The sequence below is a fragment of the Nesoenas mayeri genome, assembly GCF_963082525.1.
Source record: "Nesoenas mayeri genome assembly, chromosome: 10".
In the NCBI taxonomy this organism is placed as follows: Eukaryota; Metazoa; Chordata; class Aves; order Columbiformes; family Columbidae; genus Nesoenas; species Nesoenas mayeri.
This window is the reverse complement of record NC_137560.1, coordinates 5634890-5756785: the sequence shown is the minus strand read 5'-3', so window position 1 is coordinate 5756785 and position 121896 is coordinate 5634890. Positions and strand designations below refer to the sequence as shown.

Genomic DNA, 121896 nt, shown 5'->3' with positions numbered 1-121896 from the left:
AGAGGTGAATGATGGAAGAGGTGTTTAGTTTGGGTTGATAAATATGGGGTAGAAATAAATGACTTACTGAAAAAGAAAAAAAAAAAGGAGGGGAAAAGAGAGAAAAATTAAATGGGGGAAAAAAAAGTGTTTGACATACGTCATGCAACCTGAAACAAACCAGTTTGTATTTTATTTCCCCCCCCCCTATTCTTCCTTCCTATGGTTGGACTTGACCCTGAGGGTTGCTTCCAACCAAAATGATTCTATGATTCTATTTACACTTATTTAGCTGGAATTTTAAAGCAAAACCCCGTTAGAAATGCCCACGTGGGCTGTTTCTGCATTTTCCCAGTGTAAATCGGAAGCGCCCACATTGTTTCCACGCTTTCCAAATGTTCCCCCTCACATTTTTTTTTACCCCGTTCTATCCTTTCCCCTCCCCTTACATCTTAAGTTAATGTCATCTGTTTTCGGCGGGTTCCTTTTTTTTTTAACTTGCCAGGCCTGAACTTGAACCAGCCTCCCCTACCCCCCCTCAAGCAAAGCCAGCCCGGCTGCCCGGTGAGCGGTGGCGGGGCCGGGCTGGGCTGTCTCCGGCGCGGCAGCACTGCAGCACGGCAGGTGCGCATGGAGCTGCCGCTGCCGCCGCGAGCCGCAGGCAGGTCATCTTCCCCCTCGTGTAGAGGGGAGCCAAGGGGGTGCAAGGAGCTGGGCCGGGTACCGCCCGGTGCTTGGCCCTGGTTGCGTGGCGCGGGGTGGGGGATGCTCAGGCGGTTACGCAGGGTGGAGGAGGAGGGGGGAGCTGGCGGGACAGCCTGAGGTGGGCGGAGGGGGGAGGCGGGTGTTATACCATCGATCCGGGGAAGGCTGAGCATTTGCAAATTCCGGCTCCAGAGCGCGGGGAGCATCCTATCCCCGCCGGCCGGGCAGCAGCCGAGGAGAAGGACGAGGTTCCCCGGCTCTTCGTTATCCTAAGGCTGTCTGCGTTCTCCCCGCCTCTGCCGCCGGCGGCTGCCCTGTCCCTGCCTCCTGTGCAACAGAGCGAGCAGCGGCAGCCCGCGGAGCTCGGCTCGGAGCCGGGCACTGAGCTAGAGACCCTGTCCCTCTGCCAGCCCCGCAGACACAGGCAGAGCCCTGGGTGAGTAGTCTGGGAGTTCCCTTGCTCCTCCAGGCAGGCCAGAGCCGTTCAGGCCCCCTTGGCCACATCCCTTTCTTCTCTTCTCGGTTGTGTGCCTGGAAGGTGCGGATCTCTGTTCTCTGGTAGGTTGGTCAAGCTGGGTTCCTTGCTTGGGGTGGGATTTTTGAAAGGCTTTGCTATTTGCACCTTAAAACAATGTTCTACTAAGTTGTTTGTCTCAACTTATAAATCTTTTTCTTTGCTTGTACAAGAGCTTTTCTTTAGTGCATTCTTTGTGTTATTTTTTCCCTTCCTTTCCTTCTTTACAACTTTTTTAATCTTATGGAGTTCCCCCCTTTACTGACACCTGCAAACTTATGTAGGTAATGAGAAACCAGTGATATGCTGAGGGACAACTTAATCATTTGTTATTACTAACAAGTGATTTAAAAGATCTCTATGTTTTGTTCTCCCCTAGGCTGAACAGTCATGACAGCTGAAAAGACTATTCCTATAATTAATGGCAAGCCAGAAGATGCTTTGGACCCAGAAGCCTCAAGTACCAACCTCGTCCACAGCAATGATAAGAAAGTTCATGAGAGAGGCCACTGGAACAATAAGGTTGAATTTGTGCTTTCTGTGGCGGGGGAGATTATTGGGTTGGGAAATGTATGGAGATTCCCATATCTTTGCTACAAGAATGGAGGAGGTAAGATGGCATCATATGTTAATTTACAGCTCACCATAAAAGTGTGGGAAATAAACAGTTAAGAATGCTTTACAGTGATTTCTTGCACTAGTTGAGAGAGAGGTATTCGGTATTTCAGCATATGTGTGGATGGGAAAGTATTAAGTATCTGGTAACTAAGAAAAAAATCATTGTGCTTCTCTTTCCTTATCCTCCCCAAATATTCTGTGGCTTACTTTCATGAGTTTCTTCAGTGTTAGTGAATTGACATGTTTTTTTCTGCAGGGTTTTTAATGCAGAAACCAATGTTCTATTATAGTAGTACACTGTGTGTTTCCTTCTGCAGACCCAAGCATACTTCAATAAGTTGGTCTGACACAGTAGAGAACATAGTAGTTTATTTTTCACAACAGTATGTTTTGGAGAGGATGAATATTGTTTTGATAATACTACAACTATTACTTTTTTTTTTTCCTTCATATGAAAATTTCTTTAACTACACTTTTTTTTTTCTCATTATTCCCAAATCACTACAGTAGGGTAGAGGAAGCTGTAGAAGCTGCCTGTTACTGAAATAAAGCAAGCCCTGTCGATATAGAATGAGAAGAAACTTCCATAAAAGTATAACATGTGGCATGTATTGGTTATAGTTAAGTATAAACCATGAAAGGGATGTGACAGTTAAGAATAAGCACATAAGCTGTGATTTGCGAAGCAACGAGTAAAGAAAAGCAAATTAAAATTCTAGTTTAGAATTCTGTAGCCTGGATTCAAAAGTGCCTCCACTGAAGGCCTGGATCAGTGTTAGTGTAAGCATATAGGCTGGGAGAAAAAGGGTAGGTTCGGTGGCTGATCTGCAAAGATCTGTTCTTTAATGAGTTTGTTTGCTAACCATACGGTGCCAAATTTCTTTCCCCTGTCCCTCCAAACCTAAGCATGGTTGTCTGAACTCAGGGGTGGGTTTGGCCCATTTTGTCTACTGCTTCTATAAGATTTGTCCATGGTTTGCAACTCCTTTCTTTATATATCTGTACTTTGGCAAAAACTAAGATAGCAAGATCTCACCTGTTTTCCAAGTGGTGCTAGCAAGTACCTGATGTTAGTAGGTAAATATATACCATATACACTAGATATGGTATGCGGAACAGTTTCCTGTTGACTGTTGAAGTTTTCTCAGAGAAATTTTGGCAGAGGAAAACATAGAAATATTTTTTGGTGTATAATGAAGATTTCTGTGTTCATATGTTAAGTTGTATATGCTAGCATGTCAAAATGTGATGCTATCATTTTTAAGTGTATACAATTAGGTAAAAAATTTCTAATCATGTTTTTGGGTGATTTAGTGAAAAGGTAATTACTTAAATATCATACTTAATCACCACTGTGTTATTTAATAAGAGAAGTAATGTGTGTGTGGTGTAATTGGTCATGTCCTGGCACCATGGGAAATTTGCCATTGATTTCAATTTTATTCATTGAGGACTTGGTCTGTGGCCTCTGGCTATCATCTCTGGTTTTGTTGCTCTCTGGAATGCCCTGCTGGAATTAGACCAGAGTTGGGCTTACTTGATGCGTCAGATGTAAATACTGAAAACTATTTAGTGTGTGGTAGGTGAAAACAAGGGTAAGGTATGTCAGCTAGTTATGATAGAACTTGCTAGGTGCAGAACGAGTCCAGAAGCAGTACTATTGAACTTCTGAGGTCCAGCCTCCCTCTGGTACTTACTCCAAGTGATAACAAGTAGTGTAGGCATAAGCTTCTATAATTTTAGTTTGTTCTCATGGCTATTTACTGTGGTTTTTTAGGAAAAACTATTTTTTCTATGTTTAGAATTAGATATTTATTGGAATATGATCTGTTTGCAAGCTGGGAAACCTGATGTCCTCTCATTTTCATGATGTCGTAGAACAGCGTTGGAAAAACAGAGTCAAAGCTAATACTTGTGACAAGTTGCCATGTTAAGCTTGCGATGATCATGCGTATGGATGGGCGAGTTGAATTTGGTACCAGCCAGCAGTTTGCCCGGCCTGTAAGATTTTGTTCAAACCATCTGCACAGTGAATTATACAGAGAAACCATGTCTTATATCCAAGGATTCCATTCTTTGTGAATTCTGCATGTATTGCTTGAGATGCAGCTGAGATTCGAGATTCAATTGCAGGCAAATTTTCTGTTTGAAGGAAGAGACTATTTATTAAGAGATGTCTATTGATGTGCTGGGTCTGAAGAAAGAAGCTGCAAGTCAAAGCACCTGTATTTAGTTGTCAACATTCTAATGAAAGTGACTAAAGCATAACAATTGTTGCAGGGTTGTAGGTGTGTTGCGGTGGTTGTTTTTAAGATCATGAAGAGGATGCTTATTTGTCTTGTAGTTGTAGAAGTTTTGCTGAAATATATTCAGAAACATTTTGGTCATGGTTCATATTCTGACAGAGGTTTAGTATTGGAGAGGTAGTTGTTAAGGTACTTTCATTAGTGATGAAATGGATCTTCAGGACTCTTGTTGAAGGGGAAATGCTGGTATTGCTCGTGCTCTAAAGGACTGGTAAATATGTGTGCAGTGATGGACAGAACTGTAAAACACATCCTCCCAGAAAAAACTATCCACCAAAACTTCTGTGTGTTTAGTGTATCTCGTGTTGATTTGAAATGGAATGAATGGTGGGATGCTGATAATGTTTAATGGGAGAATTAAATTAAGTCAGTGTTGTGGGAGTATTTATTTGGGAGCAAGTAGGTTAAGGCCTGGATACAACATGTGTATGTTGTACTAACCTGTATTGCCCTAACATAATTAGACAATTAACTCTTTGTAGTTTTCCTACAACTTCAGATAAATTATTCTGTGCAGTACTTTGCTGTGCTAGTCTGCCTGATTAAAACAAGGAAACTTTGATGTAAGTAAAAATGGCAGAATCTGTTGTTTTGTGCTTTCTCCTGAGTTTTTATTTCCTTCTTTCCTTGTTTCAATCTAAACTGATATAGTTGCTTGTTCTCAACCTTATGTGCTGATTTGTCAGAAAGTACTTGGGGAATGAGGAAAAAAATTCTTTATGCCATGTACGTTAATGGATTCTCTATGTAGTCAAAGAGGCTATATCTTAATAATAGTTATTTCACTTTGGTTCTAAATGGAATACCTAAAATCTATGTTATTAGCAAGTGATGTTATGCCTAACATACACATCTTCTCACGTATCTTTGCTTCTGTCTACTTCCCAGCCCTGTTCTTTAGGTGCCAAACCTAATAGCATGATCAATCATTACATAATACAATACCTTTGCTGTTTTAATCAGTAAGAGAAGAATTTTTTTGTTGTTGTATACAATACTTCAACTGTTCATTCTCTGTGCCGGAATTTACTGTCAGCATCTAACAAAAACGTTGATGCTGTGTTGTTTTCCTACAACTTCACATAAATATTTGTAGCTGATAAGGCCAAGCTCTGGATTCCTGTTCTTGGAAGTAGTTCTAAAGTTTGTTTCCTCATTCCCTTTTCATGATTCTTATTATCAGGCTTATCCAAATAACATATAAAGAACTTCGTGGATTTACTTTCCATAAGACTTCTTTACCCCTACTTTCCTGAGAAAAACAAGGAAGAGAAGATAGTGTAGACTGGCATGGTGATGATCAGAGCAGAATTGTGTGGCTGAGCAAGACCATGGTCATTTCTGTGAGCGACACATGAGTAGAGTTTAGTCTACTAAGGAACTTTGGTCTTTTTCAGTCCATGACATTGGCTTACAGGTTAACTTTTGATATTTGGGCCCAGGAGTAAACACTTTCTGTACTTTCAGCACCATGCCTGGGAGGTGGCTAATAGGTGATACTTCCTTTATTTAGAAAGTCAGTTTCTCACTAAGCTGTCAAGGAACTGTGTTCATTATAACCAAAACCTCCTCAATGTTTGCTTGTAGGTGCTTTCCTCATTCCATATGTGGTTTTTTTTATTTGCTGTGGAATACCAGTTTTTTTCTTGGAGACGGCCTTGGGACAGTTTACTAGTGAAGGAGGCATTACGTGCTGGAGGAAAGTTTGCCCTCTATTTGAAGGTAACAAACAGTTCTGTGTTCTACGGTGAAAGGATGCATTAATTTTCAAGTAAAATAAAATAAATTGTATTAAAATTGAAGTTAAGATATACTTTAATAGTAAGCATTTGTTTTTAAATTACCCGAAAAGTAAAAGTTGTTTGTTGTCTTTCTTTTTTTTTTTTTGTCCTCCAGGCATTGGATATGCTACTCAAGTTATAGAGGCGCATCTAAATGTGTATTACATCATCATTTTAGCATGGGCTATCTTCTATTTGTTTAACTGCTTTACTACAGAGCTTCCTTGGGCTACCTGTGGGCATGAATGGAATACAGGTATCACCTCAGTAGAGATTATTGTTATACAAATGCTTCCAAATAATTGATTAATATACAAAAACATTAGGCACAGAACTATTCTGGTAGAAAGTCTGTGGAAATGGACCAATCACATCATACTACACCATGATAAAGGGATCCTGGAGTGAAGACTTATTTGTACCTTTTTGGTTTAGGTCATTGTATAAGCATTGTTCCTGCAGAATATAATGTCAGATAGCAAAAGAAAGCTTTGGATTTTATTAATTTTGTACAATATTCTGGCTAAATCCCAAGACTCTCATTTGCAATCATATCTATTCTCCCTGAGTACAGTAAGTGAATCCTACTGAAGAGCTGATGACAGGTTACAATCTTGTTCTTTCATGAAATCAGGAGGAGTTTAAATGGAGAAGAAAATATTAAATGTGGAACTTTGGAAGTTCTCTTTTTAATGCCAGATGTTGAGGGATAATGTTCATCAAGCTACTTGTGAAAATTTAGTCACATAAATCATTCTTACTGGATGCAAAGTAGCCTCTTGCATGAAAGATGAGGTGTGTATTCATAAGGGTTTGTAGTATAGGGCTCTGCATCTGCCCTCTCGACATTTTTATCTGTAATGCTCTACTTACTGCATCTATTGGGAAGAATACAGACCTATGTCCTTATTTCCATGTTCCTGAAGTTTTTGCATTTATTCCTTGCGTTACTTTCCAATTTCAAATCATGTAGCAATTGTACTGTCTTTCGTGGTTTATATTAATTGATCTTTATCACATTCTTTGAGCACACCTAAGGCTATCTGAAATCTTGCAGTTAAGGTTATGTTAGGGAACTAGTCTTGGGCCTAACAGATGTGGAAGGCTTCAGTATTAGTTTTGGTAATCCTGCAAAGGAGCTTAGCCAAGATTGATTGTTGTTCAAATACTAAGTGTCACCTCAACAATGCTGAGCTGCCTTGATCTCCTTTCTCTGTTTTGGAGACCATAATAATAAGCCAGAGTGACTTCACTTGCCATGTTAAGGCAAAGTGGAAGCTTGTTGCTGGCAGTGTTTCATCAGCCAGTTGTTACCATGGGCCATTGAACCAGCAGCTGGATTAGGAGGATGTTAATTCCCGATCATTTGCCTCAGTTTCTCAAAGGACCTTTCTTCTGCCTCAGATGTTTTATTGGCCATTGCATCTGCACCTTTGGAAAGTGTGACAGGAGAATATAGCATACTGCATGGATGTTTTTTTGGGATAGGCCTGTGATATGGTGATCAAATTACAGGGTTGCACAAGTAGCAGCTGTTGTGTTTTAGTGTGCCTAGAAATCCTTTAACCACATAGAGAAAATGTATGATAGAATGGTGGCTTTACAATATGTATAAACTAGAACATGCACTAAAAGAAACCTACTTACATGTCAATATGGCAAACTCTTTTTTTCTCTTTTATAGAAAACTGTGTGGAATTTCAAAAACTTAATATAAGCAACTGCAGCCAAGTCTCTTTACAAAATGCCACTTCTCCGGTGATGGAATTCTGGGAGTAAGTGCACATAAACTTTACCTCTGATCAGACTGTTTGTTGTGTTTTAAGGTTGTGATCATTTACACATGATGAGATACCTTGTAACTGCATAGCACTTATTGATGTGAGTTCAGCTGGAAATCTTCTCATACAGCCAAAGAGAGTCAGGATGAGAGTTTTAACTCTTTTTTTTCAGAGGATACGAGGAAAGGAATTCCATATCCTGAAAGAGCACAGAACAAAGTGTGCCACTTGCTTGGGAGCTTGGCTCCTGCTGCTGCAGCAAAGAGCCTCAAGCCCATACTAATGAGGAGGCAGAAGTGAAAGAGGATGATTTCAAATATTTCTTGCTTTTTTCCAGAGTGTTTTTTGTCTAAGAGTTTGAGAGTTGCATCTTCATCCTCGTTTGAGCTAACTAATGCTTTGGCTTCTGTATCTCATTATTTTTTAAAGGACTATGTAAGTGTTAGCTATTCAGCTATAATAACAGAAGAGTTTAACTCTCTTGTGTCTCCTTGATTCTGATTTCTAGTTAGATGATGACGCATTTTTTTCTTACCATAAATATTTAATGAGTGCATGTGTAGTTGCAATATATGTTCCTTGCAGGGCACAGTGTATGTTAAGACAGGCATAGAAATGGAATGTTACTTTCAATGCTAAGTTACCTCACAATTCACAGTGTATGACAGAATTTTTGGTTACTGAAATTTCTTAAGGGCCCATTCTAATTTCCTGAATTTTGTTATTAAGATAGAGCCTTATTCTGAGGCTATATGTTCAGAGCTCTGTTTTGTGTTCAAGGCAGCAATAGCTACACTTTGAACAGACCATAAATTAGGACTATCTTTGAAGAAGGAGAACTCTGCATTGACATCATTTACTCGAATGGTAGCATATGCTGTTGTCTTTGCCTCTCTTTGCTTTCTTGCGCTACATCAATTACCTTAGCTTCCATGTGTGGTAGTTATTGCTTCAGTAAATACTACTGTTTTGTTTAAAAAGAAAAATTGAAAAAATAAATCTGAGCAAGGCATGAAAATGCATACCCTCTGGCTAAAAAGTCATTACATTTTCTGTTAAAATTTTCAATAATCTTAACACCTAACATATTAAATCAAAATATACTTAATCTACCCACTTCCCAGCTAATGTTTCAGAATAAACAAGAGTTTCTTAGGTGCTATCTCTTATTGTTATGACTTAAGCATTATAACAAAAATAACTTATGGTTCTTTGGGATAACTGGAACTAAGATTTTAGACAGAGTAAATGAACAAAATATTTTCTCCAGTACTAGCCTTATTTACCCACTGGGTTTATTTGCTTATTCAACAAGATTCAAAACTTGGCAATCAGTGGTAACTTCAGCTCTCCAGAGGAGTAGGCAACGTTCAGCTGAATTATATGGAGGAAAATGACAATTTTTATATCCCTATATTTATAGTTTTTGGGTTTTTTTTGTTTTGTGTGTGTGTGTTTGTTTTTTTGACCCTTGCAAAGTGCATATACTCTCCTTCTGCTGAGGAACGTATTTGCCTTGTTAAAATTTAAGTAGGTATGACGTTGCATGGCCTCAAAATTTAAAACAGACATGACAAACTAATTTAGAAGTGGAAGAATGAGCTTTATTAAATAACAAGACTGGTTTTGCAATAAGATAACTCACTGCAATACACAGAATATTATAACTAAATTGTGTCTTGGATATATCAGGCATAAATGCACAGTAGAAGTCTTTATGTAAAGATGTGCAGTGCAGATGTCGGAGTAGTTAATATGTAGTGAATATATTACTAGATTAGTTAATTTGTCTGGCAAGTCATCCTTTAGTCTACAATTAAGTGTTGCCTGAAATGTTATTTCACTTAGCCAGAGATCTTGTTCACATGATGTTGCTTTACTCCTTTATAAATTCTGGTGTCAGGAACCATAAACTTATTGAAAGACTCTTTTTGAAAGAAATAGTAAAAGGAAGGTTGATGGGGCAGACTATACAGAGCAGATGCTCATTGCTGTTTTCAGAACTCATGTGGATAGTATGTGAGAATCTTCATTGCTGTAAAAGACAGTTACAGGACTGAAATCATTTGCATATTGACCAGGTTACTTACAGTTAATTATGTTGATGCCTGGGAAGGGAAAGGTTCTAGTTTCCTTCTGAACAATCACACCATTCAAGACTTTGACACTTTGTTCTCTGCAATGTCAAATCTGCAATTGAAGCTACTCTAAGTTGTGGCCACAAAAGGCCAATTTATTGTGTAAATTGTGCAGATGAGAAAAGCTTGGGGTTGCGGGGGGAGAGGAGGGTGTGTGTTTTACCATCTACTCTTGAGATAATCTGTGAATTAGAGTGGTAATTATTGTGAATAGTGATCCTATTAGCTTACTGTATCTGATCTCATTTCATGTAGAACTGAATACTGCATGTGTAAACTGTCAGGCTGATGCTACATCCTTCCTTTAATAATCATATCGCATTACCACAATCTTCTAGACTATTTACAATATCTGTACAATTTTATTTAAAAAAAAAAAAGCTTAGGGAAAATGCAGTATTGACACAAGTGCATGTTTTGGCAGTGCTATGTTTCTTTCAAGCCCAGTGCTCTGAGTCTGAGAGTTAATAATGGTGAGGGATATACAGGTTGTTACGTATCACACAGCAGACCAGCCTGGCATTCTGTAAATGCCAGCAGAGGTTAGTGGCAGATTGGTTTTGTCTGTGCGTGCACATAGATGAATACATCAGATCCAAAGGATGTCTTTACTTCGGCTTTGTAAAGGACCCCTGGTACTACTGGGTCTTTTCCATTGTCTAGGCTAGAAGGCCCTTACTTATTATTTAGTTTGAGCATTGCAAATAAAGACTTCAGCCTCTCTGCTGAAGTATTTATAGCTTTTATTGCTTCTCCGACCTTGGCTACTCCTAAAGTTATTGCTGAAGTCAAACAGCAACTTGCCCAATTGCAGTGATGACTGAGAGGAGGCTTTGCAGTACCACCACAGGTCTGTACCCGGGATACTGTTTCCTTGCTACCCTAGCAGGCATAGACTCACTTCCTCTGATAATATGATGTTCTCCACCAGCTTTGATGGCTGGGTCACACAGAAGGTGAATTGTTTGTTAAAAAAACACCCGAAACCCACAAGTAAAGACTTTAGAGATAAGTATTGCAGTAGGTCCTAGGTTCTATTTTGGTGCACTCAGAATAATCTCATTATACATGCAAGGACCTCAGAACTTAAAATATTTTTGTGAGCTTGTATTTGATAACTGCTTATCTGTAGCTGTACGGTGAAAATGGTCTCCTGGTGGAGCAATAGACAAAGTCTGGGAGTTGAAACCCTCTTTACTTGTTTTCCTGCTTAGAAATATCTATCCCTATTAATGCTTTCAGGCTTCGTTTGAGTTAGCAGACTTGCTACTGGCTACAGGTATCAGTGTTGACAGCTCTGGGAAAAATTAGGAGATTAAAGGATTTCTTACCTTACTTAAAAAAACCTTGCAAGCCATAGCCTTGAAGTTTCACGTTCTATCTGTGTGTGCAGTTTCTAAGGTAAGCAGCTAAATCAATCAAATTTCACTTTTTATTCTTCAAATTCTCTGATGTTCTGTTCCGAAGGAGGATAGACAGGAGCCTGAAACTCACTTCTCATTTTATACTGGTGCCCAGCATTCAGGGGCTGTCCATTTAAGTGCTATTTATGGCATTTCATCCTAATCGTATAGCTTGATTAAAGGTTTTCTGAGAAAACCAAGCAAAAAACCAAACAACAACCCCAAAGAAGAAACAAACAAACCAAATAAAACACAGCAAACAAACATACATTCAAGGAGATCTTATTGCTGTCTGAAAATAGGTTGGAGCATGGAGGGTGTTGGTCTCTTTTCCCAACCAGCAAGTGATAGGACAAGAGGAAATGGCCTCAAGTTGCCAGGGGAGGTTTAGATTGGATATTAGGAAAAAATGATTCCCAGAAAGGATTGTCAGGCTGCCCAGGGCAGTGGTGGAGTCACCATCCCTGGAGGGGTTTAAAAGGCGTTTAGGCGAGGTTCTTAGAGACACGGTTTTGTGCCAGGTTTAGGTTCGGTTCTGGTTGGACTCGATGATCCTGAGGGTCTCTTCCAGCTGAAATGATTCTATGATTTTTAAGGTACAGCACATGGTATTTTTAGCATCCAAGTTTTAAACAGCTAATAGTGATAGTTGCAGTAATAGAGGTGTTGGTAGTTTTGGTGATGTCAAAGCAGTCCCATGAAAGAGAGCTGTGGCTGTAGATGAGGCTATATTTATAGCCTGGGAAAGAGAACAGAGAGGAGAAGGTGCTCTGCTCCATTGGTCTGTGTGCTTTCCTAGGAGAGGACACTGTCTGGCAGGTACAGGGGGCACCAACCATGGCTGTGTGCTCTTTTGGCTGTTACTCCAGTCTCTCACCATGGACATGAATTCGAGCTTTCTAGCGCCTAGGAAGGGAGCTGAACAGACAGAACACCCATGGTTTTGTGGTTGGTTCCACCCCAATAGTTTTTTATTGGCTGTATAACAACTTAGTCCTCTGTTAAAGAAGTTCTCCTTGTTGGCCTGTCATTCTCTGGAGGGGGTGACACGTCCTTAGCATTTCCAAGTAAAGCCTAGTGAGAAAAAACATTTTTTTGTCTAGGGAAAAGAAAAAAGGCTGTTCTGAGCAAAAAGGAGAAGGCACAGACCTTTTCCTTGCAAAGTCAAAAAGAGTTTTTCCTGTTTCATTCAGGCTGCAAATGACTGCAGGAGTCACATTGTGGTTAATCCCCACTACGCTCTGAAAAGTCATTAGCAAGATGGGCCTGATCCTGCAGTGCTCAGTACCCAGAGACCTTCAGCACCTCTCAAAATTAGGCACTTTGTGCATGTCTTGTAGAACACTGACTTGTGCTAGTCTTTCTCTTTTCTGTTTAGTTCATAAGGGGCCATGTGAAAATTGCTTTTTGTTTGGGGACACGTAGGCTCTTCATCTGGTTTTGCCTCAAAACTATGGACTTTGTCTGGTTTCAGCTGAAAGTGGGATAGGTGTCAAAATGCTAAGCTGATTTCTTAATATTGAGGAATAAATGTTATCTAAACCAAGCAGATAAACTTCCAATTTTTTTTATTGTTTTGTATCTTGCACATTGTACTTCACACTATTACTATGGAAAAAAAATGACCTTAGAAGTTGTTTGGGTATTAGGAAAGACTAGATTAAGGTTGTGCAATTCTAAGTTTACATCTTTTATGAATATGATCATTTTTAGTTGAAGAACAGACTGATATTTTTTCAATAGATCTGCTTTGTTCTTGCTAGAGGATGTGCAGGTATTCAATATTTTGTTATTCTTTGTTCATTTTCTTATGCTTTATATTCTCATTATTATTAGGTTGCTGTTCTGCTGACAAAGTTATTAATTTAATCAAGGTTTCCTAGGGTGCTCATATTGTCAATGGCTTTGCAATTATAGTTTCCTTGATTATTTACATGTTCATTTATCTTCATAAAATCTCTAAGGTCAAATTACTCACATTTTACAGAAAGGGGATCTGAGCTACGGGGAGACTAAAAATGCAAAGCATAAGACGCCTGAGACATTTTTTTTCATACTACTTAGCATTAGGCTTGCACGCTTGCACAAATTTTATTTCAATTAAGAAATAAGAAAATGTGCACAAGTCAGTTTTGTCCTGCTGTGAAAATAAAATATAGTGAACACAGACTGGAAAAAAACCCAAACTTTTTTAGTAAATTTTTCACTGTTTTCCATTAAATTCTTATAGGGCAGCAAGGAAATTGATTTGCAGTGTCAGGAGGACATTCTCAGGAAGACTCATTAAATATTGCTATAGAATTCCTATAAGGGTTACAGAATATCAATGAGTGCAGGCCTTGAAACGATGATGTAGGCACGGTTGTCCTCTGGGTGGGAAGGGAGATGACTGATATCCTCCCAAAGTCCCTTCAAAAGCTCTTTTTTAATGATTCCAACTCTGCTGACTATTGGTTTTAGTTTACAAATGAAAACTTGAGCCAGTAGAATTTATTTGAATTTATTTAATTAAGAATCATACTGTAAGTTGAAAGCGCTGAAGTAAAGTGGTGTCTTATGAAGACCCAATAGCTGTAAATATGGCCAAAGGACTTGAGACTTTCCAAAATAGCTCCTCTACATTCGCAGTTTTCTTTTTTCTCTTTTGAGCTGTTCTTTACCACCTTGTGCCCCTGCTCTTTGCACTTCTTATGTTTTTTGGTAACTAGGATTTAGTACAGGACCAGTGAGTATGAGAGAGATGTTGACAAAGTAAGAGAGATAAGAGCTTATCATTACTCATTTGTTACATGAGTTTCATAGCAAAGAGTTCTCTGTGAAGGACTATTTTACAAAATAATAGAACAGTTCTCAATATTTTTTGTGGTCTGTAGTTCTCATCTTATGAGCATTTAATTAAGAGTGAACAACCAAGGACAAGTTTACAGACTGTCTAAAAGGCTCAACACAGATTCTGAGATTTCTTCCAGGTGCTTTCAGTTCACAACTGCTACTGTGTGCTGAGCTAATTTGTGTCACTCAGAACGTGAATAAAACAATGCGATTTTTGTCACTGCACAACTTCTTCAGAGAAGAGCAGGGGGAAAACTGCAAAAAGACAGAAAGAGCCACTGGATATATTGAGAGAATACCAAGAAACTATAGAGCAGAAGTGAGTGGAACCAGTACAGAAAGGTTATTTGACAGAATTAAACTCTCTGACTTGGTTAAGAAAAAGTTGCCATGTTTTCAGTAGAAGATGTTGAAGGAAGATCGGTCAGGAATGGCTAGAGGAGTGCTCTGTGTTTATCCATCACTGCCTCTGCCTCTTGCTATAGATATATGCAAACACACATATATACACATTTTAAAAAGCAATATACGTATATACACAGTAACTGCTAATTAGTGTGACATTACATTCAGGTAAATTAAGCACTTCAATGAGGCAGGGGTTGACACAAGAAATACATGTCATTATTTGCAAGTAGTACTAGAAATTTTAGAGAAAGGTCTTCTGAAGAGAGTTTAATCTTTTAATTTGGTAAGAAGTATAAAATGTTTAAAGAATGCAGCAAGAGTGAACCCTATCAGGACCTTAAGAAGAAAGAACTATACTGAATAGCAACATATGTTACTCAACCAGGAATAATTCATTCTGATATGTGTAGGTCACAGAAAATATGCTGTAAGAGATAAGTATTTTAGAGCTGTGCATAATTCTCTAACTGAGGGATTTTCGCTGATGTGGCCACTGGGAATTGTCTGTCTGCTGCTTTAAGAAGAAGCCAACTATGGAATTAAGTGGATTTCCAGAGGATGATTCTTAGAGTTTGAGAATTTTCTTATAGATTCCTTGATCTGTGATCTATAGATTATCTTCTAAAACCTGAAATACATCTTTCTAATCATTGATGGTTGGAGACTACAAGCGCATATCCAGCAATATCTGTCAAGCATCATTTGTAGCACTTTTAGAAACCTGTGGATTTATTTTCTGTTTTAGAGCTTACATGTAGAATCAAGAAGAGACTTTTGTACAGTACACTGATTTTGTATCCTTTGTCAGTTCTGGATATATAACTTTCAGAAAAGTGAAATTTTCAGCTCATGTTGACTTGCAGTGAGAGTTTGGCACCTGTACTTTCTCTGTTCATTTCAAAGAACATGTACTTGTAGTGAGTTAATCTGCTACAAGTTCCCTGGAAGATTGTTTTCAACTTTATAGTTGTACCCATGCTTTTCCCAGAGGTGTTCAGTGACTACCACACTGCTGCACTGGGAAAAATCCTCACACAACCAGCCCATTTTTAGTTTCCTAAATGTTAGAATCTAGAGGGAAAAATACTCTTATTTTTAAGGAATTCTCTTTCTCAGAGATATATCCCTACTGTGTGGTATTAACATTATCAAGATGTCATTCTTTCCCATGTTGTCATTACAAAACCGGGGCTCTGCAGGTTAGCGAGCCAAAGTTGGGGGTTCATGCCAGTCATGCAGTGTGTCCTCTGAACGCTTGGCCCTTCTCTCCTGCTAAGGGTTGAGATTGTGTAGTATGGATGCAAGTAAGTTCAGAACCAATTTAATGTGCAGCCTGAGTCATATGCGTTGATAAATTTTGACATTTGTCTAGGCAATGCGGTGTATATTGTATGTAGTATAGGAGCAGTATGTAGTATATGCTATACTCTGGGGCTTACAATTAAAGGGTTATCCCTTTTAAAATATATGTTCCCTTCCCGTAAAAGGGAGTGATCTCCCACACATTTTTGTCAGAGTCCTGCATCAAGTAGGTTCTCTTCTAACGAGAATTTGTCTTTGTTCTGTTAATTGCTCACTCAATGAAGCTCAGAAATTCTCCTTTATTTGGAAGCTGCGTTTTAATATATAGTCTTGTAAAGTATAGAACAGGATCATTTCTGTTTTAAAACTGAAAAGAATTTCACGGCTTTGATATCACTAGTACATAGGATGTTGCTATACCTGTTGTCTAAGGCAATATTGTATCATGCTATATGTTTTCTTGTGTGGAAAGGTAATGAACCGCATCAGAGAACAGAAACCTTGGATAACCATACGAATAATAAATACAGTAATAAATTGATTAGGGAAGTAGCAAGAAGGCTTTTTTTTTTAAGGTTTATTTTATTGAAGGATAATTTTTCTTTTTAGGTTGTCCTAAATATAATATAAATCTTTAGTAAAACATCCTGAGAAGTTTACAAAGTAAACCACTAGCCTTTTGATTTCATAGGGTTCTATATCCTTTAGCATTCAGCATAGATTCTGTAAGTTTATCATACCATTATAAAAAATTATCATATAAGTGAGTAAGGTAGTGGAGAATACTTTCTCAGATCTTTGGCACATATATACTCTGTTTAATACTGTTTTCCTTTACTCTCTGGGAGAGAAAACCACTCTTTATTCAAAGAAAGGTAGGAAGCATGTAGTTTTGGCATACTCACCTTCCCTTAGCTGTTATTCCTTACTTTGTAGAGAGTTTTAGTGTGTCCAGTCAGTAAACTGGAGACTACTGACTCAAGCAATAGAGCCTTCTCTGAAATATCACTGCGTGTATATTTAGGTATTATTATTAAAATAAGCATTCTTTCAGAAGCTTTTGTTGCTCTGAAGCTGTTCCTTTTCCACCTTTGAGTTACATAGTCTGGATGCATGGATCAGCCTCTCTCCTAAATTAGACAATGAGTAGTGTGAGTTAGACAGCCACAAGGAAATGTTACAACTCCCTGAAAGATATTCCAGAACAGGAAAGCTTCTGTGCTGTTCAGCAGAGCTTGGTTTTTTAATGGAAGGCAAGGAGCAATTTCACCGCTTGGGGGATCCTTTAAAGCCACTTGCAATCATCAGACTTGAGGAAGGGAAGCACTGACCTGAGCAAGAACTCCCTGCACGGCTGCCTAGGAAGGGTGCAGGGTCTAGTCACCCTCAGTTTTTGATTTTTTCAAGATTTCCTATCAGGTAACTGGAAATCTGCAGCAATTCAGATGAGAGAACAAATTGCTGGTGGGGAAACAACTCAAAATAGCTGTTTCTAAGCCATTCCTATAGTTGTATGGATGGGCAAATTCTCATTGGTAAATAATGTGTCACAAACACACTAGATAAGCAGCTGTCCCTGATCTTTGTGACAAAAAGAACGTCACTTTTTACTTTTTTCTGTGTCCCTGGTGAACACCCCAGCCTTCCAGTGTGTCTGGAAGTACTGCAGTCATGACGGTCTTACAAAGCAGGCTGATTTTACGACTCCTAGCTAGTCGAATAAGTTTCTGACAGTGCAGCAATCCATAAATTTTCACAAAAATTAGCTGCAGAAAGTGCAATGAGAGAAAGATGAGAGTTTAGACAAATCTTTGGATCAAAACTTAAACTCACTTCAATGCAGGAACAGAGGATGTCTGAAAGATATTGATACTTGTCCACGAAACCAATGGGAAATCTGGGTGGTGCTGGCACTCATATATTATGCCTTTTGTACAATGAGCTCAGTAACAAGGTTCACAAAGCATATATGGACTGGATCTGAAATATCTACAGGGATGAAAGGAGCATACCAAAACACAGAATAAGAAAGGCCACCATACAGTAGCACTACTGCTGCTTAGTGGCTTTGTTTTGTTTTCCTTCCATTCTGTACAGAATGCTCTGAGGGCAGAGTCTGCCCAGAGTGAAAAGGAACATTGCCACCGGTGTTCCTGGTTGAACAGATACAGATGAAGTGACCTCAAGAGGCTGATGCCTCTGTTTGGGTGGTTTTTGTTGAATTTTTTGTTATTTTTTTCTTTAAAGAAAAATGTCTTGAAAACTGCTCCAAATCAGAGAGGGAACATGAAGGGACCTTCCTCAAATGGACTGAATCTGTTCTTCAGCTTTCCAAATGATGAAATAATGCAATAAGTACCCCCGTACATTCCTTTCAACAATGTGTTGGCAGCAGTTAATCTTCTTTCTATTCAAGAGCCTGGTACAGCTCTGCACATTGGAACACTTCAATAGAGATACTCTTTCCCAGCAAAACACAGTGTTGTCCCAGCCGATAATGTAGTGTTGTAAGCTTTCAAATTTGGATGGAAAGGTTACTTTTCAGCTCTGAGTAGTCAGAAGTAGCAATTGTCTCATAATATGCCCCTTTAGGGCGCTTCCAGCAATGGATGGGCCCTTTTTCCTGTCAGCTGTATTGAACTACCAAATTGAAAGGTGTGTTAGTACATTCTCAAACAAATTTAAAACATTTTCAGTAACTGTATAATACATTTTGAAGTAATTTCCTCCTGGGATTTTATCTTTCTAAATTTTTCTAGGGCACATACATGCAAGGACGTTAATTGAAAGGACAGAGGTAACCATTAGCAACGGTATGTTCCTGGAATGTAGATGGCAAGAGGTTCTTGTATGTGGTCTAGTTTCTTGCTAAGTGTATTATTTGATGTGTACTGAAAGTATGCTGAAATATTTCTGGGGCTCTGTTACCTCTTCCCAACTCTGTCCATGTTTATTTTTTTTTATTCACACTTATATTTTAATTCAAGTTAAACTGTGAGCTTAAAATAGGCTTAGGATAGTTGTTACTATAAGCTGTAAACAGAATAAATCTACCTTGTAATAATAATGTCATGATTTTGCTCAGTGTAGTTGTAAATACCCTTGTGACCAAGCATCAGTATTTCTGACAGCTAATGGCAAACATAAAGTATGTCACCCTTCGGATAGATGTCTTGTTATTCTACCTGAATTTATCTTTTATTCATTAGATTCTTGTAACTGTTATTACTTTGGTGTTATGTATAGGAAGAAAACTAAAAATCTTTCTTCAATAACATTTAGTCAAGATATATATGTGTGACTACAGGTAATGAAACCTTCAAACGTAGTATATCTTTGGGTGTGAGACACATTACAAATCCACTCTGGTTTAAATTCCGTTTTCTATTTAAAAGCAAAATATCCTCTGTAGAATTCAGAGTTTGCTATTACTGAATTTAAAACCTACTTTGGTTTGAGTTAACCTTTGCATTCCAGATTAACCCCAATACCAATGGAGCTTATTTCCTTCAGTATCCTGTTCCAGATGCTCAAATGCCGCTGGTCCCCTCTGGCTTCTTTCCTAGGCTATTGGTCAGTTCAAGAAACTGAACTGCTGCATATTTTAAACAATAAAAACCCCCAAACAGCTACAACAAAAAACAAACACAATGCCTACAATAAATCTTTTTTATTATCTTCAATTTCTGTTTTCAATGAGATAAAAAAGTAGTTAATGATTTGTATCTCCATGTCTGGCATGAAGTGATACCTTTGCTAAGTCATATGGCCTCTGGCATTCTAATCCCTCCTGGGATATTCAGATTTGACAACTGAAAACTGTTATTGCAAAGATATGTCTTGAACTCATCCCTTAACTTAGGTTTCTGATACTTGATAACTCAGTTATATAAATTATCTTTCTCAATTATAACCAGTGACTTCTCTGAAACTGTCAGTCTTATGTAGTTATCTAACCAGGGCACCTTGTGCTCAGAAAATCATTATTTTTCATTTTTACTTTTAATATCACCTGATAATTGGACTATAAAACCACTATGAGTTTGTAGTTTGTCTCAGAACCCCAGTCTTATTTTACAAGACCATGTAGTTTATAGGAGGGGATGCTTAGGGTGAGACTGAAGGCCTCTGTTGAATAATTTCACTTGCAATGACTGTGAGGAGTTTGCAACATCTTCCCCTTGCAATCTGCATAAATTATGCAGTGTGCATAAATTACTCCTGTCTGATCTACTTTAACATGTGCAATCACAAGTGATGAAACTTGGTGCAAACAACCTTCACGGATTTGGCTGTTCATGGGGATCTCACTCTGGAACTTCTCTTTTTTCAAGTGTTGCTTTATTTCAAACCAAAATAATCACTTTCAGGGCTGATTTTACTGCTCTTATTCTTTCTCTGCCTTTCTCTGCATTAAGAGGTGAAGAGAACAATGTAGTGTAGGGGACCGGCAGTGGTAAGATAAGAAGAGGAAGACATAGTGAAAGCTACACTGTCTCTTTTTTATTGTCTGTGCAATTTATACAAGGTCATGGAAGCTTTTAGATAGAAGCTGAACTGCTGAGGAGTTAAGAACCTGTGATGAAGTCTGTCATCTTCTGGCCCCTGAATACATTAACCGCATTTCTTGGATGTAGGAGAGAACAATGTATTTTTAAAATGCTCCTCCCTCCCCTCACTTTTGGAAAAAAAATTAAGTTGAATAATGAAAAGAGCAGATATGAGGGTATCTACAGTCAGACTGAACCGAGGCTTTGTGAGAGGAATTTCATATTCTGAATTCTTCTTTGAGAACTTGCATCTGCTGCTGCTGTTTGCGGTGGTGTCAGCAGGAGAACTAAGGCCCTGCCCTAGGGAGAACTGGGGAGATCACTGCCAGCCTCTGAGCAAGACTTGCTCTTCCTTGGCTCTGTGCTTTGCATACATTGTATGTTACAGTTCAGTTGGATGTTCTGGACTTGTTGCTGCTTACCTTCTAAGGGAAACACTGAATCGTGTTCTGCTTGAACAAAGAAAATACAAAACAATTTACAGCACTTCAGTATATTTAAATACTCATTACAGTGCTAACAGTTTGAGATGAGCGGCACCACACGTCTTTTTTAAATAGGAGCAGCAGGGATAATTATGTTGAGGCCATTAATTTGCCACTTACTTTCTATGCCACTCTTTATAAAAGAATCAGGCCAAGATTTTTGGATAAGGTAGGTGTCTCTGTTATTTGAAACTTCTCACAGAGCATTCAGAGAAGACTGAGCATTGAGTTCCTGCAGAGAGCTTCCAGGAACCGGTTGCTTCTAAAAATCCTCATCTTGAATTTTTGCTGAGAATTGTTTTCTTTAGAGCAGCTGCAGCCCTTGAAATGTGTGAAAAGCAGAATAGGTTCTCCAGCATCTGTGTGGCCGTCTGAAAGACTTGGAGATTGTTAGATCTTTTCATTTTCCCACATTATCACCAGCTAGTCATGTCTCCATCCTCCTATTCCATCATTAGAGGCAAGTGAAGGAACTTTCCTTCATCCTCAACCTACTGCTGGTGAAAGCAGAAAAACCAAAGATCAGATTGTCTTGTCCAAGTAGCTCCAGCATTGATATATTTATTGGGGCATGGTCTTGAATTGATCACACTTGATACTCCTTGGATTGATCACCGTAGCCAATGACTGAATCAAATGCAAAAGGAAGAATTATTTCATATGGGTAATAGTAGGTTGGACTTGTTCAACTTAATACCTAACTCTTAAATATATTTTATTGTAATTAATTATGTTATCTATATAACTATATGCACATTAATTGTGAATATAATACAGTGATTATTATTATAGGGCTTTTAATTGAAATTAAGTTCATTGTTTTTTTTCCATTCACAATATCTCTGGGAGGGAGGGTGGTGTAAGTCTAGGGTCTCTGAGGTTGTATAGACAGCATGTAACAGATTTCAGGGGAAACTTAGGTTGAATGGTGAGAATTTTTATGTGAACGTGTAAATGTGTGCATACAGGTGTGCAAATATTTTTACAGAAGCACGCCTGGAATGAGCCATGACCAGTCCTTATAGAGATTTGATTAAGCTGATACAAGGCATGAATGAATGAAGTGAATTATTATGTGAATGTAATTAGCAAATGACTAAATGCATGCTTTCAGGAGTTGTTTAAAAATGATGAGGTCTTTCCAAATCTCTGAATGTATGGAATTTAAATCCATATCAACTTTAACATAACATACTAATTAAGTCATGCTTTTATTTTTTCTGGAAAGTTGAGATCCCTAAAAAAAAAAGTCTTTTAGTTATCTCTAGGGCTTCTTTCAGGCTTAAGAGCAATTGAATAATCTCCAGAGAATTCATAAAATCATTGAGCGTTACAGGAATACATTTTTGCTCTTGCTTTTAACCTCTTCATCCATACAACCAGGAGTACCCACGTTTTGTTTACGGACTGGTAAACAATGTACATTTTGTTTAATCGGAGTGTTTATTTAAAGTAAAAATAGAAGAGCATAAAAGGACCATTCATCTCCCAGATAAAAGCATTATTCTTATATGAAGAAAAAGTTCCTGTGAATAAAATGCTAGCCCAGATTTTTGGAAACCAGCATTGAAGCCTCGTGCTGCAGGTTTGCTGTGTTACTATTAGTAATTCACGTGATTTTTTTGTCCCCTGTTCCCAAATTATTGGTTCAAAAAACCCAGACAAACAAACAAAACCCCCCCACACCCTGCAAAAAAAAAATCCTCTTCAGTCTCTGTCTTTATCTTGTTTACTAAATAGATACTTTGGCCTCAAACTGTGAGGGATGTTCCTAGAATATATCAGGACTGATTGAGTAGCTTGTATTTCAGATAGGAAGTGCAATACATATTTTTGCTGACCACTTTTCACAAAAAAGGTTGATTTTAATTATAACAGTTTAATGCTAGCATTTCCTAAATAAAATCCATCTGCAAAATATTGTAACAGTTTTGAAAGTAAATGTTTTAAGGCTATAGTTTCAATTACAAAAGGAAATTTATGAAAATGAATGTTAGAAGGTAAAAATAAAGGTTAGAACGTTTTCTTTCTGGAAAAAAACCCCAAACAAACAAAAAGTAAAATTGAAAAATAATCCCATTTATTAATGAAGTGTTTTATTTTGAACTTATATATGTCAGGTTTTGATCCAAAGAAATTTGGTTTTTTTCTTTGACTTTTACTTTATACTAAAGCTATTTAAATATCCTTTTTATTTTGTCACTGACATGGAAAAATTAAACATTTGTTCCTTTTTACCCAGACGCAAAATCCACTTAGAATATTGTATTTTTCCTTCTGTCTTAACATGGTGCAGTAGTCACTAACTGAAGCTGATTTGGTTTTAGCCTAGAGTTTTATATGTAGCACTGTTTTGCTTCAATAGTATGACCTTTTTCTTTTATTTTCCTTGGAAGACGAAGGGTGCTAGCGATATCTGATGGAATTGAACATATTGGGAATCTGCGCTGGGAACTTGCGCTGTGCCTCCTTGCTGCTTGGACTATCTGCTATTTTTGCATTTGGAAAGGAACAAAGTCTACTGGAAAGGTGAGGCTGAAATTCTGTGCATCACCTGTACTATGACTCTCTTGTGCTCCAAACTGTTGTCATACCTTTGTTTTTTTTAAATCAGAACAGTCGAATTTCACATGCATTTTGCATTGCTGTGAGTAACTAATTGGGAGTGTATAAATTCTAATCCTAGGTAATTAAGAATCAGTCGTTCTTTGCATTGTTTTGTTTTCTTGGCTTTATTGATTTGCCTTTTCACTAATTCTGCTCGATGAGGCTGTTTGGTTTTTGTTAATTTAGCAGATTGCACTGCTGTCTAGTCCTTGAACTCAGTTGTGTTGATTTCTGTGCATGAGGTATCCAAAATTGGGATTTTGTCTCAAACTGACAGGAGTCTAAACTCTCAGTGACACAAGTAAATTACACACATAAGTAGAGATAATTTAGAAATATAAGCAACCCACAAAAAAAGCAAATGCGAACAGCTGCAAATGGAGCACTGATTTTTCATGCTGAAACCAAAGACTACAAGGAAAAAAACGGTGTATTGAAGAATTTTGTTCATTTAATTTTAAATCGTTTATTGACTAGTTTGGAAATGCGGTTGAACTTTCTTGTTTGTTTCTGTTTTAGTAGCGTACATTTAGAAATGAAATGATTGAAATGTGGAGTGTTTTGTTGTAGTGTGTGGGGTTGTTGTTTGTTTGTTTGTGGTTTTTTTAATTTAGAAGATGTCAGAGTGAAATTTTTCCGCTTTCTCAACCACACGCATCCTTCTTCTTGTTGAAATTTTTGGCTGAATCTATTTGCAGAATTCTCTGTGTATTTGCCAACTGTGTCAGTCAATCTGATACTGAATTTTTCATTTAAGTATTTGCACACACAGATTTAAACAGCTCTGCTTTTCTCAAGTCACTACAGGCAAAAATGCTGAGAAAGACTGTGTAGGGATACATATAAGCATGAATAGTTCAGAGGGAAGAGAGGAAAAAAAACCTTAGGAGAAAAATATAGAGAAGCGAAGGTGATGTGAGGGAATGACAGGATAAATGTCCATATGTCTTTGAAGCTTGCACTCCAGGGAGGTACAAAAGTGGTTTAGAGTTGTTTGAGGAGCTACAGTGGGCACCAAAGAAATGAAACTGAGCAAAACTAATTTTCTTCTTTTCCATCAGAAAGAATGTCTGAAGATGGAGATCTATTCTACCATAGTATAATCTGACCCAAGGGTAGAGAAAAAAACATATATTGTGAAGACACATGCGTGCGTGCATGCAAAGTTGTGCAAAACTGCACTGTGCTTAAGTAAAATAGCATTGGTAGAAATCGTTCCCCAGATCTTCCCTTTTGGAAGTAATTAAAGTGAAACTGACCTGCTTGACCTTCCTCCCCAATAGCTTAGCTAAAACCTCACCTTACTGGTAGTTACAATACATTTTATTTGATTTCATTTCAGTGCGATTTTTGGTAACCACCTTTCTGAAGAGGCTAGGTAAAACTGCCTGAGAAAGAGACACGTCTTGCCCACTCAAAATGGGATGATGAGCATTTTGACTAAGCTGAAATAACTAGCAGTCCTGCCACAGAAATGGAAATAAAATGGAATTAATACCTATTATTCACCTTTAGAAGTAGACTCCTGATGTATTTACAGTGTTTAAAATGGGTTAGCACGAGCAGCAGTTTTGTTTCCAAGCTGATGAGAAACAGGCTGGTAGCTTGCTGGGTCCCACAGGAGACCCTGCAGTGTTGCGCAGCGCACTGTGCGGGGATCCAGCGCTCCTCGAGAAACCGGCAGGAAGGATCCTTTATAGCCAACGTCGATCACTTCTGTTCCTGTAATTAGTAAGGAAGGCTTTTTACTAGACACATGTGTGACACTGCAGTTGGTTTCCAGTGTTGTTGTTTTTTCCCACCGGAATGTAAGTTCACTTTTTAGATGTATTTAAGAATTTTAATAGTCTTACATTTGCCACTTATTGCAGACAAAATCACTGGAAATCTGTGCCATCTCACTGCCTTCCCAGACCAGCTAAACAAAGACATAGCTGTCAGGTGGTGTGGGTGCCACAAAGGAATGAAATGCTATAAAATATAGATGACAGAACAGTCTTCTAGGCTGCAGTTTCCCTTTCTGATATATTGGCATTTCGACAGTTTATATTTAAGCTCATCCAATCATAGTCCTTCACACTAGATTGAATTTATTATATGCTCATTTCCAGGAAACATTTAAAATTGACTTCTAGATTTTTATCGTAATATTAAAGGTGGTTTTAAGCTAGCCTGTTAAATTTGCTGCATACTTATCACCTTTGGAATAATATTCAAAGGAAGGTGTGTGTGGGAAAGAATAGCTAGAGAGAAAGAGGACAGGGGAAACAGAAAGCAATAAAATAGAGAAGGGGGAGAGAGACCATCTTCATACAGCTGTGTTCTGTGAAATATTCAAGAGGTTGCTTTACTCTTTTCCTCTTTTTACTCTGCATCCCAATGCATGGTGAAAAAAAAATCCAAACCTTAAAAGCTGTCATAAAAGAAAACCATCACTCGCTCTCCAAACTAGCACTGCTGAAGAACTCATCTACTCAGATTATGAATATTTAATATTTTAAGATATTAAACCTAAGAAAGTTTAAATTCAAATGAAGTGGTTGTGACACTGTTAACGAGATGGTTCAAACTTTTCCATGACTATTCTTGGTAGTCATCACTTTCTCTCAGAACATTTTAGTTTTGCATTCCAACAGATGTGTAATATCAAAATAATTTCAGGGTTTTCAGGAGGAACATGTTTGTGCCTTATCTGAGGTTCTTACCATCGGTTATTGAATCTTAGATCTGAAGTTATCTATACATTTGCTTTCACATTTAAAGTGTTATATACTAAATGCAGGGTCTTTGAATGAGAACCTCAAAATCAAAAGGAGAAAAGTGACATTGGAATGTTATATTAATGTTATATGTATATTGCAACTTGCTGAGCTTTGATAATACATGACACCCATCTTTCTTATGCAGAGTATTTTCAGTAGTTTTCAGTCAAAGAGCCGCAAAGAGCTGGGCCTGATGAACAAATAACGCAAAGTCTGCTGAAGACTTCAACAGGTCTCCCAAAGGATAATGTAGATAAAGAATTACCAAAAAGATAGCTTCCATCTTGCAAAATATTCTTCATATATAATACTGCCATATGAATTTGTATCTCAAACCATTTGCTTTGCCATATATTCTATGCCAATAGAACACATTATTAAAGAATGGTTTGGTTACAAAAAGCAGACAACAGAAAAAGCTTATGTTCTTTACAAAATACTAAACTGTGTTCGGATTTGCAGTGAATTCCAATTTGTTGTCTGAAACATTTTCATAAAGAAATCTGGGTAACACATGTAAGTGTGATTATTTCTAGTGTAATACGTGTGGGTAACACCAATTTGAAAAAAATCTGGATTGCTGGAAGAAAATTGGTTTAGGCCTGGGAAGTATTTAGTAAACAAAGAAACAAAAAGTCTGTTGTAAAACTGTAGGTCAGGTTTTGTCATTTTGCAGCTCTACACAAAGCATTTTCTGATATAAAGTACTGAAGGAATATTGTCATGTACCTTTAAGATTTTTGTGTTATTTAATATTAGAATATCCCACTGCTTGTGTGATCACTAACGCCAAGACTCATTTCTTGAGTCTTTTTGAATGAGTTCTCATGAGCATCATAATGACTATATTTGTGTTCTTTTGCCAGAGCCAAACCCAAATAGTTCTTCCATGCTGTTTTGTACTTCTCCATTAGCTGTTTGCCAATATGTCATCATAAATCCTTGTCACCTTGTTTCAGGATCATCTGGAAGAGGCACAAATCTCATGAGGGTCTGTTCCTCAAATTTTTGTGGAACTAATTTATATATCACAGAGGCTTCAATAATCACTGAATATTATTCTATCTGATTCTGACTCTTTTGATCTTTTCCTGCTCTTTGTGTTCTGTTCTCTGAATTTCAGCATCATCCTGATTTAAGAGTGTGTTAACTTTATGCTGTCTCTCCACTTAATGTACTCTAAAACTACAACAAAGTAGATGTTAGTAAAAATAGAGGGTGATGCTGGAAGGTGTAAGGTCAGGAATGTTGTCCTGACTTGACAGAAGAATATGCAGAAAGCATCAACTCTTTCACAGGTACCAAGTGTCTACAAAACAATCTAGAGGAGCAGGCCCAGAGCTGAGGCTGTGTCCCCTCTAAAGAAGTGTGGACGTTGCTCTGAAACAGATTTGCTTGGCTTTTTGAAAATGTCTTTCATACTGTCTCAACAAGCTTTAACTTGAAAACATGCTAGAAAACATTAATATGGTTGTGCTTATCACTTGCTACCCCTTTTGACTCTGTGGGTACTCTCTCAAGCATAGCACAGAAAGCATTGCTGAAAGGTATTGCTGCAAAATAAGAAAAAGCACTGATACAGCTGCTGTCTCTACATATACATGAGTTGTCTAAGATGTTTTGATTAAATAGTCCTGCAAGTCAAAACCTAAAATAATAGATGATTACACAATATCTCCTTATGAAACATTTATGACTTCTCTCCTAATTTATCATTGGATACCCTCATATTATCCATTGCATCTCTAAAAAGGATACTGTTTGGTTAAGAAAATAATTTGCAGTTCATCGTTATAAACTATTAGAAATGATCTTGCAAGCTTGCTTCGTGATGTAGTTGTCGTATATAAACATAAAAGTATGAGGCAGTCTGATCTTTTTACTTGTCACTTTGGTTATTCATTCCAGTATTTTACTTTCTACCGTGACATCATTGGAAAAGTTATAAACAACTTAGCAAACTTTCTTTTCCTAATGGAGCAGCAGCATTGTTACCTACCACAAGTGAACAGGATATTGGGTTGAATATGTGTAAGTGATGACATCATTTCATAGAATTATAGAATGTTTTGAGTTGGAAGGACCCACAAGGATCGTTGAGTCCAACTGCTGTCCCTGCACAGGACACCCCACAGGTCACCCTGTGTGTCTGAGGACGTTGTCCAGTCTCTTCTTGAACACTGTCAGGTTGGGGCCGTGACACCTCCCTGGGGAGCCTGTTCAGTGTCCAGCACCTCTGGGTGAAGAACCTCTTCATGTCCAACCTGACTCTCCCCTGACACATCTTCCTGCCATTCCCTCAGGTTCTGTTATTGGTTGCCAGAGATAAGAGTTCAGCACCTGCCCTTCCTCCTGCCCTTGTAAGGAAGCTGTAACTGTGATGAGGTCTCCTCTTAGCCTCCTCTTCTCCCTGCTGAACAAACCAAGTGACTTTAGCCACCCCTCATATGGCTTCTGCTCTAAACCCTTCACCTTTTCTTGGAGCTGGTTACTAGCAAGATGCTGCAAGGTTTGCTCAAAGACCTCAAGTTCAGAGATGGACTTTTCATACTTTTTACCCACCATTTCCTCTGCTCTCCCATCAGGAGTTAAGCCTTACACGCCAGCAGTTAAGACTCAGTCACTAGTCCCAAAGAAAATTTATTTCTCAATAGCAGGCTATATAAAGGCCTTAATGGATTCAATGAGGCAGAAAGAAAGAGTAAAAGGACAGAAGAAAAAAATAAGAGAAAGATGTGTGGAAGAAGAAAAAAAAAAAAAAGAACTGGGGCCCATTGTAGGAGCCCAGGAAAAGGAACTAGGCAGCAATGATTGTATCTCCTGAAGTGTCTTTTGTTTTAGCCTAAAGTAATAGCAAAGAATAGCCCTTCATGGCGAGGCTTTAACACTGTGTCCAAGACTGATCTCTGTATTCAAAGGGGGAAAGTAGAACATTCATGAGATGCATGCAGAGTTCCTGCTATCCGCCTCCTCTGTGTGAGCTTTTAAAACAGCTACTGCGATATTTTTTTCACTCTCCTGCACACTGAGCATTTAAGGACACCTCAGATTTGTTAAAAAAGGAGGGATTTTTGCCTCTTAGTGTTTTTCGTGGACTTCTGTTTGACAGCTAAGGAAAGTACCAAATAGTAAACCTAAATCAAAATTATATCTTGGTGATTTCATGCCTTCTCAGCTGCACCTTAACAGCAGAAGTCCACTTTCGTATGGATAGTTACTTAGACTGAATCTAAGCCCTGGTCCCCAGCACAAGCAAGTCAGAAGCGTATTCCAGTGCACTGCAGGGCAGCTCAGGGCACGTGCAGATGTGAGTTTGTGGGCAGAGAAACCACCTGATCGGTCAACCTGATGAATGAACAGGGGAAGGGAGAGGGGGCAAAGGGTGGAAGGCTGGCTATGGTATTTGCAGCAGTAATGCAGCGAAATATGCTGAAAAGTTACAGATGAAGCCAGAAGGCAGATTACGTTGAAGCATCTCTATAGGAGAAATGCATTGATTGGCTAAAGGTAACACAGATTTATTTCTTCTGTTGAGGTTGCCAGGCACTTTTAGCCCTTTGTCAGAAACACATGCAGTGACCTGATAAAACAACAACAACAAAAAACCCCAGGAAACAAAGCAAACAAACAAAACTAAAAACCAACCAAACAAAAACTTTAGAAATTCACTAGTTCTAGTCTTTTCTTCCTATACAATCTCTTCATATTTAATTTTTCCTTTCACAGAACATGCCTTTCCTTACCAATTGTCTTATTCCCCCACCCAAAGAAAATAATCAGTGAACACCATCATACAGAAGAACATCAAACAGGAGCCAAACTATAACTTGCTCTTTTTACTAAGTTCATTATTGATGCACATTTATCAGGGCTAAAAAAAATTTTGTTCAACTTACTGCTTGTCTGTGATTTGTAACTTTGGAGGTTTTATGAAGTTATGTTTTACAAAAATGTTTGTGTGGTTGCCCATGCCTTAGTTTCTTTATGTGTGTAGAGAAATCGCTATAGATACTGCTTTTGTTGGATCTCGATTTACGTATTTGGAGTATTACTTGCACCTTCTACTTGCACATTTGGCAAGAGCTTACAAAGTATCTCCTTGGTCCCTCACACTCAGAAATAGGAGAGTTGGCATCTGTCTCTTGGAGATGGTTCATATTTCTTCAGCTGAATAGAGGTAATCCCCTGTTCTCCCCTAGGTAGTTTGTCCTCAGCTATAGCTAATCTATATAGCTTCAAGACTGACTCACTCTTAGCGATTTACAAAGCAGTTTGTAGGAATCCATACCCATGGCACTGTATGCACAGGGTAATACTATCTCAAATTCTAGCCAGTGGTAAGGCATGCTCTGTAGTTTCTGCAGTCAGTATAGGCCAGATTTTTGGCTTTATCTACAATGTAAAGATGTCTTTGTAGTGGAAGTTTTGTTTACAAGGCTGTTCTTGTGAGATTTACAAACTTTAATTCTGTATACCACCCTGGTGTCAACTAACATGGACTGAATCCAAACGCAGCCTTAAGAATGGGAAAGCTTAGTGAAATAAATTGCTACATGAGCAACAAAGGCAGCTTCGGGCAGCTCCTGGTGCTGTGCTGGTAATGAAAACACAGTCCCGAGAAGCGAGTTGGCTGCCATGCACACACTATTCACTTCTGCTGCTGGGCAATTGAAAAATCTGTGTAGTTAAAAAAGAAAAGAATAAAACTCAAAACATTCTATATAAACTTGATTGTGCCATGTGTAGAAAGTGTAAGGCACTGCTGTAAGAGTCTGATGAACAGAATTAACTGTAATGAAAATGCATTTCTTTCCTGTGAGTATGTGTTCAGTGCATGTGTGATAACTAATTGTAGTTAAGGTCAGCAAGTGTTTTTCTGGCTTGGTTTGTGTGTCAGTTGTTCCTGGAGTGCCTTTGTGAGGTTAGAATCTCAGTGTACCAAGTCTGGGATGAACACACTGAGATGCCTCTATTCCCCAAAGTGTTTGCCTTTACATCCACATCACAGCCAGAGATCACTGTTGACCAGAGAGATCAAAGCATTTGCCCAAGATAGAAAAACAAATCTGTGGCAGTAACATACTCTGACATCACGCTGTCTTCTAGCCCAGTATCTTTATTGTGTGATTCTATGCATCACATCACTTCTTCTTCTGATACTAAAACTCAGCTCAAAACCACAAATTGCAGCACAGATCAGTGTCCTTGAGTCAGCCTTGAGGTGATTTAGAGGTTAGATTTAAATGCTGTTTAGTAGGGAAGTTACAGTGCAATAAGTCTTTAAATAAAATAAAGGTGTAACTAACTGTATTATAATAGATATAGTAGCTATAGGGAACAGAAATCTGGAGAATTAGGGTCTGGAGGATAAGGATAATCGTTAGTTTAGGTGGTAAGGCTATTTGTTGTATTTCTAGTCATTAATAATTATACTTAATACACAAGTAGTATTGCGAATGCTTAATGGTGAGTACATCGCTCAGCTGTCACCATGGTGATAAGGGCCTATATTCCTCAGTGGATGACAGAAATTTGTCTGTCATCCTGTGGGTAGACAAACACACACCTTTCTCAATAATAAATGGTAAGCTCTTTATTATACTATAAACATCCTGAACCTCCCAATAGAATCAAAGGGTGGTTTTGGGTGGAAGGGACCGTTAATTGTCATCCAGTCTAACACACAAGACAGTTCCATTATTACAAAAATTATCAAAAGAAATAAGAGGTCCGAGTGTAATATGAGGATGTCTTTTTTGCGTGCTTGTTTACAAATCACTTTTTCCCCAGCATTTACTGCACAAGATTTAATAATGCTCTGGTACTCTCAGAAAACTGCAGAATTGACTGATAAATCATTTAGGCATGGCCACTAACATATCTGTTGGAGTGCCAGGAAAATTGAAAGACTACATTATCAAAAAGAGACTTACGTGTGACTAGTTTTGGTACAAAATTCTGGGGAAATTCCTAATTCTTATTGTATTGCTGTTCTCTGTGTTAATACAATTTTAATATTTGCAGTTATTTAAAATTTCTAATGTCATATATTTATTTGATAACACCTCATATGCTGCCTACAGCGTCTGATTCTCCTCCTAACTCCTTCCCAGTGAAGGACTTTGTGCAGCTGGGCTGCTTTGGTGTACTTGCCATAGTGATATCTGCTCACTGGCATCTCTTACCTCTTGGGGCTACATGAAGGAGGAGGAGATCTAGCCAGGAAACCTCATCTTTGGGGTTTTGTTTTGTTTTTTTAAGACAAGTGAGGAAAATGCAGCAGGACAAGCAAACAACCTAACTCAGAGAGGATAAAGAATGTTCTGGTCAAGCTCTAGTTCCCTGGACAATGTCGATTCACCGAAACTAGTCATTCTTCAGAGCAGGAGAACAACACTCATCTGGAAAACCCGGTTTCATGTTCTCCAGCAAAAAAAGGCCAAACAAACCTCTGCTGTCCTCTGGATCAGAGGAAAGAGTTGGCCAGAAATCTTGCGTGACAGGAAAATGATCTGTCCTCTTCTGACCCTTGTATTATCTGCTTTATAGGTTAGATATTTTTAGAATATGTCAAAACATACTGACTGGTGCCTTCAGTGAGAGCTGAAAGGCACATCTAGAGTAGCTAAGAAATCAAGTTCATTTGGTACCTTATCAGTCCCCTCTTTCTGCCTGTGTAAACTCAGTAACAAAACTGGAAATTCAGGTGCTGGTCTGGGATAATTCAGACCCGCTGTAAATTATTTTCATAGAAATAGTCTTTTCCTATATCAGGAATAGCCATTGCAAAATTCAGATTTCTGTGCATATAAGTAACTAAAAACAGTATCTGGCTTGTGTATAAATGCAAACTAGATGGCATTCAGAAGTCTGAAAATCCTGGAAGGTTCTGAAAAGGAGCAGCGTTGATTTATAAAAGCTTGAACTTTTTAAAGACCTTTTCAAAATGAAAAAAGCCCTCAGTTGATTAATTAGTCCTAATTTATATTTAAAATTCTTCCTGATTGAATTTTTTTTTTTTTTAAGTTGACTTTTACTTGATTAAATAGCAGTCTTTGATTTTGAGATATTTGTGGCTCTGCGAATTCTCTACTTGATGGGAGCTCTACATAAACACTTTTGCTTGCAGTAATGAGCCTAGCCAAGATGCTGAAGTTTGATTCCTCCTGATGAGTCCTCCTCTCTCTGCCCACAGCCATATACTTGAATGTTAACCAAAAAAACAACACTATTCTTTTAGATATTAGGAGTTATAGGATCATGTAATTTCATTTGGCATTCAGGTTTGAGGCTGGACATTTATGGTTGAGATAAAGTAATTAATTTAATTCAATATCTTCTTCAGAGTGAAAAACAAAATAAAATATCCTCCCCTAGACAAAACAAAACAAAAAACCCCACCACACCTTTAGATACTAGGGACAGTAATACCCTGATCTTATCTTTGGGTTGCTTCTTTTGTATTTACACTGGCAGACCTGTATCTGCTTACTGAGTTGTAGTGCTCATTTTGCTAAAGGTATTCTGCAGCTTTCTGCATTTAAAAATTACAGTACAGACCTTCCCATGCTTCACGGGATTATTTTGGGCATAGTGGTTTTACAACTGATGGAATTCTTGCATTGACAGTGTGTTAACATGACAAGCGCACTTTCTAGTAAATGGATAGCACACTCTTAGGCGTATTAGTGTTTAGAATGGTTGCATCCTTTACTTTTTTTATCAACATAACTCCTCTGAGGACACTCAGGCTGTTGGTAAGCATAGGATGAATATTGAGTATGGGCAATACACTTTTGGAGACAGAGAAGCAAGCCGCGCTAGAAGGATGCAAATCAGTGCACTGAGTTCCTAAGATTTCTCCAAGTTGTATTTACTGTATTTCTCTATCTAGGAAGTAAGTCTTCCTGCTTTCTTCTCCTTTGGCACTTAATGACAGGAAAAAATTGATGAAAGAGTATGATGAAGAGTCTCCCAGTTCCCTAGGTCAGGCTATGTCCCTGCTCAGGCCAGCAAGGTTTGCATTGTCTGGATTCGCTAGTCAATCTTTCTGAACACTTCAGAGCAGGGGCTCCAAGAAATAGACCTGTGCATTTATTTGTAGACTGTGTAAACTTAAGGTAACCTTGCGGAGAGTTTCCTATGAGCCTTAATCTAGACCAAATGAGTCTCTTGTCTTGATGCCCTGAATTTTACTATGACTTTGACCAAGGCCTATTTTTACTGGAATAAATTCTTGAAATACATGGAACTGTGATTTAAATATGTTCTTTCAGGATCCAGCCCATGTATTATGATCAGTACCACTCTTTTAGAAGCTGTTGTCACATTTTATGTATGTGATTAGGTTGTTATTAAGCTGTGCATGCATATGGTCAGTTGAAGAAAGAATCTGTTTATCTACACTCACCGTTATTTAGTGCTTAAATGCAGGTGCTCACATAATTGATTTAAATAATGTAATAAAATTAACTGCTTCTACATGCTATATAGGCACTTCTGTGTGTTCTGTTCTCCATGACTGGGCTTTACTGATTATGTTTGCACAGAGGGGAAATTCTACTCCAAGAAGTGCTGCTTAATCTCTGTTTTCCAGTTGTATGGGTTGGGCAGGGTCTGCAGAATCACTGAAAACTCCCTTCTGCTCACAGAGCAGGGTTCCTCTCTGAAGGAGATGGGGGAGTTGTGCACTCTCCTATATTAGAACACTGAGCTGAGCAGTAGGGATAACTGGGGAGCTGGGATGTTGCTGGGGGTACGGTGTGAAGTGCACCAGTTCTGCAGTGAAGATGTTCCAGGATATTTGTCTTGGAATCTTAGGCCATACTTGTGACCATTTCTCTTTGGTTTCTCTTGGTGGTCTAACAAATGAATGTTTTGGGGCAGCAGTAGCTGTTAAATTAGGGGGTTTTCACAAATACATCGAAATCTAGCTTTGCATTTGATCTAGGCAGCACAGTTCCTTTATTAAAAATTAGGCTTGTAGACCCCGTCGAAATAACAAGCTTAAAGAACAATTTTAGGAAAAATAAGACAGATCTTGTTTTCAATGGTCCTGGGCAATCTGGAAACAAAACCAGCTGTGCTAATTAGCTGGGAAATAATTTCAAGTAACATATTTAGAAAACTTGATGCTGCTTGAGGAATATTGATGGTGAGAAATAGCTAAGTGAATTGTTCACTCACTTCAGCTGGGGATGTGAGCTGCTGCAGTGCACCGGTATTGTCTGCCTTTGGCACTATTTCATTGCTTTCCAATTTTAGCTGTTTTCCTGGCTTTGCCTCGTAGAGGCTATTAGAGCACTATGGTCCTCAGCACTGAGACAAAACTTCCACTGTTTTTCTTCTTCTCCTTTTGGAACTGTTGACGGCAGGTAGGCAGAGTTTTGAACACATAATGTGTTGTTGTAGTGGAACTTGGGAAGTGCTGGAGAGTTCATGAAGTCCGACCCAATCTAAAGAAAAACTCTTGCTAAAAAAAATAGGAAACATTTTTCATACTGAAATGAGGCTTATAAATAATGACTTTTGCTTATTAAAGCATATTTTAGTTGAGAGGTATCTCCCTTCCACCCGTTCAGTACAAACAATGCCAACACAGAATGTAATTCTTTTTTTGGTATTGACTCAAAATGAATTTTGCAGTTGTTTTCATTTCATTGTAAAGGAAGCTGCTTCAGCTTGACTCAGACTTTTATTTATTTGTTTATTGCCTTCACTGCCACATGGATCAAAATGAGACTTGCACAGCTCTGCTAGATAGAGATTTTTCTGTGTCCCAGCCAATGACCTTGGTGGGATGTTGTATTATCATAGAAGTGTTGATTCCTTTCTGCCGTTCTTGTGTCATGTAGCATCTTCTGCTTCCTGTGCTCATTGTGCTTTTAATAAGGTTCTTACATACCTTCATTAGGTGTCCTCTCCTGACCCACATTTTCTGCCTTATCTTGCATTCCTAGTGATTTTTTTTTTCCTCTCAGATCTCAAATCCCATTAAATTTTCTTACCTGTTGGGTTTTGAACTTCCTGCTACTCCGAGTGAAGCTGTCTGTACTCACACATGATTCTTTTGTAGCTTAGAAGAAATTCTGCAGTTTGTAAGGTATTTGGTTCAGGACAGTTGACAAGATTGTTCTGGAGCAGATTTCCCTCTGTGGATAAGCAAACAAGATAAACAGGAGATTATGCTGAATAAATCTGTAAAACATCCATCTGATCTAGAAAAATCAGTCCTTTTGCTGCCTCTGCTTCCCTCTCCACCATCCCAATCATACAAATCCACTCACCTGGTATTCTTTTGAGGTTTTGGTTTAGTTTATTTTTCCACAGACGAAATTTTAGCTTTGAAAGGTAGGTAGATAGCAATTTTTCCCTCTATTAACATACTTTGAAAAGATTTGTGAATCAGCTGTCCTTCCTTTATACTGTTTTATGCCATTTTTAATCCAATCCATGTTGAAAATATCTCTTTTCAGTTGTCATTTGCATGTCTGTAGATGCTATAGTATCCTACCAGCAAAAGACTCCTTTTCAAACAATGATGTATAGAAAATTTCACAGCACACTACGATAGTTGAAAGGGAAAATGTTGTATAGTGTTGTCATCTGCTCTTTACATCTAGGAAGTTAGAATTTGTTAGTAATTGGGTGTACCTGTAAGGACACCAGAGCTTCCAGACAGTGGCAAGATAATTGCATTTCTATTGTTATGTTAATATGACCTTCTGCATATGACGTATGCATATGACCTTCCTCTTTTCCTTGTCACATCACTTAGATTATGAAATTTTGGTTCCCAAGCTGTTTCTCCACATGAGAACGTATTGCAGTGTGAGCATAATTTTATTTATCCTGTGTAGATAAACCTCGTACGTCACTGAGATCTGCGGATTGCTCAGCAGTCTCCTCTTCACAAAGGAAGTTGCTGCTCTCAGTCTAGTTCTTCATGGTCAGAGTGTCCACTAAATAAATAGGCTAAATGACTGGCCACTAGGCTGGAAACACTGAATGAAAGGTGAGGATGAGCAGGGCACGGAGTCAGGTCTTATTTTCCGCATAACTCTTCCAATAGTGAGTTGGGCAAATTGCTGGCAATTCTTGCATCGATACTGCTTGGGTTTGGAGCCTAATGGAGCAATAGAGGACGTCAAGGAAAGAGGATTAGCAAGCCAGTAATTTTTTTAAGCATCGAGTGAAGTTAAACACTTTCATTCCATTTATAAAATGCAGTTGGTTAATTCTAGTGCAAACAAGCTAGAACATTGCAGCTTACAGGAAAGAATTCCCTCCACTTCCAGCTTCAGAAAGTCATGTTTTTTCAGTGAATTCTAGTTCAGTTGTGTTCTCAGCACAAGCCAAGCAAAGGATTAAAGTTCACTGCTTCCCATTCAGACCTCCTCACTCTGCTAAGGAGCTGCTGTGGGATAGTGTGTGAACATCAGGCTGGTGTGTTGTGCAGTAGATATAGCCAGATAAGTCCATTTTTAGGCTTTTAGATTTCTGTGAGTGTGTGCCTCAATTCTTTACATGCAGGGCTTCTTACTTATTCCCAACAGATTTATCATGGATTTCTTCTACATTTTCTTATAAGCCAGGTCACCTTCACTCAAACCTCTGCAGCATGATCTGGCCAGAATGTTCAGAAAAGACCTTTTCATTTAGGACAAGATGTTCAACAGTCTCAGTAGCCAAATTTGAACATATATACCATATTTGCACTTGAAGATACTTAGGCTTGAAAAGATGCCAACTGACAGCCAGTTCAGCCCTCAAGATGTTCATGGTGCCTTACTCATTAAATCATTGCATAGGTACCTAGGTAACTTCATAATTAACCCTGAGCGACACAGCATCTAAGTCTTTTAAGGTTTTGGTATTTAAAGATCCCTTTGTTTGTACTTATTTGCAATACTTTGGTACCCAAAGTTCACAGCAGTCAACAAAATATCTTCTCAGGATCTTTGGTCCTTATGTACTTTCAGTTAAGCACCTAAGTATGCTTGAGAACTGTTAGATGTCCCTTTCCACATACTTGTATGTCTAAATATCTTTGTAAATTCGTCTTTCAATTACATTGTAATAGGAGAACTCGATGCAAAAACTAGCATGCCAGAAATTTGTATTTTGTTTCCAAATGCCTGAACACTGGCATTGCTCTGACAAGGGTTTAAAAAAAGCATTTTGAGTATTGGAATGCAAATTAACATACCAAGCAATTAAGTCAATTAAAACAGGATGCAATGTAATTAGAAACAGTTACATTCACATTTATATTCAGAGAGGTTTGATGTGTTGAAAGAAAAGAAAACAATCCAGGAAACTTTTAATGCCTACAGATGTGATGATGATACTAATAATGGCATTTGATTTCTAAAATGCCCCATCTTCCCTCGGCTCCTGGAAGCATGAGAAAATGAGCAGCTGATGCACGGGGTGCAATGGAATTAAGTGGCTCAGCGCATGGGGAGACTCCAATACCACCTACAAGTGGTGGCCTTCCCTCACTGAACACACAGCACGTACCTGTTGCAGCACAAGAGAAGCTTGCAGTTGTAGCAGCCTATTTAGCTGTATGAGCACTAACACCAAAACATTGTCAACAGTGTCACTTGGCTCAGGAAGGGTCTGTCTTTCCCACACATGCTTCCTTGGTATCTTTTTGTTGTTCTGAATCTCTGCATTACTGCTTATTGCCAGAACAGCTGAGCCAACTGCAGTCTGTTTATAGAATCAGAGGATCTTTTTGGTTGGAAGAGACCCGTAAGAACATCGACCCCAACCATAACCAAACTCTACCACTAAATCATGCCCCTAAGAGCCTCATCTTTGTCTTTTAAACTCCTCCAGAGATGGTGCCCCCACCACTGCCCTGGGCAGCCCGTTCCAATGCCTGACAACCCTTTCCACAAAGAAATGTTTCCTAATATCCAATCTGAATAACCCTCTTTCTGCAGTGTAACTGGGAAGGAAGGAGAGTTCTCATTCTCTAAAACTGAGGCACCTCTATCCTCATGATAAAAAAGGATGCTCGAGGTTGTGGTTCTAGTACTTGCCACAATGTTTAAACACATGTGTAGGCTGTGGGAGGCATTTGGAGAAGCCAACAGAAAACCATGACATATAACCCTAGAAGGTGGGATGGCTGCTGCAGGATTAGACTCCTGTGCAAGGGTGTCTTTACCTGACCTCTCCTGGGCACAGGGATGAGTGGTTTCAGCTCTTCCCTGATGGAGCTGAGAGAGGATGTACACCCAAAGGAACCTGAGAAGAAATCTGCCTCTACCACGTTACAGTCTGTTTACTGATGTGAAATGTTTCAAGGCAGTGGCAGGATGCACAAGACAGCAGGCTGCAAACCAGTATAATTAATGAAGCATGATGCAATGAAATGTTCTTCTTTATTGTAACAGATATTTGGGTGCAATACCTTCCATGTCATCAAATGTATATGTCTGCTGATTATCCTGTATTAAAAACATCTATTGATTTAGAAGAAGTTGAGAAAAATAGCTGGCAAAGAATTAAATCCAGAAATGTGAAAACCAGTTGCTGGCTACTCCATCCCTCCTAGCCAGTATAAGACTCAGAGCAAGACTAGGTCCATTCTGTGTGTTTCTTTTTTACTTCTCATTAACTGCTGATCCATTTTTATTTGGAACCTAAGTATGGAGAGCAGTCTCTTTGAGACAAGGTCTGTTTGAACTCAGCCAGTCATATCAGGTTGCATTTCCACTACTAATCAATGACAGTAAATGTAATAATCGGGATAAAGCTTTCCATGTGGTATTTTACTGACCTATGAATTCATCAATTCAATTCAGGCTTCTGAGACCTGTAGGAACATACTGGTTGTCTCCATGGGAAAATCATGGCTTGTGTTTTCAAAAGAGATAAGACACCTGAAAGATAGACAGACACTTATGACCTGTTAGGGTCAGTGAGAGTCAAGTGTCTACATGTCTTGGGCAGCTGGACATGTTTGAAGATCTGCCATGTGATTGTAAGTTCCTCCATTTCTGAGTGTACCAGCTGAGGCACCCATGAGATGATTTCACGTTTGGGATAAATAGTCAGCATGGTCTGCAAATCAAAATTCAGTTCATTAGTCATGAAAATGTGTTTGAGAATCTTTTCATGGGTGCATTCACTGATGTATCTGTTTCATTTACATAGCTATGAGGCATGTAATGAACTCTTGAATTTGAAATGAATATTTTTGAGGGCTGTACAGGTTATATTTTTCACCAAATGATTTTCCTCATTCTTGTAGCTTGTTAAGTAATTTTGATTTGTACAAGGCTGATGTATGAGAGTATCATTGCATATTAGCATATTTTATACCTCCTTTGCACAGGCAGAAGTGGCTGTAGATAATTATGGAGAGTTAAGTTTAAGGTATGTTATTATTTAAAGTAAATATTTATAGCAACTAGGAATTTATCATTTAATCCATCTCCAAGTTTGAATAACTAGGTACTACTCTCAGGTTTGGGATTGTAAAATGGGATCAATTCTGCTTAATCTTTCCATTGCAAAGCATGACTTCTTGCAGGTTTCCAGAGAAGCTCAGTTGCCCTTTATGCACAGAGCAAACTGATTTCTGAAAAAAATGTGGCTATACATGTGAAAACAGAAATTGCTATACTTGAGCACTTCAGAACTCTTGCCTAAAGGTGCTTTGGGTGAACAGGGTACTATAGCAAATGGCAAGGAGATATACATAGTGTTTAGGCTTGATGAAATGTTTATTCCTCAAACACAGACATGCAGGCAAAACAGTCTGAGCAGATGACAGTTTAGTAATTACTAAGTGATTGACAATTCATTGTACATGTTATTGTAGGATATAATGCAATGCAAGTACTTACTTGCTATTATGAGTCAGTTTCCCTGCATCTCTGTTTGGAGTAGTGTACAGGTACACTATAGTATAGTGTCCCATCACCTGTCAAAAAGAGAGAGTAAATAATATACTCTAAAGAGAACTTCCCAATCTCTCTATAAAAAAAGTGTTGGTCTTTCCTACAAGACAGAAATAGCTTAGAAGGGAATATGGTTGCAAGACAAAATTAATCTGCAAAAACAAGAGTATCAAAAGCACTCCTGGAGAAAATAATTTATTTTTTATCTAATAGCAAGACGGCTGTGGAAATGAGGTGTTTTTGTTGCAGCTGGAAGAAAATATTTTTCTAATGTTTGCTTTTTCTTACTAGGTTGTATACGTAACGGCCACATTCCCCTATATCATGTTGATGATTCTTCTGATTCGTGGAGTAACGTTACCAGGTGCTTCTGAGGGGATCAAATTTTACCTGTACCCTGACCTTTCTCGGCTGTCTGACCCACAGGTAGGACCATGGTCTATGGATTTATTTTCCTCTCTGACTGGGAAAAACTGCTGAAGTTTCTTGTTTTTTTAAGACTGGATAGAGGTGATCGCTGGATTGTCATTCGTTGTCAGAGATTTGAAATTGTGGATAGGGCTTTAAAGCCATCATTGCTTGCATGTGTTGGGGTATGTTCTTCTTTCAGTAGAAAAGTACCTTGGTTGATAAATCGGAATTTTCAGAAGTATTCAGTTGCAGTTGTTGCTTATGCCGCGGAGGGGCAGGAGCGTTGTCACTGGTTTCAACAGGACCAACTTTAACCACAATGTATCCATTATACAGTTCATTCCAAACCTAAATCTCAGTCAAGATTAGTAGAGAAATTAATCATTCAGATGATTGTTGTCTTTTAATCAGAAGTCTTTATATGCAATCAAGGAGGAATGAGGTACTCAAACCAGGAGCTGTGTCTTCTTTGTCGTTTTCAGAGTAGAGTTGAACATGGAAATATTGGACTAGGTTGATATTTTTCAGTGACAGATGAGTACAATAAAACAGTTATTATGTATCATTTGCCCAGTATCAAAGAGGGAAAATAATACAAGCTCTGCAAAACCTGACAGGTTGCAGACAGCATTTTACTTAAGTGGTTTGGCAATGTAAAAGACATTACACAGTGTAACTCCTAAGGCTATTACAATATTAAATAGACCCTAAGAAAAAGACAGAAAGCAAGCTTGGGAATATTTGTCAAAATTATTATTTTTTTTTAATCTGCTTGCTGAAGATGTGTCAGCATAATATTTTTTTATCCTCTGCTTACTGAAAATGTGTTTTTTTGCAAAAGAAAATAGAAGGGACCCTTCAGGTTACTTCTTTGAAGTGTCTGAAATGACTCATGTAAAGTTCACCTTAAACAAGTCATATTTCTATATAAAAAAAAAAAAACAAACTAGCCAGGAAGAAAAATATTCATTTAAAATATTGAAAATTTCAGATGAAAATTTAATCATGTTCCCACTCTCGGGCTCAACGTGTCCCTCCTTCTGTGTCAGCATGGCTGGGAAGTGCAAGAAGAGTTGTGGCACTGGTGTTAGACCGTCGGTGATGTGCGATGGTTTCCAACAGCTACCTGGTCACCTGGGGCCTTAAGCACAGTAACAGAGCAAACCAACGGAATTCTCTGACATGCTCCGAGTTATTTATTTGCAACATATAATAGACTTGGGCTGTAGTAAATGTAGCAAGGCAGCCCACTTTCAGTTGAACCCCGTGGTTCAACTCGGTCTGTGGGCTCTATCAGCCTCGATGAATAGGAGGTAGCACTGCCACCTAAACATTGATCCCTTCACTCGTCCAGCAGCCTGTGAGAGCAGAGTTTTGCCCTGCGTGTGGATTTTTCACATGCCACTGAGACCCTTGCTTGTTTGTCGTTGAGCTTGCAAGCTTTAGCAACTTTATTGTCACGCTACAAGGGGTTTTACATGCTTATTTACTATACTGTTTCTGTTTGTAAAGGAATGCATTGTTGCCATGACAATTTCCAAAGTACATAGTAGTAGTCTAAGCCTCTGAAGTACAAAGCACTTAAAAGGCACGTGTGCGTGTGCCTGTTTGTCCTGCACATATAGCTTAGCTGATACTGGAATGTCTTTTGAGCAGGCTTTAATGGATTGCTTCAAGGAGCCAACTTTCCTCTGCATTTCAACGAGACTTTAGCTGACACATTGTCATACTTCTTACACGTACTTAGTATTTTATGCACCTCCTCGTAGGAAAGAAGCTGAAGGAGAATGGACTGTAACAGATATTGTGAACACTAATACAGATAACTTTAGTATGCGTTATGAAATGGTTTTAGAGAATTATTTTTGTGTTGAAAAAATGCTCTTCCATTGAAAAGGAAATACTTCGTTCAGACTAATCAATGTGGTTTTTGAAGGAAGATTTCTGAGTTACAGATGGGATTGCTGGTCAGTTTTCAAGAAATAAAGGAAGTTTGGCTTCTCAGTCTTTGAAATAGAATTTGACAAATCTTATTTTAAAAAAAAGTAAAATGGTATTGGTTCATTTTTATTGCAATTTAATGGTAACAAGATAAATAATTAGACATTTTTCATTTTATGGAAATGTAGAACTTAATAATGTTCAAACCCACGAATTTTTGCATTAAAAAAAAAAAAAATTGCTATAGAGATTTTTGCTAAGAAGCAAGTATAGGATAACTGAAGACAGCCTTGGCATTTGTTCTTCCAGTTTTCATCTTTACTCTTGTTTGTTTGGATTTCTCCACATTATCAAAGCATAATGCATGTGCACTAGCAGAGTCGTTTTCCTCCTGATTTGGAGGTCTGTTTAAATAGCGTTGCAGGGAGAGCACTGTGTCTGCATTAGGGGAGCAGTACTTGAGCCACAGTGCCAACTATGTTTACTGTGGATTAAATAAATTAAGTTTCTCTTCAGGGTTCACTTTAGTTTGAAGTTCTTGAATCTTTTGTCTTTGTGTAATTTGCATTCCGTGGTTCGTTATAGCTTTCTAAGCAGCTATTCATCTTCTTTTCAGCTCCTCTTAGCTTTCAAGTGCTGTGTTCTCTATTTCATTTTTATATTCTATCTTTTCAACAGACTGAATCCTCTTCGTCTGAAAATGCCATCTTTTGTCCTGTGTGTCTGTAGAGCTCATACCAATCACTTCATTATAATAGTAGAGTACAATATTTAAACTTCAGAAATGCTTTGTTTCATCAACAGTGAGGTCTCTATAGCCTTCATGCTCAAATTGGCTTGAAGTATGTCCTGCCCCAATCTGGAAGATACAGGTGCTGTTTATAGCTTACATATGAGGTCCTTCCTGAGGTATAACTCACATGAAAGAAGTATTTTACAGAGTTAATAGGATTGCTATGGGTTTTGTGTGTGAGTCTGACTCAGAATATGGTTCTGGTTGTCCCTCAACAGATTTAAGTCACTTAATATGTAATTGTGCTTACGTGTGGTACACATTGGTCCTTTTTTAGGCAAACATTTAGTTCTTACAACATGATTTTCCAAACATTTGTGCAGGGAAAAGGTTAAATCAGTTGGGGACTAGCAGATGTACCAGTTTGATGGATCGAGGAGTAATGTTATGGTAAAAGATCTGGAAAGCATATGTGTGTAAATTTAAACCCTGATGTAGCAGTGGATTCTCAAAATTAGGAGGAAAGTAGAAGTAAAGCCTTATTGTTTATTGTGTGCTTTTATGCTAGGAAGTGGCCGAGTTACTGTGTGCTTGTTGAAAAAAAGAGTATTGTTTTAATGAAGATATTCATTATAGCAGCTGTAGGGATGAATATGTCAACGTAACCAGAATTGCAGTCTGCTCTGAACATTTAGTGCTTACCAAAGTCTTGAACAGACTTCATCTGGATTTGCGACTGAATTTCACATGAGAATGCATTTCTGTGTGGAAAGAATACAGGTTGTACTTTATCTCTGATATACTCTCATATGAACGTTAAGCATGATAATTGAATGACAGGGCAAATTACATATAAGGCACAGGGAAATCTGAGCCGTCACAGTTACGATTGTGTTTAAATTTTGTCTGAATATTTTACTTGCAGCGAGGAAGTGTTAAACTTGTGATGAAGCCTCTGATGGCAGAAACATTTCTACAATTCACCTCTGGGAGCTCAGCTCAGAGACTTCAAATATTAGGGAGCCATACATTTCCCTGGCATTGAAACTGGGTTGCCTGGCTTGTACCTCCCTGGATCTTTCTTCTTGAAAATAAGTAGCAAAACATGAATGCACAGCAATGAGCATCAACTTAACCTGAAAAAACCCTTGCACTTACTCGGCAAACATGACTCTTTTCCTTACACTGCCACGTGTCTCAACAGTTTAGTTTGTCCTGCGTTTTTCTGTGTGGCACTTAGGCTAAGTTTTCCTGGTCTGTATGTTTATAGAGAAAAAGAACATTTTAGTACATTGGATAGCTTGGTTTAGGGAATTTTTTTTTTTTGGGGGGTAGAAAATAACTTAGAATAAATGCACCTTTTTTTTCCCTGAAAATTATAGTTTTCGTTACATAACGCTTAATTTTCAGATTAGCAGGAGTTTATTCTGCTCGTTATTTACTCCTTCCATAGCATCATATTAGTATGTTTGAGCATATATGTGAAATCATACGTTTAAAAAAGATGCTACTCCCCAACACTGTAAACAATTGCTATTAGGCTAATTATAATCTGCATATATGTGAGAAACATTTGGAAAGACTGTTTAGGTGTAGAGATGATATTTTCTTAAATCCTATTCTGAAAATCCAAACTGGAAAAGTATTTGAGAATGTGTATTCCCTTAACATTTTATTTCCAATGTTTAATAATGCAGAGTTGGTTTAGGGATGGGAGTTGCAGCAGTAATGCCACTCTGCTTCTTTACCAAGAACTGCAGAAGAAATAAAGTAACCCAGATTGATTTTAGTACATGCAGCCTTGGAAGCCACTCTCACAATTGTATCGCCACCTTGAGGCCGAGGGAAACTCATGTTTTCAAAGGCAGAAGAATATAAAAATTCTCTCCTAGCTTTGAACGTCAAGGAAATTGTTGCTTTTAAACAGAAATGTTAGGGCTCTGTTTTCTTTCCCCCCCCTCAAAAAAAAAAAAAAGAGAAACAGTGATTTCATTTTGGGGTGGTTTCATCCTCAGAAAATCACGAGAACTGTATGGATTCCTGAGTAGGGGATTTTAGATTTGTACTGTATCTAAGCATACTAATCATAATTATTATATATTGGCAATGAAATGATATCTAATTTCCAGATAATATTCTGTTTGGAATATGGCAAGTGATGAACTTGCAGTCTAATGCAAACCTGGCTGCACAGGATGCATCCAGTGCTGGATGGTAAGCCTAGTTTTCAAGCATAGCACCTGAAAAAATGCTTCAGAGGTGGGTTGCATGTCTGAAATTTTACCAGCCTTTTAATACCACTAAGAATAGTAAACCTTCAGCAATTTACTGCATTTCTGACCATTATAAGAGTTCATGCAGCCATTAAAAATAAAAAAAAAAAAAAAAGGAGGAGAGGAAAAAAATAAAAAATAAACAAAACAAACTTCAGAAAAGTGGTAGTATTGAGGGAAGGGTGATGTCCAGTTCTCATCATACTCAGGCAGTTCTGTTAACAACCGTGGAACTTATTCTTCTTTTTCCTACCTATTTATTCCCATTCTCTGAATTGTTTGCTTCGTCAGGTGTTCACTTTCTGAACCAGGCACTTGTGGTGCACACACATGTGAGTTGGGGTAAATTTAAAAGAGAGTGAAATGCCAGAAACTCGTACAATGGCCATAGGATATGAAAATCCTTAGCTGAATTTAGTGTCTGTTTAACTACAACTCCCACTTCCAGCATATATCTTTGAACAAGCAGTCTTTGTTCATTTGATATAGAAACTAAATTTCAAACCATTCTTTCTATGAAAGGAAAAAAATATTGCTGTTGATTGTGAGGCTCTCATATTGCTGCTAAGTGCTAAACTCCTACCCCAACTTCTTAAATATAAACTTGAAAAATAATTACTACTTCTCAAAGTCTGTTGTTTGCACCATCATCACAAATTATTGAGATTTGAAATTGTAAGGTAAGCACATGACAGAGAGTAGTGCAATGTTTAGAAACCTTTTGCCCTACAGTGCAGTTTCTAATCTCCACAATGAGGAGCTGTTTCATTTGATTGCGTACTGTGGCTTTTGCATTGCCAGTTGTTTATGTGGTTTTAAAGAATAGGAAGACAAACAAATTACTGTAATGCAGTGCTCCTGCTGAAAGGGCAGAGGTGTTTAACAAAGTCATAAATCACTCCTGGGACAGATATTATTCTGTTTTTCCCCAAAGAAAGACTGAAGACAAACCTGGGAGCACGTGGCATTTCACGTGCTCAAAGGAGCGTACATACTACGCTCTCTCACAGTAGATCTGTAGTACAGCAATTGGGCACATAGATTTCGAAAGGCATGGGCTGAAGACATTCCAAGTCATCTCCTATGACAAAAAATTACTCTCTTCAATGCATGGAACAGCTTAGTAATTGTTCACGGCCCAGTTATTACATTGTGAAAAGGTTTTAGATATATTCGAGTATGGTGTGGGAAAGGCACAATCTAAATTGAATACATCATTGCTAAGTTGTTGGCTTATACACTTGAACGTGACATACCTTTATGCCTCAATATACAACTCTCTTATTTTCAACATCATAATATTGCGACTATTATTTTTTATGTAGCAAGTGTGGTTTCAGAAGTCCACTTATTGCTTTAGAGAATTACTTCAAGCCCTAAACAAATAGTTTGCCTCCTTCTCCCTGTGATTTTCCCTTGTGTCTCTTGCTGTTGCTACTCAAGCAACAACGAGCTGAGCAGGCAACACCAGATTCTGGCAGTTAGAAGAGACTTGTTGAAATAATGGGGTCATTTCATCATTTTCCTGGGGCTTTGAGACCACATGAAATCTCCTTCAGCTATCAATGCAACCCCTTGGCAACCTTGGCAATGGAGAGACATCATAGGAGTTTCAGGGAAACTCTTTAATATTGGGCTTTATGGCTAGTGCAATATGCCACTGGAGGGAGACAGGATCCACACATTAGCTCAGTGTATTGGCACAACACAGAGAGATTTTTCACTGTTTACAATGATGGAACCCAAAAATAAGTACTAGATAAACTTGAAGAGCCACTTTGTGCATAAATTAACATTCTCTGGAACAGTTAAAGAAATGTGAGTAGTATGGATGGCTCCAGCCTGTCAGCTGCTCTAGAAATGGAGTTTCCTAGCAGGAGAAAAGCTGTTGTTAAAAATTAATTTGTTTCAGATGACATCGAAAATTGTTACAAAAATACTAAGTGATATATGGATATTGATGATGTAATAATAATAATAATAAATAATAATAAAAATAATAAGGGACCTTGTGCACAGTGAGGATAATTTGTAAGTGAAGCAAATAAATATTCCAAACTATTTCTGGGACAGTCACAAGTGAGTATATGATGCCATATAAATAGAGTCACTGGAAATATATAGTTATTTTAAGAATTGCTTACAGGATTCTTGTTAATCCTGTTATTCCGGAGGAATGAGAGAAAAAGAGGAAAAATATAAGATTACTATGTTAGCAGAATGATGTGCAGCTTGCAGAGAATCTGTTATTTACTGTTGAAAAAATTGAGTGACTTTCTGATGCTCTCTACTCTGAATGTCTACAGGCAGTTTTGGACTATTCCTTCATTATGGATAAAGTAAGTCCATTGGATTAGCATAGTTTCTGTTTAGGCTGTTGAAGCTGGATTGATTATTGACTACTTTAACATAGCATAATTGTTTCTTATGCTTTATAAAATGTTTATACGCACACACATATCTATACACACTAAAGTTATATCACCAAATTGTCCATGAAGATAAATGAGAGATTGGATAGTCAACATGTTTTCTTCACATTCTGCTGTTACATGTCTTGGGGATACAGTTGATATGATTTTCTCTGAAATAAGGGTCTTTTAAGAATTAAATTTATTCCTGTGTTAAATTCGAGAAAATGTTGGAGTACAGAATTCGTGTAAAGGTCAATAATGTTTTAAAGATACCTTCATTGACTATGTTCGCAGTTCTAGATTTCTATGTGTTAACATATTTTCCCATGCAGATGTTTATAGACAGCTGCATTAAACACTGCAGCTCAAATAAACTGAGCATTCTGTGACCACTTGCACTAGAATCCTGGCTGGAAGATCTTTTTGTGCCATCAGAGAACAGGGGCGATAATGTGTTTTATCACACCAGTGCCAACCAAACACCACTACTTCAATTTAGGACTGTAAATAAGGATAAGGAAAGAAAGCATCTGACTGTCATAAAGAGAGGGGCAATAAAATGCATTGAGTAAATTTGTTACAAACTTGGCAGGAAGTTATCAGATGTTGATGGAGTTTGGAATACAGGTTCACAAATGTTTTGTTTGTTTATTGTCAACCCATGTGAACTTTTCAGAGAACACTTGAATCAAGCAAGCACAGCTGAATTTGTAAAGAATGTGAGGCAGAATCTAGGTCCTGGTGATTTTGCACTTAAGTTCTGCATTCACATATTGATATATTGAGCTCGTACAAAGTAGAGCAAATGAAGCTGGTGAGGGGCTGGAGCACAAGTGTGATGGGAGCGGCTGAGGGACCTGGGGGGTTCAGCTGGAGAACAGGAGCTGAGGGGAGACCTTCTGATCTCTGAACTGCCTGAAAGGAGCTTGGAGCATGGAAGGGGTTGGTGTCTTCTCCCAAGGAACAAGCGTCAGGATGAGAGGAAATGGCCTCAAGTTGCCCCAGGAGAGGTTTAGATTGGATATGAGGAACAATTTCTTCCCAGAAGGGGCTGTGGGGCATTGGAACAGGCTGCCCAGGGCAGTGCTGGAGTCACCAGCCCTGGAGGGTTGAACAGACGTGGAGATGAGGTTCTTAGGGACATGGGTTCGTGGTGGACTTGGCAGTGCCAGGTTAACGTTTGGACTCAATGATCTTAATGGTCTTTTCCAGCTTTAAAAAGTGGCTTTTTTTACTTTAAAGAGTTGTTTTCTTTTATTCTTTTTTTTTACTATTATTATTACATTTTGAAATTAAATATTGTTTAGGAATTTAAAAATCAAATGCTTAATTTAAAAACAAAAAAATAGCATTTGACTTTTCAAAGTAAACATTTGGTTTTTGATCAAATACTTTTACTGTTTCACACAAATCTACAAAAAATGTGAATTGAACTGAATCTTCGTTCTTCCGAGAAATGAAACCTTTGATCAGTATCAATACTTTCAGTAGCTCCCCCCCTTAGTGTGAAGAAGTGCAGGTCCTGAATACCATTCCTAAGTGCCATTTTTTGAGCTTTTTTTTTTATCTTGAACTCGGTTTTACTTTAAGTTTCTGCCAGCTCTGTGGCATAAGTGGAAGGTTTCTCGTTGCCCAGCGCTCTGTAAAAAGGACTAGGCTCACAGCGCAATTTTAGTGAACGTTGAGTGGCTTGTTTACTCGAATTTGCCGGTTGGGTATACAGTTCCTGTCACTCTAAAAACAACTCATGCTTTTAAAATACTCTAAATCCCTTTGTGTAAAATAATAAAACAACATGGTGACTCTGAGGGATGTTCACAAAAAGGTATAGTGAAAGCTGGTACTTTCCCAGCCTGGAGGTCTAAATGAACTTGTGTATCCATCCATGAAGGCGAGCAGAACATAGGTGGAAAATGATTGCAACATTTAAAGCCCTGAAAAAGGTATAGTTGGGGCACTGTCCTTCAGTGAGTTACTATTTTATGTAGGAAGGCAGAAAATGCAGTGTATGACTAGGGATTACAGACTAAAACAATCTGTTCTGTATCTTCACAACAAAGTAGATAAAGAGATCCAGAGTTGTTTAACATTGCATATATAACTGGTGTGTGTAAGCAAGGTTCCCTGTTTGTAGATGGCTGCCTCTTTCATCAGTTGAGAGAGAAATGTGTCTTGGAAGTGGAGTTTGGTCACCCACCATTTACATCAGTCTTATAAATTCCTTCTGGCACTAATTCTGTAGAGCAGTTGGAATGATGACGGTCTTATAGCTGGGGCAAGGACAGGAACCTCAGCTTGAGGGAACGAGACTGAGGTAACTAACACAGGGGCTGGTTTGCTCTCCTGGATATTTTGAGGCTGACCAAGCAATGATTTTCAGTACTGATATGTCACCAATAACTGAATTTTTTTGTATTTATGTCATTCCACTTACCTGCAGATTTTTAAGTAGTTTATGTCACAAAAAGCTAATACGTATAGTCCCTGACTAAGTCAGTTGTTAAAGAATGCAGTCTATCAAACACAATTCTGAACAGTAAAATATTAATATTGCGCTCTCTTTAGGTCCAAGAGAGGTGTTTTATTGTTTGTTTTTTATACACTGGCTTAAATTTTTACTTTAGCTGCATAGTCATACAGATGTAAGTAGAAGTAAGAGTCCAAAGTAAGTTACCAAAATGTAGAGTTGAAGAATGCAAGACCGAGTTGGCAGCAAGTGGGAAAGGGGAAGAAATAAACAAAAATGCAGTCCCTTTTTGCCTTCTTTCCATCCTGTCATACTGAGTACTGTAGATTGGAAGTACTGGACAGAAGCAAATCGTCCTTCAGACGGAGAGGGAACACACAAGAAGTGATTCTGAAGGACAGACACAGCATGAAAGATGTTTGTGAGTTGGAACAACCTGTATATCGCTTCATGCTCCTGGCTGGGTGTGTGTAAAAATACCTGCCAGCACATCAGCTCTTTGAACATTTCAGATAAGCATTAACATAAGCCTGAGATATCAGCAGTACAGTGTCTGTTTCCCAAATTAACTTCCTCCGAGACAAATCCATCATGAGAAAAAGATCTTAAGTTTATTCTTGAAGGTCTAAAACAAATTTGCTTTATTACTTTATTACTTTACCTTCTTGCATTTATTGATGAAAATTATCTAGGGAACTCATTCTGATTTTTGTATCTGTTTGAACACCCAAAATGCCCCTTTAACAATAAATAAATAAATAAAATCTTAAGATCTGAGATTGATTGGATAAATTGTTGCTCTAAGCTTGTTAGAGGAATCTCAGAGATTCTTGGCACATAACCCTGGGTAGTTGCCAGGCTCATGGTCTGGTTCCAAGCAAATTCCAGCCGCCATTCAGTAGTAATTAAGTCTGAGACACGTAATCAGGTGGTACATACCAAGTTATCATCTTTGCATCGATGAGATGGTGCCCTGCCAGTTGCAAAGCTAGGCCATGGTCATTCATCCACAGAACCAGATATGTCCAAATCCATTAAACAAGTCATGAAGCTGGTCTACTCACCCTTTTATGTATCAAACCAAATTCCTTCCTGGGAGTCTGGGTCGCACACCCTCGACAGCAATGCTTGTTTGTGGCAAATACCACTAGCTGGCCATTACGTTTAGGAATGGAGGCTTCTGACTTGCATGCAAGATAAGAGTATGGAGAGAGATTAATGTAAATCTTAAGTTAGTTATTCTATGATTCTATAAAATGCCTACGTTTATGACTGTTGCTTGCTTAGTGCTTAATCCTTGATGAAAACCAGGGAGGAAGAGGCTACAGGATGAGGCAGAGTTTCTGTTTGTGAGTATGGAGTCTTGAAGCCTGCAGTGTGTAAATCGAGATGGTTTAGTGGCATGCACTCACTGAGGAGGTGACTCTCATGCTCAGTATTCTGAAACACTTTAATGGTGGGCAGTGTTGCCACAGAATTGATGTCCCGAAGGTTTAGCTGTGAGGTAACCTTAATGGATTCTTACTTTGCTTCCTAGAATTGCTGTTCTGTTTTGAGTGAGAAAGATAAGTAATATGTAGCTTTTTGTTTTAACTCATTTGGGTTTGCTGTACGCGGTGGGGGCACATCCATTTATCTTTAATTGTTGCTCGAAGACATTTATTGGCTTTTCATTTCTATGGCATGCAGACAGTTCTGTGCATCCTTGCACATTTCTTTTACTTCTACAGTCAAACAACTGGATGAAAATATTTGTTTGTAGTTTGAATGTGGCTGTACAAAATGGCAGAAAGGAGGGCACCAAACACCAAAGCTGGACCAAAGGAAAGGGCCAAGATGCTCTGGCCCTGAGAGTTTCTCCGAGAAACAGGTTTAAAACCTGTTGGTTACCCGTGACCCCAGCCAGACAGTAGGCGACAGGGGTAAGGGGAGATGGTAGGACTCCTAGGCTTCTGTGCACACAATGGAGATAGAAAGCCACCCTTGAAGAGCGTTTCCATTGCATTGTACTGAAGCCGTTGGAACGTATCATGTTATATATGACATTTTGATACACTTTAACTAGAATAAAATTGGAATTTATTGGCTGGGTAAATGTTTGAGTAGTCTTTCCCTGGGCATCTGGTTTTGGCAACAATTAAGAGGGCAGGGAGCTACCTTTGCGCTGGTTTAATGTAGCCCTACTTTGTTATTTATTTGTATCCAAATGTGAATCCTTTGTACATAAGTAGCTAAAGTGAAAAAATGTTTGTGTTTGACTCTCTTGATAGTAATTTGAATAATTTCCATTCTATTAAGTCATATTAAATCGAACAGGACAGTTCTCAAGTCAAAAGACTGTTTAAGATGTTTTAGTGAAGTGGATAATAATCTAGATTAACTATATGGCTTTTCTTAGTTTTCCGGGGCAACTTTTGCTCAGTTGGAATGGGATTATCCACATTCCATAGCTTTGTTGAAGGTTGAGTGACTAAAATGTGATAAAATTATAAAAGCATTATACACCTACTTGTTTGTTATTTTGCATTGTTGACCTGTATTGTCAGTATCAATATTTGAAGGAGTATGTTGCATGAGATTTCAGTTCTCTCTGTTTTGAGATTACTGTTTTAAAAAGATAATTAACTTTTAATAGCATCTTTATTATTTATTCCAACTAAGCATTCTGCTTTTATTGTGCTTGTGAAGGGCAATGTTTAGATTATTATGTGGGCAGCGTGAAATCAGCGCTGTCTTCAATTACGCATTGATTTGTGTAGCAACATGATGGACACTAAGTTGTCACTTGGTAACTTTAATTGGTTTGTTAAATACTGGCTTTAGTTGAGGGATTTTCTAGAGATATTCCTGTTAAGTTTAAAAACATATTTTTCACCTTTCCTTTTGGTCTTTAGGCAACAAATATTTTAAAAAATAAATATAGTAGGGGTACTCAGTGGATATTAGCTGGAAGCTGGAACACAGTTTTTGGTCGTATTGTAGGCAATGAAGTAGATAGTGGCTTTTCAGAGAACTGTATCGTATTTGTGGTGCTCTTTGGAAGACTGGTCTGCTCATTAAGTAGCAATGGTAGCTCACAGGGCAGTATATAGCGCTAACTGGTGGGGTTTTTGAGCAAAAGCCGAAGACCTGAAACTGGAGCACAGCCATCCTGGCTCTGCAGCCAAGGCGCTATTCCCTGTTCGTGTGGCTGGCAGCCAGTAACTCAGGAGGTCCTGCTGGAGCCCTGCCTTGGGTTTGGCACAGGTCTATAAAAATGGAGATGTAGTGGGTTTAGAAAAATACAAAAGAATGTGCTATTTCACACAATGAATAACTAAATGGTGGAACTCACTGCTAGAGGATGTGGGAGGCCAAAAGTATAAATTCATTCAATTAATTACGGGTAGGTCAGTTGTGAACTGTTAAACACAAGAGCCCACATATAACCTGTGGCTCCCGCTTGTCTCTGCTGGTGAGTTTCTGTCCAGCTTCTACTGGTGAGTTCCCTGTCCTGGGGTGTCCACCCTGCAGCTGCAGTCTCCTCTGTCCCTACTATAAAATAAGATGAAGTATATCCCAGCTAGTCAGAACACGCCTGTTTCAATAGGAAATAACACATCCGTTTCTGACTCCTACAGATTCATACTTTCACTGGTATCTTTAATCCTTTGATAGCAATTTTTCATCATTTTCATTATCCTATGCATGGATTGGTGAGGGAAATTGTGCCAGAAGTTTTACGGCCATGAAAATGTAATAGCTCTTGTTTGGGTACCGGCATTATCAGGTGAGAGACGAAGAGAATTACAGAAATGAGTGTGAGAAAACAAGTAGGTAATGTTAGTTAGTGGAATGGGCAATCAACTTGGCATGATAATTTCTTCTGCAGAACAGGGAGTGTTAAAGTAAGCATCAAACAATACGCTCTTTGCTTGAAAGTGTGTAAGATGATGCTTTACGTAAAAACTCACCTAGAACAAAGATTATGTAGCTCGTTATGCTGTGTCCAGCGAGAGACCTAAGGGGATCCTTAGGGGATGATGATGTCTTTGTCCCTTGAACTCTTTGGACAGCCAGGTGTTTTCAGCTCAGGTGATTTCCTGAGGTCTGTGTGGGGTTTTTTTTTCACATTTAGAAACCCTCAGTGGGTTTCACTTCCATGTAGTTTTCTGGTCTCCTCTAGTGCTCACAAAGACTTTTAGTATCTCCAGCATCTCTTTGCACAAGTTCTGGAGGTCTGCTAATTGTATCAGGAACAGCTACCTTTCATTACTCCTTTCAAACTGCATTCCTAGGAACTTCATCTGCAGGCCTCCCTCCACTGTGCAAAGTATTCCTTTTATCCAGTGTTTCCTGTCTTCTCATCAGTTATTTTTCCAGCAATGGCATAAACTACAGATGCGCAATTTCTTAAGGAGCTTTTGGTAATTGATTTTCTCCAAAATGCTTTTGAAAATCAACCTAGGCTTACATCACCTCCAACCACGTGGTTGGTGACCACTTCAAAAAACTTTAGGTGCAATAGTCTCTCTTGCTTGGGGTTTATAATTTGTGCAGTTTCTAAGCTTTACCAGCAGCTTAGTTGTGTTTCCAACGCCAAATATAGAAAGAACAGAAGAAGCAAAGGGAACAGGCTCTGGAAATAGAGCTGAATTCTTTAGTGGTAATGCTATCAAAACTTGATTGTTTTCTTGATTTTTGAAATGCAGCTGCCTGTGGCACAATTCCAGCAGCCGGGCCAGACTCCAATGGTGAGGGGCCCCCCCGCAGCACGATGCCAGTGTGGGTGAGCAGGGGAACGTTTGCTCCACCTCTGGGCAAGTCGGCACTGCAGACTTTGCTTCATCTGCCTTTGGGCTTTGATGCCTCTGGCAGTGGCTGGAGAAAGGCGATGCTCTGCGGTAGGAAGCTGTGCTCTTATAGTTGCTGTTCTCTGCTCGCCGTGAAGACTCAACAGAGACAGATCATTTTCTTGTAATCTCTTGCTGACTGCAGTCACTGGAAAAAGAGGTTGCATGAGTGGGAGCTACAGCCGTAAAAAAGATTACTGAGACTTAATGCCATCTTCCTCAAAACAGCTGGAGGAAGGCAGCAATGTAAAGTGATCTTATCTGAGAAAGTGCGAATCAAATGTTGAGTGCATTGATTGCCCAAACAGCCTTTAATGCTGGTGCTTCTACTGTAGGCAATGCAAAAACAAATAAAACTATGTAAAGATGAAGAGCTGTTTCAGCTCCGTCTGCCCTTTCCCTGTGTTGACGGTGCCTGTCAGTCTCTGCACGCTCCCCTCTAAGGAAGAAAATAGAGTTGTTAGATCTTCAACCCAGAAGAAAATATTATAGTGCTGGTACATACAGCCAAAATATTTTCATATATTCCTTGACACAAACTCTTCAGTGAATCAGGAGTTAATGTGATCGCTGTGTGCATATGCAAAGATAGAATGAAGCCCTTGGGTATACATGACATACCAAGTCCTGATCTCTCAGACCTGCACATCAAGAGTATTATCAGACTGACTTGACCAGAGAGTAAATGGGGAGCTTCTCTGTCTTTGCCAACAGTGTACGCAAGGGAGAATCTGTATATGCTTGTTTTATTTTATTTACTGCAATCATCATAATACCTAAACGCCACCGTTAGAGTTCCTTCTGAAAGATACCTGCAGTCTGAAAGAATCTTTTCTGTCATGAAAGGGATTTCTGAAGTGAACAAAGATAAAATGAACACAGATAAGCTTGTGCAAAATAAACTTCTGACTACTGCTTAGAAAATCTGGATATGTTCCTGAAGGGTATTTTTTATTTAGATGAGAATTTATATTGTAAGTTTGATTATTCCAACCCAGCTTGATTTTAAATTCTTTACGATATAAGAGATTTAGGGTGTTTTTTTAAAAAATTATTTTATTCTGCATGTGATGTCCTGAAGCCCATAATTTACAAAACACTATATTTGAGTAGTAGAATATATATTAACTCTTCCCATCTTTCAAACTTCAGCTTGATAAATATTTCTGCAAGCAACAAAAGCCAATAAGTAAGTCTTTTAGTTGCATTTATTGTTTTCACAAATCCCAATTCTGTAAAAACTAGCAGGGTAAAATCTTGGCCCCTGAAAATTGATAGGAAATTTTGTTAAATTTGGTGTCCTAATATTGCAGAAGCTTTATCTGTTTAAAATAAATGGTACCATTTTAAAGCAGTCACTGCTTGAGGTAGGACATTATTTTTCTTCTGTTTTGAGTTTCCTTCATAGGCCTTTACAGGACAATAGTGTGTTTTAAATATTAGTTTGTTGCAAGGCTGCTTAACAAACTGGTGCAGACTTCACTATATTGTGCAGGCATATCCCATGGCCCTGCTGGGGAACCGTCTAGCATAGAAACACCGACCACAGAATGGGTCACAATTACGTGGCTGCCACCGTCTCAGTACCACCAGAGATCCGCTTCTGCCTAACCGGAAAAGAGTGTTCTCCAAAATCATCTTTCAGGTGTGATTTTACAGCCTGGCTGTCTTGGAGTTGCACGTTTATACAAACCAAAAGGCTTTTTGTCAGTTAGTATAGTATTCAAAGATGAGGAAATAGATCTTTCAAGCAATCTAGCCTCTATTTTAAGAGTGATTTGTATGCAGTTTGATATGATTATGTCAGTTAGTTCTAGTAATGCTTAGTATGTGTTTTAGTTATTACCGGGTATGAGTAATACATGGGCCTAAGTTACTTCATCAGTACATCTGAAAGCTTTAGATCAGCACTCTACAGCAATCACTGTTTAACTAATATCACATATACAATACACAACATTTTACTTCTCAGTCAAGCTTCGCTTCAGTCAGGGCTTATGTATCATTTTAGCATTCAGCATTTGGTACTTGGACAGTGTCTAAATTGCAGAAATGAATGGAAACCCCCTTGCGGAAAACTTAGTTTAATATGAGGTTTAGGCTGCTGTTAATAACAGGAGGAATTCAAGATCAAGTAAGTCTCCTATAACTGTAATTTCTGCTGTTTCAAACTCTGTACTTTTTAGTTACTTCATTAAAAGCACAGTTTCTAAGATAAGTATTCTTAAGAAAATTGCTTAAAAAGAATGCTTGAGAATTATTGTTTCTAAAGAAGTTAGATTAAATAACATTTAACCTAACATTATATAACATACATATAGTTCTCTCTTAATTTCTGAGTGAACTGAATTCTTTAAATAAGGATCCATGACCAAAGCATTTACTCTTTTTTAAAGTATTTGCAATCAGGGCTAAATACTGCATTTAATTTCTCCACTGTTCCCCCGGCTTCAAGGATTCTGAACAAGAATCTTGAGAAAGTACAGGAGTAAACAAAAAAGCTGTCAGAGAAGGATCTGTTTTGTCACTGTGATACTAGAGTCCAGCAGCTCTGTAATAGGTTTCTTGACGTGATCAGTTTAAGAAGGATATGGAACCCCGACGATGTTTGTTAAAACTCCTGCCTCACCCTTGCCCCGAAAACCTAAAAACCAAACCAGCCCCAAGCCCTGCTTTTTGTTAAATATTATGGAAATGGAATATTTGAAGAAAAAAAGACCTTAAAAACATTTGGGTTTGGATTCAGAATGCTCCAGAAATGAGTCAGGATGACCTCTCATCAATCCCTCAGTGCAACTGAGGGTAAATACTGTGAAACTCCTCTGACTGTCCGTAGGCATTAGAGTCCATGTGGGGAACAGCCAAATATCTCATTTTGAGAGCATTTGGTGATAGTAATGAGCAACACTAATCAACACCTTCATTTTAGAAATTAGTTAACTGCACATCCTGCGTTTATTTAAAAAAATTGAGCATCTTTATTTATCGCTAATAGGAAATTACTTTAAGCATGCCTCATCTCCCAAACATGCCCACTAAGAGACCTGGTAAAGTCTGGTGTCTATAGGACACTGAAAATAAACTCTCTACTAAAAAGAGAAAGAAAGGCAATGGCTTTTTTTGTGTGTGGTTTTTTATTTGTTTTGGTTTTGCTTGTTTTTCATATCATACACAGAATGAATAAAAATCCAACTTTTTATTTCTAAATGCCTGAAGCTTTACTTAGTGCAAGTGTATGAGAAGGCAAAACTGATGCGTTCCAGGCACGCTCTGAGAGCTCTGCAGCACAGCTGGAACATGTGGATGCTCCAGCACTCAATGACTTTACCTTTCCTGAGGGCCGGTGGCTGTTCAGTAAGTGAGAACTGTCAGCACACGCAGGCTGCATCCCCGGAACCACACAGACCATCCTGATGGGCTGAACCCCAGCGATTTTTGGTATGTAGTTAACAGAAATGAATGCATGAAAAAACAGATGCTGCTCCCAAGAGATATTGATATTTAATGATATTTTTGCCTCTTATCCATGCCTCTTTAAAAAGGTTTCCAGCTTGACCTAATCCCAAATTTAAGCTACCTGTCTGCTGAAGACAGCTTTCATTTCTTATCATTCAGACACAAAAGAACTGTTCTACTCGGTGACCTATTTTTTCCCCCCAGAAATCATGTTTATCATAGGGACATAAATATTTTTATATGAGTAATATCTCTTGAGTATTTCTGTATATCTTATACTGTCAGTCATCTCCTTCCCGTATGCTCCAGACTAAAGTAAGGGAAAACTGGTGTATTATTCAAAGGAAAATTCTGTATTTTGAGATAAGTCTCTCCTTACATGTCTTCTAGTAAGAGTTGTAACTACTGGCTGCAAAAGAAAACATGCAAGTTTTATCATAAAGATAGTTTTGAGAGATTCCTTGACTCATAACTACCATTGTAGATGGGACTTTTCCTTTGGGCAAAGTTGGAATGTTAATATTGACTTTCAGAAAAAGAAAGGCCTGGTCAAATATTTGTTCTTTTATTGGATTTTTTTTTTCCTTTCTAAATATGGGAAAAATCCTATGAAAATTATTTGTGGGATTTTGTATATCTGCACAGAAGAAATCCAGCAAGGCATAACGTAGCCTGATGCTGTTAAATAAAATTAAATTCTTTAACAAGGAACATCAGATAGCCATGTGTTATTGCTTTGACACTTTTAAATCTCCCAGGTGTCATTTTGGTGACAGTGCCATGCAGAAACAACAGACTTTCAGGTCTGCCTCTGGGGAAAAGTGAAGTCACCTCAGTATTTAATGTCCTGGAATTCAGAGCTCTCTTGAGGTCTGCGATGCACATTAGAAACTGAGATAGTACAGGCGTTAGAAATGGACATAGACAAACAAACATCCCGGCATTAAATGCATCCGAGCCTTGTGCCCTTCGGAGTGTGGGTGAAGTAGGTGGCAGAGATTGCTCATTTAATAAATTAGCTCACTGTACTGCAATTTAATGAAATAACAGCTTTACAGCAGGGAGCTTTTACTTTCTGTTCTTTCTGTAATGATACTAAATTTGGAAGCAGAGTTGTGTATTTGTGTGGGGCACACAGGGTGTGCAGCTACCTGCCCTCAGCAGTCAGCCAAGCCAAAGGGACAATGGGTAAGAAACTGGTAAAATAATGATGCAAAATGCAATATGTTTAGCACCTTAGTTCTTGCCAGGTTAGGATTTCTCTTAATTGGAGTGCTAGTTTGTGTATTTGAATCCTGCTATCAGCATATGCTGACTGTGTGGTGGATCTAAAGCCTCTGATCTCCTTTGTGTCATCTGGTGGGCCAGGAGAAGGTAACTTCAAGCCCATCATCCACGTGGATTGCAGGCTCCAAAGACTGCAATGGGAGCCTGGAAATCAAAGACGCTTTTTAAAAATCCAGAAAGCCTTGCACATGGTTCCCTGCCCTTCCCACAACCGCGCTGCATTCCTGCTGCCTGAAATCTCGAGCGTTCAAGTCCCTCATCATCTTAGCACTCTGCAGAGAAAACCATTTTTTGGACAATGTTTATTTCTTTTTAATGTACATACACCCTAACCTATATGAGTGCAGTCACAACTATACAAACAGGGAAGACCAGCAGTACTTTGTGGCTGCTAGTTCTGGAATCATGCCAAGGCAGTCACAGTATCTCCTAAAGTTAGGATTAAGGAGTTCAGGAAGGTCAACCAGTGTCGTAACAAACATTACCTCAGTCACAAAAAGCAGTGAGAGTGGGTGAAAGAATCTTTCCGAGTGCCAGAAGGAACCTCAGTTCGCTTTGCTCCAGCACCTGACTTTCAACACTGGCTGGCGACACAGGAACATACTATTAGTGTGGCCCTTGGGCTGAGGAAGGTCCTGTTCCATTTTATCAGGGTGGTACTTGGCTAAGAATTGTGCCTTGGAAAATTAGCATTTAAATATGTGTAAAGTAATCCGAGCTATAGTGTTGGTCTCCAACAGCAGCAATGAATAAACAAAACTTCAAGTATTTAGGTCCTTCTCCCCCTCAGCTCCCCATTCTCGTAATGAATATACTGTATTCATCCCGTCTGTAAGTAACATTAGCAGAAGGTAGGAGAGAGACTGCCTAGCAACCCACAGAAATCCCGAAGAGAGGTGGAAAGGAAGTGATTTTCATGTAATTATTCACTTCTACAAAAGCTGTTGTCAGGTAGACACTAGAAACATAGCTGTTGTATTATTCGCCTAACCTACTTTTAATCTTTTGAGAATCACTGCCATTAAGAAGGGGGAAAAAAGAGCTTAATTCAGCCATTTTCTGCCTGGCCGTTTAAGTTGTGTTTTCCTGCTTTAATGAAGGCTGTGCTTTCAGAAGCCGTGTTGTTCAAAAACCCTGGGTAGTAAACTTTAGAAACAAACTAAGCCCTGGATCCAAAGCTCAACTTTTTTTTTTTGCTACTTCTTCATAATACACAGTTCATATTTTGTTTGGGTTTAGTTTCCCATTTCACGACACCTCCCATTGAGTTGAGAGAGTAACAAGATTGTTTCTGCTTTTTTTCCTCAGAAGACATTTGGGGACAGGGGGCAGGGGCTAAAGAGCTTATTTACTTTAGGTAGCACAGTTGGTGCCAGCGTGCTTGGATCCAGCAGGTTCTTGTACTTCTCTGAACACAGGCTCCGCAGCACTGCCCTCAGCCACCATTCCTTGGAGCTGACGGAGGCTCCATGAGATAACCCAGGGATATTTTAGTACTATTCTTGCCTTCTGCATAAGCCTGGAGGAGTTGTGCTGTAAAACATCATGCTAAACTCTCTTTCACATGAACGAATGGTTATCACTTTTGATTAACCTGAGGACAGGCACATTTTCAGGCTAAATTTGATAAATTTAGACATTAAAAGCTTTCTTTAAAGGTGTATATTTAATGGAATGTAGCAAAAGTCTGTTGAACTAATATTGAAAGTGTATTTGTTGAGGCAGTGACATTCAGGATGGTTTATCATGAAAGCCGTCTTGTAAGTTCTCGGGAACTTTAGCCCGTGCCTTTAGTTAAAATAATATTCTACTCAGAAAGTTACTTCAACATCACATTGCAACAGTCTGTTTTGCTCACTGCTTGTTCTGAGATTCCCCTTTCAAGCGGGAAGCTGTTTTCCTAGTCAGCAAAAAGCTTTTCATTGTGACCCCTGGGATTAACTGATTTAATTTTGTGAAATATCTTTTTGTCTGATTTCTAAATAAATGTGTCTTTTTTCAGTTAACCCTGCTGAAAAGATTTGTAAGCTAAACACGTACCAAGATTAGAAAATCAGTCTTTTCTGCTATTTTATATTCAAACATGAGGAACTGTGTAATTATAATAACTGTTGATTATGTGGGAAAATGACAGTAACAAAGTTTATTCTTCCCTGTTTGATTTTTCTCTGGAGGATTAATAGGAATAAGATATTATCGGTGTACTGATAGTCAGGAAAAGATTAGAATGCATTCAAGGAATGGATTTATGCGCTTTGAATGCCTGCATCTCCTAAGTGCTTGGCTGTTTGAGAAGAGAGCAGTACTTTGAACTATGTGTTTGGTGTAGTTGCGTAGCACAGCCATTCAGCTGATTTTTGTTAGCTCCTGTTGAAAAAAGTTCAGTTGATTAAGAGAGAGCGACTAGAGAATAAATGAAAACTAGTTAATTTTCTTTTTTCCTGCCTTTGAGCGGAGATTTCAGCTGATGGCAGTGAATTGTCAGAGTGTAACCTTGTGCACTTTTTGCAGCGGGATCTAAAACCGCCGCACGTTCCTGCTCGGTGTGTGGTCCCCGGGGCTGATGGAGCTGCTTTGCCCTCTTCCCCATCCATTTGCCAAAGCATTCTGCATTGAAACTGAAAATATCCCAAAGGAATCTCTGGCTATCTTTTCTGGTGGGGTGTCATGTGAGTGTAGAACATTGTTCACCGTGGTTAGCATACGAGGAACGTAGGAAGCGTCCAAACAAAACCCAAACCAAAAAGAAGGTACACATGTACCTGTTGCTTTCCTTGCAGAGTATATCTGTCTATCCAGTCTTCATAGCACAGCTGACTTACCATCCTGGTGCTCTGTCCTGCTCTTGTCAACTATATTACACCATGCCTGACATCATAGTTTGCCATGTGGTTGAACGTTCTTCATAATGAGAAAGCTGGAAAAAAATTACTTTAATTAGAATGAGATCAGAAGTAAAATGTTCAGTCCTCCGCTACTGCCTATTTTATAGTTTTCCTTAGAAGATATATTCATATATACATCAAAATATAACTTGTAGCATAGAAATGTAATAAACAGCAATTTAAGCGATGTTCTGGTAATGGTTTGTGTTGTCGCACATTATCCTGTGTCAGCACGTTTCAATCAGTAGAATAATTCTTAGTTTCCTAGTGACTTCAGAAGTTCATCTCTGTGATAATCCTGTCAGTTACTTAAGAGGCATGGAATCTAAGACTAGAAAAAATAGTCTTGTAAATGAAAAATGGTAAAGCCCACAGCTTGGGAGACTTCAGGCTACGTGGTACTCTCCTGTGACAGTAGAGAGTATGTGCTCTCTATTTTCTTAATATCAAAATATTATATTGAGTAGCAGAGTCCAGCCCTGGAGTCCTGCTGCTCCCTCAGAGCAGTTACGCTCAGGAGCCTCTGCATGTGCAGGATTTTTGCATTAGCAAGGATGTCTGCAGAAAAAAACATACCATTTTGAATGAACATTGTTTAATATAGCTGAGTTATTAATAGTTTTTTCATACGTACAATCACAGCTCTTTTTATTGGTATGTCAGTATAAAATGACGGCCTATTAATCGTGAGGAAAGGAAGGTTCCAGTCTGACCTTGAAACAAGGTCAGAATATCTTAGTGACATCTGTCCAGCCATCCGATTGTCCTCTGGACTGGGTGTTCACCTGCTGGTGTGTGGGGTTATAGCAGAAAGGACAGCTTGGTTTTCCATTCCAGCTCCTATCCAGTCCCATGTGTAACTGAAAGCAGTCTTTAATAACAGACTGATAGAAAACAAAAGCCCAGACTATCTGAGGTGAAGGGACAGAGTGAAACAGGTCTTTGGCTTTTTCCCAAAGCCATTAGAAACTGCATTTTTTTCCAGCATATTTTGCTCAGCATATATTTAGGGTTCTTCTGCAGTTTCATGGCAGAAATTATTAGACCTATTGGGACCTGCTGTAGCAGTGCTTGGAGCTGTAGTTGGCATGGCCAAAGGCAGCTCCTTAAGCACTCCGACCAAATTCAGGCGGCAGGAGGAGGGCCGGGAAGCCTCTGTTAAGGCTGGCAGGTTCTTCTAAAGCCGTTTGGTTCTCCCAAAACTTCAATTGGTGCTCATAATTAAGCATGTTATTAATTCCCTCATATCCGATGGGAGTGCTCTTCAAGTTCAGGTGCACTAACATTCTTGTAGTTTCTTACAGTCCTGTCATGTCTAAATCTCTATGATAATGAAAGAACGCACAATGTTTTTTCCTGAAAGACAAAGCTAAGGTCTGTATCCTGGCCACACGATGTGAGTTCCATGGCTAGTTTGCAGTCTGTTTGCTCTCCATCTCTGTACATCTTCTCTTCCTTTTTCTACACTGCATATTTTTTTCCTGATCTTGGTTTAGCCCTCATGATGGCCTCCTCCATCCATTGAATTTGCCTACCTTTGTTTGGTACATTAAATATCCAGATCGCGTGGCTGACTCCCAGGCGACTTGGATGTGAATGATTCTTTGCAGCCATAGACTCACAAAGTATGTGTTTTAGAATCCAACTTGAAAACGCTAAACCTCATGTTCTGGTACAGGTGGAGATGTTCCGTAGCTGACATGAATTTTTGACGTTGTCAGCACCCCCTCCCACGTATTGTGAGAGACACCAGCACATGAACATTAAACCTCTCATGATGTGTAGGACTTGGTTCTAGTAATGCTCTTATGTAAGTCTGTTTGGCAACAGGTTGTTTTATTCAGGCATTCTTGCTCTCATAAAAAGCTGCAACAATTCTATGCCTTTACCTTGACATTTCATTTATTATATTCTGACAGCAAAGGCTTTATTTTTAAAATTCCTATTTGAAACCAAAGGCAAACTGCTTCTTAAAATACAAACACTACTGAGATTCATCAAAAAGTAATGAATAATTTAAATTAAAAGAAAACTCTGAAGTGATTGCTCATTCTCTGATAACAAAATGGGAAATAAATGACTATCAACATTTGGAACATCATGCTTTAAAGAGTGAGTGCAGCATTTAACTGGCCTATGCCATCTCCCATATTTTCAGACAGTGCTTCATTATGGGATCATCATTAGCCTCTCCGTGGTTAAGGATGCTTTGAGCTTTGCAGCTGAAGTGGGTGTTCAATCTCGCTGTTAAGAATGAAATTAAACCAGTGCATATTGATGAAACTACACCACTGGGATGCACATTTCAGCCAGTACTCAGACACTCATGTGAAATTAATTCCCTTGATTTTGATAGAAGTACTCAAGGAAACAAACCTAAGTGTGTGGGTACAGATATTAACAGCCCTTAGAAGTTCATCAATTTTAACAGATCTGTTAACTGTAGACTATGGGAAAGGTCACGGAAAGACAGATAAACAATATTTACATTTGTTTAATGGAAGAATCCTCATAGTGCTTGGTTGTTCTCCTAGTTCTGTATGGGGAAACACAGAGGTTGCAGTTCTTTTAGTTCAGCCGTTACAGTGAAAACTCTCTAAACTGCCTCCTGAACCAAAGTATCACAATGATTTGGTACCATTAAGAAATCTGTGAAATACAATTTAGAACCCACAGCTACTACGTGGACATCCTTGCTTAAGCCGGGAGCCTTGCTCAGTAGCAGCTTTATTCATTCCTACTGCTTTTCTTTTTGTGTAATTAGGCGTATACTTCATCGTCGAGACACTGCCTGCTCTCTAGAGCTTTTCTGGTTTTTTGGGGGTGTAAATTCCACCATATTTTTCAGGCCTGTGTATGGTCTTTCCTACTTCATGCCACACTGACAGTACCACTAGTGTTACACGGTGCTTATTCTCATGTGTTCACATAAAGTGCAGGAAAAAAAAGTCACGTTGCAGTCTCAGTAGGTCAGTGAATAACAGTTAGACGGCCCCATGTGCAGGGTGCTTGTGGGGATGGACAGACAGACATTACAAGGAGTAAGCATAGGAAGTGGTGGAGGTGATTTAGGGCTGCACTGGGCCATTTCTGAAAAATAATATTATTTGTTGCTTGTTTTCCCTATTTTTACTGTTATTTGAGCAACATACTGAAAATTTAAACCGTAAACTGCTGTTTGTCCCAAGAGCTTCTCTGCCCAGCCCACAGAGTCGATCCTGCCGGGCAGAGGCAACGTGGGCTGCCCAGGCTCCGAGCTGGGAGGTGATGCCTGTGGATTTGAACATAGAACCTGACACAAACATTATTTCAGAGTATCACATTTTAAACAAACCCCTCCCACTTCTGCTCAAAACATCCTGAACGCGCATTTTAGGCATCTTGCATTTTTCCTCTAGATTAATATGCAGAGACATGCACAATGAGACAGAATAGTCACATTTCATTAATAGCTTCCTAGCTGGGATGTAAGATGAAGCTTTTCAGGTGACAACATATTTTTTAAAACTGCCTATCTTTTAGGAGGATCAGGCTGAAAATACCTACTAAATTTTCCCATGTTCTCCAGACGTGAAACAATTTTACACATTTTGAGTTACGTTCAGCTGTGGAAGTGCCAGTCAGTTTATCCTGAGAGATGTTTCCCGCAGCCACAGGATAATTCCGTAATAGCTGCGTAGTAGTGTTTGCTTTGCTTTAAAAGAAATAAAGGACTTCTGGAATGACATACGGCCTTAAGTGGTGATGAATATTCTCCCCGTTATTTGATATGTGGAATTTATGTGAACTAAGTGACAAGGGCTCCCTCCTGAGAGAGGCTGCTGCAGGAATATGCATAGATCCTGGTCTCTGAGGTTTCCCAATCCCAGCAGAGGGAATATGTCAGCATGTCTGTGCAAACCTCTTTGGGAAGAGGTGAGTTCCCCTGCTTGGTGCTCTGAAGCAATTCAGAGGTTGCTGTGCCTGCCCTGTGGGGCTGCAGAGTGCAAATCCCATGTAACACACAACTGTCCTGCTACGGGAGGCTGTCACAACGTGCTGTGTATTTCTGGTAAGGCAGTAGTAAGTACTGAGACACCGCAGCGGTGATTCCATATATATGGCTGTATTGTCTGCCCAGCTGTCTAAATTGTGTACTTATATTTTCTGTAAATTCTGTACTGTATCTATACAGAGTACAGAAAGTAAAGGGAAGGCACAGAGAGAAAAACCTGGAATCTAATTATAGTCCTTCAGGTGAGTAATGTCCATTCATATTCCATGCATTATGGAAATAATAAACATCAACATGTAACAGGTTTTCCGCAAGTTCTCTGCTTCATTCATGTGCAGTATCAACAAAGCTCATTTCAGGACAGTAATGCAATATTTTGCTTTATCCTTTTCACTCATTGCTTGGCCCTGTAAATATGCTGCGTATTGTTCAGACTGTGACCTTCACAAAAATGGTTCAGCCTTTCAAAGTTGTTTCTGCACTGTCCATGTGCTTCAGAAACCTCAGTTGTTTTGTTTTCAGTGTATGGCATGACCCCTTCTTACTGCTGTAGAGAGATATAGTGAGAAGAAAATGTGAGGCTGTCAGTCATTTGGGGATTTTCAATTTGAAGTGGGTAGACCTGGCTTTTTATACTGTGTTTTTTTGACTTGTTCCATACATGGCTTTCACTCACCTTGGTTGCAACAGTGAACACTCAGTAATTTTGTGATTAACTTCAGACACCCATTAAATGAGGACTACTCAGTGAATGCATATTTGAGAAAGGATTCCTTTGAGTGATTTATGGACATAACGTCACATAGAAACCTTATAGCAGAGACATGAAAAGCATCTAATTCTCCAGAGCAGTATTCTGTTGTCTTCACTACAGCACATCCCCCTTCTTTCTTCTTTATCCCTCTTCATTCATTACAGGCGCTACAATCATGGCAACAAAAGAGGCAAAGGATCCTCCAGACAACGGGATCCTCTGTTTGACTGGGCTCGATTCATCTCCTTGGTCAGGAAGATGAATAGTCATGTAAATGAAGGTTGAGTCCTAGACCTACACACAAGGCCAAATTAAGGTTACCAGGCAGACTTGCTATCTGGGTATTGCTAGCTTTTGAGAGCTGGACTTTGCAAAGTAGAGCTCTCCGTGTTTAGTAAGAAATGTTCTTGTTGATTCTGTTTTGTGGAATAGCGTTGGTACCGACTTCAGGCAGTTATTGGCAGGACACAGCAGAGCGCAGTGCCCTTCTCCCAGCCAGCGAGCGCCTTTTCTGTGCAGGGCTCAGAGCAGCAGCTGGATGCTGAGATGGCATTTGCATTCTTCTAGTTTGCCCATGTCGTTAATGTAGGCTTAGGATGTCTAGAAAGTGGCTCTAATGTAGTGCAAAAAGTAAGCACAACAGATATAAAAGTTCTGACCTTTGACATCTGGATTTTTTAAATATTAAGGTATAATAAACAAAGGTTTTGTGCTTTAATTTTAGTCTTGTTTTGGCATAGAAACATTTAAAATACGAGATGAAAAAAAGTAAGCAGCAGCACTTAGTTCCATCTTTCAAAGTAGGGGCTAGAAGACTATAGAACATTTTTGGTCCCCAAATTTATGAATGCATACTGCTGGATTGATTTAATTATCACTAACCAAAGGATTTTCAAGGTACAAAGTTTATAAAGCATGAACACGATGTTCTCTGGTACAGATCCTTTCTTCTAGAATTTACTCCTGCCAGAAACACATCAAGCTCTGTCTCGTTTCAGAAAATATCTGCTCCTTTTGTCCCAGCCTTTCACCAGCTGCTGGCTCCAGAACCCTTGGTTTGCAGCTCGCTGGCAGCGTTTGCTTTGTCTCTGTCCTTCAGAATTTCATTGTTCTGCAGAATCGTGCTTCATTCATTCTGTTAACTTGAAAAACGTTACAACTTTGAGTCTAAGCCAGACATTGGAAATTCAGCATGCTCAGAAAGAATCTCTAATGCTTTTGTTGCTGTAAGCCAGACGGGTGACACCTGGATTGTGAGTGCTATCTACAAGAGCCCATCTGTACCCACTAGAAGTTTTAATGAGCACAACTTCCCTTGGGGTACAGTTTATAAATGACTGAGACTGGGTGTGACTTGGGCTAACAAACCATTTGTGTACTCTGTGAATTCTCCCACCATGGCCGAGTCCTGCAGTCTGACGCTAAGTGTCAAGTGGTCCCCGGCTGCGGGGACAAGAATGTGAAGAACTGCTCTGCAATACCAACTGCAGGGCACCCTTGTGCCAAAATACAGCAAAGTCTACCTGTGATTTCTAAATTTGTTTCTCCGTTTGCCACTCCCTTGATCAGTTATAGATACTTTTGCCATTCAAGAAACCTGAAATTGAAATATTAATGATCATTGCAAATTAAACGTCTCTGGTTCTCTGAGCATACAACCCAAAAGAAGCTACACTGATTCTGTTACTCCATTCAGTGAACAAAATTACTTCCTCCTTCTTGTTTACACGTTACCTGTAAGTTCTCGATGGAATCCTTAGATTGAAGTATTAATAATGAAGTGCAACAAACACAAAGGCCTCTTCAATCTGATTAAACTTTTATAGAATATGTGAACGTTTGCTTACAGACCATGTTTATCAACATATTTGCACCTTTTATGTCAAGTCACTGTCAGATGTCACGGTCTTTAGCAGAGACTTGGTTTTTTTGAAGGAAACAATATCAGTTACGGCCAGAATTTTATCTGTGTTTCCAGCTGGGTCCACAGGGCCTCCAGAAGGCTGTGCTGTGCTCCTCGTCTCCAGCAGCTCAGGAGGATCTCCCTGCAGAGTACAACCCATCTTTGCCCCCATTTCCAGTAGGACCTGCTGTCCCAGGGACGCTGAGGTTTCTGTGTGGCAGGTGCTCCGAGGGGCAGGGCTGTGCTGCACTGGGCACCGTGCAGTGCCCAGCAGCACCTTGTGCAGCCGCAGGGACGGAGGAACCAGTGACTCAGGCTGCTGCTCCGCTTTCCCAGCTTTTGTTGATGCCCAAGACAACGCTGCATTTTCAGTTGACCTGTGCTACTTACAGCTTTTCGGGTGCTTCCGATCTTGTTAAAGAGCCTGTCTGTCAAAAGGCTTTCTCTGTGCAGTTCTTTCCTTACCAAGTGGTGAAACTTTGAGATGTAATCAGCTGTATCTTATTCACCATGACAGCAATGAAACCATTTAAGCCAGTGATGCAAATCAAATGTGATCTTAATGTAATTCCTAAACAGAAACACTCTCAACAACTCCAGAGACCAAGGTCTCACTTGATCACATGTAAAACAAACGCATCCTCTTAATATACTTAGGAGTATTTGATTATTAGTAGTAGTATTACTATTATTAGTCACGAAATCATGACCTCTTTCCTGTCTCAAACTCCAGCTAATGGCTACACAGCTATTGCCTCTGGTTATCAGTCGGTGTTTTGTTACTTCTCTGAAAAGCACTTCGGTTGCTCTGCTTTAAAAAAACTTACAGAGCTCATTTATCCCAGGAAACCAGGAGTCAGAATTTATTGTACTGGAAATAAACTGCAGCTCTGTAGATGTGGGCTCTTCATATTGCTCTCGTGTGAAAACCAGGAGTTAAAAGAGGATATTAACCTCTAGTAATAGTGCACACAGACGCTAGTAGAAATAAATGAACTGTTTTGTTGGAGTATTTTTAAAGTGAAAAAAGCGCATGTTATATTAACGTTCTGAGATTTCTGTGAGGAGAATAATCTCACTTTGTCATGTCATGCTTTCTTTTTTCATTATTATTTATTTTCTCTGATGTAGAATTTAGTATTTGTATCACTTTAGGATACAAATGTTATCATAATGACATTATAAAGCTTGTTAAGCTCTACAGAACTTTTATTTGCTAATTGTACAGTGACCAGAACAACGGTGTCCTCATAGCTTATGGGTGCCATTAAGTATTGCTAAAAACCCCTTTCCCTGGATAAGTACTCTCTTCTCTTTCCCCAGCTCAATTTGTGTATTATCTATGAGTGGCATATTTTGTCTTTAGAATATTTTTTCACACTAAATTTTAAAATTTGAGTAAGTAATCATCCCATGAGAATGAGATCAATGCAGGTGATTCTATTTAGGTTGCAATTGTTAATAAAACTATTAAAGAATTTATACTGGGTGAGGTTCTTCTCCAGAAATTCTGTCTCTCTTTCTACTTAAATTAGGTTGCACCTGTCAAGACCAGCTCAGTTACTCCTTGTTTGTACCACTGCGAAGGAGAGGGGAATTTAACACACAGCATATTTTTTTAACATTGTGACTTATGAAAGGTTTGCCAGACACTATTACCCTGTATGGTTGCCTCTGCAAATTGGCAGTCAATATATGTATAAAGGTGATTCCTTCTTGACCTTTTTTAACCACTCCATTTTTTTAATATATTTTTTTCTTCTTCAGGTGTGGGTGGATGCTGGTACTCAGATATTTTTCTCTTACGCGATCTGCTTGGGGTGCTTGACAGCCCTGGGAAGTTACAACAACTATAATAATAACTGCTACAGGTAATATCTTCCACACTTTATTTTTACATTAAGTATCCACACATTCAGCTTCACTCAGACAGTGCTTCCCTTTTCCTTTAGCTACTTGCATGAGTAATCATAAGCACATGTATATGTTTTTGCAGAACAGAGATCTGTAATGTTTTCTGTAATTGTTTCAGAGGAACCCTGTGTGCTGTTTTCATCCCTTTTGATTGTATCTGACCTGTGCCCAGCCATACGCACAGTACGCACAATTGCATGGATTATATGCAGAATTTCATACATGTATAATCACATGTGTGTGCAGTATTTGATTGCAGAACATATATCTACTTCAAAAAAAAAACCCTACCAAAAAATTATTATCTGAGTTTGGTCTGTGATTTTAGCGTCACTTTTCCCCACAGTTTCCTGGCTCCTAGCATGAGCACAGCAGAAGCAAATAGCATTTCATTGCTTATCTTCACAGAAATCAGTAAGGAAATTGCTGATGATTTCAGTAGATTTTGATCTTTCCCAAATCAATGTCAAAAGGATATGACTCACACAAAGTCCTCATTCTGTTTTACTGGCAAGGGTGGGAATATGAGCACTACTTTTGTCTTCTGGCATCGGTAGTTATTAAATTAGTTTTCCTACTATTCAACAACCTTTAATACAAAACAGTAAATGACAATTTGATTGTATTGACTCCATTATTATCTCCATACAGAGAATTAAGAATTCATTTTTCTATAAAGGAAATAATACAGTCCAAACGCAAAAGAGCAGCAAACACACCACCCCCAAAGTGCAAGTACTTAAATTCTAAATTACACTTTTGCTGGGAGAGTTCAGGAGACAGTTCTAGAAAACTGCCTTATTTCAATGTTATAGCAACAATCTGCTCTTCTGTCAGAGAAACACTGAACAGTAGAAGCTCCAGACAGAGAGGGACCTGGGACACTGGAAACCACAGACATGAATGTATCCCCAGGCCGAACGTCTGCAGAGCTGCCCGGGGGCAGTGGAGGGTTCTTGACCTTCTGAACATGACAAGGAACTCAACAGCAACGCAAGTTGCTCTTTGCTTGGCTGTGACAGCCAAAATGCCAAATGTTTTGCTGCATGAAGTAGTGTAAGTCTCCTACAATCGTCAGTGCTGACTGACGTCGTTTTCAGAATAATGATGAAGGTGCCCCAACAGAGATGCCCTGCAGAACTGTGGGTAATGAAAGTTTGCCCTAATTAGCAAAAGCGATGCTTTAACAAAGGCGCTATTCCTTTTCTCTCTAATTTAATTTTATTTTTATTCCTTTCCTGTTGCATCCTATTGAGTAACTGTTCTGTCACTGCCTCAAGGACTGCAATAATATTTTTTACTGTGGTTTTGTAACTCATTACAAAAAGCAGGATTTTTGATGTGTGATTAGAGAGCTTACGCAACTTTCCTGCTTTTCCTCTGACCCTAGCAGCATAGCTTGGAAAAACAGCAGCGGCTCTCTTAAAGCTCTTGAGCAATATGATGCAACAGGATACTTTTTACTGAATCCACGCTTCACAATTCCTCTAACAAAACGTTTTCATGGAATTCCTGAATAGGGCAGATTTTATTGTGTCCTGAAGTATCAATCTTAAGAAACATGAGGAAAGGAGGAGGACAAAAGTTAACTGCAGAAAGCAGCTGAGTTTAACAGGGCTGTTCACAGAGCAGGACATACAAAGCAGCAATGCAGTGGAAAAGCAGAATTAAATTTGTATTCTAACTAGTACTTAAAAAAACTAAAATCAAACTATGGGTTTGCAATACCTGCAGCGTCTTGTCCGATTGTAGCACCTACATCCACTCTTTTTGCAGTCTGTTCTACTAAAATCTTTTTCTAAGGGAAAGTTGCAGTGGAAAATAATGACATTGAGGTATTTTAATGAGAAATGGAAAAATCTAAACTACACATGTTTTTTTCTTATTAGCAACCTCATCTAATTCATCTACTTTATAAATGAATTGCAAACAAGTCACTTCACATCTTTGAATAGGAAATGATTTCTTATTGTCATTACTTATCTTTCATTGTAATACATTAATACAGATCCTCCCTGGATTTACAACAGCTTATCTCCAAAGTGACTCTTTGAAAAGATGAAAGGAATGGCAGTACCATCAGCAGACAGTTGTCTTCCCTGCATAAATAAAAGAAAGATGTACTGATGTTTCCTCTAACTTTTAGTAAGCTTAGAATTCCTAATCCATTCAGACTTCTTAGGGGACGGATTAACTTTGGACAACCATGGTAGACAGAAGAGGAAAATGCTGTTGTTCCTGGTTGCCGTGCTCTGTGTTTACAGAACGTCTCCAGGTCCCACCGGGGCGATGCTCCTGGGGGCTGCAGGCGGCCCCTCAGCAGGACAGTTTCAGGGATGAGTTCCATGTCCAAATCAGGGCTCAGCTGCCGTGTTGCCGCTGTGGTACAGAAGATAAATGAGTGTCACTGCCAGCAAATGGGTGAAACTTTTGAGCAATGAAGATGTGCCCTTTATCAAGCTTCTAGTCTAAGAGGAAAAAATGAATGGGAATTGATCTTGAGGGGATCCACAAAGGCAGTGAATTAACTGGAGGGATGCAAAAGGCTCTGTGGGCTCTTCTCTCTAAACAGAGAAGCTCCTTAAGGAAGACAGAATGGACTTTCAGCAGTATCCTGCCTGTCAGGCAAGGAGAGGATAAGGAATGCATGTCTTGAATTATTCAGGTGATTGGCAAGACATTCATTTGGAAGAAGGTGAAGTTTTCATAAAAATTTGAAGCTTCCCTTTCATTCAAAATCAGTTTGCGCTCTAGTCAGGCTCTGATGCCTTCCAACCAAGGTTGCTTATGAAAACTGATGGAAAATTAGGTAAACTTAATGTTCTTCTTCCAATGGTTCTTGGGCATTTGTGTTCTTAAAAGTCATTGGTTTCACAATCAGTGGGTCCAGATCTCCCTCTCAGTTTTCCTTCCCATGGCAGAAAAAGACTGAACACCAGGTTACACACTTCCATCTAAGGAATAAAAAAAACCCAGGAGTTTGAGGGGTTAGTAGAATTCCTGCAAAGATAAAGGAAGGATGGAAATTAAAATTGGAGGTTATCTTTTTAGTAGGACAGGAAACACTGCGAGGTCCCCAGAGAACCCTGTGTTCAGTCTGTGAGTGTCTAACTAGGGAAGAAAATATGGAGCTGTGGCTGTGTCCGGTGAAAAGCACAGGCACCTCACCAACTAGAGATGATGGAAACCCTTTTAGGTTCCCTTTTGCCCATTTCCTTGGAGAAATGCATATCTACCCTGTAACTATTTTGTACCAAGGCCCTGTGGTTCGTGAGACTTCCCTGTGAGTGGAGAAACGCTGTGCTCCTCTTGTTCTCTCTCAGATGATGTGGTTATTTAGGACTGTCCAGTCTAAAGCACTTGGGCCCTCTCCTAGGACCTTCCTTCCAGGGGAAGCAGCAGAAACTGCCAGGGGCTCTGAAGGTGACAGGGAGCAACATGTTTCCACCTCAAGCCTTTTTCTCATGGTTAGGAAACAACAACTCTCAAACGCCATGTGCCACATCATTCACTAGAAAAAAATACCTTGTTGTTTGGATTGCATTTGAAGCCTGGGAATTATCTAAGATAAACTTTATCTGCAGAAAACAGGCTGGTGAGCAGCCAGCTCCAGCCCACCGAAATAGTATCGCTTTTTTTCTTTTTATTCTTTTTTCCCCAAAGGATTTAAAAATACATCTTTCTGACATCTCTTATTGACAGGGTTTCATCTCAGTTTTAATTTCTCAGCATTGAATTCACCAATATTTTAGGTGAGATAGGCTCTCTCCAGAGCTACTTCAGTGCTGCAATACACTGAGAAGAATGGATAGGATAAGGATCTTTTTCCTTCTTTTGTTTCTCTGCAAAGCACAGAGAAATCCATGCTCCTGGTTGCTTTCTTTTGGATTGCTCTTTTGCTGTAAAACATCTCAAACAAGCAATAGGCCAGAGAGATTACCAAAGAAGTTCTGCTGGAATATATGCCGGGACTTAAAAAATATGAATTGTCTCTGATTCTCACAAAGTCACAACAAATCTGCGAGAAAGATGGGGATTGTTATTGCAGATGTGGATTCAGAACCTGTTACATTTTACAGGGTCATTTCTTCTCATGGATAGCTTGCACAAACATTTGCTGCAGAGCTGGAGTAGGATGGGAATAACCCAGACTAAGGTATAGGCTTGCCAGAGCTACAGGCTTGCCTTGTGTTTCAGTGGTTTGGAATCCTCGTTTACTTTCAGATATCTAGGTTAGATTATTACTCTCTCAAGTACAGAGCTGTCTCTCTTAAAAGACTGTCAAGAGAAATCATTCCTGCCGCATCACCCGTGGAGCCTCAAGTGCTGTCTGAAAGCAGGATGAACAACAGCATTTCACTGGGGAAAAAACTCACCTTTCTGCAAGAGTATTTTCCCTTTTTTTAAAGCGATTTACTGTTACGGCATTTCCAGTCTGGGAAAAGAAATATTTCTTCACCTTGGCCTTGTAATTGTCGTTGTTTGATGTGTAGGATACATAGGTCAGAGAGATCAGTGTCCCTGCACTGTCTTTGCACTTTTTTAGGCATATACACACTTCTTAGCTTATGTATGGTGCTTGTAGCACAGCTCTTTAAAAACTTGATAAACCAAACTGGAGTTGTATTTTTGTATAGATATATATTGCAAATATACTGTAACTGGAATAGAATTAGCTGAGATCTGACCATAGGGATTTTTTCTAGGAAACAAGTTATTACCGTTTTTATGTAGTTTACAAATAAGTTCATATATTCTGGAATACATAATTAAAACTGCTATAGAAAAATTGTTCTTAACACCATTCTTATAGAATTTTTACATGTTTTTTTAAAGAATCTATTGAAAACCAGTGAGTAGCAACAGGTTTGCAACTCAATGAATGAAACCACAAGCAAGGGTATTAGGGTGGTATCTTCCTGCAAATGCTCGTGCCCGACTGATTGCTCTCAGGCACAGGATCAGTTGGGAGTTTGCTCTTAATGAGCAACTGAAGGTCCAGTCCTGCAGCTTGGGGTTCCATTTGGTCTATGAAAGAAACCCACGTTCTGGAGATCAACGGCAGTGTTTCTTATTTATATTTTCAGAGACTGCATCATGCTCTGCTGCTTGAACAGTGGCACAAGCTTTGTTGCTGGTTTTGCTATCTTTTCAGTTCTTGGATTTATGGCTTATGAACAAGGCGTGCCCATTGCAGAAGTTGCAGAATCAGGTAAGATCCAAAAGCAGATTTCTGAGTTAACAAAAAATGCCCAGATGTTGCTGTCGGACAGCTTAGTCTGTGTTATGTCTTATGGATAAGCTGAGTGTTTTTCAGATAATTTTAAAAAAACTCCTCTAAAAACCCTGTTACCCGACTCTTTAGAATAACTGCTATAAGAGCAATTCTTAACTGTTTTTATGGTCATATATTTATGTGTGAAAAATACTAGTTTACTGTGCATAGCATGAAATTCATAAAGTCAAAGGGCTCTTGTAACACCAGCTTTCTCCAGCTGAGCATCCAGAAGATTGTTTAGCAGAGATACATCGCTCAGTTATGCCCCTTGATGTTATATCCACATGAAAGGAGTATTGGAGCATTCAGTTTTCTTTAAATGAAACAGACCGAAATCCACAGAGAGAGATAAGTTCCTTCTGAAAAAAAAAAAAAAGTAATTAAAGTAATGAGAAATCAGCTATTTAGAAGAAATCTTGGGCAATCCTCTGAAGTCTTGCTTAATGTGAACTACCCAAATACAGATTTCTCAGTGTCAGATGGTTAATGCCGTCTCCTGATGTCAGTAAGTTTTTTTCCCAGGGCCATACACTGACACACTCTGGTTGATTAAGTATAAAAGTTCTTGTTGTTGCAAAAATATTCTGTTTGAAAGATTTCTGTAAATACGCAGCCAATGAATGAATGTTACGTGCCAGCAGCAGCACTCAAAAATGCAGAGCAGGTTTTGAACAAACCAGTAGACTTGCACCACATATGGCTTCCAAGATGCAGTTCTTACTATTGACGGCATTTGTGCACGAAATGTCAGATACAGTGCTGTCTCGGGAAAAAAAAGATTCCAGAATATGTTAATAAGTTATATAAGGCAATAACAGGACCACACGCTATTATTTATTCAGGTGTGTGAGTCTTGCTGTACTTCTACACAAAGAAAGTGAACATAAAGTACAGTGATGTCTTAACAGAAGTCTTGACCCTCAAACATTTGGATAGGACGTAGGCAGCACTGATGTGCCAAGCAAGTCTTTGTTAGTGATTAGCTTAAGCACCAAATACTCAGAGATGTAGAGTTTGTCAAGGTTTTCAGCCTCGTACTGAGCTCCTTTTATCTGCTGTAAAAGAACAGTCGAGTTGTGGTGCGTTGGCCCTCGCCAGCAGCTGAGCACCCGCACTGCGCTTCACTCACTCGCCCACCCCAGCGCGATGGGGAAGGGAACTGGAAGAGAGAAAGGGAGAAAACTGGTGGCTCCACAGCGAGTTTAAGCAGCGATGCCGTGCGAGCTCTGTTCTGCAGCAGCCATAACGCCGCTGTTAGCAATGCTGTTCTTCCACAGACCTGAACGGCAGCACCGTGCGGGCTGTTCCGAGGAAAGGTGACTCCATCTCAGCCGGACCCTATACACAAGTATAAATATTTCCTTTCTTTTCTTCTTTTTCAGGACCAGGACTTGCATTCATTGCTTACCCTAAAGCTGTTACCATGATGCCTCTTTCTCCTCTGTGGGCAACCCTGTTCTTCATGATGCTCATATTCCTTGGATTAGATAGTCAGGTATGAAACAAACACTATTTAAATATTTTGTCAGATTCCACAGCACGTGTTTATCTGCATCCTTGATGTAAACACCATCCAACCTGATAAAAGAATGAACACTAATGTAATTCTTTGCATAAAACCATTGATGCAAGTTCCCTATTTTAAATGTTAGTTATGTGATGCTGGAGATTCTGTTGTCATTTATTCTGAACACTGATTTGGCCTGACTGTAGCTTTCATTTTTAACATGGAAATCAGTCTGAACTTAAATATGGGTGATTAAAATTCATAGCTCTGTAAAATACCAGTGTGTCTGCTTTTAAAGCACTTCACACTGAATTTTGAAACTGAATATCAGATAGCAATAATGTAAGTTCCTGTGGTGTATTTATACTTCAGGATACCATAGCAAGAGATGTGTAGTCATATTCTGCAGCACAGTGACAGCACAGAAGTTGTCCTTCTTAGGTGACCATCAAAATTGTGGAAGCTGTTTGATTAAACATATTTTTGGCATGCATCTCAGCTCTCGGCATGATTTGGTTCAGAAAGTTTATGATTGTATACTGTACAATAAAGCTCTTCAGTGCCTATTTTGCATGACATTTCCAATCATTAAACTTAATGTTTTAATAAGCACTCTTTTTCCTGATCTAACACATATTTTTTAAGTCTTTTTTAAAATGAGCAATTCCTAAATTCTACACTGGACTGTTCCAATGAAGCAGGCTTTATATTATCAACATTTGCGTGTTCATTTTATTGCCCATTTTAGAAATCTTGCTCCAGAGCTCTGAGAATGTAAGAACGTTCCTTCCCTCCTTCACCAGATGTACCTGGCTGGGGCCTGTAATGGCTTTGTGGAACTTCTCTCCTCTGTAAAACAGGGAGAACTTGTTCAAAACCCCGGCTGCAGTGGATCCAGCAGCACTTGAAGGTGCGTGGCCCTGCAGAGCGTTCTGTGAGCGCCAGCAGGGCAGGACGGCAGAGGGAAACGCTGCTGCTGCAGCCCTGTGAATGGTTTGGTGGTTATTTACGTCCCATTCAAGCCACATTTGAAAGATTTAATGTTTATGTAATCCATCTGTTACAGGACAAATACACTGTGAGGTAATATTAGTGGATTGAACTAATGGTGGTAGACTGGAAATCCATAGCTTTGGACTTTTTCATTCCTAAATGACGTTACTCTCAGTTTGAGCTCCTGCTTATAGGGTGTCCCCAGGGATCGTTCAGTCTGTATGATGAGAACACAGAACATGTTTGAAGGGTTTGGTACAGAATCCAAATCCCAGCAGCAGATGAGATGTGCATTTGATTTGTACTTTCCTGTCGTTTGTTCCAGTTTGTGTGTGTTGAAAGCCTCGTGACCGCTGTTGTAGATATGTACCCAAAGGTTTTCCGAAGGGGCTACAGAAGAGAACTGCTGATTCTCGGCCTTTCCATTGTGTCGTACTTCATTGGGCTGATCATGTTAACTGAGGTAAGACGTGCTTTGCTGTACCACTGCAGAAAAGATGAAATGGATTTCTGTTTATAACCATAACAAATAAAATGCAAGAACATTTGCTATAGACAAACTTCATTGTTAAGAACATGACTCCATAGTACTTGAGAGACTGTCCCCAACTGCTGTGTAACATTTGAAATGTGAAATGTATCCTCAGTTTTTCAGTTGAGCTTAGGAAATATTTTAATCAAAGTTACGTAGCCAAGGAAATTCCATCTGCTTTGCACCAGCCAACCAGATATACTGCTTGTGGCTTCTGCTTCCTTCCTGTGGGCAGAGCAGTCTGCAAACTGCACGTTGGAAGAATAGATCAATAAAGAAGATGAAGTGAAAATAGAAAACTAAAACATTTTTGAGTTTTATATCACCAGGCCAGGTCAATCAATAGAGCCAATCTCTGAGCAGAAGTTGCTTCGCTAAGAATAAGAAAAACAACCAACCAACAAGAAAAAAAAATTCAAACAAACCGGGGTGCTTGATTTGGGATGTTCTAAACCAAAAATTCTGAGGGTGTCAGTCCATCCCATCAGTCCATGATCCAGCGCGCCTCCCACTACTCTGTTTGGTACCCAGCCTGGAGACTCTGCGCTCCTTTGGTACTTGGTTTTGTTTGCTGCTCCGTGCCTGCTTTACAGAGCCAGTTCTATCACCTGCCTTCCTCTCCTTCGTGTTACCCTCTCAGAAACGGCAGAAGATGGGCAGAGTGCTCAGCCCGTGTTCCTCTGCTTGCTGGGCTGTTAGAGCCCTGTACCGGGGAGCAAGGCAAAGAGAAAAGTCTCACGTCTGAAGAGCTGGAGAATTCAATGTCTGCGGAATGGTTGCTGAGGAAGCCTGGATGTAGTAACCATGAAGGGCCAAGACATGTTTCTGTGGTGCCGCCATCTCATCTGGGCTCACAGTATTGAGCTGACACAGGGAATGATCTTTAACGCTATGGACAAAAAGAAATCTTTCACAATAAAAAACCATGGAGAAATGAATACTCTTTGTTCAAGAAGGAACCAACTTCAGTAGGAAGACTGGCAGGGAACCAACAGATTGACTGTGTAATTAAAGCCATATTTGCTATGAAATCTTCCTCCTGGTGCCAACGCACTATTTTTTTTCCCTTTTTCTGGTTTTGTCTTTCAGGGTGGGATGTACGTCTTCCAGTTATTTGACTCTTACGCAGCTAGTGGCATGTGCCTTCTTTTTGTTGCCATATTTGAATGTGTCTGCATAGGCTGGGTTTATGGTGAGTTGCTGAAAATTGCTCTGGTTTTGAGTTTTGATGCAAGTTTTCCGTTTGCACAAAAGCAATATGAAAGCCTTGTACCCTTATGGAGCGGGGCCCTGCACATTCCCATGCCTTATGAAAAGTCAAGAATGCCTTTCTTTTCCATTTTAAATCACGTGAATATTGGAATTGATGTATTTTTCTTCCCGTTGGCCCTTGCTAGGACTGACCTCCCCCTTCCTTCCCCAAGGAAGTCCTCAGCTGCCCGAGGAAGCAGGGCTGCTAATAAGGCTTTTTTCCTCTCAAAAAAGGCTGTACATTCTACATCTGCTTTTTGTTTGGTTTGGTGTTTTGTTTTTGGGCAGGCAGCAATCGCTTTTATGATAACATTGAAGATATGATTGGGTACAAACCACTGACGTTGATTAAATGGTGCTGGATGGTCTTAACTCCAGGTATCTGCGCAGTAAGTACAGAATAGCCAAATAACTTGGTTTAGACATAAAGAGGGTTTTCTGTGCATATTTTTAGAATTTTGCTGCTGCTAATAGTTCACAATGGTTGAGAAAAACACCCGGTGATTTGTAGCATATGTTTTAATTAAAACCACTCTGTAGGATCTGTTAAAATTGTTAAACATTCTGTGAATCATGAGAAATCTTAGTATATACAATAATAGGAAAAGTATAAACTCAGGGCCTTAAACGAACATCTGACAGTACAGCTGAGGAGCTGGCCTGCGGAACTGCAGATACGGACAGTAGGTTAAGACACCTTTGGAAATTCTGGCTTTCCTTTTTGATCATGACAGGTTGGACAGAACGCAGCTTGTATTACTTAATCACAGCTGGTTCATGGTACTGTTTGCCATCAAAGTGCAGGTTTTATTGTCATCAAGAGGTAAATAGGATTTAAACTTGCAAGATTGTTCATTTCTGTTGAAAATACTGAGATGTTATTTAAGCTGTACATAAAAAAAAAAGATACTGCTGGTTGTTGGAGGTCTTTGTTTGTTTAGTGTATGTGGGTTTTTTCTCAGACTGAAACCTTACCTCTCCTTGCCATCTTTAGGAAGACTGGTCTTGCCTAAACAATTATGTTCTTGTTACATAGGCATTGCTTTTCCAAATACTACTAATGATATTCTCTGATTATTTCAGGGAATCTTCATCTTTTTCCTGGTGAAATACAAGCCTTTGAAATACAACAATGTGTATATATACCCTGACTGGGGCTATGGGATAGGGTGGTTGATGGCGCTCTCTTCCATGATCTGTATCCCCTTGTGGATCTGCATTAAGCTGTGGAAGACAGAAGGCACTTTCATAGAGGTAAGATACATTGTGAGATTAATAATACTGAAAAAAAGAAATGGGAAGGGAATATGTATCCTAACCTGCATGAGACTAAGCACAGCTTAATCCAAAAGCAGTGAAAGCCATGTCACATACCTGTCCCAGTGGCAGCCTGGGATCAGTCTCTGGTAGAAAAGGGCATCTGAATTTTCTCTATTTTCTTCTGAATTTCTTTTTTTTGTGTGTGTGTGTAAACTAACTAATACTATAGCTTTAAGGTGCTCTGTTCCTGTTCAATTTGTAGCTTAAAACGTCTGTAATATCAGCCAAGTCCCTGCAGAAGGTTTGTAGCAGCCATTCACTCAGGTCAGCCGCCTTCTTTCCATGCTTTTGCTAACAAGTGTTTGTGCTGCCAGGATTTTCTTCCAGGAGCTGGGTAGCAAACACTCACATTTGTCTTCTGGACAGTTTTCCTGATTACAGTTGTCTGAGTGAGAAATAGAGGCAAAAAGAAATACTCAGTGCAGTTTACTAACATTTGGTATCAGGTTATATCAGCTTTAAGCCGAAGTTAAAATTATTAAATATAAGACCTTTTCTCCAAAGCAAGACAGTGAGGATGGCTATAATGGAAGAACAAGAATATAAATCTTATTCAGTCATTTGGGATTTCTGATATTGCAGAAAAGCCGAGTTCTGTCATCTGGAGCTTTTTAGATACCAGTCAGGAAAAAGTTATCCCAGCATTGCCTCCTTCTGTCTCTGTATGTATATGGAAAGGACTTTATTCAGCCCCGTTCATGCTTTCTCAGCCATTCTGATATTCTCTAGGATAATGCCAACGTGAAGAACAAGACAGTAGGAATTTCTGTGCCTGGGCTGCCCTGGGGCTCATTAAGTCCTCTGGCCCTTTTGGAGGATGTGTGTGGCACTGTGCACCCACCCCTCCGAGATCACCCTCCATCAGAACCAGGGGCTGACACTGAACGGCCCGGGGTGTACTCGGTGCAGTAGGTGCTGATTGCTGGACTGGAGAAGCGAACATGCAACTTATTGTGCTGGCTGATGGCACTCCATAATGAAATGACTCCATTCAGCTGATTAAATACAGCCTGGAGTCTACCTAGGACATCTTTACTGGGGGTATATAAACAAAACATGAATTGCCCATAATATAGTTTTCTTAGCATGTCAAAAGAAGATTTGCACAAGTCTTAACATTAAATATTTCCTTAATGCATCAGCCTTACCCTGTCTCTGCAAGTGAATAGACTTTGTTTATAGAACCTTGTTTTGCATTGCCTTGCAGTCTGAAGCATTGCAGACAGGTCGTTATCTCTTCTGTACATGAATAACGAGAGAGGTTTTTTAATTACAGTTGGGAGCTTCTCAGGAAGCCAAGTTCCTGCAACATCTCTGCTCCCCAGGCTGTGAGCGGCAACGTTGCTACTGATCTGCTTATTGCTAAAAAGGAGAGAGTTCTCAGCTAACCATGTGTATTTTTCTTTTGCTCTTGGTTGTAGCTTAATACCCTTGGGCAGTCTCTTGTTTGGTTTTTGTTTGGTTTTGTTGTGGTGGTTTTAGTGGGGTTTTTTGTTGAGTTCTTTTGTTGTGTGTTTGGTGCGTTGGTTGGTTTGGTTGGTTTTTTTCAGTCTATATCCCTTGACTACACCACGGGAAACAAACAGTTCCCATGTAACAGGCCTTACCCAGAGCACTGTGCTGAGTTTCTTCAGTGAAAAGGGGATGTTACTCTAAATCAGCATGAAAATTCACTTTGTCTTCACCTTCATTCTGTAGCCTTTGGTCTGGTGTGATCTGTAATGAATGGTCTGTCGTGCAGTTTTACGGATGTATCTGTAACAGAGAAACGAGAAGCAGACATGCAAGAGAAGAGGTTTTTACAGTCAATCTGTTTAAGAAATGTGTGTCTGTGACCAAGAAAAACAGAATGATTTCCATTTTCTCAAATTTTCTAGAAATTCCGGAAGTTGGTTACACCGAGCTCAGATCTGAAAATGCGAGGGAAGCTTGGAGGAGGAGCCTACGTTGCAGCAATAAATGACTACGATGCCAAACTGAAAGGAGATGGCACCATTTCAACCATTACAGAAAAGGAGACACATTTCTGAAAGAACTATCTTTTGCTTTTTCTTTTTATTTTCTTTTTATTTTCCTTTTTTTTTTTGTATAAATAAATAAATGAATTCACTTAATGATAGAGGCTGGCTTGTTTTGCACAAAATTTTATTAACCAGTTAATTTTAAAGTGAAAATTGTATACTTGTTTCAAAGTGATTTTTTAAATTACTGTGTAAGTAATGATCATGTAAAAGAAAAAGAAATAGTATTATATGGTATGTTAGTGATGACTTCTTGTAATATGGTGATTTCAGTAAATGTTTTTTTTAGAAGTTAGAGGGACCTGTATAATGTGCTGTACAACTTTTCTACTTTGATTTCTGGCAGGTGTAATGTTGTATAGATATACGCATTCTAATCTGTAAGCATTTCAGACCATTTCAGCTTTTCATGTATGTATATAAAGGGGACCGGAATGTCCTTTTGTTTCTATTGGAAGAAATTGTGAGGGGCCAGGGGACGACTCGTAACTGTTGGTGCGTGTTCCTCTGTGTCCAACGTCCCCTGAGCCGCAGGGAGCCGTCCCGGCGGGGCCAGCAGCTGCTGCCCCAGGCTTAGGCCAGGGCAGCTGCAAGCTGAGCTCTGCGCCTAACAAAGCCTGGCCTTCAGGGCAGGTCTGGTGAAGCCAGCAGGAAGCAGCACCTCAGCAGCTCCCATCGCCTTCCCTCTACCCTCCACGTGCTTCAGCAGGTCTAAAACTGTGGTGGAACGCGCCCATTTCTGAGTCACTGTTTTTCTGGAGATCGGATAGAGAATATTTCTTACGCGCTATGAATTTTGCTGCGTTTGTAATATAATGGCCTCTCTGATGATGTGTACTGCTTCAGGAGACCCCGAAAGCTTTTTCATTCTCTTTAGTGTCTGGGTGGCCAGTCCTTGGTTTTGGTTGACACTTCCCAGCCCCTGAAGTGAAATGTCTTTGCCTAAGCTTGTACAACAGGAGATCAAGGCTACTTTAAACACACAGAGACATTCTGAGGAAAACAGAACAGGTTTTGAGCTCCGCACACCTTGGCCTCTCTGTCTCTTCATCTTTTTGCAGTCTGTCTGTCTGTCTGTCTGCACATCTACTCATTCCCCTCAAAAGAAATCAAGGACCCTGTAAGGCCAGTGTGTAGCACTGTATTGCATTTCTCAGCTTCAAGGTGATTCTAGATATGTTCGGATTAGGCCCTGATTGCTTTACCCTGAGTGGTATCAGGGGTTGCACTGAAGTCAGAATGGGAGTGGAAGGCCAGACTGATTGGTCCTTCATCACAGAATCACAGAACACCAGGTTGGAAGGGACCTCAAGGATCATCTGGTCCCACCTGTCTTGGCAAAAGCTCAGTCTAGAAAAGCTGGCCCAGCACCTGTCCTGCTGAATCTTAAACATGTCCAATGTGGGGAAATCCACCATTTCCTGGGGAGATTAATCTCTACAAGAGTTCTGGGAGGTGATTTATATATGGTGCAGATGAAGGGATTAAGACAGGGATGTTGTGTCTTGTGTAATTACTCCTACATTTACACAGTCCTAAAATGACATTTGGCCCTTTGAAGGCAACCGTGAGGCTGACGTGAAAATGAGTTTGACACACCTGCTTTGACTATCTTTTTTTTTTCTTCTGCCAATACTCCAAACCCTATTGCTTGTTCTGGACATTTTTTTTCTTTTCCCCTTGTTCTGGTTTTGATTCCTGTTTGTCTGAGAAAGCTGTGGAGGAAAACTGCACTGCACAGTATTTGATGGGGAGAGACAAGAACAGCCTAAGACAGCTCAGAAGAAATATCATGAAATCTGCTGTCTTCTCTGCAATGCAGAATCACCAAAGTGCAGATAGCAGCATCTGCAGTCAGTAGAAACAGAAGTGGCTGCTGACCTTCTACAGAGGAAAACGTGTCACTAAAAGTCGCTAAGTGTGTCTTACTATTACATAGAACTGTACATGTAGTCAGCATTTCTTTGAAATTTTATGGTTACCTCTTAAAAAAGCATTTTCGTAGAATCACTTTTGTCTGAAGTCACATCATTAAATCTAATATATCTGCTAACTTTTACTTCATCTTATTTGTATTTTTAATGTGGTAAGATGGAAGTCTAAGAGAGACCTTCTCTACCACAATTCTACTTAAAATATTGCGAGTCCTGCTGGCCTTTGCAAGTCTCCATCGTTAGGTGCTTAGGAAGGGCTGTTCTGGAGGGCCCTGCCTGGATGGAGGTGCAGCCCCAGCACCGGGTGCCCGCTGGGCTCCCTCAGGGGCCTCCAGGGAGGCACCCACAACAGGTCACCAGTGAAAATGACAGTCCCCTTGGAAACAGATACTCTGAAAGAGAAATGCTCCCAGAATTGAAACCACAGGTTGAGTTAAATAATACAATGAAGCAACTGAAAGCTCCACAATGACATTGAGGAGTGCCCACTCCAAAACCTTAACATTTTTGGAAGTTCTAATGAGTCATAAATATTTCCAATCCAGTGTCCCTTTCTGGTCTTTCCACCCAGCAGAGCTGCAGAACTGATGCCCCAAAACCACATATTAGCCTTGGGATGGGTTGTGTTCCTCGCAGAGTGAACACCAACACATTTTTGTATCAGTGAAGGATGTGCGCATGTAGATGCTCTGTGAGGTTGCTCTGTGCCTTGATTTCAATGGTGTTACCTTGAGCAACCAGGACTCCTCATAAACATTGTCAGTAAAGTGTGCTAAGAGGGGGGACCCACCCTGCTCAACTGGCCACCGTTAGACACAAAATGAAAACCTCAGACCACTCAAGGTTGCCCTTTGAATCATAACACGCTCTTGTAGCAGGAAACATCGACTTCCACAGGTTAGCTTGTCAATGTACTTCGACCTCATCCAAACATCTCCACAGGAACGACGGACTTGCTATGGGACACGCTTCCTATTCTGCTGCTATGAACCATTTCACCCGTAGCTTTATACACATACATATGGTTTGGTGTGGTCTCGAGTATTATACAGTATTACTAATGTGTCGTGCTTGTAAATGTATGCATTTAATATCTGACTTGTTTAACACTACTGATTTTTAAAAATATATTTTTCTTTTGTGGGGAGGGGTGTGGGAGGGTAAATTTCCTACTAGTATATGTGGTTTGTGGTTTTGTTTTGCCTTTTTGTTTGTTTTCTGGGTTTTTTTTTTTTGAAACAATATGAAGGGGAAAATGAAAAAAAACAACTATATCGTGATGATTTTTTTATGCAGTAGAAACAATGTTGCCCTTTTCTGAAATATCTGCAGTATTATTAAATATAATACAGTAAAAATGTACAACTGCTAAGATTTATGTAACATTTGACACAAAGAAAGACTGTTTGGTTTTGGAGGGCACAAGATTTTGTCTGCTTACTTGTTTTCAAAAATTAAAGGAAATGGGCAAAACCCATTCTGTGTATTTTAGTTTCTATCAGTGTATTTTATATGACTCTCACCTAACAGATTAAATAACCACAACGACCCTGTTAGGGCAGATGTATGTCCCTTGATTTTAGATGGGGAACTTAGAAACAAGAGAACTAGTAACTTTGGGCTCATCCAGTAAATCTGTGGCTGAAACAAAATGAAGTTTCCTGATCTCACAACTTCATGTCACCATTATTTAATATAAATCCATGTTGCCATGGAGCCGCCTCTTCCCCCCCATCCCTGCCCCTCCTGCCCGTTGTGCTGCAGCCAGCCCGGTGTCACCGGCACTGGGGGGGACCCCCACAGAGCCACCTCAGCAACCAAACTGGCTGGACCTTCACCCCCGGTTAGTCCTGCATAACGCCAGCTCTGGCCCGGCCACACAAACACTGGTGCTGAAGGGAGCTGAGCCCTATTTCCAGCTGGGTTGAAATGACCTTCAGTCAGAGGCCAAGATTGTCCTTTGCTCATCTTTTGTACTATTTTTTTATGTTTTTATATTCTTTCTTATGCCACTGACCCATGTACAGGGAAAAATACTTGCTTTAGTACATGACACACTGATGAAACATTCTGATACTCTACCCTGAGGCGCTCTGTTATATAGTCGCCTGCCACACAGGAAATGAAGCTCTTTTCTTAAAGGCTGATTCTCATCTTGATTAATGATCCGTGCCTATAATAAGGAAAATGTGCTATGGATTTTGACAAAGTCTTTCAGTTCCTCTCTCTCTAGCAACTACTCTAGCCCACAGGAAGGACGTGCACTCTTTTCCCAGGGCTGATGTTCCTGGCCCCATGTTGCAACTAAATATGGAGTAAATCTGAATATATCAGGAAATTTGGCCTTAGATATTGATGACTCCCCATTCAGAGAAATACCTGAACTTGGTCTTCCCTTGTGCAGCAGCAAGTCTAGTGAAGGCTTCTAAAAATACCAATACAGAAAGCTAGATCAGGTTATATTTTAAAATCTCTGACTGTTTGCTGAGCTTTTGCCTCAGACTTCAGAGAAAACGTGTTGGGTTTTTGTGGCACACCTTCCTCCTCTTCCCCAAGCTTTAGGGCCTGCTGCTTCTGTAGCCACCGCTTTTCTCTTTCCCTTCTACACACCTGTGCCTGCTCCTCAATGCCATTCACAATACAGCCTCTGCAAGTGAAAGAGGAGAAAGTGGTGGTGCTGGAGGCTATTAGCTGATTGGATTAATTAAAAGTAATTGGCAGAGTTTCAGCTTAATTGGTTTTCTAATGTTGTGACTTCTGGAACTAGTCTGTATTTCTTCATGGATTTCTGGATCATACTGGAGACCTTTGTGTGTGCCCTGACCTGAACTGGCGAAGTTGTTGAAGGGTTGTACATCACCAGCCTGCATGGGCTTGGATGTCCTCGGAGCTGGCAGGTGACGGGCAGGGTAAGCACAAACACTTATCTATTCGCTTGAAGGAGTTTAATTGACCTGTACTGCTGCAGAGTTCTGGGGTTTTGTATGAAAATATCACATGCTTTAATAGTTCTGTATTAGAAACTGCTAGTTCTGTTCGGGGAAATAATATGCGGGTAGGACGGAGTGATGATACAGCACTGAGGGCAGTAAATTTGTAAGTGCATCTCTGGATTGGTTATCTATTAAATCAAAGCTACTACTGTGGTGAGTTCCTGGACTAACAGAGCTGAGGAATGCTTACACTCAGGCTTGTGCTTCTTGCACACTGGAATGCTGCCTTCTTGCAGCAGCTCCCACTCTTCATTTACATACCATTAGCTGAAACAGACTATTTCTTCCTATGAAGACGGAAATAATTAATGAAAACTCTGACTTAAAAACCGGATTTCCCCCAGGTGAAACTTCCACTTCAGAACTGCAATCAGGGAAACCAGCTTGTGCTGTTTGCAGTCTCTTCTGTGCGATGGTGCCGAGGTTTCCTCTCTGAGGAACTGGGTACCAGCGGCCTCCCTGGCTGTCAGTGCTCCACAAAAACCTCTCTTAACAGCGTTCCTGTGATGCAGCAGGGACACCTTTTGGTGAGAATCGGTCTAAATCTGACAAACTAGGGGGCTGTACATAAAACCCATCTGCAGGTGGTTTGCAGCAGGCAAGTAGAGGACAATTCTATCATCAGCTCTTCTTAATTCTGTGTGTGTACTTGCCACGCACCATTTCACATAATTAGATTGTGAGTCCTTTCTGCAGCTGCACATTTTTGGATGCAGTTCTATTTTCGTCAAAAAGGTTTGTTTTCCATATCATTAGGTGGCAGCACACGCCAGCATAAAATCAGCTTGTGCTCATAGTTGAGCAACTAAAGCCGAGGACATGGAGTCAGCAGAGGTTTCCTCAGACCCCGATCGTCAGGCAAGGAATGCATTTATACACTTAAGAGAGAAGTTGTAAGCTCATTTCTTTGTTATTAACTATCCTCCAAGGTTCATGCTGCAGCTGTCATTATGGTGTTAGAGTTGTCGGTGAGACTGCAAGGTATAGGTGTTTAAAATAAGGGGAAATAATGTGTAATACAAGGGAAAATGATGACCCATAACACATCCTGTGGAAAAGGGAAGGTAGATGTGCACAGTAGTATTTTTTTTCTCAGAGATTGAGAGGCTTTACTACTAAATCCAAAGTATTACCTTAAACAGTTGTTGTAGTGTTCTCAAGATAAAAATATTTCATGCCATTTTCTTTGGAACAGAATTAAATTGTAATTTCCATGTGAAATCGAGAAAACAAATAAGGGTGTCATACTTTGGGTTGAACAGACAAACATCAAGCAAGGAATCAACTTACCTGCAAATAGGGAGTGAAATGCAGTCATGTGGCTTATTGAAAATATATGAGGAAATATGACTGGTGTGATTTCTCTGAAGCGTTCATGCTCTTACCTGTGTCTGACATGGTCTAGATCGTAACACAACTACAGCTCAGCTGACTTTTGATGAGTAACTCACACCATTAACTTTATCTTCTCAGGGCCACAATAAGGAGTTATTTGTGAATAACTGAGGTGTGACACACATTGAACAAAGCTGTGGAAGGAGGTTCTGCAGCTCCACTGTGAGAGTGATGAGCTATTTTGTATTTGTTGCCTTTCACTGCTGGCATCTCTTCAAGGAATGCTACCAGGGATAGCCAGCTTGTATGTCTGTGCACACCTAAAATGCGGGTGTCAACCGGGCATGCCAACGTGTTACCTGCTGCAGACGTGATTTTTTTCAATTTTCCCAAAGCCTCTGCTGTCAAATAATTAAAAATACTATGTCTAGAGCCAACATAGTTATTTGTAGAATCATTAAGCTTGCAAAAGACCTTTAAGATCATTGAGTCCAACCATTAACACAACACTACCAAGTCCACCACTACCCCATGTCCCTGAGAACCTCATCTCTGTCTGTTCAACCCCTCCAGGGCTGGTGACTCCAGCACTGCCCTGGGCAGCCTGTTCCACTGCTTGACAACCCTTTCCTGGAAGAAATTTTTTCTAATATCCAATATGAACCTCCCCTTGTGCAACTTGAGGCCGTTTCCTCTCAACCGATCACTTGGTGATTGGGAGAAGATACCAACCCCCACCTCACTACAGCCTCCTTTCAGGTAGCTGAATAGATACTCATGGATGCTGGTGTCTCCAGCAGTTCACTGGCACTGCAGGACCACAGCTTTCTTGGTAGAAGTTCAAACAAATTAACTTTAGTCTGTAGCAAACAAAGGGGAAGGGAACTTCATTTGGATTTTCTTCAAGTTGTTACATTCCTAAATGGAATAAAATAAGAGTTGTGTCAGATCTTCGGAGGACTTGTAGAAGTGCCTTATGGATCAATGGATCTGACATGACCCATGTTTCATTTAAAAACAAACAAATAAAACCACCACAAAACCCACAAATATAAGCAAACAGCTAGTTCACCCAGTGAAACTAGTTTCATTCCAAGTTCGCTCTTTCATATGATTAGATGTATGGTTCTGTTGCTCAGATATAGTTACTTGAACCGTGAAAGCCAAATTCAAATCTGACTATTTTTTTAGTCCTCCCACTATTCTTGCTGTGTCTTAATCCTGTCCACTATTCCTGAAGAACATCTCAGAACGTACAGTCTACACAACTACAACGTCCTCACTGTCAGCCAATCCTCAACCATGACTATGGTTCCTACATGTTTCGTTGAGTGTCTGGGAATCAGAGAATGAACAGCGGAAGCAAACTTCCTACCTCCTGTTAAATTAGCAGAAGGTATAATTAGTACCTGCAGACACGGTTTTGTATACAGCTGTGAGGTAATGAGAAGCACTTGATAAGCAGTAGGCAAAGGAAAATGGGAATAAGGTGCAGATATGGATTTAACTGTGTATGCATGTGTACGCACAGTAAGCAAAGGTTTCAGCATTTCTACATATGTTCTGTGGACAGACCTGAAAAGCAATTGTCAAAGAGGAAAAAAGCCACCCAAGACTGGGCAAGACATCGCTAAAAAATGTCAAGCAAGGAACGATTAATGTTGAGGCTTCAACTGAGAGATGATAAAAGTTAGTGGGAGGTTTCTCATTAAAGCAGCTGTGCAACTGGGCCTTTCGTGGGCTATCAAGGTCCTTTAGCTCTAATTTATGTGAGTTCTTTGAAAAAGCTGATTAAAAAGTGAGCTTGAACCCTCAGGGTTTGCCCTAAGGATTTTGTGATTCTTCAAAGCAGCTCTTCTGTCACTATTAGTTAAAACTGTTCTGCTTTCTCAGTCCTTCCCTTCCCGCTACCCCCCAAACCTCGTTAATGCTTCCAAGTTTAATCTTGGATTGGAGCTCTGAGCATATTCAGATAATCTGAATTGTTTTGTCACCTTGAACTAGGATTTTTCTTTTTCAGACATAAATAAATATATATTCCTTACAAATTTCACATGAAAAGGTAATCACAGTGCAGCCCTGAATACAGAGCCTGATTTGCAATCATACAGAGGCCTTGCTTCCATTTTACTCCTAATAAACAACTGGGAAAGATGGTGACTATTTAAAGCTCCAAATTTACCCTGCCTTTCTCCTGACAAGTTTGCACATTGATTCTGACATGCAGACTGACAGCTTCATGACATTTTGGAATGTTCCAACTGCACTAAGTATGTGGTACTATTTATTTTAGTGCCCCCATTCCCACAGCAGCCACTGACTCACAAAAGGCTAAGAGCAATATTTGGCATTTGTTTCCTGTGCAGTACAATTTGCCTGGTTCATTAACCTTCTTTATGTAGATGTAAATTCTGAGTCTGACATGGTTATTTTGGGGGCGCATGTCAAAACCAGATTTGTCTGTCTGAGCAACATTTGCTTCTGAAAATGTTTAAAACTGCTCCAGCAATTTCATCTTTTAAAGCAAATTTTGTATTGTATGTTAAGCCATGTTTCCATTGTATGTTCAAATCTCTAGCAGCATTAGGTGTGCAGGACACAAAGGAGAGTGTGGAAAGCACCAGCTGTGTGACCTTATCCTGTACCTGTTTTACCTGAAATAGTTTCCTTCTGTTTAAACTGCAGATGGGTAAGGGCTGAGCATAAATTCTGCTGTCACTTGTAAATGGACTGGATTGGTTGTATTCATGCAAGCATATCTAAAAAAGGGGAGAGGTTTATGTTCCCGTAATTGTATGAGAAAAGGTTTTAATATGTCTATATTTTTGTGTATGTAATGCGAATACAGCAGCAACTAAATTAAGTCCCCATTTCTGCTACAGATTCCTTACGTGGTGCTGGTATAGGCAGAAGTGCTTTTCCAATAAGAAAATGTGCTGAGGAAACACTCAACTAGTATACAACTGCTTCATGCTCTGCAGTACTTTACCCAGGCTATACCAAGGCCTCTTTTAGTTCATTTTTTTTCTTTTTTTATGCCTGTCCATTAGCATTGTAGCACAAAAGCTTGGCTTGTATTGGATCCATGATTTATTGGAAAGAATGAAGATACTGGTCTCCAGCTAGGGTCTGTTTGCAACTCATCTCCCGTCACATGACTAATGTTATGTATCAAATGCTGTGAATAAAATGCATGGCAAGAAAAATGAGATGTGAATATTTGTGAACAGATCAGGACTCGTAAATTACACTGAGCAACTATCAGCGATGAGCTTATTCATTGAAACCAATTTGGAAACATGTTAATAAGCATAAATGTTTGTCTATTAAAGCATTCTTTCCAGCTCCTCTCCTCTTTTAGTTGTAGCAAATACTGCACTCTAGGACTTCTCTGAAACCGTCAGCACCAAAACTCTTTGCTGAGTACAATACTGGCTGGGCAGCTGGGCCCAAAGATTTGTGCTGAACAGAGTTAAAATTGCAAGTGCTGTTCCCCAGGGCTCAGTGTTGGGGCAGTTCTGTTTTATCTCTTTATCAATGATCTGGACAAGGTGATCAAGTGCACTCTCAGTAAGTTTGGAGATGACACCAAGTTGGATGGAGTGTTGATGTGCTGGAGGGTGGGAAGGCCATACAGAGGGATCTGGACCAGCTGGATCGATGGACTGAGGCCAGTTGTCTGAGGGTCAACAAGGGCAAGTGCCGGTTCCTGCACTTGGGTCACAACAACCCCATGAACGCTGCAGGCTCGGGGAAGAGTGTCTGGAAAAGGGCCTTGGGATGCTGGTTGGCAGTTCTATCAGCCCCCAATACCTCTTCTACATTTTTCACTTCATTGTGCCAAGAACTGTTTGGGGAAGGAGGGAACAAGAGAGAGAAATACACTGGCCTGTTCTGCTGTTGCTTTTCAGGGTTTTGTCTTACCAGTTGTTCTGATACAAACCCTGTCTCTTCACTCTACTGGCTTTGTTCTTGGAAAAGTTGTTGCTTAAAATGTGCAACTTCCCTCCTGCCTAACGTACACCAGTTTAGCTTAGGGCTCACCTCATACGTACACTTTTCCTCTCCTCCCCACAAAAGAAATTGCATTAAGAATTAGCTCCTCAGTGACCTGGCTCTCAGCAGCTCCACACAGTTCAGCAGATGTCTCTGTCCTCTGCTATGGTAGACTGAGTCTCCAGCTGCTGCCAAGGTGCAATTGGATTTGTTTCATCTCATTTTTTGTCATGACCTTAAAACTGGCCCCTTGCTCAAAGTATAAGAATTATTTTTGGTTTCTCTAGCCGCCTGGCAAAAATGTTTTCAGAGCATTTGGAGACCAAGCTAGGAGGAAAATGTCCCCTGTAAGGCTCGGAAGTTTCTTCTGTGATTTAAAACCTTCTCAAGGGGAGAAATCAGTTACAGAGATCAGAGAAGTTGGCAATATATGAATCATGAACATGGGATCATCTCTGCCAGTCTTGCACACTGAGCCAGATACTCCATTTCTGTCCTTTTTGTATTGTTCTTTGGACCATCAGTTTACACCGAGGGTCTGGACTCAGAAATACATTCTCCATATCAGTACAAAATTTGTTTCAAATAGAAAGTATTTGCTGGACAGGACATATTTCTACCATCATGTTGTACAGAAGGACATTGATACTATGATCTAATGTGGAAATTGGTTGAGAGACTGGGCATATCTATTAATAATGCTAAATAAAATAATTATTAAATTTTAAACATAACCATGCACAAGTAGGCAGCAGTACAGGTACAATTGTTATTGGAAGGGCAAAATACACCCCCATTTGTCCAATGCCTCCTTTCTGGTGTGACTCCTACCTCACATCCGAGCCTCTCATATTTGTAGTGTGTGTCCTGTGTGGAGAAGGGGAAAGACACTTTTGAACTGGTTTTGTCTGTTCCTTTTTGGTTTTTTCAGTAGTAAAGAATTAACTTAGGTGGGTTTTCTCTGCTGCTCAAAACACGGTGGCTGCCTTCTGCTGATAAATAGGAGCTTGGCCTGCAGTCCCCAGCTTGTTTTCCTGTAACATTGCCCCATCCTTCAAGTGCACTCCCTGACCTGGCCTGTTAAGCTCCTTTTTGCTGGACTTGGGGAAAAGGTGTGTTACAGGGATCTAGTTTTGAGGTTCTAAGGCCTTTTATGTCAGAACAGCTGGATTTAAAAAGTTGTGCCAGAAGAGAAAAGGTTTTATCAGGTTTTAATTTTGCAATTCTCAGCAGAGCATCTTATTATTTCATAACTACGTACATTTAGGAATTTTGTGAGGTGACTGTCTTAAAGAGGTCTTTGAAAGCACCAAGGTGGATACCAGATTCACACTCTTCAGAAGTTTCAGGTGTACACAAATTCCATAACAAAGTGGAGTGTTCTGCTTTTTTCTAACACTAGCAGGTCATTTATATAGATATGTTAAAATTCAGTTTACGTGTGCTACTTCAGGCAAACCAGTCTGAAGATTTCAGTGGAGGCGTTTCCTTCTAATGTCTCAGTTACTTACATGATCATGAAGAGAAATGTTTTTAAAGCTGGTAGCACGGAGATTTATCTGCTACATGCTGCCACAAGCAAGACAACTTTATATGCCACTGGATGGCACTCTAACAAAGCTCAAAGTATTTTGGCGGTACAAATCTTTACAAAACGGTGTACAGCCTGTTAACCTCCGGATTCCTCAGCAAAAGGAGGGCAAAATAACATAGAAGTTGCCATATGATCTGTTCCATGAAGAAGCCATTGACACCTCAAGTATTACATCAGGAAAAAGACCATTAGGTTTCCTATTTTTTCAATAAACCATTAGGGATGACAAATCAACATTGAATCTATCACCTTGACCTTTTCAGGATTTATTTTCTAGAACCTTACTTGGTTGCATGGGGTTTTCTGGGGGGCTTAGAAAGGCAAATGTCAACTCTATTTTCCTGTCCCATAGCCATACATGTTTGAGAATTTTAGTGGAGCACGGAAGCTGAGTGTTTAAGTCTAGTTAAAAGTCAAAATAATCTAACCCTCTCCTCAATTTTCCATTTTCAAAGAGTGGCAAGAAGTTGCAGGTCAGTAATCTGCCAAAGGATAATTTAGCTCAGGGACCATGAATGCTGCCATTATGAGCTTCAGAGCTTCATGCATAAAATGTCTTAGTAGAGAAGACACACATCTGAGGACAGAACCACAAGTAATGGGGTTGCTGCAAGGAGAACTTGAGTCACAAGCAAGCAAAAGCCATTAATTGAGGATGGGCGCTCTCAATAGTGACAGATAAGCATCCTCTCAAGGTGCTAGGGAGAGAGAAGCACTAAAGTACACCTGCAAAGAATCTGCATGGCTTAAAGACTGCAAGAATAACTCACATAATATGTTTTAACTTATCCAGGTACAGCTGATCATTTCTTGACGCACAGGAATATCTTGCTCTCTGCTGAACACATTTGTAATTCTACCACCCTTTACATTCTGCCTAACCTGCATAAAACACTGACCATGTTCACTCCATACAGACCGGACTAGTTCTCCCCACCTCTTTCACCTTAGCAGGGGCAGAGTAGCAATCTTCCATCATCCTTTTATTCTTTGTATGGAAGAGTCCTGAAATGTTGGCAGAGAGGCTGCAGCCACTGCTTAAAAGTAAACTAGACTTCCGATTTTCTCCTAAAATATATCTAATATCAGATACAGATAGCTAGAAAATCCAGCAAGTACTACTGAAACGTGTGCTTGCTATAGCAAGCTGAATAATTTTCATGTGTCACACAACAGAAAAGAATGTCAGGGCACTGTACAAAATTTTAATTATGTAATTAGTTGACAGTCATACAACTTTTTCTCCTTTAACTTGAGCCCTATTATAGATGGGTTTGGCACGTAGCAAATTATTTCCCGGTTTAGCTTTATTTGGATTGTTGTTCCTCATGAATTTTGATACCAACAGATATCTCAGAGGGACCACCCCAGAAATTGTAGTTTGGGGCTCTTTTTGAAGAGATGATACAAAATGAGGTCATGGTGAGATTTGCATTAGTGATGTAAGCCAGCTTCACATGTACTGCCAGAAAGCAATGGATGACTCTTCTTTGTCATGACCTGCAGTTGACTTAGTGGCTACAACTGGAAAGCTCTGAATGCCATTACCCAGCTCATCTCTGTGAAATCAATGAATGTTTCCCTGATGATACATAAATAGCTCAACCCTTTTAATAAATGTCAGGAAGGGGCCTTCATTTTTCCCATGTGTCTCTTTATTTTTCTGCCCATTTAAATGAATGATAGAGTCCCCTTAGACATTTCCAGTTTTCCAAAACCTCATTAATACAAAAGGTAAGACACAGACAGACCTCTCTTCCCAGGCAAATCCCTCGCCTCTCTCCCCGCTGCATGGGCAGTGGTTGTCATTGAAGATGGAATTTGCATGTTCTTCTGAATATATTCCCACTGAGAGAATATTAGAGAAGCTATCTGGATTGACGTGGTAGTCTTAACAAAAATGTTGCACCTGCTTAGGAGGACTGGATATGTTAGGCTCAGTGTCAAATTTAGTGAATGTGATAAGAAAGGAGTGCTGAGAACAGAGCAAGATCCACATGTCACAGTCTTGTGAATCAGAGCAGAAATGTGTTTTGGGACTTTTATGTGGTATCCCCCTCTGTCCCAGGTGGGGAGAGATTCCACTGTTTAACCTGGAAAGAATGAAAAGCTGCTGGCAAACTCCTCTGGAAGGAGTCAAAGATCAGTGATGCTTTTTTGAGGGTTCTGTGAAACTCTCTTCCAAACACTGACCTGCTGGGCAGCTGGGGGCAATGGTGGTGATGGTAAATGCAAGTATCAAGTTCTCGTGTGCGCCCTCTCTGCAGTGGATCCTTGACCAGCTAAACACCACACAGGTGTCCTGTTCTACTCACTAAATTATGTTGGCCTTGTTTAGTCATAACTGTATTAATACCTTACCTCGCTTTGGCAATTTCCTCCCTAGGGCCTTAAAAAGGTTCTGTCTTTCTTTTACTGCACGTCACCATAGTTTGATTAAATGGTAATGAAAATAAAATACGAATTATTTTGCAAAAGATAGTTGTGGCCTCTTTCAAGGTGTTTTGGTTACTTTCCTGATTGGAAGCTTGATTATATTGGCTGATTGTTTGGTGCATTTAACTGCAAGTCTTACAAACCACAGATGGTCTATAAGGATTGCTCGTGTTCTTACGTCATTATTGCCACGCAAAATTTTAAAGGATATGTGTTGTTCTTTGTGGGACATAGCTCTGGTTGAAGCCTTAATGATGCATGAGAAACACAACAGAGATGGACGTTTGGTCTCCTCGGGTCTATCCTACACATGTGGGACAATCTGCTACGTCCGTTACGTTGGAAAACTGCTTAATCTCTAATATAAATACAAACCTTGGTTCTACCGAGCAGTACAACAGGTCTATGCTAAGATCCAACTTGACTTGCTCTTTAAAACAGCATTTACTAGTTTACAAGATTTCATTTGTGACTTCTCCAGCTCGCATTCAGTCCAGAGACCTTATTTAAGGGGCTTTTTTGACAACCTGGTGGGGGTTGTCACTGATCTTCTCTCAAGGGAGGCAGCTCAATTGTGAGTTCTGGGGTGCATATTATACTAGACCAGGTTTTTATCTGGCTTCTTATGTCAGTGTGGTAACAATACCAGAGCCTTGGGCCTGTGCAAGTAGCTTAAAGCGACCTCAGCTCCATCTAAAAAGGTTTCTACTATCTATAAACATCCCCTGAGCTGGGATTACAAAGAAAGCCAGGAAATAACCAAGGTTCCTATCCAGATGAGGCTACTTTCTGCTTTAAGTGATTAATTTGCTCACCCTGTTAGAAATACCTGTCATCATGCATATATGTATTTTCATAACTCTCATAAATCCGGATGAAAAAATCTCTCAAAAAGAAATTTGCAGGGTGAGTAGCCTAGAAAGGCTTTCCATGAAAAGTTACTGTTGACTTCATGAAAATCTGCTTAAGAGATTTCATTAAAATCTTCCTGCTTAATCTAGTAGAGTTCTTAAAGCAAAATGGTGAGATGGTGCTTCTGGGCTAAGTTTAATTTTGTGTGGATTGTGAAATGGTTGCAAGTGAGAGCTTTCCTGAATACAGGTGAAGATATAAACTCTGCCCTCAGCCTGATGTAAGTAAAAGGCTGTCAATTTTTTGTGCAAATTTAAGCTCATGCAGACCAAGATTATGATGATTATTAAATTTGTATCATAATGTTAGAGCCATGCTGGCTGTCTTGCATCCTCTCCTTGTGCTCCCTGTGCCTTAGCGGAGCTTCCAGAAGAATCTCATCCATGATCTTCCAGGCATAGAGCTGAGGTTGCCGGGTGAGTGGTTCCACACATCCAAGACAGAACAAAACTTCTCCATGGAGGGCTGGGTTTGCAAACAGTTTGCAGACTTCCAGGACCAGGGCTCTAGAGCAGGTGGGGGACTGAGCTGCACTTTCTGTAGTTCATAAGGAGACTTTAATTTTTTTAATATATATATTTTATGGATGCATATGTATAGCTATGTGTGAGTGTGCATATAAACAGATGGCCGTGTGTATATGTATACGTGCTGGGTGGAAATGTAGTAATTTCATATCATAGGCCTGTTTTTATTTCTCTTTAATGATGCCAGGACTGAAACATCTCCTGTTCTTACTTGTTTTCTCTTTTATTTTTCCACTTTAAAAAATAAAAGCTCAATACCTGCTGCTTCAGGGTTTGATACTGATGGTCTCCATTTAGGTGAGATCTGTGTGCACTCTGGAGGATTCCAGGCCCAGTGAGCCTAGAAGTCAAGAGCACTTTGAGAACTCACTGGAACTTCTCGGAGTTGGTTCAGATCTGACACAGGACAGCCTTGCTGTGTTTAGATATCCCATTTCCAGTAAAAAGCAGAAAATTATAGGCATTAGGAATTGAAGTATCCTATTTTTAGACGCTTGCCACGTACACCTGCGGAAAAATACACTGTTCTTTTCAATTCTTTCTAAATATCAGTAAAAGCCTAAATGTAGGCAGATGGTTTTGGCTGGTTTCTTGTTTTGCCGAAATGGTTTGCTCACACCTAATTGTCCTGTCATTCTGACGTGATAAAATGGAAAAAGTGCTGAGACACAGCCCATAAAATGTAAGGTTATGCAGCAAGAAGTCTAAACTGAAAACCATACAAGTTTAGGCCTTGAATACCTGACAGCAGTTCAGAGAGCAAGCATTTAGCCTCGTTTTGTTGGTGGTGGTTTGTTGGGTGTTTTTTTTTTCCCTTATTACACGTTTCTAGCTATATGTGCGTTTGGATAAAGGTTTCATGCAGCTCTTTTCAGTGAGAGGCTGGCAATCATAGATAGCACACTGTGCTCTTCCAGAGCACAAATATTGGTTTTGGTCAAGCATTTTGTATTGTTTGTATTGTAACACTTCAAATGAGAGCTGCTTCTCTTGATACAAGGAAACAGATTGTAGCCACCTTTTCTAAGACTTCTTTAGTGAAAACCTAGAAAAGAAACTCAGTTGACTGTGCACTGTGGTAAACCTTAGATCCTTAGTTTACGTCTGCTTGCTGTCTGAAGCCCATGCCAACCTGTAACTTTAAATTTTACTGCTGCAGGCACAGGTTCCTTTAGGCTATTCTCACTGCCTGAGAATCAAGCCTTGAAGCTCATCATGTTGGCCTGTCTAGATGCCTTCACGTTGTAGCACACTAAACTGTGGGAAATGAAGTCATCTCAAGATGCTTAGTCAGCCTCCTTTGTAAGATGACATGAGATGGATACTTGATCAATGAAAGCCCACTCGTCTGATGACCCTGTGTAATTTATTTTTCCACTTGGTTTGAGCCAGCATGTTGACCACAGTGCCATCAGTTCTCTAACATCTTCTCATTCCTGTTGGTGCTCAAATTACATCTGTTTGCAGAAACCTTGTGTAGCAGTTACGTGCAGATTTCATTGTCAATACATGAGGGGTTTCTTTCCTTCTTACATTTAATCTTCCAGTACCTTCCCATAAAAAGACAGCTACGATCACCACCTGGCCTCTGCCTACCACAAACCAGATATTTCATCCAATGATTGCTACAGTAAGTCTTGTGATGCCTGCTTTAAGAGATGGTGAGGCTGATTTCCAGTGATAATGTGTTTATTACTTCCCTTACTAAGCTATTCTACTCCATCATGACCTTAGAGTGTACAGTAATATGGTTCTGGTTACATCTCACAATCTAATTATAGGAAGGAGCTCTTCAAAGTCCTTCTCAAATGAGATTTCTTTCCTATTTCAAGTATTGACTTTTTTTTTCATTAAATCATTGAGATTTTAAATAGCAATTGACTTCAGATTAAATGACCTGCTTTGTGGCAGGTCTTACAGAAAACTAGCACTGATCACTTTCTAGCAATAAATACTTACATTTAATCAATGTATCCCAGCTCTGTTCCAGGAGCCATTCTGTGTGTATAAATGCCACCACTGCAGTTCTCAGCCTACCTGCCAGTATCCCAAATGACTGTCAGCACGGAGAAGTGAAGCAAAAGCCCTGATTTAATACTTGAAAAGACGCCAATAATTTAATTGCGTCAGAAACCATAATTAGAAATCATTAACTGTTAATAATGTGTTTAGAAGACTCAAAGCATTACTGATGGTGAACTATCATCCACCCGCTTGATTTACATGCTAGACCAGCTGTAAGGATTTATGCAAGAAGATTCAAGGTGACAGTGGAAAAAAATAAGAGAAAATAATTTTCTAATCCTGTATTTCCTTTTATTTTACCACAATTGTTACCATTGGCTTTTCAGTTGGAAACATTCCTTTTCCAAAATTCAAGTGATTAACTTCTGAAGACTGAAGTAACAAAGCAAGCCTTCTCTAAAGAATATTTGTCATTTCTTTATTAATATTTGCACATTTTTCTGCATGGCAAATAGGTTTACTGATCTCCACTAAAACCTATAGGTTAAATCTTGTACTATCACAGTAGGAACAACTACCTGTATCCCACAAGCATTTAGGAGTTTGTGTTGGATTTTCTATGAATTTTTAACAATACAGTTATTTTAGTAGACTCTCAGCTCCCTTAACTGCATAAGCCTTTGCTGGAGAATGCTGGAAAGAGATGGAATTATTATCCTGAATATAGAATTAGATAAATGAGCCTAAACTACCAAAGTACAACATAAAAGCACCCCATGCAATAGGTAGATGAATTTCTACACCTAAACATAGTGTAGACCACAGACACCTCACACTAAACACATAAAGTACCAATTTATATATTCACCCATGAAAGCAGGATTGCAAACGTGCTGTTTGATCTGTGATAGTAAGTCTCAGCAGTACTGTAAGCACCTGGGCACAAAGCCTGTTTGGAGGAAATGCAATCTAGGGCCACACTTGTCAGCTGCAGCTGGGACACAGCTGGGGCAGGCGCAAATACCAGACACAGTCACCAGGAATGCAGAAAAATGATGGGAGGTGGGTAGCAGCAGTCTGCAGTTGCCAGTGGCAAATATGGTCACCTATACACATTACTAAAACAGGAAATAATTTTGCATTCTTACTCATGTCAAGCCAAAAGCACTAGATTTACTACCCTGTCTACGTAACTCAGGTTTCATTCAGAGCAGCTTCATACCAATAAAGTCAGAAGAATAATAAAACTACATAAGTCAGTGGAGTTGGCTGCATGTTTCTCCAGTTCTTTACAAGTCAACAACCTATGCAGTAGTTGTTTCTTCTGTCTAAGTAGCTGCTTTCTGACCTGATGCACTGTTGTAATGCACTGACATCTCAAAGATACACATACAGATTTTCAAAGTAGACTTGTCTGCTTGTATTCCTCTTCCATAGAATTAAGATGTGTTGATAAATCTATTGTGAATAGTCATTAAATAGTTGAGCAGATGCTTGGCTCCTTACTGTTACTGCTTATTTCATTATACTATATTATTTCTTCCATAGAAAGTGAACATAAATATCTTTCTACCCAAGTAGATGATGATACAGGGGGGAAGAAGAGACTGAGTATTTAAACCTGGCTGTCCTACTTAGAAAAGTTGTGAATTGTGCTACCTATCAAGTCAACAATAAAATGCTTGCATGTGCCCAGCTGTCAGTCTCATAGGAAGCAGCTGTTAGTATGAGGAATTGTAGAACTCCTAGAGAACATGTTGCTTATTGATGACAAAGCAATTTGTTTAAAAACAGTTGTTATTTTAAAAAGCTTCATCTGGTAACATGTTCGACATGTTCTCCTTGCTGAATAAACGTTCTGCTTATCTTAGGAATTATCTTATGAATGCTTCAAAAATGCCATCTAAAACTGTTAAGCAAATTAAATATATTTTGATTTTCGAACAATATCTGTCATGAAAACTAGAATAAAAGAAAGTTATAGCTGGTATGATCAAAAATATCCACCTGAATGATTTGTCACTTACCCACGGGAAGATTTGCCTCTTCCCATGAGGACAATGCATCAAAGGTACACAAAGCAAAGTAAATATGGCATGTCCTTTTAGTAAGAGAAATAAACTACTTGGTCCAAATCACGATTTTGTTGGTAGGATCTTCAACTGCAACTCTAAATCATTGCTAGAAATAATGAGTTGAAAAAGATGCAATTCAAAATACAAAAAAACAGGGGTGAAGAAACCCAGCGCACAGCACCAAAAGTAAATATAGAACTTAACACAAGATTGTCACAACCTGGAAAGAATGATGCAGAGTGAACCAATCCTTAAATCAAATCTACCAGTATCTAACATGGATGTCCTACATAATGTGTGTACACGAATAACTTAAGGCTTTTGAGATTATTTGCAGTTTCTCAAATGGAACAAAAACCTCCAGCAGACACGTGGTCTATTTGAACTGTAAAAGCCATCAGGACTGTTGAAGTACCAGTGAATTCATCCCTTGGTCAGCAATGTTTTACCCAAGCTGTGTCTCTGACCTAGAAACTGCTTTTGACTGATGAGTTCTTGCATTAAGTATCCAGTGGTTGTTTGAGAAAATTATATACTAAACTTTGCCTAGCTATAGTTTAGAGAAGTGTTGAAGTAAAGTTTTATTTCTGGAAATGTATAATCTTCTTACATTAGCCTCCTGCCTTTGTGGCAAGGATTACTTGCACAGAGGAGCTGGGTCTGTGACAGGTTTGCAAGAAGAGAGTGGTGAGGGTGGTGTGTGCTCCCAAATTGCCTCCCCAGTTGCTAAGTAACAGATGTTCAGCTCTGAGTGACTGGAAGCAGCTTGATTGTCTGGCGGAAGGAAACTGCTGACTCCTGTACGGCGTCCTTGGACAGCCTTTCTGCAGGCTTTCATCATGAGGAAAGCTAAAACCTACTGCTCTGAAATGCAAATGGTTTATATATATGTCAATATAGCATGTTTTGAGTGTGTTGTTTAAGATGGTGTATATAACATGTTGTTCAGGTTGAAACTAAGCAACCACATCAGGAAAATGTGGTGTTTCTTCTCATGGGAGGGAAGCAATTCTTCTGCAGGGGAGGTTGCTGGTTGTGCACTATGTTCTCTGGAGGCAAATCTCAGACATCAGGCAGAGCCACATTTCTGAAGGCTGGGAACATGAGCCCTTTGCTTGCTAGCACCTTAGCCCTTCAACTCTGGCCTTGAGTCATGCAAAGTACGAGAGTTCCTACTTGCTGTGTTGATGGATAGTTGCGCTGTTCAAATTTATTCAGAAAAATGTGTATTGGGCCACAGTTAAGCAATGGTCATTTCTTCAGAAAACTCTACCATGATGAGGAAATCTAGAAATCACATTCTTCAGATGTCACTGATGCTTGCTGCTCCCACCTATCCTTTGGAACACCTTTGGCCATATGAAAAAAAAAAAAAACAAAAACCAACCATATTTCTCCTACCATCATCTAAAGCACATGACAGCACGGCATCCTCCTGCATCAGCATGATTGAGCTGCTGTCTCCTCATCTTTGAGGGACAGCTCTGCCATTGCTGGTCTTATCAAATATCCATTGAAGGCCACAGGTATCGTTCAGTGACTTCAACAGCCATCGGGTCCGCTCTTCCTGAGGGTCCCCATTTACAAAAGGTCTCTAGGTTTTAGCAGAAAACTTTTCAGCTGAGAAGATTTCTTAGGTTTGTAGTATATGAGTGATCTAACACACACGTTATGTGAGCTGAAACATTTTGTGGCCATTTTTGTATTGGGAAACTAAGGACCAACATTATTTCACAGGCAAAGTACCTCCAACTGAGCAAAACACTTGAGTATGTTCTTAATTTTAAGCACATGAATAGATCCATAGCGCTTCAGTTACTGTTCTTTACTACTACGTAAAATCCTGAGCTCCTTTCTCAGAGCTTTTACTTCTTATTTCTTCTAATCAGGCAAAACTCCCAATAATTCCATAACACACTCAAGGCATTATGCAAGCTATTTATAGATGCTTTCAGCAGAAATAACTTGGACAAATCTATCATGCAGAGACTTCCAAGCAGTAGCAGCAGGGTGCAAAGTTCCCTCTGCGTCTTTTCTGTGAATTCACACTAGAAAACGGAGGGGCAAGTCAGGCAGCTTAAAGCTTCTAAGTATCTTGCGTGCAGCTGACAGGTGCATGCCAATGAATAGTCAGGTTTGTTGGTCTCTGCCTGAATTGCAAATTGTATTTGCAAATGTAGCCTGGTTTGGGATGAAAAGAGAAGGTTCACCCACATATATCTTCAGAAGATGATGGATGTATTTAGCTAGAACAACATACTATAAAAATAATTTCTAGTTCTTTTATTCTGGCACAGAAACAATGAGATGTGGGAAAAGGAGAAAGAGCCTGAGAAACTCTGCATCAATTGCTCCCAGCTGAGCCTAGAGGCAAGCATGCAAAGTTGTATCCTCCCAAGTTCTCCAACCAGCAGTTTATCTCAAAATGTTTGAAAACTTAGTTATTGTCATCTTCGATTCCTAATGAAATCCATCTTAGGAGGGTTTGACACTCATTTTCTCATCATGCCCTCAGTAATCTTTGTACCTGGTAAAGTTCAAGCAGATATGATAGAGCATCAAAACACTTAAGCCATTAAACTCCTCTCAGGTTCCTGAGAATAAGTAGCCAAGGACAGAAGAGCCAACCTATTAATTATGCCATATGTACAGAAGCTAATCTATTTTCTCACAGAGCAAAAAGCTGCACTGTCATGTTTTGACACAACAAAAATGATGTGGAGGAAAGATATTAAAAACTTCCAGTCCTGAGAAACTCTAATCCTTTTGTGGTATCAAAGAAACCAACACCAAAACAAACTCTTTGGAACTCACATCCCTACAATCGCTGTCTTCTTTGCAATAGATCTTTTGATGTTAATTTACTATCAGTTTCAATCCTACAATAGTATTAGTGGGAGAATGGGGATATCTCTTCCAATGAATAACCTTTCCTTCTTAGTCTGTACATAAAGAAATCACTTCTAAGGAGGGGAAAAAAAAAAGCTTCTCAACATCTCTAGTTCAGTTCTAGTACATGAGAGATACATAAAAATGTGGACTGAGCAATAAATGTTCTAGTTTGGTTCAACATTTTTTTATACTTTTTCAAATTTCTTTGTCATTAATGCAGCCATATCTAGCAATGAAATGTGACTGTGGTTTTGCATTTTGTTGTCTCCCTAGCAGGCTTCTTGGGCAGTATTTGACCAAGGCTTTAGTTTTGTTGCTAGATTTCTAGTCTCAGAGTCACTGTGAGCTGCATTCTCACAGCACATTTAGCCAACCAAGTAAATCAAAGTTCACACATGAAGTTATAAAACGTGAAGAATGTCTAAAGTCGATATAAAGCACAGTTCAAATTTGAATTAAAATCTATTTGAATGTCAGAGTTCCTTTCATACCTCTGTCTCTGCCACAACTAAAGAAAGGTGACGGTATGCTTCTCGTCCACTATTTGTAATGCTGGTGCTTATCCATTTCATTGCAAAAAACTTGTAATGTTTTAGAAAAAGATGGAAAACCAGAAAAAGTTTGCAAGACATATCACTGTGAAAAACAATATTCTTGTTAAGCTGATTTCACTAAAAAAATAAAGAGGCAGGATCTAGGTTGCCAACTTCAAAGCAAAACCTGATCTCCTCCATAATAAAGGGATCTTTGGACTCTGCTGGCTTCCAGAGGAGTTAGGATCCATTTAGGATATTACATTCTGCACAGGTGTGCATCCAAAATGCATTGAGCATTCAGCTACTGGTTGTACATTCACACTAGATATATGTATCACTGTAGGGTTGTCCATACTGGAGCAGAACAGTAATTTACCTAATTTAGTATCCTTCTGCTCAGAACAAGCAAAGTACAAAGTATAGGAAATTCCACAATAGATACCTACTGCTGAGGATAGTAGAAAGCATTAATTATTAAATGAAAAGGATAATGAGTAATTTTCTCCCATCATTAGCCTCTGCTTGTATGAAAAAAAAAGGGTGGGAACAAGAACATAGACGAGCCATGTATTGACATTGAGAGTTCAGTGCGACTACAGCTTCTGCACTATAAATGAGCTCACTAGTCACTGCCTGTACCCACAACTTTACCACCAGAAAAGGATCCTAAAGGAAATCTTTCCTTCTGATCTTCCACCCTTCCCTGTGACCAGATTAGCAGTCTGAGCTGAGCTTAAAGAAAAAGGGTAAGCCCTGGTTCCTAGAGCTGATTGTAACTATTATGACTTGCTAGCTCCCTCCTGCGATTCTATCTGCTCCAAACCAAGTGCTGCCATTCAAAAGGAGACCCAGACCCAGACCACAGGAGAGTTCTTTCCAGAAACTACTCCAGTAGTCTGGACACAGCCCATACTCTACTTGAAGTGCTCCATCTCAAACAATCCAGCTCCCAAATGTCTCTAGGCCACCACATGGCACCCATATCACACAGCATGTCCATGGCACTGGTCTGTCAAACAGCATTTCACCTGGCAGCAGCACGGCACTCACCATTACTTCAGTCCTGAGAACTGAAAAGGACAATCAGGAAAAGACTTAAAGTAATTTTAGTTACTTTACTGAGATTCATTCCAGAAGAATGTGACCTGAGTAAGCGTGAGAAGGGAAGCTTGGTATGCAAGAAGGATGTTTTTGTTTTCTCAAGAAAGAATGAGATGTGAACTACCATTCACACAATTGTACAGCAAGTGAACAGCAGCCATGGGACTAGGGCCCAGATCATCTGTTCTCTGATCCACGGAACTATGCAGTGGAGTTCTAGTGGTCACACAGCTAAAGATCATCATAATGTGTTGTGGCAGATGCAGGCATAACCTTAGGATACCTAGCAAAGTCTAACATATAACATTGGGATTACCACAGCAGGCAGGATCTCATATTTGTTGTCTGATGTGTCCTGACTGTCAAACTTCTGCCCAACTGTGGTGCAGATGCCTGCACTGGACTTGTGTGTGTACGGCTTGGTGGTGTGTATGTCCTAAGTCCAGCACATTGTACCTGCTACTCCACCTGTGAGAGTCTTGTTGGGCTCACTGCTCATGCGCTGAACAGTTGATTTGCTGGTATGCAGCCGCTGCTAAAGGACTCGGGCAGCCTGCTCCCAGAATCTGTGCTGATTGCATTTCTTCGGAAAGAAAAGAATAATTGTTAGGGAGAGCTCACCGAGTGTTTTTAAATATAATCCAGTACCCAACAAATCCACACCTGTTTGTTTACTTTGTGCAGCAGATATTTTGTGAATGAAAGCAGGGAGCTGGTCTTGTTTGTGTTTGGATGCAGAGGACTGACATGTGAGGGGTCCAAACTGCCTTTTTTCACCCAGCTCCCACTTGGGCAAGCTACTAGTTTCACTTCTAGTTCCTCACTTCTGTGAGCAATATGCTAAATTGGAAATCCTGTCCACTTAACCAGCAAACACTTGGTCCCACTGAGTCCGAGTTTTGTGCTACAGCGTGTTCCTGCAGCCCTGAGCTGCATTCTGTGCCGCAGGGACAGCGGAGCCCGAGCATCAGCTGTCGCATCCTCCGACCTGATAGCAGCTGACCTGACAGTGCCAATCACAAACTCCTGCCAGCCAGAGGCAGAACATGATGGGCTGTGGCGCTGATCCTGCAGTCCTCACAGCTCCCCGAGGAAGGCAGAGTTGGTCCCCGTGTTTTGCATTACTATGCATCTTGAAAGTATTAAAGGGGTGATGGAATCTCAAAGCAGCTTTTCTCCCTCATCTCCATAGGCAGACTCTCTCTTTTGGGTGCTCTACAAATTATGTGCATTTAAATATGAAATGTACTCAGTGCATTAAAAGAAAACTCTTTAAAAGCTGTGAAACAGGCATGTGTAGAAGCACATACACATGCTCAATCACACACGCATACACTAAGAGCCCATTTTACTTTCCAAACAATTTTTTTAACACAAAATCAAGCACACATTTTAGTCTCCACTGTAATTACAATCAACGTCTTCTTCTAGGAAGATAAAAAGAGAAAAGTGGGAATCGGGAAAAGGAGAATGTTACAAGCCTTTTCATTCGGGTTTTATGTATTTAAAGAATTTACATTTTTAACCAGTGGCAAATTTATTTCATACTACATAAGCTCTGAGGATCCTTTGGGATAAACAGCATGAAAGCTGTCATTTTAGAACAATCATCTATTTTCTGTTTATTGAAAGTTTGCTTTTTTTTTGCCACGGTGTTTTGCATGTGGCTGGAAATATTTGTTCAAAATGATAATTGTCAAACAGCTTGTTCTGTTTGGAATTGATGTGTTAGAGAGAGCTGTTTCTGTTACAAAAACAGAGGGAACAGTGCTAGTTGATTTCCTTGGGCTGCAGGTTACAACCTGGGAGATCGCCTGCCTTCCCTAAAGCTGGTGTGAGGTTCCATAACAGCATGGCCACCAGCGCCATGCAAAGGCAGAGAGGAAAACCTGACATGATTTTCAGAATTTGAGGAGGGGGAGACTGAAATCTGTGCGTGGAGAGCTGTGGAGATCACAGCTTCAGGATCTGTGATTCCGGTTTAAGGACATGGATGGCCAGTCCTTTTCCATGGAAACTACTCAAATCCCATGTGGAATTAGTGGATGGCCTCATTCTGCTTCCCATCACACACTACTTACATCACTGCTACAGCAAAGCCAATCTGGGCTGGATCTTTGGGGCTTTTTCATTTGGAATACTCTTTAAATTACACCACCTCACATCAGCTTGTAAAGAGTCATTTTGGCAATTTTTTTTATCCTTAGCCTTAGTCCTGGGTCAGGAGCATGGCAGCCACCCAGGACCTGCATTTGACAGGGTAGCACAAAGTAACGTGAACTGAACTTCTATCTTGGGCCCATTGTGCCGAAACTCTACCAAGAGTCATCACCATGTCTCTTCTGAGATACTCTGTCCAGCTCTCAGGCCTTGTCCGTGCATGTATTTGAGTACCTGCTGGCAGTTACAGGGGCTTAAAAATCCTGGTTGATGTGAGATGCACATCAGCAGATTCTGATTCTAACCTTCTGAAAAAAAGCAGCCTCCTGACTTGTGAAATGAGACTGTCTCTTATGTGCACAGTCACTAGAAGATGCAGAAGTATGGGTGTCCTAAAACATTGCTCAAGCACAAATTTAGACACAATGCTAGGACCTACTTCATATCTCACTGGCTATCTGCAGACCTATAACTTACCTTTGTCTGAGTCCCATTGATTCTTACTGTGTTGACCATGGGAGCTGTGAGCACCAGGATTTTTGTCCATGTTTTGCATTTTAATATTAATAGCAGAAAAATATTTATTGTCCCAACAACTATGACTTTTCTATTCAGCCTAGCAAACACAAAGAGGAATGAAGTCCCCTCCTCAATTCAGTGATGGCTTTTCAATAGGGTACTAGTATCTTTGAGATGGCTCTACATTAGGGCTGGGGCAGGATGGAACAGCAATTTACCACTTGTAACCCAAGAATAATATTCTAGTTCTTAAAGATGCAATTTCTGTACTTGTCTTCAGTCTAGATTTACGGTAAATCCTTTTGTATGTTCGTGCAGTTGCTGGGCCCTGCGCTCATTGTAAGGTGGTTGTTACTGTGTAGCAGCACTGACAAAAAACCATTATCGTTGAGATTAGGTGTCCTTGGAGCAACCCCCTTACCCTGAAATGCTCACTAATGTGCAGTACTTCCTCCTCCAAGTAAGTGTGTTGTTTGCTGTCCAGTTAGTTCAACTTCTTTGTCTGTTTTTGGACACCGTGAGTTACTGTAATTCTTTCTTTAACAGTTTTCTGTTTAACCTGTAAATGTAGAACCCAAGTATTACATGTAGTGGTCATTGACATAGACTTTCCAAAAGCCACCCGCAGAGACTGCACGTAATTGTTCCTGTTTTGTGAACTCAGAAGTCACACCCAGCAATAGTTTCATTGCAAATAGTGACTTTTGTGTAGTTTTAAGAGAATCAATAAGATTTCCATGTGCTGTTTGAAGCCTGTGGTTCTTTTGATGGACCCATTGCTATGTGTTGCTCCCAAATGCCCTAAGGGAGCTGACAAAATAGTTAGACAGTTTGGAAAGCAGTCACTTTCACACCAGTAAAGGTATTAATTAAATTCTGAAGTAAAAACACAGAGTTAACAGTGCCTTTCATTATTACAAAGCATCCTTGGGAACCAAGATATCAATGCAAAAATCAGTAGCAGGATGGTCCCAGCAGGCTTAGTGCTGTTGCTAGGCAACCCTGCACATTAGCTTTAAGAGACTTGTATTGGATATGATTGGGATGGTATTCGGAGTTGCTGCTTTCTTTAGAAAAATAATAATGAACATGTTTGTTGGCATTTTATGGGAGTGGGGTAAGGAGACTGATCTAATATGGACTGCAGCTAAACATGAGGCTTGAAAAGAAACATAACTATTACTGTGTTGAGACAGTATCTTTTTATAGAGTTGGTATGTGGCCCTTAACTTGTTCTCATCTGAATAGTATGGAAAACAAGAGCATTTGTCACTTTCAAAAGTAAGTGTTTCAAAAGTTATTTCCATGGAGGAAAATTATTAGTCACTACGCTCTTTGTACCAACAGAAATTGTAAATGCTGTATACTCGTACACAGACGCATTCTTCGTGGAGGAGATTATTCCAAACAGCCATCACTGGTGACAGTGACACTCTGGATGTAGCAAGTGGTACTAGTTTCATCAGGTGTGTAGTGTGGGCAATGCACTAACTGCAGCCTGTCTTCCCCTCATACTGGAGTAACACACTGCTCTCAGCATTTAATGGAACTATGGAAGGGTGAAGTTGAAGGTAAGTTAACAGCCCTTTTCCTTCATCTTTTTAATATTTCGTATTTTCTTTGGTCACATCTCATTGATGTACTCTTAACTGTGTGTATTTTACTGCAACTGTTACTCCTGTAAAAATGTTATCCTTAGGTAGTTAGAAACAGTTGGAACAGTAACAAAATAGGTCACCTGCTGCAATGTATAGAAAAGATTGTACGTCAGCCTTTGGGTACACATGATGAAATCTTGGATCCGTGGACAAGTCAGAAGATTCAAGTCATAGGCGACAAGTATCAGCATAAGGGAATGCTTAAGACAGTCTCTTCTTCATCCTTTAAACCCCAAGTCTCTAAATTCAACACTATTTGCTACATAGACATTCTTTAATTGGAAAATGTGAAGGATTTTGCAAATTAAATTTAGTGAATAGGACCAAGCAACTTGTCCACTCTCTTCCTCTGCAGAGACAGCACCTTCCACTTTGGCTTCTTCTGTTGCTGCAACAACGGACATTTTGTTCCCTACCTGGTGATTCATGAATCAAAAATGATCACAGGAGGCAGGTGCGATATCAGATGTTCCCTCTCAAATGAAACAGGACAATACAGGTGACCAAACTACGAAACAGATTGGAAGCTATTTCTGACTTATGTTTTTTTACTTTTTAAGGAAAGCATGATCAAAGGAGCAACTATATTTCTTTTTGCATTATGGATGGTGCTTTAGAGTTAGGGCTGGTGAGTCTTTGGAATTGCTTTGCCAAGGGGTTGTGACATGGGTCCATAGCCAGCTTGCTCCTAGGGGTCTTTAACGAGATTGTCCCCATGCCATTTGCTGCCACGATCTCTACACGTGAACAGAGGATGACTCTGAGCTGAGGCAGATCTCTCCATTGAATGCTGGTGATCTTTTGTTGTAGCGAACTTTTACCTATCAGAAACATGTTAGAATCAAAGCTCTAAGTTTGTTATAAAAGCCTGCAGTCATCCCATCTTCTGTAACTCTAACAAAGTCTTCCTTGCATTGCTTTTAAAAAAAAATGAGAATCCTTCTAAGGGCTATTAAATTGTGGTTCAAACCATAGAAACTCGTGAGTGTCAGACTGCTAATGGAGCAGATCTAGCTCTGGGTCAATGTCATGAACCTGACTCTTCCCTTACACAGCTAAATTGCTGTGATTTCTGCTCTTGTTTTGGCACCTATAAAGAAAGAATCCATTTGCCAGTGGATTACTGTTAGCTGATTTATGCTGCTCCTCCCAACATACTACATTTCAAAATAGAGCATAGCTGTAAGGCTTCATAAGGACAGCCATGAAATATTTCTGTACAAGGCTGGAACATTGTCAGGTACCAGGATTTAATGTTCATTTCCTGACCTTCATCACTTTTCTTCCTGGCTTTAATTGCACTAGATAAAATCCCCTAGTAGCACACGGAGGCCCAGCTATGCCCTTGGCATTCCCTGTCCGCGGCTCTGCTACTAACAGGGCACTGACACTGCTTTTGACAGCTTTGCCCTGCAGGAATTTTTTCTGTGGACTATATTTGTACACTCTAGTCTGTAAGCCGTAAGAAGTATTTGCAACATGAAATTCTCCTTGACCTTCTCATGTAACAGAAAAACTAGCGAAAGTCTCAGTTCAGTAACTTGAAATAAAGACCAAGGATCCCATGCCAAGCTTTAAAAGGAGTCAGGTAGACAGGGACTCAAACAAGAAACTGTTTGTCTGGCTCAGGCAGGTGTGCTGCATTGTATTTTGTATTTTTATACACAGCACAATATACTGTCATGAGAGACGAGTGGTGTTGGCTTAAGCCATCCTGCAGGCCAGTGTGAGGTACTGTAAAATGCCATGGCAAATGCTAGTGAGACTCTTGTCAAAGGAAAAGGTTCAGTATGTTTTTCAAATCAGATGCCCTTCTCTGAATATCAGATCTCGAATGAGGTGAGATATGGGGAGTTCTGTGTGTGAAATGAAAACTAAGACTCCCACATGTCTCACATATCTGAAGATATCAGTACAGAAGAAACCTTAAGTAAAATATAACAGACCTATTCTAAAATCCTTACTAGATTTTTCATATGAGTAAACCTGTTGGTCAGAGCAACCTGTAGCTTTTAAGTTGGAAGCACCTCTTGGAGCATCCCTGCTGATTGCAAGGGATATGATGGGGAATGAGTGTGCACTTATGTATTGTCAGCTTTAAGATAACAGGAGACAGCTGGAGCTGCTGAAATCAGCACTGCTGGGCTGCCTAGACACCTTCTCCCATTCCTTCACCATAGCCAGGCACACTTAGAACAGGACATCCAGAGATGTGCGCTCCTCTCCAGGCTTTATGAAGACTGGTTTGAAAAGATTTTGATGTGGAGATCACATAGCAAGGTACTGAACTCCTATGGGGCTTTTCCTGGTGCTTGAAACTACGCTGGAGCAGCAGCAGGATAACTGATATTGCCTCTTCTATCATGATATGAGCAGAGTGAAAATTGAGTAAGTAGAATTTGTCTCAATGTATAACTAGGGGCAGATGAGTTTAATGGGATACAGTTTATTTTTAAGCTACCTTCATACACCACATGGACAATTTTCTCACTCCTACATAGTATTTCTAATTTGTTCCTACCAAATTGTGAAATCTCTTTATTCTGCACCTTCACCCATGTCCTACGCTAACGTGCAGACAGATCCTACTGTACACTTTTGTTTTGACTATAAAACTACAGAGTAGAACCCCTTTCTCTCCTTTATAAGCGGCTGAGCCAGTACTCCTGTCCTTAAAAGAAACTGTACACACTCCTGCGCCTTATTGCTTCAGAGTTTCCCCCACAGAACTACTTCAGGTTAAATACAAAGCTGGCAGGCAGATGCATGGAAAATTAGTCTGCTAGGATTTGCCAGGCACACCGAGCACTTTTCCAGAAGACTCCTCTAGCAATGGGGTTGCTTCTGGAAGTAGGTGAACAGGCCAAGCTGGAGAGAATAAACTGAGGAAGGAGAGTGAGAAAAGAAGAGGAAAGGAATATGTTAAACGAGAAGGTGATTTGTTTAAATTTGGAGATTCAATCAATCTTATTCTATTATCTATGCAATGTATGGAATTTGCCAGCCCAGATCTTGAGGGCTGGTCTCTAACTTTTCTTTGGCAAACCGAGAGAGGGTCAGACTTCTGCATTAATTACCGAGTGTAATATACACAGCACCTAGCAAAAAGAGTACTCTATCCGCTTACCAGGTAGTAACTGAAAATGTTCCTGTATTTCCCTCAGCTATTAAAAAGAAAAATAAATCACTGAATGATAAAGCCTTCCCTGCTTTGCTTCTGTTACTGTCCAGAGGCAGCTTATAGCAATTCAGCTCTGCCCTGGTTTATTCTCTGTGAAGTGCAGGAGAGCGGCAACGTTGCAATCACCATTTGCCAGCCTCTATGCTTAGGTGACCAGTGATTAAAAGAAGATCAAGCTAAGCTTTTTCACACAGCAATAAAATCCACAGCAGCATTCTGACTGCAAAATGTAAGAGAAAAGGTTAAAAAACCCCTCACAGTTGAGATAGCAAAGAATATTAGAGGTGGCATGTTGGCCATGAGCTCTGCTTTGGGCTCTGAGGAAAAAAATAGAACAAGGTTAGTTCTAACCTTGAAATTAACCTTCTTCTATTTTTTTCTTCAGCCAGAAGAAGACCTACAGGCCAAGATGTCACCTCTAATTTTTTGTCTGTATTTCAAACATATATTTTGACCCCATTTTTATGGTTTAGTCTTTGGAGTTATCCAGTATGAAGTGGCTGTTGTGCTCATTAGTCTATTTTACTGGGACTAGAGGAAAGATTTAATATTATTTGTGGGCTGCTTTAGAATTCTTGCTGTGTTTCAGCTGAACCTAATGCAGTTCTCTACTATTCACCATGCTGGTTTTTCCTGTGGCCCTACTATTTTATATTTTTTTTGGATATTTGTTCCTTGTCATTTGCAGTAATCTGATTTCATTTGTTCAGCTCTTGGCATAGTATCCTAACATAGTCAGCTGCTGCAATGAATATGTGGAATTTCTGCAATCTGACTAAATATCAATAGACTATTGAACTTTTATATTATGTGTACTTGTAATCAAGTCAACTGCTTGAGAATTTGCACATCTATGCACTTAGATGTGGAAAAAATAGTTTGTGTTCATGTAATTAAAGTCTGTATCATAATACTCATGCACAAAGGGCCAAATTAAGGTTTTGCAGGCAAGTTTAATTCCAGCACTTCCTCTTCGTTTAGTGCTTGACTTTGCAACCTGAAAGTGATTTGTAATGTCATTTTTTTCATAATATCCACGCAAAACTGAGACACAGGATTGTCTGTGGTCACAGTTCCCAGCTGGTGAGGTACTGTTCATTAATAAGGCACACAACTACTAAAAGTGGAGTAAGGAAGTAGAAGAAGAAGCTACCGAGTTTTCTCAGCACGAACTCTGTAACAGGATAGAAGTGTGAGGAGGCAACATCAGGGGCCAGAGGGAGAGGAGGAGGTATCACCAGGAGGCATGAAGAGTCTAGGGTTAGAGCAAAGTGGCAACTGAGGAAGCACAAGTCTGGACAGAGAGACAAGTGGAGGGAAAGAGAAGATCAGGGAGGTCAGTCCCCTCCTAAAAATTTACCTAAGCTAGTCATATTCTGCTTTGAGCCCTGCTATTGCCCTGCCGTGTTGCCTTCCATGCTTGTTCTTCATCTGATTTTAACTGTGAGCCACTGAGGACAAGGACTGTTTTGTGCCATGTGTGTGGTGCCTTGGAACCCAAATACAAAATCACATCTCTTCAACTGAGATGCAGCAACATGGTAAGTGCAAGGCAGAAAAAGAAATGTAGGTTTGACGGAGCTGTGGAATGTGCTGGAAATAATGAAATGGGTCTGCTCCCAAATAATACAGTCAGAGGCAAAACATGTGAAGTTTTGAGATCAGGGTTTTTTTGTGATATCAGAAAGCTGCAGGCTAGCTTCAAATTGTAGAATTTCATCAGCTTGGTAGCAATTAGATGCTAAGACAGGAATTGAATTGTTGGATAGAAATTAAATTGACTCATCTAAGTTGAAACTGAATGACTGGAGTGAAAGGATGTAGCTGGACAAATCATAAGCAACGCAGAAGGCAAGATCAATATTAATCAAAGAAAAGATGATGTCTATGTCAAAAACTGACTTGGTCAACATGGGGTTGGAGAGGCTGCAGGCAGACCAAAGAGGCACTTTAAGGAAGTGTTTGCTCAATAGAAATGATCAGAATTGTAGCTGAAGGAGGATAATTGTGTTGGAACTGGGCCATTTCAAAAAGAAATTTGAAGTTGTAGAAATTATAAGAGAAATAACAGAAGAAAAGATAAATTGTAGAAGGGACTTGACTTTTAGATGCATATAATTTGTTGTTAATTCTGGCCTGGGAGATACTTGAGCAATTTTTCACCAGTAGGTTTAAGGTGTTTGCCAAACGCTTCTGCTTCAGGTGCTTGCAACAGCAAAAGGCAAGTCCGGACTTGGTTGTATTCTGTCTCCTTCTGGGAATGGGAGATCAGACAAAGGGCACCTGTTGACCAAAACAAGGAGACTCGGGCTCTGTTTCTCCCTCTGGTTGCTCTTGGATGTGAAGCAACAGCTTGTGGTGTTGGTAGTTTACAGCATTTTCTTGGGGTTTTTTGTTCTATTGAATGGGTGTCTTTGATCTGCAATTCATCTGCAATGGTCACAGTTTAGTGGCAAGTTCCACATCAAAAACTTCCTATTTTGCATACTTCTTACTTTAAATTAACCATGCAATAATTCACTGTTAAACCAGTAACATCTGTCTTTATGCTCCCTCCCCTTATATCCCATTCTCTTTCTGCACAGATGCAATGTTCCGTTTTTCCAGTATGTCTTCTGAGGTACCTGAATATGTCTCAAGTCTCTAGACTAGAGAATAAACTTCCTAAACTTCCCCTGTTATTCTTGTCTCAAATCATATTTGTTAATCCTGTCAGTCTACTCAGTTTCACAAAAAGAGTTGATCTGTTTCATTGTTTCATTTTTGCCTCTCTCTTCATATATTCATGCCTTGTCTGAGTTTTCTGCTCCTTCTCTACCTAATATAGCAGCCAATTCTTTCTTTTCAAGTGCACAGAAAGTTGTCCAGTGTTATAGCCTTAAGTCTCCCTGATTGCTATAATCTCCTCCTACTTCCTTAATAAACCTCTGCCAATGTCTGAAAAAGACAGGAGAGTTTTTAAAGTGTATCCAGTAAAATTACAATCCACAACGACCGCCCAAACCACAATACCATCTTTTCCTATGCTCACCCACAGAACCTCTGTCCCCATGCTCTCTTCGGACTGTGTCAAAATTTCCATCCAGGTCTAGATCTCTTGCCCATCAAAATGGAAAAGAAGTGATGAAATAAATGGCTTTGTGCCATTTCTGCCCTGCTGCTTCATGGCTGCTTGTGGTCTTGCATAGCTTGTGGCAGAGAAGAGGCACGCTGTCGTTCAGACTGTGACAACCACAGCTGTCACCAGCCACTGTGGTGGCCAAGAACTGCAAAATTATAGGAAAGCCCTGGTTCCTATTCCGAGCAAGGAAGAGTCCAGCTGAAAGACCAGAGGCACAGAGTTGTATATACTGTTTTGTCTCTGCTTATGGAAAATTACAGTCCAGGGAAGGTTTCTGGCCAGAGGCCAGATGTTCATTGCTGACTTTTTCATATGACCAGTAGAAAACATGCCTTTGCCACCAAGAATTAAGAGTCTTGATACTCTGGGTGGCTCAGCTTCCCACTGTGTCTCACTTCCCACTGATGTAACTCATTCTTCTCCCTAGTCCAGCACAGACACTGACCTCACCAAACCAGGCATCTCCTCCTCTCCTCTTTGACTCCAAGTCAGATACTGGGAGTGGGAAGAAGAAAGGAGGAAAGTGAGTTCAGGCATGCAGATTCAGTGGAGAGTATGGGGCATAAGAAGGACAAGGCAAGGAGGAAAAAAATGCTACACAGTAATGGATGAGGTACTGACACACACACAGCCTTGTGCCCCAAGACTCTGCATCCCTTCCTGTCAGGTACCTGCTGTTTCCTTCGTGAAGAATCAAGTGAAAAGGCATCAGTTAGTCAACATGGACAATACCCAAGCTCCTAGCTGGGCAGAATATGCAGGGATACATCACCGGCCTGTGGTGCTGCAGCTCCACAGGCACTTGACAGGTTGCTTTTTTTTGGTGGAGGGTTCAAAACCAGGGTAATTTATCAGAAATAAATCCTCCTCACCAGCTACAGGATCATTGCACTTGATGAGCATTAGCACAGTGGTTACTTGCATCATTTGTTCTACCGTTTCCTGCCTTTCAGTGTGATAGCCTCTATTTAACATACTTGAGTCCAGGAAGGTGTGATCAGCTTCTCTCTAGTATCTGATGCACTTGCTCTCTTCCTCTTATTTCATGCTCTAGTTTGTTTTCTAATTCAGTTCTGCCATGAGGAGCCACTTCCTCCTTGCGACAGAGAAGCTGTAATGATAATTGTTTTTTGCAAAGCAATTCAAGGTAACTAATCAGAATAATGGCAGTGGCAACTGCAAGTCCTAATGAAGTTAGAAACTGTCAACCTCGCGGTAATCATTGTCTTAAAGAAAAAATTTCAGTCCGATAAATTATCATAATCAGTGCACAGTGGGCCCTACATACTTTGCCACTTTGAGGGAGATGCATAAGAGTTTGCTCGTTTGCTAGTTGTCATATCAAAGGGCTTATACTTAATTGTAGAATTGTGACTGCTGTCTGAAGCCTTTGCACTGAAATACCATCTTTAAAGCAGTGGACCATGGGTCCTGCCCAATGTACTGTGCTAGATAGTTTCAGCAGCTCTCACCCTCAGAGGCTCACTGAGAAGGATGCAATAGTTTCAGCCTAATTACTTCAAACACCATGACAACCAAGCTCATTTAGGGCACACATGAAAAGCTGACAAAGGATCAATTTCTTAACTGGAATAACTGGTAGGTAAGGCAGGAATGGAAACAGGCAGACTGAAAAAAAGTACCCAATTTGTAATGTCTTCACATTCTGCCTTTAAAAGGCGAAAGATGTTGGTATCATCACC

At 39.7% G+C, this 121896-nt stretch overlaps 1 protein-coding gene across 1 annotated transcript; it reads left to right on the top strand.

The window, feature by feature from the left end:
* Window positions 1–1588: 1588 nt before the first annotated feature.
* On the top strand, window positions 1589–85594 carry SLC6A11 (solute carrier family 6 member 11; the record flags this gene model as incomplete). The annotated part of the gene is made up of 14 exons (XM_080350743.1): window positions 1589–1808; window positions 5710–5844; window positions 6019–6159; window positions 7588–7678; window positions 23199–23331; window positions 41384–41518; window positions 72210–72313; window positions 77444–77568; window positions 79017–79129; window positions 80460–80597; window positions 81756–81858; window positions 82206–82306; window positions 83001–83171; window positions 85115–85594. 14 exons carry the CDS (start codon window positions 1589–1591, stop codon window positions 85265–85267), a joined length of 1863 nt encoding a protein of 620 aa, XP_080206869.1. The 3' UTR covers window positions 85268–85594.
* Window positions 85595–121896: the final 36302 nt, after the last annotated feature.